Source organism: Hyperoodon ampullatus, assembly GCF_949752795.1.
Source record: "Hyperoodon ampullatus genome assembly, chromosome: 5".
NCBI lineage: Eukaryota > Metazoa > Chordata > Mammalia > Artiodactyla > Ziphiidae > Hyperoodon > Hyperoodon ampullatus.
The window spans coordinates 6655098-6799276 of NC_136918.1; the positions used below are offsets into that span (position 1 = coordinate 6655098).

Genomic DNA, 144179 nt, shown 5'->3' on the forward strand with positions numbered 1-144179 from the left:
GGGTGAGATATGACTGCCTTGGGTCTTCATTTTCAGAAGACAATGAGACATAGAGAGGCTTGCGAATTGCTCAAGGTCCCACGGGTGGAGTGGCAGTGCTGGGGACTGGATTTGTGTCTGGCTTTGTGTGACCCCAAGCCCAAGGTCTCCTGACCTTGCAGATTATCTCCTGAATGAGGCAAAGATGTATGGAGATCTTGGTGTCCTGGCTCTGATGAATAAGCCCACAGAAGAAAACCCCAGAGAGAACATAAGTCTCCCAAATCGTCATCAGTATGGAAGCAGAACTTGAATCCCCACGTGAAATGTAAGCACAGGGCATATATTCTAAGTGGAAAAATCTATAAAGAGTTAAAGATTAATGGCCTTAGTGAGGCTCCAGCCAGATTTAAAAGGAACAAATCTTGCCAGACCAATGTTTTTGCGTTCTGGGGGCAGAATTATACAATGAAGAGATGAAGGGGAAGCAGCTGGTCAGACACACATTGATTTCTGGGCAGCACGTGACCTGTCCTCTGAGGATTTCCCTGAGATGGAACACAGAGCTGGCTGTGCTGACCAGGACAAGGGGAGGCCTCGGAGGGGAGGCTCGCTGGGGTAGGACGGGCCAAGGTCACCTGTTTGGTCCAGGGCTAGTCTCAAGGCCTCGGTCTCTGTCCTGTCTCCTTAGAAGCAGTGGAGGTAAACACACTGTTTAGGTGGTTCATGGAGAGAGTTTGTGTTTCCAACAAGGGAAGAAATAGGCCAGGAGCTCATTGATACAGGGACAGAGAACACAGTTCAAATAGCGTTATCGTAATCTTTGTAAAGACTCTTCTCATCTGTGACCTCCCTTCCTGCTGCATCCTGCCCTCTGCCTCTGGATTAGAGTCCAGTGGAATAAAGAGCTGGGCCTTAGAGTCAGACTGGTTTTGAACCCCAGGCCTACCATTTCCTAGCTGTGTGATCTTGGGTAAGTTGCTTAACGTCTCTGAGCCATCATCTCATAGGGTAGTTTTCAGGCGCCTGGCCCACACATCCTCAATAAATTCTAGTGTCCTTCTTGTCCTTGTCATCTGAGGCCCTTCACTGTCTGATCTCAGCATCTGTTCCCAGCCCTATACGCTTCTTTCCCTTGAGTCACCCTCTTGGGCTGGTGGCTTTGTCTTCTGTGTCCTCACAGCCCAGCCTCACTCCTGCAGGTCCCTGGCCCCAAGAGCCTTCTTCTCCTCCTCATCCATCAAAGTCCTCATGTTTCAGTGTCACTGTGATCTCTTCCCTGAGTTCTGAGTGCCTGAGCTCTCCCAACACGTTCCTGTTGCTCACTGCCTCAAGCGGACAGAGCTTTGATTTCCGGGGAATCATGTATGCACACGCCTGCTTCTGCTTCCTCAACGAGACTGTCAACGCTTTATGGCCAGTGACTGTGTCTCTCAGCACCAGGTCAGGAGCTGGGCACACAGTGGACACACACCGAGAGAACAGGGGGGACGTGTCAAAGCTGCAAGGGATGGATGCTTTCAGCAAACACTTACTAGGTGCCTAGAACTGGGCTGGACGCTGAGGACACTGCCATGAGCGAGACACGACCCCAAGCAAGTTAAGTCTAGTGGAAGAGAGAAATGTAACTAGTGGAGGCTTGTACAAGGTGCCTCAAGGACAAGATGGCGGTTGAGCACAGGGATGAAGTCTTGGAGGACAAGTAGGCGTTTGCCTGGCTGAGCGGGGAGAGGGTATTCCCAAGAGGGAACAGCACATGCAACATCAGAGAGGTGTAGGAAAGCCTGGTGTCTTCAGGGAAAGTGGGGGGTCACATGTGGCTGCAGCATGGCTAAGGGGGAGTTCTGGGGGGACAGGAGGGATGGCAGGGTGTGACACAGTGGAAGAAAGTGTTGAAGGGACAAGTGGAGCCAGGCCATGGGGACCCTTAGATGCTGCAGCAAGGCACCTGGCCTCTGTCCCGAGGGAAAAGGGCGGCCACTGAAAAGTTTAAGTACAGGAGTGTCACCACGAGGGAAGGGAGAGACACGCAGTCATGGTAACAGGCCTTGGGCGTGAGCCTCTGTGCAAGCTGACCAGCCCAGAAGGAACAGAACATCTGGTGGAGCGCAGTAGGCAGGGAGGTGACTCATTTCCCCGCCAGGAGATTGCGAGGGCTGCACAAAGGCAAGCACAATTGTCTTGTTCCTTTGTGACCATGTCCTGTGCAAGCCAGGCAGCCCAGAAGGAACAGAACATCTGGTGGAGCGCAGTAGGCAGGGAGGTGACTCATTTGGCCGCCAGGAGATTGCGAGGGCTGCACAAAGGCGAGCACAATTGTCTTGTTCCTTTGTGACCACGCCCCCGGGCTCTAGGGAGGAGAGCAGGATGTGAAAGCCTCTGTCCACCATCCCCAAATCCACCGTCCATCCAAACAACCTCCGTTTATCCACCCTCTAGCACCCAGAATGCGTCCAGCACCTACCCATTCACCCATGTACCCACTCATGCATGCACAGCAGTGTCCCAGTCCATTCCAGTCTTTCCAGGTCAGGCAGTTTCAATGGAGTTCACCTCACTGACCCTCTAACCTTCCTCTGACTCAGAGGGACGGGAAACCCTTTGTCAGCCTCAGTCAGCTGATACAAAGCGATCCCAACATGGGTTATGAGGAGGGGAGGTCCCCGGGGACCAGAGTGGGGAGGGAGGGCTTTCTGGAAGGTGGAGCCTGGGAGGGTCCCAAGGAATGAGTGGTGTTGAGAGAGGCTTAGAGAAGCAGGAAGGGTGTCCCAGCTTAGAGAAACGGCTCACACAAACAGTGGGAAGCGGGAAACCATGGTTGGTTACAGACATGATCTCAAGCTGTCCAGAGGAGAGGGCTCCTGGATGACCATTCAGAGAACAGGCAGGAGCAAAGGAGAGTGACCAGGGCTTCCCTGGTGGTGCAGTGGTTGAGAGTCCGCCTGCCGATGCAGGGGACGTGGGTTCGTGCCCCGGTCCGGGAAGATCCCATATGCCGCAGGGCCCGTGAGCCATGGCCACTGAGCCTGCGCGTCCGGAGCCTGTGCTCCGCAACGGGAGAGGCCACAGCAGTGAGAGGCCCGCGTACCGCAAAAAAAAAAAAAAGAAAAGAGAGAGAGTGACCAGACTTGGAGGCTTAATGCTGACTGAGAAGTTGGGCTTTTCCCATGAGGTGAAGGAGGACGTTGAATGTTTTTGACACCAGAGAGACAGCAGCACAACGTAAACATAGTTTAGGAGGAATTGCCTTGGGAGGGGGTGAGGGACAGACGCACTCCATCTTCTCAAAGCTCTACAGAGGATCGGCCAAGCTGCCTGCTGAACAGGACACACCCCTCTGAATTTCTTCTTCCTTCTCTGGACTCTTAGATAGTGTCTTCCAGAGAGAGTCTGCTCGCCTCAGGCTCCTGGGGTTTTGTTAAAACTTGGATCTCTGGGCCCACTCCAGCTCATTGAATCACAGTCTGGGTGAGCCCAGAAAAGGGCCCTTTTACCAGGCTCTCCAGATGATGCTTATGCCCCCGGCACTTTGAAGGCCTGACTCCTGGCATCTTTACTGCTTGGTTGTCCTGGCCCCTTCCCTGCACCCTGACTCAGCACTAGAGGATGCCGGGTGTACACTGGATGTGGGGTTCTCCCATGAGGCTGGGAGCGACCAGAGGGTGGAGGCCTGGGCTTTCCTGCCTCTACTAGCAGGAGCTTGGTAGCTGTCTGTCAGTACCATGACGGGAGGACACCCGGAGCCTGACGGCATTTGTGAGCGCTAAGGGAATTGTCTGAAACCATCTCCATGGCTGGTCCAGCATTAACATAGATGTGAATGTATGGGCTTGGCCTGGCTGTTCCAGGAAGACAATACTGCTCATCACGGCCACCATCACCCCGTCCACAGCTGCCCTGCTGATGGCAGGCTTTCCAGCTGGACTGCGGTCTGGTCTCAGTCGCTCACTCACCGCATGTTTGAGTTAGCTTTCCTCCCTCCCTTCCTTCTTCCTTCCTTCCTATTCTTCCTCTCCCCCACTCCCCCCGTGGTTACACGCAACAGAAACAAATTCTGGAGAATTTAAGAAATGAGGAAATTTACTAGAAGGATTACCAAAGGCACACGAATTTGGGGAGGGAAAGAGGAAAAACAAATGGGACCCTCTATTGTGGACTGTCAGGACATGGCCTCCAGGACAGACCGACTCCAGCCATTTTTAGTGGTCGATGTGTTCCAGTTTTAAATTCCGGGGAAGGAGCATCTGGGTGTGCCCTGCCAGACTCAACCCAGTGAGGAAGAGAAGTCCTTAAAAGGAACTCAGGGTGCTGTTAGGAAGGAGAGTGAGTGCTAGGCCTTCACTAGTCCATCTGGATGTTCACCGCGTGGGGCACTTGGTCCGGGCACTGTGAGACATTGAGCCCCTTCCTCTTGTAATAGGGAAGAACAAATCTGACGCCATATTGGATGTTTCTTTTACTTTAACCTTTGTATTCTATTGCTTTTGCTACAAGTTTGTCACTAAAGGGATGTTGCCTGTAAGCTTAAATTATACATAATGGTCCATCTCTGGGAACCCTGCCTCCCATGTAATGAGTGTTAAGCTAAAACACATTTGTTTAGCTCACAGAAAACCTCCTGACCAGGCCCACCTGGCTGCAGGAAGGAAGAAATTAATACATCCCCAAACCAGGACTTTACCTCCTCCTCTTTTAGTGTAAAAGAAGCCTGAATGCTAACTCAGGGAAGATGGTGCTTTGGGACACTAGTCCACCATCTTCTCAGTCTGCTGGCTCTCTGAATAAAGTCTCTGTTCCTTTTCTCAAAGACTCATATCTCTCAATTTACTGGCCCGTCATGTGGCAAGCGGTACGAGCTTGGACTCAGTAACACTCTCTGGGTGCAGTCAGGTCAGGGAAACAGGGGCACCCAGGGTGGCTGGGGCCAGGACGGGGACAAGCAGGGGCTCTAGGATCACCAAGGAGAGGCTCTTCCCAGAGGAGAGAGAGGGAGGTCAGGGCAGAAATTGGGAAAGACAGGTCTCTGGATGACATCACATCTTGAGAAGCCCGGGAAATCCACACTCACCTCACACACATCCATGTACGAACTTGCTGTCCTGCCAAGAAGCCAGTTGAATTTTGGCCAAGTTAGGACACCCAGTGAGGTTGTGAGGTCCGGACAAGGCTCTGGGCTGCTGCCGAGGACCGGGACCCGCCCCTGGCTTGACACTTCATGTTCTATGCTTGATGCTGCATCTCTGCAGGATCCGGCTGAGGGGACCGGCTCACTAGTCCAGCTGCAGCCCATGTACTCTGCCCCATCCCCCCGGGAGGCCAGGCTCTCCCAGACCCACGGCTACTCAAGCACAGGCCTGTGGGCCCTGGGGGACTCCCTCTAGTTTCTGCCCTACCCGCCCTGGGCCCCGGTCCATCTGTCCACAGTGGAGGGAGGAGAGATTGACACCTGGCTGTCATTCTACGCTCCCTTCCCTTTCTCCCTCCAGGAACGTGCATCTTCCACCAGCATCCTTTCCTATAGCACCACCCGCAATGGAACAGGAGCGTACACAGATGGCTGGGTTACTGTGCGATTTTGTGGGCGCTTACCCGAGTGTGGGAAGTGTCCGTCACTTCTTTCCTGCCCACCCTCCCCCCTTGCAGAGACGTCACTGCCACATGGGCCAGGTGGACAAGTCCATCCAGGGCCAGTGAATCTCCTGGGGACTCTAGAATTGTGACACTGAGACAGGGGTTAAGGTGGAGGGTCACGTGGGCACAGGTGTGCCAGCTGCTGGATGATGAGCAGGGGCTGCGGAGCAGAGATAGTCTGGGGACGGGGCAGAGAAGGAGGGAGAGAGAGAGAGAGTGAGAGGAGGAGGAGGGAAAGAGGGGAAGGGAGTGGGGGAGGGAACGCCAATTTCTTCCTTCTCTCCAGAACCCCATGTACATGTTCTATCCTTGGGTCCTCCCATTCCTGACATCCTTATGACAGCTGTGCTCCCACCTCTGTTATTTGGGTGAGTTTGAGGAGTTCCTGTGTACCAAAAAGAAAAAAGAATCCTCGACTGAGGCACCCAGCAAACACTAGGAACAAGGTTTGCCTGCAAACTGCTATGTCTCTCTAAGGCGAGTGAGTCCCTGAAACTCTTCCACACAGATTGTCTGTTGGAATAAAGAGACGGATATTGCAGTGGCTTGTATGAAAGGTAATGAAGGTGACTCCCTGCAAAGGAATAAGGAGATGAAATTTTCAGCCGCTCTATGAGATTCTGTTTTTTTAAAAAAATTCAATTTACTTGAAAAAAAATCAATCTGGTAACACTGATTAGAATAAAAAGTACACATACCGTTTGACCCAGCAGTACCACTCCGGAATCTATCCCACAAACGCACTAGCTTAAAGGGCTTATGTATAAGGGAGTCTATTGCAGCAAAAAACTGGTAGAAAACTTTAGATAAGAACTTTGTAAACTGCTCCTTTGAGATCTGTGTTCCTCATACAGATACACAGCCTCATGCAGAGGCTGTGTTCCTCAAGCGTGTGTGTATAAAAAGGATTCCAAGTGCAAACATGCTTCAAAAACACTGATTTATATAAAGTCAAACAGGTGTGTTTATCCCGGGCTTCTCAGAGCTCATAAGATTCTTATTTGGATATTATTTTATGAAATATTTATTGAGCCCCTACTATGATCCAGGAGTTGTGCTGGGGAAAAAGAACAATGATCGAGACAAATTCTTGCTTCAGGGAACTTGGTGTCACCATCGAATCAGTCATTTCATGAGTGATGAAATTCTCTCACAAAAGAGAGCAGGGAGCTGGGAGTACTGTGGGCAAGTCTAACTTAATCAGGACTCAGAGAGGGCTTCCTGGAAGAAGCGACTTGAGGCTGAGAACTGAAGAAGAAATGGGAATTAGCCCAAAGAAGAGGAGACAGCTTGTGGGCAGAGGGAAGGGTATATGAAGAAGCGCTGATGGGCCCGGGAAGGGAGAGTGTGAGACACTGAAAAATGCCCTGGGCTGGAGCAGAGAGTGAAAGGGCTGCGGGCCTGGGGTGGGTAGGGCAAGGACGGTGGCGGGGGGGTGGCGGGGGGTGGGAAGCAGGCCAACCCCAGGAGAAGCCGGGTCTTCACTCCGAAAGCATGTAAAGGAAGCTCAGGAGGATTCTTTTTATTAAGACACTTTTATGGAGGTGTAATTTAAATACCACAAAATCTATCTGTTTTATGTGTGTAGCTTGATGAGCTTTAGTAAATTTATATAAATGAGTAACCATCACCACAATCTAGTTTTAGAACACTCCTAACAGCCCCAAAAGTTCCCTTGTGCCCACTTGCGGCCAATCCCCACTCCTACCCTCAGGCAACCACTGGTCTGCTTTCTGCCTCTATAGTTTTGCCTTTTCTAGACATTTCATACTAATGGAATCATATAATATGTCGTCCTATATGCCTGACTCCTTCCACTTGGCACGTCTTTGAGATTTATCCACTTTGTTGCAGGTATCCAATACTAGCTCTTCCTTTCAATTGCTGAATCATATTCCATTGTAGGGACAAAACACACTTCTTTATCCATTTACCAGTTGATGGACCTTTGAATTTCCCCAGGTTTTAGCTTTAGTGAATAATGCTGCTACAAACATTCACATTCAATTCTGCATAGATAAATGATTTCCTCTGTCTTGGGCGGATACCTAGGAGTGGGGTTGCTGGATTGATGCTAACCATTCCGGTGGGTGGGGAATGGTAGCTCACTGTGGTTCTCTAAAGACTAACAGGCTGAGCATCTCTTCTGCACTTATTTGTCATTCCTGTGTCGCCTTTGGCGAAGTGTTTTGTTTCCAGGATTCCATGTTTGGTGACTTGCTTGAAGGATTCATAGGACTCAGAGGCAGTTACCTGTCTTGGCAATGAGTCATTGCAGTGAGGGGACACACGGCAGGGCTGGCCAGGGGAAAAGACACATGGGGTGGAGTCTGGAGGAGCCCAGGTGAAGGCTTCCCAAGTTCTCCCTCCGAGAGAGAACACACACAGAACACGCCTCTTCCTCCAGCAGTGAAATGCCGCAAACACTGTGCATTGTTTCTGTCCAGGGGAGCCTGCCTGAGACTCAGAAGCCAGGGTTTTTATCGCGGGCTGGTGATGTAGCATTCTGCCTGCACGACCTGCTGTGATTACCAACATTCCAAACTCCTAGAAGGAAGGCAGATGTTCACTACAAATCACATTGCTTGTACAAACAGTCTAGGCAAGCTGGTATACCCAGATTCAGTGCCCCAGGCAGACAAAACAGCCTTATCAGTTAGACACGTAGGCAATATTCCAAAAGCCAATTTCTCAGATGCCAGCCAAGGGCCAGACTTCTATTGAGCAGCATCAGGCCTGCTGGGTTAACCCTCTCCTGCACACATCCAGTCAAATCTTTGGATTGTTTTTAATTGGGTTTTTAGGCTTATTTTTAAGAGAGTCCTTTACATATTCTGGACACGAGTCGTTTATTAGATACACATTTTGGAAATGTGTTCTTCAGTCTGTGGCTTCCATTGGAGTCCCCTGGTGTCCCTTGGAAGGAGTGTGGGTAGGGGAGGGATATGCCCAGATTTGCACACACATGTAACTGCTCTGGGTCTGATGTGGAGAACAGGTCTCAGGGGCTGGGAGTGGATTAGGGAGGCCATCACAGTGGTCCAGGTAAGAGAGGATGGGGGTCTAGATTGGGAGGGGACAGGGCGGATGGAGAAAAGAGGCTGCATATGAGGGATGTACAGAAAGTAAGACTGACAAGGCATGCAAACACTCATTGTGAATTTCCAACAGGAGGAAGAAAGTTAGGTAGGGCTCCCTAAACTTAACCACAAAACACAATACTATTGTTTCTAATAGCGCTATTTCCATACCTTTGTGGGATTTTAGTGTTCTGATAATTTGGGAAAGGTGGGACCAACCAGATGAACTTTAAGGTCCCTTAGAGTGCCATGAGCAAGTCTTCTGGGGATTATTTTAACAATTCTAAAATATTCTGAGGTGTGTGACTAGGTGCCTTATGATGGACTGTTTAAGAGTTACACACACACGTGTATCTAACATGTTGAGCTTTGGTCCAAGAAAATAACTTCATGACTGAGATGGAACACGGTCTATGCATGGAGATCCTTGTAAAAAGTGAAGGCAGAAACACTGTTAGCATAGGAAGTGTGAGGACGGGGAGAAGAAATTCATATTCATGTATTAACTCAATTACCACATGTGCCTTGCAGACCCAGAGCACTATCTGTTTAAAATGGGATTTCACATCATTCCGTCCCAAGTGATACAGACAGTACTGTAAATGAAAAATCCTCTCCTCAGGCCGGCATCCAGAGCTCCGCTCGTTTGTGCAGCTATCACAGGAGAACCTTTATTTAAGGTTGGAAATTCTATTTACCCAGGAGCCCAAACCACTGTTTTATCTGTTCTTGCAAAATAAACAAAACACCCTGGCAAACTAGATGCAAAGAAGGCCCGAGGGAATGGAGAAAAACGTGAAATCAGGTACACAGGTCGGTGTCAATGCAATAAATCAGGAGCACAGCAGTGATACATATTTTCTCTTCTGATACTAAAAAAAGGGAGGCTACATGAATCAATGGGACAAAACGAGAGTATAAAAATTTACATATATGTATAAGTATAAATAAATAAATATATATATGTGTATACACACACATATGGTAGGGTTTCTTTGTGCTGTTTTATTTTAGGGGACAATATATGTAAAGGCTAAGAAATGAATGTTTTGCCCGGTGGGAGCCACAAGATACAGCCATGAATCAGATAGATGAAAGCATCTCCTCCAACCTAGCTGGGCCTGGTGCCCTGAGCCCATGGAAAGGTTGGACAAGGGAGATAGATGGTGGCGTGCCAAGATGCCTGCTATCGGGTGCACACGGTGATGTTCAACCCCTTCTTAAGGAGGTGATGATGAATCCAGCTAGTCATGCTATTTTGCCCTCTCCTGCCACAAGGCCTTTGTACCTGCTGTTCATTCTGCCTGGAAGCCAGTTGCCTCCATCCATCCCCAAGTCTTGTGGATTCATCTTTCAGGTCTCAAATCTATCCTTTCTTCCCTGCTGTCTATACTGTGTCATCAGGGTGAATCCCTGATGCCTTACGGAGCCTAAACTTTGTACAGTCTTGAAGGCCCCTTTCCAGAAAAAGAATAACAATTATGAATGTGAAATTAGATACCTAAATAATTAAGGTCCCTCCAGAGTGTTGAGAAAGGCCTGGTGAGCGAGGGGCTAGAGCTTAAGCTTCCTTACTTCACAGGGAACCTGCTGTCTCTGGCTGGCCTATCACGTGGTGTGTTTGCCCAACAGAGCCCTCAACACGCTTTGCAATCATGTTTAGTGGCGTGAATAGTTGATTCCTAGCCATCTCCACCCTGGACTGTAAGCTTCTTGAGGGGAGAGACCGTGTCCATTTTGCTCATCGTTGTTTGTTTTCCTACTGTTTAGTCTAGTGCCTGGCATAGGTGAGGTCCTCAGTAAAAGGATGTGAGTAAATGAATCCTGAATTTTTTTTTTTTTTATGGCTGTGTTGGGTCTTCGTTTCTGTGCGAGGGCTTTCTCTAGTAGCGGCAAGTGGGGGCCACTCCTCATCGCGGTGCGCGGGCCTCTCACTATCACGGCCTCTCTTGCTGCGGAGCACAGGCTCCAGACGCGCAGGCTCAGTAATTGTGGCTCACGGGGCCAGCCGCCCCGCGGCATGTGGGATCCTCCCAGACCAGGGCTCGAACCTGTGTCCCCTGCATTGGCAGGCAGATTCTCAACCACTGCGCCACCAGGGAAGCCCCATGAATCCTGAATTTTGAATCATAATTATAATCACAGTACTACTAGCTCCCACTCATCAGGAGTCTACACTTGTCAGGCCCTGACCATCAGGACTGAGGGTATGGGGGCAGGGTGGGGGGTGTAGGTTGGAAGCCTCAGCCTGTGAAACATGGAAGAGAAAAGCACTCTGAACACTGGGAGTAGAGGGAGGCTGAAGTTGGGGTGCCTCTGAGTCAAGGATGTAGCATCTAATTCCTATTGTCTACAGCACTGTGTCCCCCAGAATAAACATGACTTCACGAGCGGTAGGGATCCCTCCACCCCCAAACTAGTCCTTTGTAAGATTAAGCTGCGGCTTCCTAATTGTCTCTCTTGGGAAACAGAGACCTCTTCCTCATATACATATCCTCCCTGCCCAGCCATACTCTTAAACTAGTGGGCCTGGTGATTATTTTGTGCCCAGGGGACACGTGGCAATGCCTGGGGGCATTTTTTGTGGCTACAATGGGCAGGTGTTATTACCAGCTAATGAACAGAGGCCAGGGATATTGCTAGGCACCCTACAAGGCACACGACAGCCCCTCCCAGCAAAGAATTCTGTGGCCCAGAATGTCACTAGTGCTCAGGGTGAGAAGCCCTGCCTCAAACCCACGGGCTCCCTCTCCATCACTTTTCCTGGGCACTTACAGCTGTTTGCTGTTTTCCTTTTGTTTTCATCCTTTGCCTTCTGTACTCCACACAGAACAGTGGGGGCAATGTTGGAAAGCTATTCACCAGAGTAAATGTGATGCAGTTTCAGCCATACGTTCAGTTTATTCAACACAAAATGAATATTTATTATTACAGGGGCTATTCTAGACCGATGCATTGAATGGCTTGCGAACCTTATTCAAATACAAATACTGAGTCAGTAGGTCTGGGGTGGAGCCTGAGAGTCTGCATCTAACCAGCTCGCAGCCTGAGAGTCTGCATTTCATCCCAGGATGAAAACACTGGGCCTGGGAGCACACTCGTAGTAGCAAATTTCTTGGCACTTAGGATACAGCAGCAAAGAAAACAAAGACTCCTGCCCTTGGGGAGCCTCCAGTTGGGCTAGAAAGTGTACTGGACCCAAAGAAGGGTGGAGAGGCTGAAGTCAGAGGCACTCAGAGTCTTAGAAAATCAGCTGGAAGAGAATTTAGAGGATGTCTAATCAAACCTCCCCATTTTAGAGATTGGGAAACTGAGGCTCACAGTTGGGAAGGGGGCTAGTTAACATCACCCAGCTTGCTGTGCCAGCTTTTGGGCAGGGCTGTTTGATTCCTATTCCCCTGAATTATCAGGGTCCTTAGGAAGTTCTTGAGGGCAGAGCTCATCAGGGTGGGGGGATGGCCAGCAGCTTTAGAGGTTGCAGGCGTGGAAGTCTGGAGACGCCCACGGGATGACCCCACTGCTCTCCATGCAGGAAACCCTGATTTCCTACTTCGCTCATGTGCATCCTGACACACCTGCAGACACTGGGATATATTTGGGGAGATACCAGATTCTTCCCACTGACCCTTTGCGTTTCTGCACGATTAAATTTGTAGCAAAGATGAACCAGGGTAAAATCCTGGAGAAGTAAATTCTAAATGAGTTCAGTCATTTGGTCAGCAAGTGGAAAGAGTAAACTCAAACAGAGTTCGCCTAGTCAAACCCTCTTCCTAATCGGGAGTGGAAGGAAAAATCCTGAACACACACACCAGCTCCTGTGGGCACCTTTCGGGGCTCCCCAGAACACAGCCATCAACCCAGAGCTTAGAGAACCATTTGCTTGGTGTTGAAAAGCAATTGCTTCCTCCACAGCTGGTACCCGGGAATGGAAACTTTTAAATTCAGGCCAGTTCGATTGGAACAGTAGCAAATTTCATGGAGTAGCTAAAAAGAAAAGCAACAGCTGGTACATCAGGCGTTAATAATATAACAAAGAAAGAAAAAAGAGAAACTTTTCATTAGTGCTTTTTGATGTCAATTTATTATTTATCCCTTCGCCAATATTCAAACAGGCAGGCAGTCATAAAACATTCAAAAAGATCTTCTAAAACAGTCAAGGCATCTGTTTTACCTCTGTTCTTTTTTAGAAACCTGGAAATCAGGAGCCCTGGCATTTATAGAATAGCTGTGTTTAAAAAAAATATATATATATGTATTGTATCAAAAATATTGTTTGAGGGGCTTCCCTGGTGGCGCAGTGGTTGAGAGTCCGCCTGCCGATGCAGGGGACACGGGTTCGTGCCCCGGTCCGGGAAGATCCCACATGCTGCGGAGCGGCTGGGCCCGTGAGCCATGGCCGCTGAGCCTGCGCGTCCGCAGCCTGTGCTCCGCAAATGGAGAGGCCGCAATGGGAGAGGCCCGCGTATCGCAAAAAAAAAAAAAAAAAAAAAAAATCTATATATATATATATAGTTTGAGGATCACTACCTAGAAAGATTTTAGTTTAAATTTTATCAATGGCCAGTAGGCAGGCAGACTACGGTTTGTAAAGGAAGATTCAATGTCAATCAGCAAAGTGTTGCTTCCAAATTTTGGACTCCTCCATGAGCATTACTTTGTGGAAACAAAGCACTGACAAAGCCCACTGTTTGGTAATTAGCATACTGTCAAGCCTCTCCAATGAAGACGGGCAAGCTGCACCTGGTCCTAGTTAAAACAAGCTTTGTGGGCAATTCTGATCTGACCCTCAGGGGCCCCCTGGCCTGTGCAGAACTGCCTTCAGTGCGCAGCCATAACTACCATTTACAAAATAAGAAGGCCTCTTCATCCAGAGGTTCTGAGAGCTTTTGTCTAAACCTAATGACCTGCCACACCACTTTAACTTCTGTGATAAATGTCCATCCTTGTGATGCAAACGTTTGCTCCTCCCCGAAGAAGGTATCTCTTCCTGGGACAGAAGATGCCTCACAAACAAAATCATTGTTGAAACAAACCAAATGAAAAATGGAGAGACTCTGGAACACAAAGACTGTAAGCGCCCTGTCCTCAGGACGAGGCCAGTGGAGGAGGAGGTGGCCCTCCCCGGCTCGGCTAACCTTCATTCGTCTCCGGGGCTGGCGTAGAGGTCGTGCTCCTTGATGTAGGCGATGACGGCATCAGGGAGCAGGTACTTGACGCTGTGCCCTTGGCCCAGGGCCCACCGGATGTATGTGGCACTGATCTCGTTCTGCACTGGCTCCCTGGCCAGGTGGATGTTGTCCTGGTACCTCTGCAGGATGGGCGAGCCCGAGATGTACCCCTTTGTGTCGTGCCCTGCCCGGTCCACGCACACCAAGCCGAACTTCTCCACTATTTCCTGGATGTGCTTGTCTTTCCAGAGGTTGGGGGTCTGGAAGGTCTTCAGGACATCTGCTCCGCAGAGGAGCTTCAGCTCAGGCACAGCTGGAAAAACAAGGGTGGATCCCAAGAAAGTTACAGAAGGGTCATGGCCGTGAATGATAACATCATATTCTGTTTGAAATTTTCAAAAAATGCTTTTCTTGGAATGTATGGGGAACTCAATGTCTCCGTGTTCTTGACTTAAAAAGAAAAAGCATGTAAATGAATCTGAAGCTACTTCAGGGACATACAGTTGTAAGTAATACTTTAATCAATAAATCTTTTAACATTGGCAAAGTGCCAAGTAATACAAAATGGATTTTTTTTTTTTTTTTTTTTCAGTGTTATTCCACAAGGCTGTCTGTGGTTGCTGGACCCCATAGCAGAGTCCAAAGGCGGCTGTGCTGTACCTAGAACCCCGTCTTCTGATAGAAGGTGAGGTTCTTAAAGCCCTAGGACTAACAAGTCACTGCCTTTCTCAAAATCTATTTCAGCCCTAATACCTGGTATTTTTATAAGTATAATCTCATCCTAAAGGTTAATTATAAAGGACCTGTGGGTAATTAAAAGGTCTCTAAGACCCCAGCTGGTGACCTTTTCATCTGTTTTCAATAAAACAAAGCTCTAGAACAACTGATCAATGTGGCTAATCCTTTGGCATTTGTGCTACTAGAGAATGATGATTATGATGATTAAAGAATACTTAACATGTATGGGTTGTTTACTGCGGGCACTATTGCTAAGCGCTTTATGTGTTTAATCTCATTTGAGCCTCAGAACAACCTCAGAAGGTATGTGTTATTGTTGTGCCCACTTTGCGGAGGGGGAAACTGAGGCACAGAGAGGTGCATGACTCATTTAAGCAGGGAGTCAGGATTTAAATGCACACAGCCAGCCTCCAGCTGGGGCATTTGAAACCGCTGGGCTCTGCCTCCGCCTGCTGGCAGGAATTGTACATGCATCACCCTGCCTGGATATTCCTGGCACCATTCCTGTTCAGGCCCCCTTTGAATGGGCTAATCGGAAAAGGAAAAACCAAGTCCATGCTAGAAGCAACCAGCAGGACCTCTAGTCCTTCTGGAAGCCAGTTCTAGCTTCAGTGAATGGCAAAGGCTGGGCTTGTAGGGCACAGGCATTTCTCAGTCACCCTGAAATCTCTGCTGGGAGGGGCTTCAGGGATACCAGCTGCTGGGGAAAACCTGATGTAAATGGTCGGTTTAGGATCCTCTATTGTGAAACCTTCGAAGGGATCTGGACGTGGACCAGAGAGATGAGGTTACAAAGGAGCACTAGACCAGCCGTGCACTGGGAAGTCAGAAACTAGAGATGTCATGGACAGGTCAGAGTTCTGGCCTCAGTCGGGCACAGGCTGCTGTGGGGCTGGAGCTGAGATCCTTCTCTGGGCCTCAGTTTCCCCATCCATGAAATGGTGGCACTGGACTTGTTTACTCATTTTAAAGCAGCAGATGTAATTACAGAAAACACACTTCAAACAGTTTAGCAGTGTAACTAGGACTCTAGTGCCAGACTTCTTAGATTCAAATCCTGGCTCTGCCGTTTGACAGCTGTGTGACCTCAAGTTTAAAATGGGGATATTAACAGTACTTATCTCATAGGATTAGCTTAGAATTGAATGAGCTTATAAATGTAAAGCACTTAGAACAGTGCTTGGAACAGAGTAAGTGTGACATATGTTAACTACTGTCTGTTCGTCCGTCCATCCATCCATCCATCCATCCATCCATCCATCCATCCATCTTTACCTACTTATCCACCAATCCATTCATCAGCACATCCATTCAGCACTTATGGAATATCTCCTAAGTACCTGGCCTTTTAAAATCAATAAAACTGCATTTAAAAATTATTCAATAACTTAGACCTTTTTCACTCATTTGGGCTGGTCCCGTTGCTTACAACATGTATGTGGATCCAAACTACTCTGAACCTGTGAGATTTTACTCTAATTTCTTATTTATTTGACCATTGTAATGTAGCAAGAGACCACTGTTTGACCTTTCAAGCAATTGGGTTGCTGTTCTGTGGTCTCCCTATGGGGGAGGTTAAATGATGTGCACTGAATTCCAGGGTCTTCTGGGGTCTGAGGCACGCCTCCCTGTTCCCTCAGGTCAGGGATTCTTCTCCTGTGGATTTTTGTGGGAACGATTTCCACATATCCACTTCGATATTGGATATTGTCTGACTTCATTAACAATGACAGTGTGGAATATGAGTCACTCTGAACCCTTGCCCAGAAGAGACAAGTGCCCACACCTGCCCCGTCCCCCAAGTCAAAGGCATGTCTGTGGGACTGGTGTGATGGCCATACGCGTCTCAGATCCCAACTCTGGGCAGTCCTGTCATCGGGCCCCCCAGAGGTTTTCACATCTCCCTTTCAAATCCATTCACATCACCCTTACAAAATCTGCAGACCGAGTGACTCTGACGGTGAAGTCCAAAGTCTGTAAGTCTGAGGTTTTGAATAAATACTGCCAATTTGGTTTGTCCTAACAGTGACATAGTGACATAAATAGATGTCCGTGGGCATTCTGGGGCAGGGTGCTTTTTGAATGGCCACAGGCTTTGGAAAGCAGATGAAGTGGAGATTAACACAGAAAATGGGAGAGGTGCCACCAGGGCCTTTCCCTTTGAATGTCCAGTTGCCCTAACTCTTTGACATCAAAAAGCACCAACCCTGAGGCCAGTCAGCCCTGGGTTCTAATTTCAGATCTGCGAGGACCCTGGGATAGTTATAGCTGGTGGGTCTGTTTCCTCAGCTGTAGTAGGGATAATAAAGCCTCCTTTGGGCGTTATGGAAGTTGAGTGATGGAGAGAATGCAATGGAAATCTCCTGCTTAGTGCAGGCACCGAGGGTGGTGTCTGGAGCATAGGACTTCTGGGTCTAGACAGGACACCCAAGATGAGGCCAGGTATTGACAACTGAAGGGTGGCACCCATATTAACCTCGGAACAGTCAGTGTGAAATGGAACCAGATGAAGCGTCTGCTCTGGTTGTATGAAAGGAGAATGGGGCTGAGCTGTGCTCGGGCCCCATCAGCCAAGGCAGGGACCACATTCACAAGCGACAGAGGCGGCCTGTTAAAGGACTGAGGCATCATCCACCCCAAAGCATGACGCCCAAGCAGCCCGGGACAAGGCAATTCACACGCCTCTGGGTGAGTCCAAGGAGGACTGCAAATCACAGGAGTGATGGGCAAAGCGGGGCTCCGGCGGCCAGAAAATGCTGAGCTCAGCCCCAGAGGAGAAGAGTGCGTGACAAAATACACGGCACACAAAGTGGTCCTTTAAAAACATGTCACTAGTAACATACAAGCGACCTCATCAAAAGCCAAACTTACGGTGAGAAAAAATCACCTGCCTTTTTTTAATTGCTCTAGTTTTTTTTTTCTGATGACAAACATGAAATCTATGTCAATTATGGGACGTATGGAAAATACATAAGCATTTAAAGTAGAAAATAACAGCAGCAATAATTCTTTCTACAAAAAACTCAATATTTTGGTGTATTTCTTTAGTCTTTTCTATTTAAACATGCAAATAGATGTGAAAGTATATTTATATATTTTTATATACTTGAGATTACACAGTATTGTATCCTGATTTTTTCCCATTCACCTCCTAAATGTTTCTCCATATCATGAAAACCTTTTGTGTGGATTCTTCATCCTATATATACAGAACATCCTATATACATCCTATATATATACATCCTATATATACAGTGTCATTTACTTATACATTCCCTTACATTTAAACACTGAGGTTGCTTTTATTTTCTGCCATTCTAAAAATTGCCACGATAAACATCTTTCTGCATGTCTTCATCCCAATTTCTAATCATCTCCTCAGCCAGATTCCTAGAAGGGGAATGTATCAAGCAAAGGGCACACACATTTTTAAGGCCCCTGCTCTATTTTGGTAAATTGAAAAGCTCACTTTTCATTCAATGCAAACTTCCTTTTGTAACAGTTACTTTGGAAGAGAACAAGATGAGCAGGATTTAGGGTTTGAACAGAGAGAAAGGGGATAAGGAACAAACCCCCAACATCATAGGGCCAAACAGAGTGACTAGTAGCCCACTGGAAAGATAAATCCAAAAAGAATGTGGGGTGAGCTCTGGGGGAGGGAAGGACTGGTTTCACCACAGGGAAGTGGGTTCCAACCTGAGCCTCACAGGACAGACAGGTTTTCAACAGGGCAGCCAAGAAGGGAAGGGGGAGGAGGGGCCCACCAGGCAGAGACAGGGATTCTGGAAGCATCTGCAGAGAGGTGAGAAGCTGGGAGCCTAAGCACGGCCCTCCTCCTACCTCACGGGAAGCTACTCCCTTCCTTCGCCGTGGGCTCCAGCATCCTGAATGGCATGCAGTGCCCAGCAAGCACCTCCTGCCTGTGTGCCTTACTCAGCTGCCCCCCTGTCCCCGAAATATCCCCAGCCCCAGATAGCCTGCTGATCCTATGAGTCATGGTGCAGGCGTCACCTCCTCCAGTCCCCCTAATCCATGTCGGAACTCACTGACATTCACAGCCTGTCTCCAGCTCAGGGCAGGGGCTGGGCACCGGTCTCTGTTCTCAGCCAGCATCTCTAGAACCCTATTAGGAGTGACTGCTGAGCCAGAGGGGATTCAGAAAGAAGGCAGAGGGCTGAGAATGCACACTGTGTGCTGTGCTCGGGACTGGGGCACAGATGAGGAGCCCATGCTGGCAATGGAGGGAGGGCAGACAGGGAGACCAGGGGAGTGTACTAAACATTGTAGAAGCTGATCATATAGGAGACTCTGTAGCTCCTTCTTTCTTGGATTCCTACTCTAGTGCACAGTTCCCCAAACTGGCGCTAAAGCAGTTTCCCAGCGTGGCAATTAAGCATCCAGAGTCCCAGGCCCCATTCCTCCTCAGCAGGTCTGAGGCATGGCCTGGGAATTAGCATTTTTAACAAGCCTCACAGGTGATTCTGCTCTGAGTGGTCCTTTGACCAGCATTCAGGAACTGCTGCAGGAAACCTTTAGGGCGTTTTCAAGTCCTTTTAATTAATTGATTAATTATAAACATATATATATATTCTTTTTCAGATTGTTTTCCATTATAGGTTATTACAAGATATTCAGTATAATTCCCTGTGCTATACAGTAGGTCCTTGCTGTTTACCTATTTTATATATATAGTAGTGTGTATATGTTAATCCCAAACTCCTAATGTATCCCCACCCACCCTTCAAGTCCTTTTAGAAGACTGTTTCCCAGTCTGTGTTCTGGGGAGCACTGGTTCTGAGAAATACTAATATGCATTAAAAAGAGTCCCATGATTAAAAAGTGCTAAGAACGGCTGCGAGCCTCTTCCCTTTCTTTCAGAGTCACAACGCACATGAACATAGTAAGGCTCTGAAAAGTCCTGCCGTAAAGACACCACTTTAAGTCTGTTTAACCGTGACATTCTGGAGCCCTTCTAATAGGGAAATAGTGTCCTACCAACTAAAGGTGGGAGAGCTGCTGGAGTGTTGGCCCAGTGGGACCAGCGGTTCCCTGCTCATGGCACATCCTGCCCCCCGCCCCCCATCACTGGTGCTCCTGCTTACGTGCCTGAGGGGCTATGCATTTGACCCCCGGTACCAGGGCTGTCATGGGAGGTACTCTGAAATCACAGCTGACAAGATTCCATCAAACACCAGGAGTTGACAACAGGGTAGAAACCCAGGGCTACAAATTAAAAGGATAATCCAAATCGACTTTACATGCCTTAAAAATAGGTTTCCTCTTCCAAGTAAAACACTGAGTAACACTGCTATAAAGTATTAGTTTAAGGGATATAATGGCACATTTTGTTTTCAAAAAGGCTAAGGCTTTCAAAAGCAGCCCAGCAGCACCCAGAAGTTTATCTCTGTGTAGCCCTGACTGTAATCCAGGTCACAAGCACAAGTCACAAGTGTAGGTAAACTCCTTTGGGGCAGAAAATCCCAATTTAGCATAACAATTTACAAGGGATGGTGGCAGATTGGTTAGTTTGACCTTTCAACGTGGGAAGTGTCACCCCTAGCAGGCTTCGAAAACTCTTATCTGTGCCCAGGGGGCTGTGACTCCCGTTGGCTCTTACCCGAAGCCCTGACATCTCACCCTCCCACAAAGGAGAGGGTCAGCACCCACCTGCGGGGGCTGGAGAGTCAACCTTGCCTTGGTCCAGGCCTTCCTTCCAGGGCAGAGATCTGAGCAGTTCGCTGTGATGATGCCTGTGTTGTAAGCATATGGGTTCAGGGGGCATCCATGTGGCCTACAGTTCCCCCAAACCACCCAGGGGGGGTCTCTGATTTTAGGTCTCAACCTGCTTTTGTCCATTTTAGGTAGCTCATTCCATAAATATTTGCTGAAGGCCTACTATGTGCCAGGCCCTGTGCCAGGTGATGCGTCTGGGTCCTCACAGACCCCCGCATCCAAGGCAGCTCACTGCCTTCTGTGAGCCCCGACTGAAAGGAGGAAATGAGCAGATTTCTACTCTTTCAGTATTTTCTTTCACTACCTCACTTTTTACAAAAAACTGAATAGGGATTACGGACCTGGGCTATTAGAATCAGACCTGAGTTCAAAATACAAATTTTCAGTTGTAAAGCTGGGATAATACACCTACTTTTTAGACTTTAGTGAAGGTACATGAGCTAACACGCAGCAAGCACTGGCACAGTGCATGGCCCACAGCTGCCTCTCAAGATAGAGGCTCTCTCGGATCATGAGCTGGTACTTTAGAATTTGACAGGGTGATGCTCAGAGCCTGGCTTGGAGCCAGACTGCCTGGGTTGAATCCCAGCTCCCCCGCCGGCCAGCGGTGGGATCCCGGGTGGGCGGTTTCCAGTCTCGGCACCTGCAAAACGAGGAATGATGACAGTGCCAGCTTCCCACGGATGGTTATGAAGATGAAAGGAGTTTTGTACATGCAAAGCCCACAAAGTGGTGTGCAGCACAGAGGGAACCTCATTACGTGCTAGCAGTTCAGATACGATTAGACTTACACCCATAGGGCAGGCCCGGCTCTTTAAGCAATCTATGTTCTGCAAATCAAGAGATACCTGTGCCTTCTTCTTTTCAACAGAGCACAGGTAATCACTATGTCTTGTATCAATCTGATCTTCCATCTTCCACCTCCCGTATTAACTAGAGCTGTGTTTGGGAAGAAGTGCCTGGTGGGAGAAGCATGTGTTTGTAGCCAGAGTGGCTGGGTTCAAGTTTAGGCTCTCCTGCTCCTACGAGCCTGGGTGAGTCACAAACACCCTCAGGGCCTCACTGACCTCTGTTAATTGGTCAGGAAAGTTAATGCCGGCCTTGTCTACCCTGAGTATCACAAGACCATGAAGGCGCAAAGGCTTCTCCCCGGCTGGGGAAGCGGCTGATGCTGATTATTATTTGGAGCGGGTGCAGTGTAGAGGTTAAGTTCTAGAATGAGATTGCCTGGGTTGCAATACTGGTTCCAACTAGGAGCTGTGGAATCTTGGTGGGTGCCTTAAGCAATCTGCCTCCACTTTCCTCATCTGTAGAATGGCAGACAATGACAGTACCCACCCCAGAGAGCTGTTGTGAGGATGAATTAAAGAGCTTAGCACAGCCCATCCACAGAAAAGTGCCCAGTCAACGTTAGCTGTTATTAGTATCCTTACTCTCAGTCTGTCTTCCCCACCAGATTGTGAACAAGGAGCTCATGTAATTCATCCTTATATTCTTGGTGCCTAGGGAACTGCTTAGTAAAGTCAGCTGAATTCACGAAGGATGGAAGGGGGGTAAATACATTTAATTCAGGTCCAGATTCCCTCCTGATGGTCTCAGAGACTCAGCTGAGTCTTCTCAGGGCCCTGCTGAACTAGTCTGTGTTTCCATTACTGTCTTATTGCTTTAGTTTTAGAAAGCTTCACCTCTGAGGATTCACTCCCGGGTTAGCCTGGAATCTCGCATCAGACTGAAGTAGGTTTGGGTCTCACCTCCACTTTCTCGCTGTAGGACTGTGAGTATGTTGCTGACCCTTTCCGAACCTGTTTTCTCATCTGTGAAAGGAGGCCAAACTCACCTACTTCTCAGAGTTGCTGAGCTGACTAGATATTATATACTTGGCACACACAGTAGGTGATCAGTGAAAGCTGGTATTATTTTATTTTACTTCCCTTGATGTTCCTGGTTCAAGTTGACCCTACTTTGAATATTAGCTGGAGCTCTGAACTCTGGTGTGCAAATGATTTCAACGCCAAATGCATCTTCCTCACAGACCTCCACTCCGCCTTTGTTTGGTGGGAGGTCATTGCTTCCTCTTGTTGCCTGCCTGAGGGGCACCCTGGTGTGCCCAGCCTTGGGCCTGATGACTGCCCCTGGCAGCATGTTCTCTGTGTCCTCAGCAGTCCCTGGTCTCCAACTATACCCAATCAGAAGGTTACTGTGGCAGAAGCAGAGTCAGCCACATCGTGGTCCCACCCGTAGATCACTGGTTTTGAAGATGGCCATAAGCATGGCTTCAGAGTTCAACAGACTAGGGCTCCACCACTTGCTTATTTGTTGTGTGACTGGGGTTAACTTAGCCTCTCTGAGCCTCAGTTTACTCATCTGTAAAATGAGGACGACATAAGAGCATGTTTGCCAAGGGGCACATGAGCTGCTGCTGGACCACATCAAATGGCATCGTGACGAGGCCCTCCCTCAGCATGGGGAGAGGGCAGGTGAGATCAGTTATCAAGTGCCCTAAAAGCATGAAAGCTGGCCCAGGTTCCTTAAAAAATTAGAGTAAAAATAAAAAACCTACTAAGGAGAAAAAGAATACTCAATAAGCCCTACAGTGAACTGACTTCATAGTGACATATATCACTGTCACCATGATGTAGATTCACTGCTGAGTCCACCAAGAGGATACTAATGGAGCAAAGGGTGGGGTGGATTTCTACAATGCTTCTAGAATCACCTAACTTTACAATTTTAACCAGATTTTCAATCTTAAAAAAATGATTTTGGTAATTTTAGGAAAACATTAGTAATTAAACAAATTTTCTAATGAAGCCCACCCCAAATACTGACAAAAATCTTAATCAGCTATCTGATAAAACAGTGTTGACTGTATCAGTGGATTCTCAACATTGGCTGCACAAAATAAATCATTTGGGGACCTTTAAAAGTACCCATGCCTAGACCCTGTCCCAGAAAAATCAAAATCTCCGGTAGGGGAGGGTGAGCATTTAGAAATAGCTTCCCAGGTGATTCTTACAGCCAGGATTGAGACCACTGGTTTGGACTGATCCCAGTACTAATCATAAGCATGATTCACACACTTGGTGACTGAGGCTGTGGATCTCAACCCTGGCCACACATTAGAATCACCAGGGAGCTCTTAAAAATCCTAAGGCCCCATCCTAGACCAATGACATCTCAGTCTCTGGGGTAAGACTCAGGCTTCCGTACTTTTTTGTTTGTTTTTTGGGTTTTTTTTTGCGTTATGCAGGCCTCTCACTGTTGTGGCCTCTCCAATTGCAGAGCACAGGCTCCAGACGTGCAGGCCCAGCGGCCATGGCTCACGGGCCCAGCCGCTCCGCGGCATGTGGGATCTTCCTGGACCGGGGCACGAACCCGTGTCCCCTGCATCGGCAGGCAGACTCTTAACCATTGTGCCACCAGGGAAGCCCAGGCTTCCGTACTTTTGAAAGCTCCCTAGGTGATTCAAGGTGCAGCCAGGGCTGAGAAGCACTTGTCTAAAGGGTACAGTAAAAAAAAAAAAAAAGAAAAAGAATGTGTCCTGTAAAATCTTAAAAAAAAGCATTTTGCAGCAGGATATTAATTACGTGGTACTGCGGTCAAATCCTACTTACCTACCTGTGAATGGCTTATCTGTTATGAGGAGACATTATGGGCCTGTTAGGGATGCAGGGAAGGTAGCTAACGTTATTAAGCACCTACTATAAACCAGGTGTTTTCCGACATCATCTCATGTAGTTCATACAGTATCCCAGTGAAGTAGGTGGTGTCATCCCCATCTTATTAGGTGAGGAATTGAGGCTCAGAGAGGCTAACTCATTTACATCAAGTCACTTCGATTGTAAATTTGGCTCCAAGATCTGGGCCCGAGGCCACACTGCCCCTCACAGGGTGGAAAAGGAGAGCGTCTCTTTGTTTCTGACTACGTATTAAAGCTAAATGATTTGTTGGATTATCTGATTTGTTTCTACTCCCCTCTGTTAGCCTAGATAAATGAGAGCTGACTACACTGTTTATTCTAAAAGAGTGATCTAGGTGTAAATGTATTACTTAAGTTAAAAAAAAAAGAGAAGCATAGATCTAACAATTATTTCATATTTGCTCTCCTTCAATTTGACAACAGATTTTGAAGTAGCACTGTAACTGCTCAATGCTTCTAGCTGGTTCTTTCCCCAGTAAAGGGTAAGTAATAAGAACCAGGATGTGGAAACTAAATGTTTACCTTTGCTTAAAAAGGCAAACATTTTTCTCCCAAGTGACTTTGAAGATTAGTAAAAAATAAAAACCAGGGCTTCCCTGGTGGCGCAGTGGTTGAGAGTCTGCCTGCCGATGCAGGGGACAAGGGTTCGTGCCCCTGTCCGGGAAGATCCCACGTACCCTGGAGCGGCTGGGCCCGTGAGCCATGGCCGCTGAGCCTGCGCATCCGGAGCCTGTGCTCCGCAGCGGGAGAGGCCACAACAGTGAGAGGCCCGCGTACCGCAAAAAAAAAAAAAAAAAAAAAAGTAAAAAAAATAAAAAATATAAATAAATAAATAAAAACCAATCAAAATTGTGGACAGGGCTGTCAGTCATTTAACCTGGTCCCTTGTGTCTCCTATTCTCTGACAATCCTAGTGCTTCCACACAGATCAAGACACAGCCCACAGTTTGCAATCCCTTCCAGCAGAGCTGGCTGTCATTAGTGACAGGCAGCCCCGCCTCACAATCCCCTCCGACGGGCAGGACAAGTGAGACTTCTTGCTTCTCTAGCAATCTCCCAGGAAAGCTTCCCAGACAAAAGTCAGAGACCCACTGTCCTAAAATACAGGGCTTTTAAACGGCTGCATTACTTGTGCTGAATGCTAATAGCAGTTCTAAAAGAAAAAAAAATCCTGTGTAATTATTTCTAGATTCATAGTTTTTTCTTAAAGTCTAGATTTATAGAACCTAGGATTTGTACACTTGGAAAAGATGGCCTACTACGTAGATGCAGTTTTCAACCTAGTCAGTGATGACAATAATAAAGGGTCTCACTTACTGAGTATGATTATGTGTTTCTGGGTCAGAAAAGTGATTTACATTTTCGTAATGCTCATTAGGTTATGCTGTCCCCGTTTTGCAAGTGAGAAATGTGTCCCAGAGAAATGTCATGTGCCTAATGTCACACAGCTACTGAGTGGCGGCCCTGGAGCCTAGATGCTACAACCCTCTGAAACAAGATGGGGCTTTCCCACAAAGTGTACCCTGAAGGGAGTGGTTTGTGATTTTTCCACTTAGGACCTCTCTGAGAATGTGAATCTGTTGGTCTCTCTCCCTCTAAGGAGAAACTCTTGCAGGATTTGGATGAGAGGGGCCGGCTGAAGCCCCACTCAACACTCCATCCCTGCCTGTCACCCTGTGGGCTCTGCAGACGTGACCGTGGCCCCTGCTCATCCCAAGAGCACATGCCCACCGTTACCTCAGCACCTTGACTGTCTCCGTCCACTGCACCTGCTCACTCTCCCAGGGGTCCACCTGGATCCAGTCGGACGTCTGCAGGGCCAGCCGGGCCATGGCCACCCGGTGCCGGGCAGCCACGAGGTCCTTCTTTCCGTAGCTGTCATTGACAGGAGAGATGATACCCCCGATCACCTGGTACCTGCCTAGGCAGCAGAGAGCAGTGGTGTTGCTGGTACAGGACCTTGTCACCTGGCAGCTGGAATTCAGGCAGGTGCTAAAAATCTTGGGGTCTCGTCCTGAGTGGGATCAGACCCTAGCATTCTCTGCTGGGCGGCCCAGCTCCCTTGGGCCAGGTAAAGGTGCTACCTCAGGAACCACATGCCTCTCCTCCAGAGGCTACTACACCCTGGAGTAGCTCAGAGGATGCCGTGAGGGTGGAGCTGAGGCAAGGCTCCCAGATAGCAATGTGGGCGGTTAGGGTCAGAATATGTTGGAGGAACACGATGACTCCCCCTGCGTGGGACTTACAGGGGCACTACTGTCCTCTAATCATGTTTGGGACAATAGTTACACATGGTTTCTTAGCTCAAATAGGGGATTTTGTGGATCAAAGAGAAAGGATGATATTTAGCCTGGACCAGGTGGGTGGGTGATGGGATGCAGACTCACTGCACAGGCCCACCATTGGCTTTGGAGGACTGTGCTGTTAAGGGAATGGGAAGGCCTACTTTGGAAAAGATGGGAGCCGTCTGATGAGAGATGCTGCATGGCTCAGTGACTGAAGAATGGGGCATTACAGGTTTAGAGCTGCAGTGAACTGTAGAAGCTACAGAGAACCACCATGGAAAGGGTATGAATGGGCCTCAGAGAGACTGTGGCTGGGACTCGGGTGAAGCTCTAGTTCTCTCACTCACTAGGATGTCTTAAGCAAATTACCAAGCTATTTGCAAAAATAAAACACTTAGCCATTTGAACTTCAGTTTTCCTACCTGTAAAATGGGATAATGCCTGCTTGGCAGGACCTTGTGGTAAGGATGAAATTAGATAATGTTTAGGAGGGGAGATAATATTTTGACTTTGTATATGATACATTTAAAAAAATTGTATTATAAAATATCATATGCATATAAAAGGGCATAGAGTTTGACAAAGAGTTATAAAGTATATCCTGTTCTAATCCTCACCTAGGTTAAGATACAGAAGTTCTCTAGCACAGCCTCCACACTCTGATGGAAGCTCATTACTATTCTTACTTTTATAATATTAATTCTCTTGCTTTCCTTTATAGCTTTACCATGTATTTATGCATCCTTAAGAAACACAGGTTGATTTTGCCTGCTTTTGAAACTTTTAAATATGGAGTCGTACTGAATGTATTCTTTCATTAAGCCTTTTTCACTTTGATAAAATTCATGTAGTACAACCAGTTTTATTGCTGCATAATATTCTTTTGCATGATTATATACCAAAGAATTGACCTATCTTACTGTTGATGGATTTGGTTTGATTCTGGCTTTAGACAGTTACCAACAATGCTGCTATGAAAATGCTTGCACAAGTCTCCCTGTGTGCACAAGCATATCTTTCTTAGGATATGTACCTAAGAGTGGAACTGCTAAGTCATTGGGTAGATGTATTTGCAGCTTTACTAGATAATGCCAAACACTTTTCTAAAATGGTTATAGATATTTACTCTCCAACCAGCGGTGTATGAGCGTTCACTTGCTTCACACCATCGAGCAAATAACCATACAGGGTTATTGTCAGGATTTTCCCATCTGATAGATGTGTAGTTATATCTCATTGTGGTTTTAATGTTCCTTTTCCTGCTTACCAATGAGCCTGAGCATTTATTCATATATATTATTAAACATTCAAGCTTAATTTTTTTGCCAAGTGCCTGTTCAAACCTTTTGCCCATATTTTCAGTTGTCTGCCTTTTTGTCATTGATTTGTAAAGTTCTTCATCTATTCCAAATATTAGCCCTTTGTTGGTTGGTTATATGTGTCATAAATACCTTCTCTCACTTGATGGCTTGTCTTATTCTTTTTATGGAATCCTGCGAAAACAAACGTTCTTAATTTTTATGTAGTTGGGTTGTTAGTTCTTTTCCTTTATGGCTAGTGCATTTTGTGTTATGAGGACATTTTCCTATATGATCTCATAAAAGCTTTATAGTTTTGTTTTTCACATTTGTGTCTCTGTGCATGATGTGCATCCTATTAAATTATTTTCCATTTGGATAGTCAATTATTCCAGCATCATTGACCAAAAAGACCTCTTCTGCCCCACTGCTGTGCCTTGTCACTCGTGTGGAACTCCTAGTGTCCATCTGAGCATGGGCCTGTTTCTCCGCTCTCTGTTCTGCTATGTGGCTGTATTTGCCATCCTTGTACAATGTCACACTGCCTTGTTTAATAGAGCTTTAGTACACATCTTGATATCTGGTTAAGTAAATCCTCCCACCTGTTATTCAAGAGTGTCTTCGCAATTCTTGACTTTTTGCATTTTCCACATAAATTTTAGAAAGCACTTGTCAAGTTCCACAAAGATGGAACAGCTCCCCAGCCCCCCAAAAAACCTGCTGAAATTTGATAGGAATTGAATCAAATCTATAATTCAATTTAGGGAGAACTGACATTTTTACAATAATGAGTCTTCCAATCCACGAGCATGGTATATCTTTCCATTTGTTTAGGTTTTCTTAAATGTTTCTAAATAAAATTTTACAATTTTTCTTGTAGCACACTGAACACATCTTTTGTAAGATTTATTCCTAGATTCTTGATCTTTTTGATGCCACTACAAATGGCATTTTTAAAGTTTTAAAGCTGACTTTTTTTCCTGCTGTTGATATGTAGAAATATAATTGATTTAGGTATCTTGAATGTGTATCTAGTAAATTTGCTAAACTCTCTCATTAATTCTAATAGTTTATCTGCAGAATCTTTTGAAGCTTCTATGTCCAAAATAATACCATCTGAAAATACTGACAATTTTGCTGTTTCATTTCCAATCCTTTTACATTTTACTTTTCTTGTTACATTGTTTAAGGCCTCTAGAATAATGCCATATAGAGATGGTGTTAGCAGGCATCCTTGTGTTATTCCCACTATCAGAGGAAAAACTTTCAAGTTTCATTATTACGTATGATGTTTGCTGCAAGTTTTCTGTAGATATCCTTTTTCAGTTGTGGCAGAGACCATGCCATGTGTTCATTAAGACCCATTTTTATTTTTCCTCTTTCTGGGCATATAGGAAGCTAATATTTCTGTTCCTCTTGAAATTAGGTTGTGTTTTTGTGATTTGAATGAGTTATAGTCATTGGGACGTGGGTGGAAGTGATGTATGCCCCATGTAGACTTGGCCATAAAAACTCTTGCATGACACTCTAGCTCTTCATAGTGAATCTGAAAGCTGCAATTAAGATAGCAAAGCATATGGGGCCTACCAGGATACCTGAGACACAGCTTGGAAGGGAACTACCCTGTAGATCTTCTGAACCTACACAGGATTTATCTGATGAGAGATAAATTTATTTAATGTGTTAAGCTCCTCAACTTGGGGGATTTGTTACTGCAACTTAGCCTGGTCTATCCTGACAAATATGTTATTTTAAAAGAGACATTTAATATCCCAAATATATAAAGAACACATACAACTCAACAATAAAAAAAAGCAATTTGAAAGTGGGCAGAGGAGCTGATGGACATTTTTCCAAAGAAGACATACAGATGACCAACAGGCACATGAAAAGATGCTCAACATCACTAAACATCATGGAAATGCAAATCAAAACCACAGTGAGATATCACCTCACACCTGTCAGAATGGCTATTATCAAAAAAGACAAGAAATATGTGTTGGTGAGGATGTGGAGAAAAGGGAACCTTCTTGCATTGTTGGTGGGAATGTAAATTGGTGCAGCCACTGCAGAAGACAGTATGGAGATTCCTCAAAAAATTAAGAATAGAACTACCATACAATCCAGCTATCCCACTTCTGTATATTTTTCCAAAGAATACAAAAATACTAATCTGAAAATATATACATACCCCTATGTTCCCTGCAGCATTATTTACAATAGCCAAGACAAGGAAGCAACCTAAGCGCCCATCAACAGATGAATGGATAAAGGAGTTGGGGTGTGTGTGTGTGTGTGTGTGTGTGTATATATATATATATATATATATATACACACACATATGCACACATACATACACAATGGAATACTACTCAGCCAGAAAAGAGATGAAATCTTGCCATTTGTTAGAACGTGGATGGACCTTGAGGGTATTATGCTAAGTGAAATAAGTCAGATGAAGAAAGACAAATACTGTATAATTTCACTCATATATGGAATATAAAAAACTAATAAACTAAAAAAATAATAATAATGAACAAAGGAAACCAAACAAAAACAAACACAAACCCGTAGATACAAAGAACAGAGTAGTGGTTACCAGAGGGGGAGGAGTGGAGGGAGGGTGAAATGGGTGAAGGAGATCAGTCTCCTTCACCATACATGTCTCCTGTATGGTGACAGATGGAAACTAAATCTTTGATGGTGAGCACTTTGTAGGGTATACAAAAGTAGAAATATTGTACACATGAAACTTCCATAATGTTATATATCAATGTTACCTTTATAAAATAAAAAAGAGACATTCCCAGCTAGTCACAGTTTGAGCTTTTGTCATAAATGAATTCTCTGAAACTCTTGAAATGACTGTGTGATATTTCTCCTTTAGTCAGTTAATACAGTGCATTGCATTGATTAACCTTTTAATCTTTAACATTGCATTCCTGAGATAAACTCAGTTTGGTCAAGATATATTATCTTTTTAATGTGTTGATGGATTCACTCTGCTAATATATATTTAGGAAGCAAGAGAAGTCTATAATTTTATTTTTCTCTTAATGTCCTAATCAGGTTTTGGTATCAAGGTCATGCTAGCCTCATAAGAAGTGTTGGGAGTCCCCTCCTTTTCCTATGCTCTGAAATAGCTTGTGTAGGATTGAAATAACATTTTTTCCATTAAGTGTTTTCTAGAACCCATCAGTGAAGTCTTCATGAGGTTGGAGTCTAATTTGTGTGAAATTTTTTGACTAATGATTTAATTTCTTTAATGGTTGTAAAATGATTCAGATTTTTATTTCTTCATTATACTTTTTGGCAACTTGCATTTTTTCTAGGATTCTTTTCATTATATCTAAATTTTGAAATGTACTGGCATAAGGTTGTTTCCAATATTCTCTTATTTGTTTAGTGTTGACACCATCTGTAGGGATGTTCTTTTCATTCCTAATGTTGGTTGTGTTTCCATTCTTTTTCCTTGCTCAATCTTGCTAGAGGTTTATAATCTTATTAGTCTTTTCAAAGAACCAACTTTTGGCTTTATTGCTCTTCTCTACTGAATGTTTGTTTTCCATTTCATCAATTTCTGTTCTATTTTTATTAATTCTATCCTCCTACTTTCTTGGTGCTACTTTGTTGTTCTTTTCCTAACTCCTGGTGAAGGATACTCACCTAATTTGCCATTTATCTTCTTTTCTAATAAACACAGTTCTGGCTATAAAAATTCCCTCTAAGCACGACTTTACTTGTATTCTTTAAGCATGACTTTACTTGCATTTACTTTTTGATATGTAGTGTTTTCATGATCATTCAGTTCAAAATATTTTCTAATTTTTATCATTACGACTTTTTGATCCATGAACTATTTAGAAGTGTTTTTCCTAATTACCCAACATACTGAGATTTTTGGTAATCTTTTTGTTACTGATTTCTAGCTTAGTTCACTGTAGTCAGAGAACATACTCTATTGATTTCAATCTCTTGAAATATGTTGATACTTGCTTTATGTCCTAGGATATGATCAGTTTTGGTAAATGTTCCATGTGTACTTAAAAAAATGTGTATTCTATGATTGTTGGGTGCAGTGTTCTGTCCATTTACTTAATATTGCTAATTGTTTTGTTTAAATCTATGTTCTTACTGATTTTTTGTCTGCCTGTGTATTATTTATTGAGAGGCATGTTAAAATCTCCAAGATTGTGAATTTTTCTATTTTTCTTTTTAGTTCTTTCAACTTTTGTTTCATATATTTTAATGTTATTAAAATATATGTTATTTAAGTTCCTATATATTTATGATTCTTACATATCTGTGAATCAAGCCTCTTTCTCTCTAGTAATAGTTTTTACTTAAAGTCTATATGCCTGATAGTACTATAGTCTCAACAGTTTTATTTTGATTAGTATATGCATGTCATATATTTTTCACCCTTTTACTTTCAATCTTTCTATACTTTTGTTTTGTAAATAGCCTTTTTGTTTTGTAAAGTCTTTTGTAAATAGCCTAAAGCTGGATTAAAACATTTTGGGGGTCAAATTTGACAGTTACTGACTCTTAATTGGAACGTTAAGTTCACTTACATTTAACGTGAATGCTAACAGATTTAAGTTTAAAGCTACCAACTTCTATTTTCTTTCTTCCCACACAAGTCTATGTTATTTTTTCCTCTTGTCCTGCCTGTGTTTGGGCTTTATTTCATTTTTTTTCCTCTCAGATTGGAATTATATATAGTCTCACATCCAAAGTAAATGAAGACCTTTCCCCTCTTCCTCAACAACATGGGGACTAGAGAGCTCTGTCCATGCTAGTGTTGTACATATTTTAAGCCTATTGTTTCTCCTAACCCTGTTAGACCTTATCATTCTGTTTTATACAACCAATGCTCACTTAAATTTACCCATGTGTTTGCCATTTTCTTTGCACTCCATTTCTCTTTGCATATCAGACATGCTCTCCGGGAATCACTCTCCTTCTGACAGAACATATCCCATAGAATTTCCTTAAGTTAGTGACTTCATGCTTGAAAGACATTTTCAAGATACTACCCTCACACCCAAAATATATTTTCACTGTGTATGAACTAATGGATTGGCAATCATTTTCCTTCAATACTTTGAAGTTATGGTTCTACAGTTTTTTGACTTTCAATTGATGCTATTGAGAAGCCACCTATAATCTATCTGCCATTCCTGTGAAGATAATCTGTATTTCTCTGGTTGCTTTCAATATTTTCTTTGTCTACACAGGGATTTCTGTTTATCCTTCTTTGGGATCACTGGGTTTCTTAAATCTGGGGATTGGTGTCTTTTATTAGACATGAAAAATTCTTAGTTATTATCCCCTCAGAAAATGCCTCTGCCCCTGTACTCTGCCCTCTTCTTCTAGCTCTCTGATTGTGTATATGTAGCCACCATGTCTCCTACCCTCTCTTCTGAAATTAAAAACAAATCTTTTTATCTCTCTCCTCCACTCTTCATAATTTCATTTGATCTATATTCCAGTTCACTAAGTTTGTATTTTTCTATCTCTAGTCTGATTCCAAATTATTCATTGAAATTTTTTTTAAGTCTTTTAATCTAAAAACATGTAAATATCTCCATTTGTCTAGGTCTTCTTTGATTTCTTTCTCAATATTTTTGAAAATTATATAAGTATTTTGTTGATTTGTACCTAAGTATTTCGTTTTATTTAGATCAATTGTAAATGGTATTATGTTTTAAATTTTGGTTCATATGTTTGTTATTAATATACATAAACAAGATTGATTTTTGTTTGTTGATGTTTATCTCACTTATTCTAAGAGATCTAAACAAACAGATTCCTTGGCATTGTGTACATAGATAACCATGTCACATGCAAATAGAGAAAGTTTTATTTCTTCTTTTCCTACATGTATGCCTTTTATTTTCTTTAATTTATTTTTTTATACAGCAGGTTCTTATTAGTCATCCATTTTATACACATCAGTGTATACATGTCAATCCAAACCTCCCAATTCATCACACCACCACTCCCAACCCCCCGCCGCTTTCCCCACCTTGGTGTCCATAGGTTTTTTCTCTACTTCTCTGTCTCAACTTCTGCTCTGCAAACCAGTTCATCTGTACCATTTTCTAGGTTCCACATATATGCGTTAATATACGATATTTGTTTTTCTCTTTCTGACTTCACTCTGTACGACAGTCTCTAGATGCATCCACGTCTCTACAAATGACCCAATTTCATTCCTTTTTATGGTTGAGTAATATTCCATTGTATATATGTACCACATCTTCTTTATCCATTCATCTGTTGATGGGCATTTAAGTTACTTCCATGACCTGGCTTTGTAAATAGTGCTGCAATGAACACTGGGGTGCATGTGTCTTTTTGAATTATGGTTTTCTCTGGGTATATGCCCAGTAGTGGGATTGCTGGGTCATATGGTAGTTCTATTTTTAGTTTTTTAAGGAACCTCCATACTGTTCTCCATAGTGGCTGTATCCATTTACACTCCCACCAACAGTGCAACAGGGTTCCCTTTTCTCCACACCCTCTCCAGTATTTGTTGTTTGTAGATTTTCTGATGATGCCCATTTTAACTGGTGTGAGGTGATACCTCATAGTAGGTTTCATTTGCATTTCTCTAATAATTAGTGATGCTGAGCAGCTTTTCATGTGTTTCTTGGCCATCTGTATGTCTTTGGAGAAACGTCTATTTGGGTCTTCTGCCCATTTTTGGATTGGTTTGTTTGTTTTTTTAATATTGAGCTGCGTGAGCTGTTTATATATTTTGGAGATTAATCCTTTGTCTGATGATTTGTTTGCAAATATTTTCTTCCATTCTGAGGGTTGCCTTTTCATCTTGTTTATGGTTTCCTTTGCTGTGCAAAAGCTTTTAAGTTTCATTAGGTCCCATTTGTTTATTTTTGTTTTTATTTCCATTACTCTAGGAGGTGGATCAAAAAATATCTTGCTGTGATTTATGTGAAAGAGTGTTCTTCCTATGTTTTCCTCTAAGAGGTTTATAGTTCCTGGTCTTACATTTAGGTATCTAATCCATTCTGAGTTTATTTTTGTGTATGGTGTTAGGGAGTGTTCTAATTTCATTCTTTTACATGAAGCTGTCCAGTTTTCCCAGCACTACTTATTGAAGAGACTGTCTTTTCTCCATTGTATATCCTTGCCTCCTTTGTCATAGATTAGTTGACCATAGGTGTGTGGGTTTATCTCTGGGCTTTCTATCCTGTTCCATTGATCTATATCTCTGCTTTTGTGCCAGTACCATATTGTCTTGATTACTGTAGCTTTGTAGTATAGTCTGAAGTCAGGGAGTCTGATTCCTCCAGCTCCGTTTTTTTTCCCTCAAGACTGCTTTGGCTATTCGGGGTCTTTTGTGTCTCCATGCAAATTTTAAGATTTTTTGTTATAGTTCTGTAAAAAATGCCATTGGTAATTTGATAGGGATTGCACTGAATCTGTAGATTGCTTTGGGTAGTATAGTCATTTTCACAATATTTATTCTTCCAATCCAAGACAATGGTATATCTCTCCATCTGTTGGTGTCATCTTTAATTTCTTTCATCAGTGTCCTATAGTTTTCAGCATACAGGTCTTTTGTTTCCCTAGGTAGGTTTATTCCTAGGTATTTTATTCTTTTTGTTGCAATGGTAAATGGGAGTGTTTCCTTAATTTCTCTTTCAGATTTTTCATCACTAGTGTATACGAAGGCAAGAGATTTCTGTGCATTAATTTTGTATCATGCAACGTTACAAAATTCATTGATTAGTTCTAGTAGTTTTCTGGTGGCATATTTAGTATTCTCTATGTATATTATCATGTCATCTGCAAACAGTGACAGTTTTACTTCTTCTTTTCCAATTTGGATTCTTTTTATTTCTTTTTCTTCTCTGATCGCCATGGCTAGGACTTCCAAATCTATGTTGAATAACAGTGGTGAGAGTGGACATCCTTGTCTTTTTCCTGATCTTAGAGGAAATGCTTTAAGATTTTCACCATTGAGAATGATGTTTGCTGTTGGTTTGTCATATATAGCCTTTTTTATGTTGAAGTAGTTTCCCTCTATGACCACTTTCTGGAGACTTTTTTTTTTTTATCATAAATGGGTGTTGAATTTTATCAAAAGCTTTTTCTGAATCTATTGAGATGATCATATGGTTTTTATTCTACCATTTGTTAATATGGTGTATCACATTGATTGATTTGTGTACATTGAAGAATCCTTGCATCTCTGGGATAAATCGCACTTGATCATGGTATATGATCCTTTTAATGTGTTGTTGGATTCAGTTTGCTAGTATTTTGTTAGGATTTTTGCATATATATTCATCAGTGATATTGGTCTGTAATTTTCTTTTATTGTGGTATCTTTGGTTTTGGTATCAGGGTGATGGTGGCCTCATAGAATGAGTTTGGGAGTTTTCCTTCCTCTGCAAGTTTTCGGAAGAGTTTGAGAAGGATGGGTGTTAGCTTTTCTCTAAATATTTGATAGAATTCACCTGTGAAGCCATCTGGTCCTGGAATTTTGTTTCTTGGAAGATTTTTAAACACAGTTTCAATTTCATTACTTGTGATTCATCTGTTCATATTTTCTACTTCTTCCTGGTTCAGTTTTGGAAGGTTATACCTTTCTAAGAATTTGGCCATTTCTTCCAGGTTGTCCATTTTATTGGCATAGAGTTGCTTGTAGTAGTCATTTAGGAGGCTTTGTATTTCTGTGGTGTCTGTTGTCACTTCTCCTTTTTCATTTCTAATTTTATTGATTTGAGTCCTTGCCCTCTTTTTCTTGATGAGTCTGGCTAATGGTTTATCAATTTTGTTTATCTTCTCAAAGAACCAGCTTTTAGTTTTATTGATCTTTGCTATTATTTTCTTTGTTTCTATTTCATTTATTTCTGCTCTGGTCTTGATGATTTCTTTTCTTCTGCTAACTTTGGGTTTTGTTTGTTCTTCCTTCTCTAGTTCCTTTAGGTGTAAGGTTAGATTGTTTATTTGAGATTTTACTTGTTTCTTTAGGTACGGTTGTATATCTATAAACTTCCCTCTTAGAACTGCTTTTGCTGCATCCCATAGGTTTTGGATCATCGTGTTCTCATTGTCATTTGTCTGTAGGTATTTTTTGATCTCCACTTTGATTTTTTCAGTGATCTCTTGGTTATTTAGTAATGTATTGTTTAGCCTCCATGTGTTTGTGTTTTTTACGTCTTTTTCCTTGTAATTCATTTCTAATCTCATAGCATTGTGGTCAGAAAAGATGCTTGATATGATTTCAATTTTCTTAAATTTACTGAGGCTTGATTTGTGACCCAAGATATGATCTATCCTGGAGAATGTTCCGTGCGCATTTGAGAAGAAAATATAATCTGCTGTTTTTGGATGGAATGTCCTGTAAATATCAATTAAATCTATCTGGTCTATTGTGTCATTTAAAGCTTGTGTTTCCTTATTAATTTTCTGTTTGGATGATCTGCCCATTGGTGTAAGTCAGGTGTTAAAGTCCCCCACTATTATTGTGTTACTGTCGAGCTCCTCTTTTAGAGCTGTTAGCAGTTGCCTTATGTATTGAGGTGCTCCTATGTTGGTTGCATATATATATATATATATATATATATATATAAAATTGTTATATCTTCTTCTTGGATTGATCCCTTGATCATTATGTAGTGTCCTTCCTTGTCTCTTGTAACCTTCTTTATTTTAAAGTCTATTTTATCTGATATGAGTATTGCTACTCCAGCTTTCTTTTGATTTCCATTTGCATGCAGTATCTTTTTCCATCCCCTCACTTTCAGTCTGTATGTGTCCCTAGTTCTGGAGTGGGTCTCTTGTAGACCGCATATATATGGGTCCTGTTTTTGTATCCATTCAGCAAGCCTGTGTCTTTTGGTAGGAGCATTTAATCCATTCATGTTTAAGGTAATTATCGATATGTGTGTTCCTATTACCGTTTTCTTAATTGTTTTGGGTTTGTTTTTGTAGGTCCTTTTCTTCTCTTGTGTTTCCTACTTAGAGAAGTTCCTTTAGCATTTGTTGTAGAGCTGGTTTGGAGGTGCTGAATTCTCTTAGCTTTTGCTTGTCTGTAAAGCTTTTGATTTCTCCATCGAATCTGAATGAGATCCTTGCTGGGTAGAGTAATCTTGGTTGTAAGCTCTTCCCTTTCATCACTTTAAGTATATCATGCCACTCCCTTCTGGCTTATAGGGTTTCTGGTGAGAAATCAGCTGTTATCCTTATGGGAGTTCCCTTGTATGTTATTTGTCAATTTTCCCTTGCTGATTTCAATAATTTTTCTTTGTCTTTAATTTTTGCCAATTTGATTACTATGTGTCTCGGTGTGTTTCTCCTTGGGTTTATCTTGTACGGGACTCTCTGTGCTTCCTGGACTTGGGTGGCTATTTCCTTTCCCATGTTAGGGAAGTTTTCGACTATAATCTCTTCAAATATTTTCTTGGGGGGCTTCCCTGGTGGTGCAGTGGTTGAGAGTCCGCCTGCTGATGCAGGAGACATGGGTTCGTGCTCCGGTCGGGGAAAATTCCACATGCCGCGGAGTGGCTGGGTCCATGAGCCATGGCCGCTGGGCCTGTGTGTCCGGAGCCTGTGCTCTGCAATGGGAGAGGCCACAACAGTGAGAGGACTGCGTACTGAAAAATAAATAAGTAAATAAAAAAAATATATATATATTCTTGGGTCCTTTCTCTTTCTCTTCTCCTTCTGGGACCCCTATAATGTGAATGTTGTTGTGTTTAATATTGTCCCTGAGGTCTCTTTGGCTGTCTTCATTTCTTTTCATTCTTTTTTCTTTATTCTCTTCTGTGGCAGTGATTTCCGCCATTCTGTCTTCCAGGTCACTTATCCGTTCTTCTGCCTCAGTTACTCTGCTATTGATTCCTTCTAGTGTAGTTTTCATTTTAGTTATTATATTGTTCATCTGTTTGTTCTTTAATTCTTCTAGATCTTTGTTAAATATTTCTTGCATCTTCTCGATCTTTGCCTCCATTCTTTTTCTGAGGTCCTGGATCATCTTCACTATCATTATTCTGAATTCTTTTTCTGGAAGATTGCCTATCTCCATTTCATTTAGTTGTTTTTCTGGGGTTTTGTCTTGTTCCTTCATCTGGTACATAGCCCTCTGCCTTTTCATCTTGTCTATCTTTCTGTGAATGTGGTTTTTGTTCTACAGGCTGCAGGATTGTAGTTATTCTTGCTTCTGCTGTCTGCCCTCTGGTGGATGAGGCTATCTAAGAGGTTTGTGCAAGTTTCCTGATGGGAGGGACTGGTGGTGGGTAGAGCTGGCTGTTGCTCTGGTGGGCAGAGCTCAGTAAAACTTTAATCCGCTTGTCTGCTGATGGGTTGGGCTGGGTTCCCTACCTGTTGATTGTTTGGCCTGAGGTGACCCAACACTGGAGCCTAGCTGGGCTCTTTGGTGGGGCTAATGGCGGACTCTGGGAGGGCTCATGCCAAGGAGTACTTCCTAGAACTTCTGCTGCCAGTGTCCTGGCCCTCACGGTGAGGCACAACCACCCCCCACCTCTGCAGGAGACCCCCCAACACCAGCAGGTAGGTCTGGTTCAGTCTCCTATGGGGTCACTGCTCCTTCCCCTGGGTCCCAGTGAACAGACTACTTTGTGTGCCCTCCAAGAGTGGAGTCTCTCTTTCCCCCAGTCTTCTCAAAGTCCTGCAATCAAATCCTGCTAGCCTTCAATGTCTGATTCTCTAGGAATTCCTCCTCCCGTTGCTGGGCCCCAAGGTTTGGAAGCCTGATGTGGGGCTCAGAACCTTCACTTCAGTGGGTGGACTTCTGTGGTATAAGTGTTCTCCAGTTTGTGAGTCACCAACCCAGCAGTTATGGGATTTGATTTTACTGTGATTGCACCCCTCCTACCATCTCATTGTGGCTTCTCCTTTGTCTTTGCATGCAGGGTATCTCTTTTGGTGAGTTCCAGTGTCTTCCTGTCAATGATTGTTCAGCAGTTAGTTGTGATTCTGGTGTTTTCAAAATAGGGAGTGAGAGCTTGTTCTTCTACTCTGCCATCTTGAACCAATCTCTCGCCTTTTATTTCTTGATTTGAGACCTTTCCTTTTTTTCCCTAAAGTAAGCATTTAGTTTTATAAACTTCCCTCTCTGTTCTGCTTTAGCTGCCACGTTATTTGCTATATTTTATTTTTTAATTTTTTAATTTTTTAATTTTTTTTGTGTTATGTGGGCCTCTCACTGTTGCGGCCTCTCCCGTTGCGGAGCACAGGCTCTGGACGTGCAGGCCCAGCGGCCATGGCTCACTGGCCCAGCCACTCCACGGCATGTGGGATCCTCCTGGACTGGGGCACGAACCCGCGTCCCCTGCATCGGCAGGCAGACTCCCAACTACTGTGCCACCAGGGAAGCCCTATTTGCTATATTTTAATATGTTGTATTTTTACTTTCATTCAGTTCCATGTATTTAAAAAAATTTCTTTTGAGACTTTCTCTTTGACCCATGGATTATTTAGCAGTATGTTGTTTAATTTCCAAGTGTTTTAATATTTTCCTGTTGTTTTCCTTTTATTGATTTCAGTTTGATTCCATTATGGTCAGAGACCATAATCTGTATGACTTCAGTTCTTTAAAACTTGCTGAAGTTTGTTTTATGGCTCAGAATATGGCCCATTTTAGTGAATCTTCCATGGGTGTTTGAAAAAAAAAGTGTATTCTGCTGTTGTTGGTGGAGAGTTATACACACATGAATTAGATCCTGTTGGTTGATGGTGTTGTTCAGTTCTTCTATATCTTTGCTGATTTTCTGTCTAGCAGTTTTGTCAATTGCTGTAAGTGGAGTGCTGAAGTGCCACCTGTGACTGTGAACCTGCCTATTTTGCTTTTCAGCTCTTACTAGTTTTTGCTTCATATATTTTGAGACTCTGGTTTTTGGTGTGCACATATTTAGGATTATTATGTGTTCTTAGCTGACCTTTATTGAACTTTTAATTTCATTTATTTTAGTTGTCATTTCTAGAAGTGCTGATTTATTCTTCATCAAATCTGATAAGTCCTTTTTATAGTTTATTTTTTTAAAAAAACATAAGCGTAAGTTGAAAAATCTATATCTGTGCACAACAGTGTTCATAGTGGTACTACTGACAATAGGTAAGACATGAAAGCACCCTAAGTCTCCATCAACAGATGAATGGATAAAGAAGATGTGGTACATATAGACAATGGAATATTACTCAGCCATAAAAAAGAATGAACTAATGCAATTTGCAGCAACATGGATGGACCTAGAGATTATCACACTTACTGAAGTAAGTCAGACAGAGAAAGACAAATATTATATGATATCACTTATATATGGAATCTAAAAAATAGTACAAATTAATTTATAAAACAGAAACAGACTCACAGACGTAGAAAACAAACTTATGGTTAACAAAGGGGAAGAGGGGAGGGATAAATTGGGAGTATGGGATTAACAGATACACACGACTATATATAAAATAGATAGGCAACAAGGATTTACTGTATAGCACAGGGAACTATATTCAATATCTTGTAATAAACTATAATGGAAAAGTATTGAAAAAAAAGAATATCAATCTATCTATATATATATGCACTGCTGAATCACTTTGCCATACACCTGTAACTAACACAATATTGTAAACCAACTATACTTCAAAAAGCAGAAAAATAAATAAATAATCTGTATCCGACAATGCCAATTTCAAAGTCTCTACAGGTTATTTTTGCTGCCTGTTGATTCTGCTAGTTCTATTCATATTGTTCTGTTTCTTTTGTGCTTAGCTGTTTTTGACTGTGTGCTGGTCAATGCCACTAACTAGTTATCTGGGGGCTCCCCAAGGCCTAAGATAGATATGCCTTCCTCCAGAGAGGCTTCATGTGTGCTTTCACCAGGTACCTGGCTGGGGTTATTAAAAGTCATGGATGACCTTAAGTCAAGTTCTCAACTTGAGCTTCTTTGACTAATCCAGGCAGAGGGCTGATGTGTGGCCATTTCTTCCTAGCAATATTTTATGCTTTCCTTTTGCTTCTGCTTGCCTTAGTGTCAAGGCACTAAGGCTTTTCTGAAGTCCTCTAGGATTGGGGGAGGAAAGTGGGTTAAGATCTAGTTCATCCTGGTCCTGAGGGTGCAGGTCCTGGGAATCTAGCTTCATGTGGGAGAAGTCACCCATAAGGCTCCCAGCTTGGGAGGGCTCCAACTTTGTATTTTTTCCCTCTTGGCTTGTATGGCCACTGAGTCAAACCTTTGTGAGCAATACTGTCAAGTGTCCACCAGGGGTCCCGGTGGCATACTTACCTCTCTGGTTATAGGTGTTTATCTCTTAGCTGGTCTGAGACATCCCCTCTGTCTTTTCCATTTTAAAAGTGAAGTCTGAAAAGTGGTCTATCCACCATTTCTTGTTGCTTTAGTGGGAGAGTTGATCCAAAGAGTGCAGCCTGTCCTCTGGAAGGTGGAAGTTCTCTGATGCATTTTTCCATCTCTGGGAAACCTGGCTGCCCTAGGGCCCTCCATCATGGAGGCTGAGGCTCCCACTGCTCAGGGGGGTGGCAGAACCAGCTAAGACTAAGGAGAGGACATTCAGCTTTTGACTTCCAGAAATGGCTCCTGAAACTCTTTTCAGAGGAGTGCTTGTTAAGGTCAAAGCTTTCATTTGGAAGATCCAGGCGTTGTTGAGAGAGAAAGATTGATTTAAGTTGCAAAAGTTACCCTTAAAAAAGTCAAGAACCAGAGCCCAGGGAGTCAGAGGACACAGTTTTACTAAAATCCACAGAGCGGTAAGAAGGAGAGAATATGAAGATGGAAAGGGAAGGCCCTTTCTGGGCTGAGGGTGGGGTGGGTGGAGAAATGAGCAGCAGAGCAGAGAAGAGCTTGGTAGGAAAGGTTTGTGTGATGGAGCATTTAGACCTGAGTTGAGGCCTGCTCCCTACACCCTCCTAACCTTCAGAGACAAAACCTGGTGTGTGTTGGGTGCGAGAGGCCATAGTGAAGAGGTCCAGTTGGGTTTGGAAACTGCAGAGCAGACGGACTTGTGTTTTGATTCCCACCTGGAATTCTAGGAGGAGACCATCTCCCATTGCCCTGTGCCAACACAGAACAGCATCAACACAGTGGAAATGGCAGTGTGTCAAGTACAGGCAGAGAGAGCTTCAGAAAACACCCCCTCCTGTGCCTTCCAAGTCCCCCTCAGCTCCAGCAGGGCATGGTAGAAACCAGTAAAAATTCTCAAGGTTCTTCGAGAGGAGTAGTGAGGGAGGCTGAGAATTAACAGTCAGTAGGGCTACTGGGCGGGCGTACAGGGTACAGGGTGTGCAGCCCAAAGCCAGAGGCCATGGTGTTGGCAGTGCCGGGGAGAGTCCAGCATGGGCCCAGATAGCAGCAGTTGTGCCTGAGCCAAGAGAAGCTGAGGCGGCCTCAATAGTGGAGGCAGAGAGAATAGAGGCCAATGCCCAAGGTCAAGGGCAGACCCCTCGGCTGAAGGACATTGAGGGCCAGATGCCCCTTTTCAGATGCCAGGATGATAAGCCACCTCGGATGCTTAACTTACTCTTGGGAAAATAGGCGGAAAAGAGAAACTTGATTGTAAAGTGACCTATAAGAGAATAAGCTTAAAATCAGAAGATAGTTACCTTAAAGTAGCAATTTTCTTTTCACCGTTCATGGAAATGGTGGCTTAAGAGCAAGTCATGTGTTGTAGAAAGCAAAGGAAGTTATTCTTCTGCACATCTGAGTCTCATGTTAGACATGGAAGATGTTAGTTCTTTCTCTTTTCCTCTTTAAAAGAAATGGGGGTCAGGAGGACTAACTCCTGTTGGGTGCCGACTCTCTTGGGTAATTTACATACATTTAACCTTCACTGTAATCCCTGTTTTACAGGGGTGGGGGGCCAGGGGCTCCTCCAAGCAGCTCTGCTGAGCATCTTGGATACTCAGGTGTCACCTGGGATGGTTTAGCTCATTTTGACAGGGGAGGTTGTACACTGAGAAATCAATGCTTAGTTATAGCTCCCAGGAGAGGAGAGTCAATAAAAATGACAGTTTGAGCTAGAACTCCTTCTTGCCCTCTAACTGGTCGTGCGTTTGAGCCTCTTTTGTTCTCCACAACGCTACAACCCCAGTGTTGTCTCATGTGATCCCCTCCCCCTCTTGCTACATGGAGGTACGTCTCCGGTGACCCAATGCAGCCCAGACACACCTCCATTACAGCACTTGTATGTTAGTGATCTGTTTGCCTTTGTCTTTCTCGTGAGGCTGAGAGCTCCTTAAGGATGTAAGCCTGTCTTTTCATTCTGGATAACATGGTCAGCACTTCACTTACTATGAAGCTACCCCATCCTTCCCTTGGAGTTATCATAGTAATACATGGCTATGTGTTTAACATGGCTGATAGAATTCCTTTTTTGTTTATCTCTACCCCTCTGGAAATTCTAACAAAATGGCAGTAAAGGAATAAAAGAAATACGAAATCACAAGGGCAAAGAGAGTGGGAAAGGAGACAACAGTAGGTGGGAAAGGTCAACACAATTTTGGAAGCTGGAGAGCTGATGAACAACGGTACCAGAGCCGGCAGAGTCTGCAGGCAGGGAAGGCAGTAAGGGTCAAGCTGCCACGCACGGCAGAAGCCCAGAGGAGCCAACAACCTCCCAGTGGGGGTGGGTGCCAGAGGGCCCGAACACAGGAGGACTAGTTGAGGGTTTGTCTAAGGAGCCCTTGGATACAACCAATGACCTTGTTCTCCCATCCTGGCAGAAGGCCAGATTTCTGCTTTCTGCGGAGTTTGGACCAGAGACCCTTGACTCCCAGGCATAGCTGAGGGGATGTGGCATTACTATCCCTAAGACAGGAGGGTCAAGTCTGGCTTCCAGAATACCAGATTGGAGCCATCTCTCTGGACACGTACAGACACAGTCAGGGGTCTTGGACCTAGGGGCTGGACATATGCCATCAGGCCCACCAACTTCACCCACACACCCAGAGTTTCTGGATGACACTGTGGCCTGATCTGCAGATGGTAGTGGACAGCTCAGGAAGACACCAGTTTTAGGAAGGTGCTGACCATGAAAGACAGAGACCAAAACAGCCGTCTGGAGAAAAGGAACTAGGGGGACACAAAGGTAAGGCAGAAAGCAAAAGGAAGCTTCAAAAATCTCCAAATAATATTTTCAGAAGACAAGAGACGATATCCCATCCATGAAACAAGAATGGCTATTTTTTTATTAAAAAGAAAATCAGAAAACAGGACAAAGCTCTTAGAAATTAGGAAAGTATTCACTCAGTTGACAATATTCACCAACTGACTATCACATGCCAGGTGCTGTGCTGGGTGCTGGGGAAATACAGTGGGGATGAGGCAGACCAATTCTTTTCCTCAAGGAGCTTATACTCTGGTGGATGACAGCAGCAACAAAATAAGTTAGGAGAAGAACTGGAAGATACATTTGAGGAAATCATATGCTAAAAAGAAGATAAACTTAGAAGATTGATCTGGGAGGTGAAGCATCTAACTAATAGACATCCCTGAAAGAGAGAACAGAGGGAGGAAAACATCAAAGAAGTAACACAAATATCTTCCCAGACTAGAAGGACCTAAGTTTTCACAGTCAAAGACCCTCTGAGCGCTCAGCACTCTGAATAAAAGAACACACTGGCAAACCACTGTAAAATTTCAGACCACCAGTTTTAAAGAGAAGATTCTAAAAGTTCCCAAAGAGAAAATAAGAGATTGTATACACAGGACTGGGACAGCATTGGACTTCTCAACAGCAATTCTGGGATCCAGGAGACAGTGAAGCAAGTCTTCAAACATTACAGGAAAATTATTTCCAGCATGGAATACTATATTTGGCCAAAACAACCAATTAATTAGGATGGCTTTGGCAAACTTTTTCTATTAAGGAACAGATATTAAACAGTGTAGGCTTTGTGGGCTGCATATACTCTTGGTGGCATATTCCTTTTTTTTTTTTTTTGGCTGCACCACAGGGCATGTGGGATCTTAGTTCTGTGACCAGGGATCGAACCTGTGCTCCTTGCATTGGAAGTGCAGAGTCTTAACCACTGGACCACCAGGGAAGTCCTGGCATATTCCTCTTTTTAAACAACGTTTTATAATGTAAAAATATCATTCTTAGCTCACAGAAAGCATGAAAACAAGCTATAGGCCAGATTTGGCCCATGGGCTGTAGTTTACTGATCTGTGCATTGGAGTGTGGCATAAACTTGTGTTCATATATGTAAGCTCTCAGGAAGTTGATCTCCCATAGATTCTTTCTCAGAAAGATGCTAGAGAATGCACTCCACCAAGACAAGAGAGTAAACCAAAAATAGCAGAAGGCTAAGAAACTAGGGTTCCAAATCAGGAGACAGGCAAAGGGAATCCCCAGGAAAACAGCATTGGGAAATCCCAGTTGACAGTGGTGTAGCAGGCATAGAGAGCTAGCTGTCCAGATAGGACCTTGAGGGCTCCAGGAAGGATATGAGCAGAAACAAAATGGAATAGACAGATTACCATGAGTTTGTTTGTACTAAGAAGAGTTTTAGAGAATGTTTTGGGGGGAAAATTTGGGACTAAATTAGTGATAGGTATAACGAACCCAAGGAAACAGATAAATGCAGCAATGACAGCGGCCCTGTCAGAGTCTGGGTAGGTCCTTGCTTAATTACTTTGTTCACGGCTAAAGGAGAAAGGCAACATTTAAGCTTACTGTACTTTTTCTTTGTATATTAGAAATATTTCAAGCAGGGAGCTGCAGGTAAAAGGAAACAGCAATTGAAGGGAATTCCTCACTCCTAAGGTTTATCTGTAGTATTTTACTGGCTGAGCTAACTAAGGTAGGAAAATATTGATTTTTTTCTTCAAATACGTAGGTGACTGTCCTGTTTCCTTTAATTAAATAATCTGTACCCCCATCACTGTTTTTTTTTTCCCTTACTGTATATTTTCTTTCACATAGACTTTATGTTCCATTGTGCTATCTTGAGTCCCTATCACACTCATTTAATCTCTTTTTTAAAGATTACATTTTAGGAACTTCCCTGGTGGTGCAGTGGTTAAGACTCCACGCTCCCAATGCAGGGGACCGGGGTTCGATCCCTGGTCAGGGAACTAGATCCCGCATGCATGCCACAACTAAGGAGCCGGAAAGACGCAACTAAGGAGCCCGCCTGCCGCAACTAAGACCCAGTGCAACCAAATAAATAAATTTAAAAAATATTTTTTAAAAATTACATTTTAATGTCTGAGAGAGCTTTCTGAGCACATGGTCAGTCTTCTAGGAGAAACTTGGGATACCTTTCTCACGTTAAATAAAGAAAAATACCCATTGGTGTTCTCACTGAAAAGCCAATCAGTGAATGCCCATTCCAGTGAGGAGCTGGTCATATTTCATTTGGTCAAGTCTCTCAGCAGAGGACAGAGCCACTGCCCTCAGTATCCTTCACGTTTCTGGTTCAGGTTAGCCTTGGGGGCAGATGTCCTTAGCTGTTTCTCTTGTGAATAGATCTTTTTTCCCTCATATTTTAATATATATATGTATTTTTTTCATTACATTGTATTACAACTGTTACATAGAAAACTGTACTTTGGTTTGTTTATTTTGCGTCTGGGCTACGTTACTGAATTTATTAGTTCTAACAGCTTTTCAGATGCCTCTCCTGGATTTTCTAGGGATTCAGTAACACCACCTGCAATAATGAAAACTGAGTCTCCTTTCTATAACTATATTTGATTGACGCCATCAGAAAATAATAGTGGTGAGTAAGCATTCTTTTCTATTTCCCTGCTTCTGTGCGAATGCTTCTGAAGTGTTATGCCATTATGTATCATGCTAGCTAAGTATACTAGTTCTACTTTACTAAGAGCTTTAAAAAAAAGTCCCTGAGTAAGTGCTGGATTTTTATTGAATGGCTTTTAAGTGTGTATTGAGATGATGATTTAAGTTTCATAAAAATATATTGCCTTAGTAATGCAATACATTAATAGACTTCTTTATATTATACTGTCCTTGAATACTGGGATGCATGCTACCTGGTCATGTTGAATTATTCTTTTAGTAGTAACTTGATTACCTACTACTTTATATGGGTATTTTGCATCCAAGATTATGCTGTCAAACACTAGCTGTAATGTCACAATATCCTTATCCAATTTTCTTCGTTCTAGAAAATGGTGATGGTAGATTGGATTATTGGTCCTAATTCCTCACTCTGCTATTATAATATCGCACACCCACACCTCTGCCACTGCCTCACTAAGGCAGAACATACTTCCCGCCCCTTGATTTTGGGCTTGGCTGTGAGACTTCCTTTGGCCAATGGGATATTAGCTGATGCGACATGAACAGAAACTTAAAACTTGCTTGCTTGGTGGCCATCCTGTGCTTGTGCCAACCCTGTGAGAGGATACACGAGGTAGCTACTACCCCTTGTGTTCTCCTAGCCCCCAGGATTATTTAAATGCTTTACACTAGTAAGAATTTGATAACATATGAACAGTTTGTGGTGCGTGGCTGGTGCTCAGCCATTGTGACTCGCTCAACTCCCTGGCCTGGCCGGTCAGCAGAGGAGGGAACTGTGGCAGACCGTATTTTACAAAGATGGTCACATCATCATCTCCCAGCCCGCATGCTCTTCTAGATCTGGCCATTCCTCCATCCAGAGGTCCCCTTGGACCTGGGTGGGTGCTTTTGTTTGGGGCAGAAGTGAGATTGTGTGACTTCTGAGACTGGGTCATAAAAATGCCATGTGCTTCCACCTTGTGATCTGGAGACGCTTGGTCTTAGAACCCAGCTACCAGGCCGTGAAAACCCCAACCAGCCTATGCAGAGTCCCCCTAGCACAGCCAGGAGTATGGTTAGGGTCAACGTCAACGTCCCAGCTGACGCCATGCCGGTACGCAGCATCAACTGCCAAACGTGAGAGTGAAGAGGTCTCTAGGTGATTTCTGTTCCCTGCTGTCCACTCACTCCCAATCTTTTGAGTCTTCTCAGCTGAGTCCTCAAACACCATGGAGTGGAGACAAGCCATCCTCACTGTGCTCTGAGCATAACAAAACAGTCAATTTACACCTACAAGTCTGTGGTGGTTTGTTACTAGTAATAATAACTAGAACAGGAATAGAGATTCAGAAAGGTTATGTGATTTTTCCCACGGTTATACTACCAGGAAATGGCAGGACTGTGATCTGAACGCAGGTCTGCCTGTACTTTTTCTGTCGCACTGCACTGATGACGAATAGTGAGCTTTGGGGACACATAAGGCAGCCAGGCCTCAGAAGGGTAACCACTAGGTAGCCCCACCTTTGTCTTGTACATCCCCAAAGCAGGTCTCTCAGGCATATGACAGAGATTCTGCCCCCTCTAGAGCTGACCTGGACAAATGAGACCATCTCCCCCAACAAGATGGAGCTTCAGTAAAATGTTACTGCTGCTTAAAATGCTTAGCAGGCTCACGAACCATGAAGCAAAGACTTAAAAGCATTCCAAACGGTAAAGACTTCATTATTTCCATGGAGCATGCTTTGGCACATTTATCAGCATTTTATTAAGAATTACCATACATATTTAAAACAAAACTACACTTGTCAAAACAGCTGAGAGAAGTGTTAGGTGACGCTGGGAGGCATTTGGCAGCCTCCAGTTCTGGGGCTTTTGCCGTGAGAGGTTCAATGTTCCCATGAGCACACACACAGTCCCACCCTTACCCACTTCATGGACCCTTTTGTCCATTTTCTTCTTTCTTTTGTTATTGCTGAAAAGCACCCTTGGAAATGAGGCCTTGAAAGGCAGGAATCCTTTAAGAAATATCAAGAGCGACTGTTGCCAGTGCTGTTAGGAACCAAGTAAACAAGGAAAAGAAGCCAGAGTGATGATAAGCAGGTTGAAAAGAAACAAAAACAAAAAGGCCAGGTTCTCAACTAAATGGATCTACCTGCTTTAAAAAAGCAGCTGTGATTACCTGGGCCTCCAAGCTAATGTAAGCAGCTCCTTTGCCTCTTTTCTGTTTGATCATCCCTGTTTTCTTTAGACCTTAATCATAAAGATGAGATCATTAGGCAACATTTAACTTAGCTCCTGATTTCTGCTTTACTAAATATACACAACACCCTACCTAAGCTGTTGATTCCTTTCCTGCATTAGAAGGAGTAAGAATGAAGAATTAAGGAGTTAAAGAAGGATTGACCCTCTATCCCTAGCTTCCCCTTAGTAAATTTGCGGGGGGACCTCTCTGGCGCAGGCAGACCACGTGGGCAAGAGAACATTCAATTGCAGAAGGACCTCGTGAGCAAGACGGTGTCCCAAGGAAGATGTGGGAAGTCAGCAGGTCTGTGCGCAATGGAAAGATGATGAAGAATCTGACCTCCTGCCCGATGATCAACTGAGATTCTTTCCCCCTTTTCCCTTTAAAAGTTGTCATGGCTGAGCAGAATCATCGGAGTCGGTCTCTGGACACAAGTCCACCATCGCCCCAGATTGCTGGCTCTTCTGAATAAAGTACTTTTCTTTTCTGCTGAAGCTCACCCCTCGATTTATTGGCTGTTGAGCGGCGAGCAGCCGAACCTGTGTTCAGTTACACTAAGTCTAACGAACATGATCTGGCTGAGGCTGCTGAGGCTTTGAGGCCATTTTGGCATCTTTTCTTTATTTTCTTTATCAGCTCTCAAGCTTACTTAACAAGTTTTGCTCTTTTCTTCATGTATATGTTCGTTTTTCAGCTGGAATGCTCTTTGCTCTCGTGGTCCAAATGAACTTGAGACTGCTCTGCTCTGCTCTGGGCACTACTGGCCAGAAGCACCCATCTATTTTGATGTCCACTGTGGGCCTGGGTGGCAGCAGAGAGGAGACCAGATCCAGCATTCCCAGTATCCCAAGTAGAGTGGCAGCCCTCTGGAAGCACAGTGGGCCAGCTGGGACTGAGCGGGCCGCTCCTGGAAGTGTAACCATCCTTCCCCCCTCTTCAGTGCCCTTGGTGTATGCTCCTCGTCTTGTCTGCCCTCCACTTCCCTCACCTCTTTCTGTGCGAAGAGTCTTTCTTTCAACCGGCAAACTCTTCCTGCACACGACAAAGTCCCCTCTGGTCTGAATCTTTCAATGCCTGAGCTGGTCAGCGTGAGGCTTCTTTCTTTCATTGCCAAATGTCCTGCTTTGTGTTTGTAATTTCTTAAACACTTCACAGAGTAAACAACAAAGTGGTGATATTTCATAGGGTTTAAACTTCCTTCTGGTCTTGGAGAGAAAGGACTTCTTGGTTTCCTCTCTGTCCCGTCCCACTCTCTGCAATCATCCCCCCGAGTCTCAGGCACTTGGCACTGGGCTGTTGGCAGTGCCTTCATCTGTCTGAGCACCGACAAAGAATCCAGGGGAGTGGCTGACTCCGTGGGGTCCTACGTGCTTTCAGCGTATCAGAAATTCTTTTTCTTTTGTGCGTCTCTATTTTTCATTATTTAACTCCTGGCGCTGCATCTCTGCCTGCTGAACGGAATGACTGTCCTTTCAGAGAAGGAGTTTTTAAAAGAACTCAGCAGAATCCCAAATGCTAGGGTCTCCTGGCGCCTCAGAAATTCGTTACCATCTCATCGAAGGCCTTAGATCCGGCAGGAAAAATACAGGAAGGAAGGCAGTGGGGGGCAGGTTGCAATCGGGCAGTTCTGGCTCGGTGTGTAGTCCGCTGAAGGGGTCAAGGGAAAGCTGCCCGAACACTGCCCCGGGGCAGCTTCTGTGCCTGGAATTTATGCAAAGCAGCCTCGTTTCCCATTAATGAATAACTGGGCCTGGGCAATCAGTCTCTTCAACTGTCCTCTCCTGACAGGCTTTATAGTGGCAGGAACTCGAGGGCGAGCAGGCAGAGACACACCTGAGCGTGAGCCTCAGCTCTGCAGCTTCTGAGCTGTGTGACCTGGGGCAAATTACTTAACCTCTCAGTCCCCCATTCTCTCCACCTGAATCAAATGAGCTCACGCAGGAGATAGACACCAGTTCAGGGCAGACACATGGATGGAGAACATGCTAGAAATATCAATTGGATCTGAATTTTCCCCTCCTTCTCTTTTGTTTTCACTACAAACACCATTTCTCTTCTTAAGGCAGGGGGGGCCGGCTTGGCAGGCACTTTAAGTCGGGTAATGTACCAGCATTGTGAATTCTGAAATGAATATGGTGGGAGCTCTGCCCTCATGGGGGTTCAGTCCTGGGGAGACGAATGGTCACCACAAGGTGGTCAACATGGGGCAGAGGTACACAGGGAGCACTGAAGAGGCTCTGAACAGGTAGAGCAGGTTTTCTGGAGGGGGGACAGCTAAACTGAGTCATGTACGATTGCTGAAGGCAGATGGTAACCTATGAAAGGTAAAGTCTTGTTAATCAAATCAATTCTTTCCACTTTAACTGTATTGAAAGAGACTTTTTTTTTTTTTGCGGTACGTGGGCCTCTCCCATTGCGGAGCACAGGCTCCAGACGCGCAGGCTCAGCGGCCATGGCTCACGGGCCCAGCCGCTCCGCGGGATGTGGGATCTTCCCGGACCGGGGCACGAACCCGTGTCCCCTGCATCGGCAGGCGGACTCTCAACCACTGCGCCACCAGGGAAGCCCGATGACCGTGTTTTAACATCAGTACTTTTCTGGTACTTTTCAAAGTGAGGTCTGCATTGATGTCATTATTAAAAATGCATATTCCAAGCTGCACCTAGATGTGCTCTCTGGCAGTGAGGCTTAAGAACTTTCCTTTTTCCCAAGCATCCTAGGTGATTCTTACACGTGAGCGGAGAACCGTGGGTCAGCACTGACTGTAGAGGGACGACTTCCTTTCAGTCATCCAAGGTTCCTTGATTAACCCAGCTCTAAGGTAAACAAGGACCACTTTGCTATTATGACCAAATGGCCAATTTTATGATTATGGAATAAAAGGATAAAGTCATTATACCTCAAGAAAATGTTTAGTTAAAAAAAAAAAGGATATGAATTTCTTAGGTTGTAAATGTTTTATAGAGTTTAATGCAATTTCATTTTTGAGGTTGGTTTCTAATAATACCCTTAATTTACAGGTCTAATATATGCATCGGTCAATTCTGATTTATGTAAATTGTAGATGGTCTTGTTCACTTGCAATATAGGACATAATCTAGAGTTGCAAAAGTAACCTAAAGCTAACTATTCTCACCAAGCACTAAAAAATCAGTCCCTTTGGGGGACCATTTTTCTTAAAAGTTTTTACTTTTCATTTCAAGTGTTGTTTAGATTAGTGCTTCTGTAGCTGTTCTGTGTAATGGTTAATAGGTACCTACCAGCTCCCCCAAAGAAAAAGGGTTCAGTGATCCAGTAGGCTTGGGAAACACTGGGGTAGACAAAGTGAAACAGGTTTTTACTGCAGATTAAAGATCCTCTGAGAGCCCCTAACATGTGGATGTGCACAGTAACTCTACAAGAAAGGGATGGAAATCTCAGGGTTTGCCAAGCTCTTTTAGTTTCATGGAACATTCCACTGGATGAACATTCAGAGGACCACAAGTTGTCAAATACTCAGTTTAACCCACCGGCAAACTCTATCAGGGGGATCAGGCTGCTTTTACTTAGATGCACTGCCCTTAAGACCCAGGCCTAGGAAAATGTTTCACAACTGGGGGTGTACATTAGATCACATGGGGAGCTCCCTCAAACACAAACCTCCCACTCTCGACATCCAGGTTCAAGCACTGATCAAAATAATGGGAATCACAGACTACTTGATCATCACCAACTCCCGCTCCCACCATCCTCAAATCATGACCAGCATTTTTGACTAATACTACAATCCCTACCACTCCCATTATACTGATAGTGCCACCATCATCATACAATGACCAACAAGACCACTGCCATGACCATGACCATCACCATCACCATGACCTAGCCATCACTACCACCACCACCACCATTACCACCACACTGAGCAACCAACACCACTGTTATTATTACCCCGTGACCCACACTACTACCACTGCCACTACTGCAACCATCCCCCGCACTGTAGCCACTACAACTGCTGTCAGAGCAAGTCACCACCACTGCTCCCCTGTTGCCACCATCTTTCTTATGTCCAGTCTGGAGATAAAAAACACAGTGTTATTATTCCAGGTTGCATTCAAAGGTTGGAAGACGAGATATAATTGCACATATTTATCCCTAGGTACCAATAACCACCAAGTGGAACCAGACATAGTGTCCCGGTAGAACCCTGGGATCTAGAGTCTAAATAGAATCTCTGATCCAAGGTGTGAGTCCCTCAATTACCTCTGTGACAAGAGTAAAAAATGCCACACAGGGCTGCCATGCCAGTTTATCTGATGGGAAAATTCAGCCCCAATCTGCTTTCAGAAATGTGGAAGCTGGACCTCAGCTAATTGTTGGGGAGAGACCCTGGTGCTAGCCATGTGGCAACCATAAGGGGCTTTAAACTCAGCTCAAAATGCAGCTTGTTACTGCTTAAGGAGCTAGTCCTGGAGGATCACAGCAGAAAAGGACTTAACTTACTCAACTATATGCTCTAGTTTATGTAATTAAATTATTTTAAAGTTATATTTTATGTATGCACTGCATTTATTGTACATATGTAAATGTATAATAATAATACAGACAGTCCTTGACTTTTTGAAAGTGATATGCACTCAGTAGAAACCATATTTTGAAGTTTTAATTTTGGCCTTTCCCAGGCTAGTGATATGCAGTACATACTCTCTTGTGATGCTGGGGCAGCGGTAGCAGCCACAGCTCCTGGTCAGCCACGCGATCACCAGGGTAAACAACCGCTATACTTAGAACCATTCTGTACTCATACAACCATTCTGTTTTTCACTTTCAGAACAGTATTCAATGAATTACACAAGACAGTCAACCCTTTATTATAAGATAGGCTTTGGGTTAAAGAATTTTGCCCAGCTAAATGTAAATGTTCTGAGCATATTTAATGTAGGCGAGGCTAAGCTATGATGTTCGGGAGGTCAGATGTAGTAAATGCACTTTCGAATTTCAGTGTTTGCAACTTACGATGGGTTGATCGGGACGTAACCCCATCATAAGTGGAGGAAGATCTGTAATGAGTGGCATGTACTGAGTGCTAACAAAGTATTGGGAACTGTGCTAAAGGCTTTACCTATACCATCTCTTTAATCCTCATACTCTCTTACAAAAAGAAGAGAGGTTAAGTGCCCCAGGTCACAAAGTGAATTCATTGTAGCACTGGAGTGTGAACCGAGGTAGTCTGGTTCCAGGGACACTCCTAACTGAAACTCTACACTGAGCCGTACACATGTCATCCTGCATGGAGCGATTCAAGGTATGTTCAAGGGTATTACTGATTATATGCGATTTGTCTCATGTGCTAATTTTTGAGCCTAGTCTCAGAGGAGATGTAAATCCACTACATTCCAAGAGGTAGAAGAGACATGAAAGACCACCAAGTGCAAAGCGATTCGGTGCAAAATATGAAGGTGGAGAGACAACTACTCTCCAGGCAAAGTTCTCATAAATTCATGGAATAAGCATGCGATGAGGGGCAGTGGTGTGCAGGGCACTGGGCAAGGCAACGCCAGCCTCCTGCTTCTTATTCCATAGCTTGTGTGTGTTGAAGTCCTCAGCAGGCTCAGGAAAAGATATCCTGGGTTCAAATAGCTTCAAAGTTTTCCAAGCACTTCCAAAGATGGCAGCAGCACTAGAGACAGATGGGGGATGATTCAGAGAGCAGTGGAGGGGCTGCCTGCCAGGGGATCGCCATTCTTCCTCCTCACCCTAGTTCATTCCTTACACACCTTGATATGAGAAATGGTCACTTCGCAAATGTACCTATTGTTAACTCTTAAAAATACACAAATATATGCAGACTTATGTGTATATTCTACACATACACAGACATACAGATAGATTTTTTTAAAAAAGAGATGGACTCCTTCAAATATCGTTAAGCTGTGTCCTACTCTGAGTGTCTACAGTGTGGCCAGGACCATTGTCAGGGATGCTCTGACTACTGTAGATTCTCACAATAATCTCAGAATCCCCAAAGATTTCATAACTGGCTTGGCCAAGGTTGCAATAGGATGGAAGTGGCAGCGCTGGGATTTGAAAGGTCCCAGGTCTATTTGTCTGGCTCTGAAGTTTTGCTTCTTGACATGATCTGTGCTTGTTTTAACCATACCAAGTAACTCTTAGATTAAGATTCTTCATCTCTAAAGTGGGAGGAAAACAATGTTACCTCATGGGCTTGTTTGGGGGGATTAAATAACAGAATGTATGTAAAAACATTTTGTAATATGTAAGGAGCCATTCAAATGTAATATTATTACTATTATTTTGGTTTCAAGTGATAAAATTGTTTTTACTATATAGCGAATTTGCTTAGTTATCTGGATAATGGTTTCAATATAATTATTGGCTTCCTTTGTAGTTTTACATCTTTTAGCTTTTTATTTCAGAATACTTTTAGACCTCAATGAAGATAGTACAAAGACTTCCCACATATTCTTCACTAGACTTCCACTAATGTTAACATCTTATATAAGCATGATACAGTGATCTAAACCAGGAAATTAACATTAACACTATTCACTAATCTATAGACCTCGTTCATACTTCCCCTATTTTGTCCACAATGGCTTTTTTTCTAATGTAGGGTCTGATCCAGGATTCCCAGTCACATAGCATGTGACTGTCCTATCTCCTTGGTTTCCTCTAATCAGGGACAGCTCCTCAGTCTCTCATAACCTTTAGAAGAGGAGTGGCCAGTTATTTTGTAGAACATCCCTCAGTTTGGTTTGTCTGATGTCTTCTCATGAGTAGATTGAGGTTATGTACCTTAGGCAAGAATATCTCAGAGGTGACGTTGTGCCTGTCTCGGTGCACCATATCAGGGGGTACATGATGTTGATCTGTTTTGATTCTGGTGATATTACCTTTAATACTTTGTTGAGGTGGTGTTTGCCAGATTTCTCTATTGTGAAGTCACTATTTTCTCCTGTGTATTTGTAATTAACAAGGATCTTGTGGGAAAGCGCTTTAAGACTATGCAAATATCATACTTTCACCCACTAATTTTAGCATCCATTGAGGATTCTGGTGTGCAACAATCATTACTATGATGTTGGCCAAATGGTGACTTTCTATTTCCAACATTCTTTCTACTGTATTAATTAGAATTCTACTGGAAGGAAGAAATGTTGCCTTTCCTGCACTTGTTCATTAAATCACTTATTTATGTCAATATGGACTCATGAATATTTATTTTATTCTGTGGGGTGGAATCCATTATCGTTATTTATTTTGTTCCTCAGATTATCCCAGATTTGCCCAATGGAAGCTCCTTTAAGTTGCCTCCTATGTCTTTTTGACATGCTCCCATCATTTATTAAGTATTCCCTTGTTTTCTGAAACCACAAGACATTCATGCTCATCCTGTACTTTCTCTGCCCCTGCTCTGGAATTATTTTTCTAAGAAGCTTGGGTTTCTTTTATTAGAGACCAAGAGGGCTAGTTGTGCTCATTGCTTCTGGAATTTTGTGGTCTCTAGGCACCTCTTAGAAGACAGAACTAGAAATTATATATACATATATACTCACACTTATGTACACACACCTTGCTGTATTTATTTCTGTAACTATCCATCTGGATATATATTAAAAACCATGAGTTCATACCGAAACTCCTGATTCTAATCTGACGCCACAGAGTTCATTCTAGCCTTCCCTTCCTTTCCTTATTTGTAACTCCTTTTTTTAACACTGAGATACCTGGCTCTGTCAACCACAATAATTCACTCATTTGCTTGATCCTACTATTATTTACATAGAGTAGTTTCAAAATTGCTTACCTACACTCCCGTGGAAAATACATTTTCTGACTAGAGAACAGTATTTATGCACACTTTTTTTTGGGTCTTTAGCCTTGCAGTATCCAGTCACAATGAGGCTTTCCAAGTTACTGAAGATGGTTCTTTCCTTTCCCATTGGCTTCAGCGTGGTAATGTATTCATTTATCATAGAGATAGGCTCATTTGTTACTGTCTGTATTACAGCTCGGGTTCCCCTCACAGCCTGGTTGACCTTAATTATACAGTTAGTTTTTTGGGGTGTGAGATTCTGTGGTTCTAAGAGACAGACTGAAAACAGTGGTAAGCTCAGAGAAGGCTCTCCCCTCCCTCTTCCTAGTTTCTACCCCATTCCCATCCTGAATTCTTATTCACTCTGTTCCCATTCACCCACTTGAAGGAACCAATCTCATTAGCTTATAAAATCCATTCTTAAATGATTTTGTCCTCTTAAGATTTATCTTCCCTATAATTATCAGTTAACTCATCAATCTCCCCAAGGTCGAACCCTTTCTCAACAACCTCATCTTTAGAAGTATTTATACAGACACATCTTTTCAATGCGTTTTAATTAATGTCCTTTGTGCTGTTGGGAGTGTTACTTCGCTGACTGTTTTATCTGATGTTGGCTTGGATTTTCTGAATGCTCTTGCATGAGTTCTCTTTATGATCTGCTTAGAAAAGCAGGCAAATGCTGGTGCCTGATTCTGAATGATCTTTGCTTCCCATTTGGAAGACTGAGATGGTTGCAGGTCCTGGCATATTAACTCTGCAGCTGTCTCCTCAGGGAGTTGAAAAGTTCACCTGACTGGCTGGTATGGTGGCAGGAGCAGCAGGTAGAGACAGCATGGTTTGCTCAGGAGATGGGGACCCCCATGGAGAGATGACAAGAGCACTGGCTTTGCATTCTAAGAGACTGGGGCTTTGTCTTTTACTTGCTGGGGAGATCTCATGCAAAATGTATCACCTTTCCAGGCCTCAAGTTTACTTACACCTGTAAAATGGGAATATTAATACTCACAGCACTGTTTTGAGGATGACATGATTCTATTTAAAAACCCCTGGTGTGGAAGAGGTCCACTGAAAAGGCAGTGTCACTTCCTCACTTCACCCTTTCATCCTTACATTCATAAAATATGTTGTTTCAATCTTTCTTGTTTTTTAAATTAAGCTTTTTGAGATAAGTGCAGATTTAAAAGCAGTTGTAAGAAATAATGCAGGACAATCCCATGTGCCCTTTACCCAGTTTCCCCCAACGGTAACATCTTCCAGTATGATATTTGATATCACACCCAGGACTGAGACTGATAGAATCCACCCATCTTATTCAGCTTTCACCAGTTCTACATGCACTCACTTGCTCATTTGAGTGTGTGTGTATAGTTCTATGAAATTTCATTTCATCTGTAGGTTTCATGTATCCACCACCAACAGCAAACTACATGATAGTTCCCTCACCACTAGGAACCCTCGTGTTGTCCTTTTATAACCACACCCACTTCCCTCCCATTGCTCCCAAGCCCTGGCAATCACGAGCCTATTCTTATTTATGTAGTTTTGTCATCTCAAGACCGTTATATAAATGGAATCATTTAATACATAACCTTTTAGGATTGGCTTTTTTCACACAGCCATACTCCCTGGAGAGTCATCAAAGTTGTTGTGTGTATAGTTTGTTTCTTATTATACTGAGCCTATTCTATGGTATGGATGTATCCCAGTTTAATTGTTCACCCCCTGAAGGATACCTGGATTGTCTCCAGTTTTTAATTATTATAAATGAAGCTGTAATGAACATTTGAGTACAGGTTTTGTGTGAACGTAAGTTTTTATCTGTCTGGGATAAATGCGCATGTGTGCAATTGCTGGGTTATATGGTAGTTGCACTTTTAGTTTTACAGGAAACTGCCAAACTGTTTTCCACAGAGGTTGAGCCATGTTACGTTCCCACCAGAAATTATGAATGGTCCTTCTTCTCTCCATCCTTTCAAGCACTTAGTGTCATCATCATTTTTTATTTTAGCCATTTTAATAGGTGTACGGTAATACCCTATTATGTTTTTAAAGTTGCATTTCCCTAATGACTAATGTTGTCAAATACCTTTTCATGTGTTTATGTGCCATCTGTATATCCTCTTCAGTGAAATGTGTCTTTGCCCATTTCCTTATTAGACTGTTTGTATTTTTATTAAATTTTGAGAATTATTTATTTTAAGTGAGGAAAAATTGGTATATAACATTAGATTAGATTTAGGTGTACAACATAAGTCGATATTTGTATGCACTACAAAGGATCACCATGATAAGTCTAGTTACCATCCATCACCATACAGTTGACCCCCTTCCCTATTTAGCACCCCTGCCAAACCCCTTCCCCTCTGGTAACCGCTAATCAGCTCTCTGTATCTATGAGTTTGTTTTTGTTTTGTTTGTTCATTTGTTTTGTTTTTTAGGTTGCACATATAAGTGAAATCATATGGTATTTTTCATTCCCTCTCTGACTTATTTCACTTAGCTTAATACCTTCTAAGTCCATCCATGTTGTCGCAGATGGCAAGATTTCCTTTTTGTTTTTAACGATTGAGTAGTATTCCACTGTATATATATACCATATCTTCTTTATCCATTCATCTGTTGATGGGCACTTTGTATCCATATCTTGACTACTGTAAATAATGTTGCAATGAACATAGGGGTGCATGTATCTTTTCGAACCAGTGTTTTCATATTTTTTGGGTAAATACCCAGAAGTGGAATAGCTGGATCATATGGTAGCTCTATTTTTAATTTTTTGAGGAACATCCATACTGTTTTCCATAGTGGCTGCACCAACATTCCCACCAGCGGGGTATGAGGGTGAGATTCTTTATGTATTCGGGACTCCAGTATTTTGTTGTGCTTTGCAATTTCAACTCTTTTTGAAGAATAAAACAGCAAAAAGTTAAACAAAAAACATTGATTTCTTTTAGCTTTCTATCTGGTTGGGGGAAAGGAGAAGAGGGTGAGAAATGAGGGGAAAAGGTGGGAAGCATCTTATGGTTTATGAGGACACAAGCGATGGCTCCCATTTTTCACAGCATGTGCATATGAGCTGCAGTGAGGCAGATGCAAACCAGAATACAGGGGGTGCAGGGTGCTTGGGAAGTGTCTGAGGGCCTTGATACAAGGCACACTCACAGGTGAGGTTCTGTTCACCCCCTAACCTGGCACAACCGAGTCTGGTGCAAGAGTACATACCATGGAAACTGCCCCCTCAGAGACCCTGCCAGGATCTGTTTCCTTCAGGCTACATCCCAAAGTAGACATAGAAGGATAAGGAAAATGCTGATTTGTTATTAAATCAGAACAGCACCTCCTCTTGAAAGAATTTGAATGTAACACTTGTGCAGCCTCAAACCCTTAAAGCCTCACAAGATGAGGAACAAATTGTCTTGGTTCCAAACAATTGCTGGAGTAATTCAACATTCTTAAATCTATCTTCTCCAGAAAAATCTCTTAAATTAGAAACGTGAAAATGAACAGTTTTTCAGACCAGGCTGGAGTAATGCCCATGAATACATATTAAAATCACTCTGATTAATAAATGTCTGTGTGAGTCCAAGATTAAAGTAACATGCTGAGCTTATGTAATATTTACTCATGCTCTGATGATATCTCCGAAAGCCCAGAAGACCCAGAACCGGGGCTGTCACTGCCTTAAATAGAATTATTACAGCTTAATTTTCCCCCTTACCTCAGATTGTACTGCACCACCATATCATGGTGCATTTAATTCTCTCAATATTCACTGTGTAATAAAGGATCAAAATTAAAGTCACAGGGGTAGCAAAAGTAATGTGCATCACACTGGACACTGACCAGACATTTTTATTTAACACAGAAAACTGCTGGTGTAAATGATATTGTAATAAATATGCTCCAATTTAAAATGCAAGTCACTGAGAGGAACTCCTGGGAGCCATAAAATACCTTTCCCCTCCTCAAGGTTGTCCAAAGGGAAAAAAAGGACAAGGCTTTCAACCAGGTTGTTATCTTTACGATGCAATTTAATCTGGGATGCCACAAATGTGTGAGGCAGGATTGTTAGGCAATAACATCATAAAGTATCAAGAAAATGCTAAAGAAAACAGAAGAAACAGTTCTGCGGTTTTCTCACTTCCATGCGTAGATGTGAGAACATTACGTTAACCTGTCTGGTGGTGGCCATGGGACCAGGAGCTACTCTGAGCCCGCACTGAGGGGGCCCTGCTCAGGATACAAGTGGAGAGACCAAACATGTATTGGATTTGTCGAGTAGGTTAGACCCTTCATGTACATCATCTCGTTTAGCCCTTATAATAAATAACCTTTAAAGTTAGGAGATATTTTTCCCATGTTGCAGTTGAGGAAACACATGTCAGAGGGGTGAAGTAAATTGTTCAAGGTCATGCACTAGAAGGTGGATTTGATGCTAAGGCTGCCTTCAAAGTCAGTGTTCTTTCTGTGACCCCACGGTCATAGGGAAGGGAGCATGTCCTTTCTATGGTTCACCATTCTGTGATTCTTTCTCCTGTAGGTTGTGGCATCCAAGTGAAAGCAGGGAAAGAGATGAGAATCTCAGGAGCAACACCAAGTCAGAGCCGAGTGTGGCTGGGTAGCAGCCAGGGCCGGGTGGGGCCTGTGACCAGACAGGCTGCCAGGCAGAGGCACGGCCTCCCGGATTCTGCCTAAGCCAGGACAGAGATTTGGCTGAGAGCAGATCTGTGCCCACTTCTGCTGCATGCACCTAGAAGACCAATGCTCTTCCTTCTGGGGGCATCTATTGAATCAATTATAAACAAAGCACAAAGAATAACTTCTGGAAAATATAGTTTGGGAAGCTGAATTCCAACCAGAGCGAAAATCGGGAAACATAGTCTGACACTGACAGTTTCTGAGCACTTGGAAAAAGTGATGACTGTGCAGTTAGCAAGAGTTTGCTGAGAATAAGTCATTTCCCTATTTGGTAGCGTTTCCAGATGGGCAGGCAAGTAACCACCATGAAGGCAGAACCTCATCCAGGCATTTGCCAAGGTCTCATAAGATCACCTTGGCAACAGGGTGGGAAATGCACACTGGGCCACACTGCAGGCAGGACTTGTCCAGGGCTGTGCACTTGCCCCCAAGGCTGAGTCCTGGTCACTCTGGGGAAGAGGGCTTGAACTCTGAGTCAGCCATCCCTGGCACCAGATGGGGTCTGGCTATCCAGGTACAGGCTGCTGAGAGTATTCTAGCAGGTGAGTTTCTGGAGGCCATCTATCTGAGGATCCCTGTGCCCAGGTTCCATCCATGGCAGAGACCTTACTTCGTAGGCATCTGATGAAGACACTTGGTCAAAGGGTTTCAGTGAGTTCCCTTCACCTAAAGTCCACATTCCTTCCCTGGCATTTCAGACTCCAAAATCAAGCCCTGACCACCTTCCTACCTTCTATGAGTTCACCCAGACTTTGGTCCCATCAAATCTGTCTTTGGGACTTGCACATTCAGGAGGCCTCACAAGAGCCTGCTGGTGCATCTCTGCGGCACAGGGCAGTGAGAAGAACACTGGCCTCGGGGCCCAAGGCCTGGGTTCAGGCCCCAGCTCCCCCATGTACTAACTTTGTAAGTGATAACCTCTCCAAGCCTTGGTTTCCCTGTCTATAAAGGTAGGGACAACACTACCTCCTGACCTTGAATACCTGCTGTGCTCCAGGCTTGCACTTCCACAGTCTCCTGTAATCATTAAAGCCCATGTGATGTTCTCTCATGTGGGTCTCTCAAAGTCAACAGGTCTGAAGCTGAACTTGTCCCTCCCCAAGTCTGCTCCACCTCCAGACTCTCTCGTTCTCCGGGGGTGGCGCTCTCTCTCCCCCTCAGACCCAACCACTATCAGGTCAGCTTCACCCTCTAATGACCTTCCCCATCCACCAACTTCTTTCCATTGTCATGTCACCCTCTCATCAAAAGTACTGCTTAAATTGCCTCTTAACTGGCTTCCCTCCGCCCACTCTTTAGTGCTAGGATGGTGGGGGGGCGGATACAAAGAGGAGGGAGGGAAAGGCAGATCTTCCCACAGCTCTTAGGATGAAACACAGACTCCTTAACAATGGCCGGCAAGGCCCTCACGGTCTGCCCCCCGACCCTTTCCTCACCTCCTGTAACACTCCCCTCGGTTCCTGCTTCCCGGTCATCCCTCAGCGGCTCTGTCCTCTTCCCACAAGGAGCCTTTGTACACGCACTTTCCTGGTCCAAGAGTGCTCCTTCCCTGCATCCCCTGACCCAGGCCAACCTCACTTTCAGCCTAAAATGTGCCTCACTACTCTTCTCCAGCTCAGTCCTTACATTTTCAGAAACACTTTCCCTGGATTCCCTGCCTCTGTCAAGTTGCCTCACTGTTCACCCTGATAGCAGCAGGAACTCCCCTCAGAGGCATGTGTCGCCTGAGTAATTTTACCTCTGTGGGATCTGATTAACGTCTGCTTCCTTGTTACAGACTGAATACTTGTGTCCCCCCCCAATTCATATGTTGAGAACCTACTCTCTGATGTGATGGTATTAGGAGATGGGGCCTTTGGGAGGTAACTGGGATTAGTCAGGGTCATGAGGGTGGGGCCCTCGTGAATAGGATTTGTGACTTTATAAGAGTCACAAGAGAGCTTGCTTCCTCTCTCTGCTCTCCTCCATGTGAGGACACGATGAGAAGTCAGAGTCTGCAACTCTGAAGAGAGCTCTTGCCACAAACTAACCATGCTGGGACCCTGATCTCAGACTTCCAGCCTACAGACTGTGAGAAATAAATTTCTCTTGCTTACAAGCCACCCAGTCTATGGCATTTTTGCTTATAGCAGCCTAAACTGACCAAGGCACTCCCCAGGGGCAAAGGGCCCACTTTTGTTGCCTCTGCTTCTAGCGCAGCTTCCAGCACAGACAGGCGCTCAACAAGAAGTTTGTTGAGTGAATGGAGACAACACGGCATGGTGGCTACAAGTACAGACTTCAGGGCAGACTGGTTCTACCCTGTGTGTGATGCTGGGCAAGTCACTCAACTTCTCTGAGCTTTAGCTTCCCCATGTGTAAAATAGGGAGAGTGACAGCATCCACCTCATAGGGTTGTTAGGAAGATTCAATGACCTTTGTTTAAATGTAATGTACTCAGAACACTACCTGACAAATAGTAAGGATGGTATGTGTTTGTTAAATATGTAAAATGAACAGGTGCTAAATAATCATTAAATGAATAAGTATTAAGGAAGCTGACAGAAAACCTGATTTTAAAAAAGAAGTACAAGTGGATTGTTGTTGAAATATAGGCCAATGGCCAAATCATGCTGACTAGAAATAACAGACTGTCAAAGTAACAGAAAACAGGATTTAAATTTAATTCAACCTTCGTTAGTAAGTTTGCGACTACATGTTGGGAAAACAACTACTTACAACTGGGAATACATCCAACATCTTAGGAGAAATGCGGGCTCAAATTCTTAATCCAAAGAAAGCTTTAGGTATGTCTGATGCTATTGATTAGTCATATGCTGGGCTGAGTCATTTCTGTCAAAAATCAGCAAACCAAGAATAAAACTCCCAAATGAACTTTTTAAAACCACCCACACCCACTACACAAATTCATCCATCAAGGCTTTGAGAATCTTCTTTGAGAGTTCCCCACACAGCACACAGTGCAAGGCAAGAAAGCGCCTACGATTAGAGGACAACACTATAAAATACAGAAAATCCACAGATATCACACATTCCTACCGGCCCTTATCATATTCCCCAACATTCTTTCAAGTAAAGGAGTATAAAAAAAATAGCTGGCTCAACTTTTCATCCTTTGAGCATGTATGACTTTTTGTCAGGGTATTAACAATGAAAACCTTCAGACCTAAGTTTTCATCCAATGTAAAATTTTTTTACTATAAAGGGGTGTGTTATCACAGGACTAAAGACAGTAAAACGTTGTGATCTATTATAGTGCCTCTGTCAGTTTTTAAGGTTTTGCTGTTGCTTCAGGAGAAAAAGGAAGGAAGGAGAGTTGCAGTTTAAAGAAGTGGTGCTTGGCAAAGGGGAAAGGGCTCAGAACAACAAAGTAATTAGAGCTACTGCAGCAAACGAGGAATAAACTACTAATTTCTCCTCAAATGTACGACACAAGTTGTTTCAGCTTGTTCAGTTCAATTTATATGAGTGTAGTATCGAATTAAAATTGTGAGTTGTTTTAGTGAAAATACACCAACAGAAGGGAGATTTCATTTTCTTTATGAAAAAAGACAGTCAGCTGTGAGGCCAGATTTTCATCCAGCGTTACTTGTGAGCTGATTCTGATTGAGAGAAAAGGCCCTGTTTAAATATTTGTCCCCGGAGAAATGAGGGGTCGGGTGATGGCTTGATGAACAGCTCTGCTGGCTATGGGAGGCTACAGCTGGCCACTGGGGCTGTGGGTAGGGGGAGAGGAAGCCCAGCTGTGCTGAGAAGGGAAATTCTCACCACGCACCCCTCTCCATGACCTGGTTCTCCCTACCTCCAGCCTCATTTCTCTCCCATGTGCGGGAACGTGATTCTCTTCCACCTCTGTGTTACCAGTGCTGCTTTCTCTGCCCATAATGCCCTCTAAACTATGCTTGGCTAAGTCTTTCATGTTCTTCAAGCCTTGGGTGTCATCTCTTCCAAAAAGCTTTCCCTAACTGCCAGGTGACAGATGTCTCTCCTTTGCATCTAGTGCCACAGTTACTTGCTACCATGTGTCTCTCATCACCTACATTGTGCATCCCTCTTGGGCAGGAGATGCAATTTAATCAATTCTATTTCCAGCAACAGTGCCTGGCATGAAGAAGATGCAGTAGGTATCTGTGGAACGTTGAAAGATGCCAACCCGCTGTATAACACACAAAGACACAGGCAGCAGAATCCATTCTGGACTTTCAAAAATGACCAGGTACTTTCTATGCAAGAATGACTGAGAATAAAGGCAAGAAGATGCTCGAGGTCACATGTGAGGCCCCTCTACCTATTAATACTTTAAGTTACAGAAATCATATACAATATAAAAATATACTGTAGCCATATGATTAATTATTCATGCATTCTGTGGTTATCATGAGCTTTAAGGATGAGGAATATTCTCTGACACCTCGCTGGCCCACGCTAGAGCCTGACCATGTGCTAAATGAGAGTCTGCAAGTACATGAAGTATCCAAAGTCCCCAATACAGTGTACAGATGTTCCTGCCTGGGAAACAGCACATTGCACAAAGCAGAGTACAGGCCCTGCCCTGATAAACCTCAGAGCGAAGACAACAGGGGCATTTCTGATGAGTCAGGGTTGCTGGGAAAAGCCGCTTAGTGGCTAAGAGTCAAGCAGATGTTTATACCAAGCAAAGTAGATGCTATACACCCTGAAAAGAACATGATTCCACACACTACTTTAAGACATATAGGGAATACATTCCTACTTTCTCCCAAATAGAAATATTCTTTGTTTCCCCCACATACTTGCCTTAGGATAAATTTTGTGAAGTGGAATTGCTAGACTATGGATATATACTTTTTTTTTTTCTAAGAGATAAGGACATTTTATTTGTGACTTGTAAGAGATTGACAAGCTGTTTTCCACAGCCATTGAACTATTCACATTCCTTCCAGTAGTGTATGAGAAGTCCAATTACTCCACATCTTTGCCCATAGTTGGTATGACTGGTCTTTTTAATTTTAGCTGTTCTAATAGGGGTGGAGTGGTATCTCATTGTGGTCTTATTCTGCATTTTCTGTATGCAATTAAGCATCTTTCTGTGTGCTTATTTGCCATCTATATAACTTCTTTGGTGAAGAGTCTGTTCAAATAGTTCCTCCAATTTTTACCGGGTTATTTGGTTTTTTAAAAAATTACTGTATTGAGATGTCCTTACATATTCTGGATAAAAGTCCTTTAACAGATTTATGCTTTGCAATCCTTTCTCCCAGGCTATGGCTTGTCTTTTATTCTCTTAGTGTCTTTTGAAGAGGAGAAGCTTTTAATTTTGATGAAATCTAATTTGTCTTTTTTTTTTTTTTTTCCTATTTTGGATCACGCTTTTGGTAGTGTCTTATCTAAGAAATCTTTAACCTAAGGTCACAAAGATTTTCTCCTGTTTTCTTCTAGAAATTTCATAGTTTTATGCTTTACATTAAAGTTTATGATCTATTTTGAGTTAGTTTTTGTATATGGTGCCAGCTTCGGGTTGAGTGTTATTTTTTTGGCGGGGGTAGGGGGGAACATATGGATATTCAATTGTTCCATACCATTTTTTGAAAAGAGTATCCTTTCTCTTCTGAGTTGCCCTTTGCAACTTTGTCAAAACTCAGTTATCTATGTAAGGGGTGGGGGTCAAATTTCGTGCTCACTATTCTGTTCCATTGATCTATTTAACTATTTTTACACCAATACCACACTGTAACAAGTACTGTAACTTTATAATTAGTCTTGAAATCAGATAGTGTCAATCTTCCAACTTTGTTCCTTTTCTTTCAAAATTACTTTGGCTATCCTGGGTCATTTGCATTTCCATATGAATTTTAGAATTAGCTTATCAATTTTTACCAAAAAGCTTATTGGGATTGAATTGAACCTATAAGTAAATTTGGAGAGAACTGAAATCTTAACACTGTTGAGTCTTCCAACCCACAAAACAAGGCATATCTCTCCATTTTAACTAGGTTGTATTAAATTTATTGCAACAATGTTTTGTAGTTTTTAGCATATGGATCTTGCACACTTTTGCCAGATTTATCCCTATTTCTTTTTTTATGCTATTGTAAATGGTATTATTTTAAAATTTTAATTTATGATTCTTTGCTGCTTGTATATAGAAATGCAATGATTTTTATGTATTGATCTCCTATCTAGCAACATTACTAAACTCACCTATGAGTTCTAGGAGCTTTTTTGTAGATTTCTATGTATTTTCTCCATAGATGATTATGTCATCTACAAACATTTGTTTTCCTATTCCAGTCTAGATGAGTTTTATTTCTTTTTCTTGCCGATTGTTTTGGCTAGAACCTCCAGTACAATGTTGAATAGAAGTGATAAGAATGGACATCCTTATTTTGTTCCTCATCTTCTGACTGGAGAGTTTAATACATTTACAGTTAGGGTAATTACTGATAAGGAGGGACTTACTTCTGTCATAGTGCTATTTGTTTTCTATATGCCTTATATATTTTTGTTCCTCATTTCCTGCATTACTGTCTTTTAGTTGATTTTTTAGTAGTGAAACGTTTAAATTCCTTTCTCATTTTATCTTGTGTATTCTATCGCTATTTTATTTCTGGTTACCATGGATTACATTGAACATCTAAAAGTTATAACACTCTAATTTGAATTTATACCTGCTTAACTTCAATGACCTACAAAATCTCTGCTCTTTTAATGCTCTGTCCCCAGCCCTTTTGATTGTTGATGTCACAAAATTACATCTTCATACGTTGTGTGCCCCAACTAGTAATTCTTTTTTTTTTTTGTGGTACACGGGCCTCTCACTGCTGTGGCCTCTCACGCCGCGAAGCACAGGCTCTGGACGCACAGGCCCAGCGGCCATGGCTCACGGGCCCAGCCGCTCCACGGCATGCGGGATCCCCCCAGACCGGGGCACGAACCCGCATCCCCTGCCCCGGCAGGCGGACTCCCAACCACCGCGCCACCAGGGAAGCCCTAGTAATTCTTTTAAATGAATTAATCTCTTAAATTATGTAGAAAGCCAGACTTGAAGTTACAAACCAAAGTTACAATAATACTAGCTTGTTTTAGACCAAGTTTTTTTTTCCTTTAAGTGCATTAATCTCTTAAATTGTGTAGAAAATAAAAACTAGTTACAAACCATTGTTACTAGCTTTTACAATTTCCCATGTATTTACCTTTATTGAGATCTTTATTTCTCCATACAAATTTGAGTTACCATCTTGGGTCCCTTCATTTCACCTGCAGGACTCCCTGAGCACTTCTTGCAGGTGTAGTGGTAACAAATTCCCTCAGCATTTTTTATCCAGGAATGTCTTAACTTTCCTCTCACTTTTGAAGGATAGTTTTGCAAGATATGGGATTCCTTTTGGTTTTTTTTTTGGCCATGGTGTGCAGCCTGTGGATCTTAGTCCCCTGACCAGGGATTAAACCCACATTCTTGGCAGTGGAAGAGCAGAGTCCTAACCGCTGGATCACTGGGGAATTTCCCAGATATGGGATTCTTAGTTGACAGCTTTCTTCCAGCCCTTAGAATATAACAGTACACTGCTTTCTGGCCTCCAAAGATTCTGATGAGAAATCTGCTGAAAATCTTATTGAGGATCCCTTGTACGTGATGATTTGCTTCTCTTGCTGCTTTCAAGAATTATCTTTGTCTTTGGTTTTTGAAAGTTTGATTATAATGTGTCTTAGTGTGAATCTCTTTGAGTTCATCTTACTTGAAGTTGGTTGGGCTTCTTGGATGTTTGTATTTATATCTTTCATCAAATTTGGAAAGTTTCAGCCATTATTTCTTCAAATATTCTCTCTGCCCCTTTCTTTCTCTTTTCCTTCTTGGACTCTCACAACGTCCACCTTATGGTGTCCCATAGGTCGCTTAGGCTCTGTCCACTTTTCTTTAATCTTTTTTCTATCTGTTCCTCAGACTTGATAATTTCCATTGTCCTATCTTCACGTTTGCTAATTCTTTTTTTCTGCCTGCTCAAATATGCCTTTGAATCTCTCTAGTGAACGTTTCATTTCCGTTCTTATATCTTTCATCTCCAGAATTCCTTTTTGGTTTCTTTTTAGGTTTTCTATCCCTTTATTGATATTTCCATTTCGTTCATAGATGGTTTCTTGACTTTCTCCACATCTTCCTTTAGTTATCTGAGTATCTTTAAGACAGCTCTTTTAAAGTCTTTGTCTAGTAGATCTGCCATCAGGTCTTTTTCAAGGGTGATTTTTGTTTATTTATTTTTTTTCCTTTGAATGGGCCATACATGCCTGTTTCTTTATATGGCTTCTGATTTTTTTGGTTGAAAACAACATTTGACTCTAATGATGTGGTAACTCTGGAAATCAGATTATTCTCCTTCCCCAGTAATTTTGGTTGCTTCCTTCCCCTGATATTTTTGATAATTTATCCTTCCCCTGATATTTTTGGTTGCTGTTATTACTTATTGTTTTTTGACAGTTGTAGGCTGTCTTTGTGCTGAGGATCAGCCCAAAGTATAAAGTTAAAGTCTTCTCAGTCTTTTTTCAGACTTTCCCTAGGCATGTGTGGTCATTTCTAATTTTTCCCATATATGCAGTTAATTTTGAATGTCCTAGTCTTTAATGTCTGGCTCCCAAAAGGGGAAAAAGAGAAAAAGGAGGGGAGGGGAAAGCGTGCTGATTGTTTAAATCCCCTGGAAGGAGAGGGAGGGGCTTGCAACAATGAGAGGAGATGCAACAATGGCTGGCCACCTTCGTCTGCACATCAGTGATCAGAGGCAGTAACCAGAGATCAGAGCATAGATCCCCAGTATTCGGAAGACAGAGGCCCTTTCCCCCACACTGGCTTCCACAAGCTGTGTGCAGGCTGTTCCAGGAACATGGGCACAGCTGCCTGCCATGTGGCTGGGGGTGGGGGAGGGGTAGCTCTTACTGGGCTAAGAGCTGAAGTTGACTAAACTTAACTGCACTTTATCTGTCCATGTCTTCCCCTGGACGTAGTCCATCTTCAACAGACTTCAGTATTCCAAAATGGTTACATCAGACAGATTCTGTTGGTGCAATTATTGTTTAGGTGGGGAGACAGATTCCTGTGGCTTCCTGCTCTGCCATCTTCCCAGGAACCTTTGTGGGATGGTTTTTAAATCACAAATTAAACCTCTTTTGTTGGTATAAAGCTATTTAGGTTACTTGTTTCTTCTCATAAAAAAAAAATCTATTTTTGAATGAGCTTTGGTAGCGTGTCTTTTGAGGGATTTGTCTATTCCAATTTTTAAAATGATCAAATTTGTAGGCATAGAGTTGTTTATAATATTCCCTTATATTTTCTATATAAGTTTTCAAAATCTATAGTTATGTCACCTCTCTCATTCCTGATAATAGTAATTTATGTCTTTCCTCTTTATTTTCCTGTTAGTATGGCTAGAGGTTTATAACTTTTATTGATTTCCTCAAAGAAACAACTATTGGCTCAACTGATTTTCTGTAAAGTGTTTCTGTTTTCTCTTTAATTGATGTCTGCTCTGTTCTTCATTATTTCCTTTCTTATGCTTATTTTGTGTTTCATTTGTTCCTCTATTCCTAATTTCTTAACATAGCTGAAGTCGTTGACTTAAAACCTTTCTTTTTTTTCTAATATAGTGTTTAGTTAGTGCTACAATTCCCCCTAAGTATTGCTTTAGTGACATCCCCAAATTTTTGATATATTCGACTTTAATTTTCATTCAGTTCAAAATATTTCCTCATTTCCATCTTGATTTCCTTTGTGACACATGGGTTTTTTAGAAGTGTGTTATTCCATTTTGGTATTTGGGGAATCTTCCAGAAATCTTTCTATTATTGATTTCTCATGTAATTCCATTGTGGTCAGAGAACACATTTTGTAGGATTTCAAGCCTTATACATTTATCAAAGCTTCTTTTATGGCCCAGAATATAGTCTATCTTGGTAAATGTTCTCTGTGCCCTTGAAAGGAAAGTGTATTCTGTTGATGTTTGGTAAGTGTTCTATGAAAGTCAACTAAGTTGAATTGGTTGATAGTGTTGTTCAAGTCTTCTATATCCTTAATAATTTTCTGCATATTTATTCTATCAATTAGTGAGAAGAGACTTAAAATATCAGACTGTAATTGTGGATTTGTCTATTTCTCCTTGTTGTTCTATATGTTTTTATTCTTATGTATTTTGATATTCTATTATTACATTTTAAAACGGTTTCGGATTATTATTTCCTCTCAAAGAATTGACCTCTTTATAATTATGAAATGACTTCCTTTATTCCTGTTAATATTCTTACCGCTGAAATCTCCTTTCTCTGACACTAGAGCTATTTCAGCTTTCTTTTAATTAGTGTTTGCATGGGCTAGTTGTCTATTCATTTACTTTGAACCTAATTGTGTCTTTATATTTGGTATGTTTCTTGTAGGCATCAGATAATTGTAGTTGGGTCCTGCTTATTTTGTCCAATCTGACAATGCCTGCCTTTTAGCAGAATGTGTTAGACTATTTATATTTAAAGTGATTATTGATATGATTAGGTTTCAGTCTACCATTTTGTTATTTGCTTCTATTTGTCCCGTCTATTCTTTGATCCCCCATTCCCCTGTTTCTTCCTTCTTAGATTAACTGAGTATATTCTCATTCTATTTTATTTCCATTGAAAAAGCTTATGAGTTATAACTGTTTGTTTTTTTTATTTTAGTGGTTGCATTAGGGTTTATAATATATATCTTTAACTTATCACAGTCTACCTTTAAGTGATATTATAACACTTCATGTATAGCATAAAAACCTTACAATACTATTCTTCTATTTTTCCCCTCCCAGTTTTTGATACTGCTGTCATATATTTTACTTCTACATATGTTATAAACCCCACAATATATTGTTATTTTTGTTTAAATGGTCAATTATCTTTTAAAGAAATTTAAATAATAAAAAATATATATAATTGCCCACGTGGTTATCAATGCTCTGTATTCCTTTGTGTAGATACATTTTTCCATTTGGTATCATCTTACTTCTGCCTAAAGGACTTTAGTATTTCTTGTGGTGCAGGTTTGCTGGTGGTGAAATCATTCAGCTTTTGTAGATCTGCAAATGTCTTTACTTTGCCTTTGTTTTTGAAAGATATTTTTGCCAGATATAGAATCCTAGATTGACATGTTTTTTTCTTTCAGTACTTTAAAGATCTGTACCACTGAATTCCCTTTTGCTGAATTCAGAAACAAGAAATCTGCTATCTTCTTTATTTGTTCTTCTGTAGCTGCCTTTAAGATTTTCTCTTTATTATTGGTTTTGAGAAACTTTATTATCATATACCTTGGCGCTGTTTTCTTCATGTTTCTTGTGCGTGGGGTTTGTTGAGCTACTTGATTAAATCTGTTTTCATCAAATTTGAAAACAATTCAGTGATTACTGCTTCAAATATTTTTTCTGTTCTTTGTTTGTTTTTTCCTTCTAGGAGTTCAGTTACAAGTATATTAAGATGATTTAAATTATCTCATATCTCACCAATATTCTTTATTTTTAAAAATTCTTTTTTCTCTTTATGTTTCATTTTGGATTGTTTCAGCTTGGATAGACTGTTATAGCTTCAAGTTCACTAACCTTTTCTTCTGCAGTGTCTAATCTGTCGTTAATCCTATCCAGTTTATTTTTCATCTCACCTACTGTAGTTTTCATGTCTAGATATTTGAGTCCTTTTAATATTTTCCATGTCTCTACTTAATTTTTGAACATATGTCACATAACTATTGTAATCTTTAATGTCCTAGTCTGCTAATTCTAACATCTGCATCAGTTCTGGTTTGACTTCCATTGATTGATTTTTCTCCTCATTATGGATGTGTGTATAGACTTCAGTTCTCTTTTTCTATGGAAAACCAAGTTGCCCTCCAAAAATGTTTTATCATTTCCCATCACTACCAATACATGAGTGTTTGTTTCCCTCCCTATCCTGCCAGCACTGAATTTTGACAATCTTTAATCTTTGCCTATCTCATAGGCTAGAACTATTTACTACCACAACGGATAGTTATTGGGCACCAGCTATAAGCCTAGTGACAGACGGTGGCAATTCTGTGGTGTTCAAGCAGTCACAGTAGCTGCCCTCATGGTGCTTATTACCTTGGGGTGTTTATGTTTTTATTTGCATTTTCATTGATTATTAGTGATGTTGAGCAGCTTTTCTCAAGTGTACTGTCCATTTATATTTCTTCTTTGGTATATGGCTTACTAATGCTCACTGACCAGTTTTAAGTTAACTGTTTGGATTTTTTATTCCTATGTCAGAGCTATGTATTTACTAAAAATAAATACTTCAGTTTTTGAGAAATTAAAAAATGTTTTGTAAACAAAGACATTTCTTTAAAATAAATTAATATTTGTAAGTAATTTCTTTGAAGAAATGATTTACATGTTACTCAAATATTTTTTTCTATGTTAAAAGTAAATAGAAATTGATTTTGGTTTAAAAACAGCAAACATTTTTGAGCAATGCAAAAATACAAAATACATATATGAATACATAAGATATACATAAATACGTAATGAATAAAACTTTCACATGTATCTGACATCAACAAATAAATGACTTATATTCTTTAGAAATAATCATGCAGATTACAAATGCCAATTTACTCTCTTACTAATGAAATGGAAAGTCAAGGAGATGGAACATTTCGAGATTAAATATTTCCAGCTGATTAAATATTTCTGGCAAAGCCATGCCATCTGTATTAGAAATGCCCTATATACAAGTCTGTTAATTTGTAATTGTCTAAGATCTATTCTCTCAAAGGAGAACGGGTCAAAATCCCCATTATAGAACGTTTGTTTACCCACTGAAGAGTAGCAGGCGTTCTCAAAGGTACATGCTACCTATTCATCTGGCTGTGTGGGTAAATGCTTCCTGGAGCCCCAGGAAGGATGTCCTGATTGAGACACAGGTTCTATAACGTGCCCAGTTGTCTTTTTAGCATTAATGGTCAATGTGAAGTGGACAGGGAGGTAGTGGATCCTGAGAAGCATTTCAACTCTATGGCCAGGGATATGACTTGTACACATGTCACACGGCTAAGGGGTGTTAGCTCTCTGAATATGATGGAGGAAATGTATGTCACCAGTTATGCTGTGAATGAATAAACTGAACAGTTTTCATAATGGGGGTGATGACAGCAGCCAGCAAAGCCCCAAGAGGCCCAACCCACCAGTTCTTCCATTGGGCCTGGGCCCCGTGACTGACCTGTCTGGTGAAGGTGGTCTCTGGCCACCTCAAACAAGCGCAGGTGCATGTTGGTGATGGGGTTGAAGGAGCCACAGGCCAGGAGCACCACGGGGATTCGGCTCTTCATCTTGTCAGGCACATTCACACTCGCCGCAGCAGCCACCCTGCCTTCATTGGGACAAAAACTCACGTCAGGGAGCGGGCACCAAGACAAGGGCCAAGATCAGTGTCTCTAAGCCACACCCAGGCCATTACTTCTCACTTGTAGGATGACTGAGGGGGCAAGAATAACAATAACAACATGTACAGGAGGTTCACCATGGGCCAGGACCTGTGCCAAGCACCACACCAAGGTACCGCTCTTATCTTACCAAACGCTTTCAACTGAATCCTGAGTAGTTACTTATACAGCTCAGGGACCTTAGAAGCTGCAAGGCCAGGGCTGGAAGCCAGGCAGCCTGACCCAAAGACCATGTTGTGCCCATAACCTCTACATCCTCCCTGTGCTCTGATGGATCACCTTAGGGTCAAAAGGCATATGTGAGATGCCCCAAATGTCATCTCTGAGAGTCCAAATAGAAGTCACAGGCCTCAGAGCAGAGTGGAACTTTTTAAAAACTTATTTTAAAATAATTTCAGACTTATACAAAAAAAAGTTGCAAAATCTGTACAAAGAATTCCTATATACCCTTTACACAGAGTCCCCAAAAATGTTAACATTTTACCACATTTGCTACATTCATTCTCCCTCTCCATATATACACACATATCTGTAAATACCTATAATTTTTTTCTGAAATGTTTGAGAATAAGTTGGAGACATAATACCTCTTTAAATACTTCAGTATGTGTTTTCTAAGAGCAAAGACATTTTCTTATATAACTGCAGAACAACGATTAAAATCAGAAAATTAACATTGCTACAGGACTATAATCTAATCTACAGGTCTTTTCTGATTTCACTCATTGTCTTTATCTGGGGCCCAAGCATTTTTTGAGAGGGTCAGGCCCAGACACTCTCCATACATAGTTCATTTATCCTCACAACAACCCTACAAGTGTAAGTAATATTATCCTCATCTTGCATATGAGGAAGCTGAGGCTCAGAGAGGGACTATCATTTGCCCTAGGTCACACAGCCAGTAAGAGGTAGAACTAGGAGTCAAACCAAGGCCTAACTCCAGTGAAGCCCTTCATGAACATTCCAGGAGGCAGTGCCTCAGTGGCAGGAGAGCCCTATCAGCCAACCTGCCCTGGAGCCCAGGCTGTTTTCTGCTTTACTTTAACCTCACCCAGGTGCTGAAAGCTACAGAGTAAGAAAACAAGAGAGTGGGCCCAGAGGAGGGCTGGGTGGAGACTGAAAGGGCACCGGCCAGCTGGGAGTGGACCTGCCTCCTGGTACTGGGAAGGCTTAAGCACCTCCTTGGGTACATAGAGAAGTTGTTCTGGCAGCGTTCTGAGCTATGGTGGTGTGAGGATAAAAAACTCTCAACATAGGTGGGCTGTGGTTTCTTCCCACTTTGAGGCAGCAGGGACACCCCCTGCTGCATGAGAAGAAAGCAGACTGCATGACAGCTGCTGGCCCTGGCTTCTTCCTGGGGAGGGCGGATCTTTAATGAGATAGTATTTGCAGTGTGTGCTGAGCTACTCACAAGAGCAGCCTTGAAATGAGTGTATCTGAAGAGGCTGGCTGTTTTCTACAACTGTTAGGAAGCCTTTCAAAATTCTACTTCGATCTGACAAAATATCATTTTTTTTTAGAGCCCTTCAAACATGGAACTGCAGCATCTCAGGTAACATGGGTTTTGATCCATTTTCTCCAAAGTTCCCCAAAACTCTAAATTAGAACATTAGTTTGAATGGTGGCATCAATGCGATGCAGTGCGACGATGGGAAGGAGAACAAATGATATATTGGAAGTGTGTGTCTGTCTTTTCCTTCCTTGCGTGGTCACACTGAGCCACGCTGCTCTGACAGCGACTGACTCTGTCTGAGCCGCACCTCAGGCTGCAGGTCGCAGTGGGTGCACATTCCCAGGCTCAGGAACGAGGTCAGCGCTCCTGCGTCGTCTGTTTACGCCAACGTGCTTCAACTAAACACCCTCCCAAGCCCAAACCCAGAGAAATACAATGATAGGGCTGAAATGGACTCCCTCTGGGGGGTCAGCAGAGAATACACCAGGCTCCGATTTGAGCGCATCTCAAAGGTCGGATGCATGCCATAAAAGTGACTCATCTGCCCTATCATGTCATAGTATCTAGCGAGATGAAGCAAGCGTGGGGGACTTGTGCTACTGGGAAAGGCTTCTCACCAATAAGCATTTAATAGAGGTCCACCGAGTGAACAGCAATTGCAGCTGAGGGATTTAACAAGTTGAGAAGGTGGCATACGGTCTTCTTGGAATGTATCATTAAACTGGAGGCAAGGCAAACAGATTCCACCTACGGACCCCGCCCCCTCCCCAGTTTACCGCCTCCCACTTCACAGTCATCCCGATAGCATTTCATCCAGTTCCTCAAATACAACACGCAGCTCCTTTCTCCTGCTGGTGTAAATGCTCTTCCGGCCACCTGAAACGAATGCCCTCCTTGCCCCTGCCTTCAAGGTGTTCTCCTTGGAGGCCAATGCCTCCCCACACCCCCATCATGCTAACTGTACCTGTTACTTTTTCACTTTCTTCTTTCATGGACCATAGACCTGCCACTGCCTTGTTTCCGTGTCTCTCTTCCCCCAAGTAGAAGGTGAACTCCTCCAGGGAGGTCTCTTATTCATCTAGGCCCCTCAACTCCTGCAGGGTGCCTGGCACACAGGTACTCAGGAATGCGTGTGGCACAAACGAGAGAATGAGGGAGTCTCCCTGACCAAGCATCCTCCTTTTCAGATGGGGACCTCCTCTCTTTGTTTCTGTCCCAAGCAGTCAATGGATTGGGCCTTCTAGGGATATAAGTTGACCTTTCCAGCTTCCCAGGGGCACCTAAGGCCCCTCCCCAAGACCCCACTCCACCCAACTCAGACTGAAAGCAAACAACATATTCCTGCCTTGCTGTGCCATCTTCGATGCCAGGAGCCCATCAATAGGGATATACCAGCCTCCTCCACACTGACACCAAGGTCATTCCTCCACCCTAGAGGTCATCAGCTGTGGCTTTGCCAGGTGAAGGGACTTTGAAGGTGCGATTAAATTAAGGATCAGAAATGCAGAGGTTATCCTGGATTATCCGGGTGGGCCAGTTTTAACATGATTAGGGTACTAATAAGAGTGAGCAGGAGGGTCACTAGAGGAAGACATAAGGGCCAAAGCAGCGATCAGAAGGCAGGAAGGTGCTCTGCTGCTGGCTTTGAAGATGGAGGGAGGGCCAGGACCCAGCAGGGCGGGAGGAATCAGCAAGGAAACAGATTCGCCCCTAGAGCCTCCAGAAGGAGGGCAGCCCTGTTGACACCTTGATTTCAGACTCCTGACCTCCAGAATCATAAGAAAATAAAATTGTGTCGTTTTAAGCCAATACTTTGTGGCGATTTGTTACAGCAGCCGTAAGGAACTCATACACTCACCTATTTGGGGCAGGCGCTCTGAAGTGACCTTCAGCCTGGGGCAGGATAGGGCACAGGGATTGAGCTGATAAGGAGGATATGGAAAGGTGTGTCGGGCACAGGGACCAGCATTGCAAAGGTTCAGAAACCACCACTTAAGGTGGGTGATGGACTAACGGCACGTAGATGTGGCTGTGTGTGGTGTAAGTCGGTGAGTGGGTGGCCCAAGACGGGAGTGCAGAGAGTGCACGGATCACGCAGTCCCCCAAGGGGGAGTCTAGATTTCATCCTATAGGCAATGAGGAACCCCTGAAGGATTTTAAGAGCTCTCGAGTGCTCCCAGGACGGTGTGTCAGGAAGCAAGCCCCAGGATGGCTACCCCCGGGACCCCTCTGCCTGGCAAAGGTCAGGCAGTCCCCAGCTTCCCAGAGGATGGCCTTTCCTGCTGCCTACATTTCTCCTCAGTCACCGGGTAATGTGATGCTGGCCAGTGCCCCACACGTACTAAATTCTAAGTGTGTGCCCCTCGGCCCATTTGTCACAGGCCGTTGCAGAGATACAGAAAGGAAAGGCGAGCCAGGAAGGTTAAGTGCCATCACTGCGGACATAATGAGGTAATGCTCATCAATTGGGAGGCGGTTTACCTTTCCCTGTGGTGAGTGCCTCTAACGGGACCTGGCCCAGGAAAGTGGCCGAAAACTATTCGTTTATTATAGACATAAAGCAGATGGATTTGGGCAGAATGGAAATGGATTCTACAAACATCTTTCATTACATAGACCTCTTGACCGGACTCCTTGTCTTAAAGAAAACAAGAGGCACGGTTTGGATTTGTGGGGTTGCTGAGCACATTTCTCAGGACCCGGGGAGATCATTTCCATCTGCACAAGAGTATCAACTTCTCCGGGGAAATCAACCTTCACATAAACTCCGGGCACTTTTTCTTTTCAACTTTGCCGGATTCACTCGCTGTTGCTATGGGCACACAGTGCTGCTAAGAACAAAAGCAGAGCCAGCCTCTTCTGTCGTGTGAGGATCCTCTGCCAGCCACCCCTTGGAGGAAACAAACATGCCAATTAAGCACTCGTCCTAATTATGAGAGTCGCAGGAAAGCAGGCAGCCTGGCTCTTCAGTTCTGAGAACTTTCAAAAGATTTGGAGGAGCCCAAGGAAGGGAACGAGCTCTCTTGCAATCCCACACTCAGGAGTTGGGACTGATTTCGACTGTCATAGGAGGGAGGAACTGAGTAACAGCTACTGGGTTTACTGAGTGACAGGCTAGGCACTGGGCAGAAAACCTTATACACATTGGCGCTGATTCTTTCAACACGCCTGGAAGGGAAGGGTTGGTGCTTGTGTTCTGGTAGAGTATAATCAACTTCTCCGAGCCTCAGTCACATGGAAAATGGAGATGATTACACATACCTTCTAGGGCTGTCTTGAGGGTTATCAGAGTTGATCTGCTTAGCACAGTACCTGGCTCATAGGGGGTTCTCCAGAAATATTAGCTCCTTCCTCTTTCATTATACTGAAAACAGAATTCGTTATCCCCACATCTGCTTCCACATACCTATTCACCTTGTTTGAAAAAGAGCCTACCATTTTGTAGTCACCCACTGATCAAAACCTGGCAGGCTTTAGGAACGCGTCAGCATCCCCCGCCTGGCAAGCAGCAGCTCAGTCAGACCAGCTTGAGTTGTCACCAGAGAAGAATGCTCCCAAAAAAGGCCACTCCCACATACCACTGCTGTGGTTTCTGTCTAGCTCCAACCATAACAATCAACTCAAAGCATCACTTATCCCTGGAATTGAGTTAAGAGTTGATATTGAGAAACAGAGGAATGAATAGTTTAATGTCATTCAGGTAGGAAAAACATCTGAAAATGAAGAAGAAACATGCCCCAAATCGCAACCAACTTGCCAACTTTAGAATAACATCTTTTTTTTGTGTGTGTGTGGTACGCGGGCCTCTCACTGTTGTGGCCTCTCCCGTTGCGGAGCACAGGCTCTGGATGCGCAGGGTCAGTGGCCATGGCTCACGGGCCCAGCCACTCTGCAGCATATGGGATCTTCCCAGACCGGGGCACGAACCTGTGTCCCCTGCATTGGCAGGGGGACTCTCAACCACTGTGCCACCAGGGAAGCCCAACTTGCCAACTTTAAACAAAGAAGATATAAGAGGAGGTGGAAGGTGAGAAGAGGCGCCTGGGGTCTGCTCTGAGGAGTGCAGAGTAGCAGATCACATGCCAGCTATTGTGCTAGTGCCTTGGAGGTACAGGGATAAAGGAAATCTGGCCCCTTCCTCCCAATCTTTCAGGAAGAACGGATATCGAGGACATCAGGTAGGGCAGAGTCTGCTGGTGAGCTCCCAGCATCCACTCTCCTGGCTGGGCATGCTGCTACATTCCCAGTCTCCTTTTCAGCAGGGTGAAGCCACGTGACTAAGGCCTGGCCAGTGATCTATGAATAGAAGTGTTGGGTGGGACTTCCAGTAACTCCTTTTTTTTTTTTTTACAACTTTATTGGAGTATAATTGCTTTACAATGGTGTGTCAGTTTCTGCTTTATAACAAAGTGAGTCAGCTATACATATACATATGTTCCCATGTCTCCTCCTTCTTGCATCTCCCTCCCACCCTCCCTATCCCACCCCTCCAGGCGGTCACAAAGCACCGAGCTGATCTCCCTGTGCTATGCGGCTGCTTCCCACTAGTTATCTACCTTACGTTTGGTAGTGTATATATGTCCATGCCTCTCTCTCGCTTTGTCACAGCTTACCCTTCCCCCTCCCCATATCCTCAAGTCCATTCTCAAGGAGGTCTGTGTCTTTATTCCTGTTTTACCCCTAGGTTCTTCATGACATTTTTTTCCTTAAATTCCATATCTATGTGTCAGTAACTCTTTTTAAAAGGGAAAGGCATGCCTTCCTCCTCTTCTCCCCACCTCCTGTCTAGAATGTGATGGCTGGGGTGTGGCAGCTAGATTGGACCCTGAGGATGAGGATCAACTCTAGGTCTGGCAGAGAATAAGCCAAGAGCAAGTCAGGACCCTGAGGACCTGGACTGCCGACCTCCAGGTTTTTTTTTTTACTGGGTAGAGAAATAACCTCCTAAGCCACTATTATTTTCTATTTTCTGTTATATGCAGCTAAACCTAATTCAAACGGATATACTGATACCTAATGAATGTTTATTGAATTTGGATATAAAGGAATGAAAAGTGTATAAACTTTTAGAAGTTCCTATTGCCCCAGTTAAACCTATTTTATATCCAGAAACTCAAATAGATATTGTTTGAAAGGAAAAAAAAATTCTACCATCACTTAATTTTTTCTATGAATTTTTCATGGGAGGAAAAATCCTTACTTAGGACTCTAGAAGGCTGAAATGTGCAGCAATGAATCTGCTTTTCTGTAGATCACAAAAGCCAGACTCTGTCCTATCTCCTTACCCCCAAGACAGATTCATTATGGTGTGCTGTCGCACTCTGCTTTGAGTGGGCATTTGCCATATGGCTTGGCAGTTTAATGGTTTTCTGATACTTGACAAAAATGAAGCACAATCATTTTGCAAGGAGTTTGCACTCCTAGATGGGTCTTTTCCAAATAACAGCTGTGCCTCAAAATTGAGTTATTCAATTTGCAATTTGTGGACACAATACTCAAACGTTTACAAGTGGGCAAAACCTCAAACCACTTGGGCTATTTCCAGGCTTCAGAGTTTATGAAGTTTTTAGCGACGTTATAAGTGTGCAGCTGTTGACAAACTCAAGCCAACGTCTCTGAACCACCAGACCCGGCAGGCAGCAGTGATGTCCTACTTAGCAGGCATGTGAAGCCAGCCACAAACCCTCGGGATAGAAAGAACATGAGGGAGAGAGATGAGCCTTATGCCAAAGTCCACAGACTAACACCCTATCTCTTCCTCTCCACTCCCTAACCCATGTGTAGAGACGACACCCAAATCTATTGTTCTAGTCCTGATCTTGCTTATGGGCCCCTACAGGTCCATGGGTGGCCACACACTGGCTTGATAACAAGCCAGACAGACGTGGATTCAAAACCAACAAGCACTTCCTAACGGCATGACCTTGAGTGTATCAGTCAGCAGAGGCCAGGTGAGGCGCATTAACAAACAACCCACAAATCTCAGTAGCTTAAAACAATGAAGGTATATTTCATGTTCCTGTACATGCCCAGTCCATGCCTACTGGGGGCTCTGCCCTGCCTCATCTTTGTCCCTCAATCCAGGACTCAAGTCGATGGAGGAGTCACTACCTGGAATATAGTCAATCACTGTAGCAGAGAAAAAGAAGGTTCTGGAAGGTCACTTGGCCTCAAATGGGCACATGTCACTTACAACAACAGCACCCAAGTTCAACAAGTTAGAAAATACAATCTGACTCTGTGTCCCAAAGTTAGAGAGCCAGAAATAGTTGGTGAATAGCCCTGCAGTTATCAGTTAATTAACCATTCTGAGCCTCAGTGACCCATACAGAAAATGGAGATAATTACACATACCTCCTCAGGTTGTCATGAAGATAATTGCTGTTGACCATGTAGGGTACTCAGAATAGTGCCTGGCCCATAAGACTTTCTCCAGAACCTCTAACTTTTCCGTGTGTCCAAAACAGAATTCATCACCTCCCATACCTGCCTCTGGCTGCCTGTACCCCTTATCTGTGTTTCCAGTCACCCATGATCAAAACCTGACAGTTAGCTATGACACCTCCCCATCCTTCCTCATGTCCCCTCAATACAACTAGCCTCCGAGTGTGTCCCATGTTCTCTGCATAAGGTCACCTTCCATCACGACCAAGACCTGCCCTACTATAGGATTTCATTATTTTCTTGTATCAATTAGGGAAAATGCAAACAAGAGAAGGAGGCTCTGGTTATCTTAGTTCCCCTCCCCACCAAAGGCAAAGCAATGAAGGAGCACAGAATGATCAGAAGGCCACCAGGCCATTACACAGAATAAAGGAAGAGCTGGACATGAGACCTCAGGGTGGACAGGGGACAGGGCAGTGTCACGGTCCCAGCCTGGATGGGGTCCTGTGGTACAGACATGGTCACTGGGGCTCACACCAGTGTACAATGCTGTTCCCAGAGAGGGGCAGTTGATGTGGACTGGACAGTCCCACCCCTGCCCCCAGCGTGGGCCTCCACACTTGGTGAGAGAAACTCTGGAATCACCTCCCCAGCACCAATTTGGCCTCAATCCAATCTTTTCTCAATATGCTGAGCAGATTAACTAGTTCTCAAGTTTGGGTTCAATCACTCAGACGAATGTGATCAACTATTGCGTGTTTACTATGCACCAAGCACTGTATAAAACCTGGGCCTTTATGCCAAGCCAGTGATAAAGTCTTCGGTAACTTGTTCTCCATTGGCATTTATGTGCTGGATCATGCCCTTCATCTGGCGTCAGAACTCTGGAGATTCTGGCCTCATTCTACGTCTCCTAGTTGTCTCCTGACTGCCCTCTCTGTTCCCTACATGTGCTCCATCTCCTCACCAAGCTGGGACCACCTGCCATGCTCTGACATGTCTTCTGAGTCTTTCTGCTTCTGAGATCTCTGTTTATTGACACTTCCTAGAGCTAGAATCTCTTCCAGACCAACCCTCCCACAGAGCTCCTCCTGGTGGCCCACCTGGAAGTCAGTGTTCCCTCCTCTGACCTCTTCAAGGTGACACTCTATCTATATGGCTGAGTCCCCACACTTTTCTAGCCTAGCAGGCTGTAAATCCCTAAGGGCAGGGATCCCAGGGGTTCTAATACAGAGTGGAAGGCAAATAAATAATGTTCACCTCATTCATAGAGGGACAAGGTACAAGTGAAAAGTAGATCAAAATGAGAGCCAGGGAGCACCGTCCACTTCAGGGCATGGTCTAGGCTGAAGCAGGAAGAAGCAACTGAGGAGAAAACATCCCTCAAACCAGAATAGCAGAGCCCCAGCTTTGTCCACCCTCCTCCCACCCCCACGCCCGTGCTTCCAACAACCAATTCTTCCTAGTCTCCAGTTTGCTTTATTTTACCCCATGCAGACTCCTGTCCCTCCATGTCGGGTGTCAGCTCCCTTCCGGACTCGAATATTGTTCTCACCCCGTGAATCGTGTCTGCTGCCTTGGCTGGGCCCCGTCCAGGATCCTGATTCCTGATTGCCCCTCAAAGGCATCATCTGACGCCTCTGTCCTCTCTGTGTCTCCGTCCCCATGCCTTGTCCAGGGTGCATGCCCAGGGTCCTGCTCCAGTCCAGCAGGGGGCGATGAGCCACAGTTCATGTTGGGAAAGCAGTCCCACACCCTCTACAGCCCTAGGGGCTTCCCTATTTGTCAGCAAAATGCAGAACTGTTCATAATGATGGCAGGGGATGGCACCAGGGCCCTTCTAGGGCCCAAACCACAGAACTGGCAGCAATGTGGGCTCTTCCCCTCCCTGGTCTTGACAGCCTGTCAGTTCTACCTCTGTAACATCTTTATGATCCAGCCCTCTCTCAAATTCCACAGTCGCTGCCTTGGATTGGGGCTCATTATTTCTCAGTTGGACCTGAGTGCACTCTTAACCTGGTCTTCTGTCTCCAGTCTCACCTCTGATCCATCTTTGGCTCAGTTGCCCAAGGGACCTTTTAACATGCTTAATCCCCTGCCGACCACCCACATTCTGGATAATGTTGAAACTCCTTAGTGTGGCATCCATAGGCCCTTATAACCTGGTCATGACCTGTTTCACCAGCCTCATCACTGACCTTCCAACCCCTCCCTGTGTCTGCTTCATCAAACTGCTTTCTATTCTATCCCAAGTCCCCTTGCATTGAACTTTAGGACCAGCCTTAAAATCAAATGTAAAAATTCTAACAAAGAAGGCAACCTTGTTTACCTTGCTTGTTCATTCATTCACTAAAAAAGAAAACAAGTTGCCACTGCTGTCAAGTTCCCCCAGGCATCAGGATGACGACAGGGAGCTCCCGAAATACCTATAAAGATGAGGAGCTGGCTGGGCCCTCCATGAAGGCAGGTCAGGCCAGTGGAGACCCAGTGAACCACAGGAGGGGAGATGTGGGCAAGCCTTACTGCTAAAAGATACGTGTTCACTTGAGAATTTCACTGGGCACAACATAACCAGGTCCAGAGCAATCCTTTCCCATCTCATGTAATATAATTTCCTCCAGAAATTATAAGCCAAGCAGCCCATCTTCCCTTCTTTATGGAGTTATAAGCAGAATGAGATGGTCATGAGCAGAAAACTGCAAATCTGTGCAGTGATCTATGAAGTCAGATCAAACCTGAGCCAGGTTTGGGGCGGTAATTAATTAAAAATTTTAACCAAGTTCATCCAACATATATTTAATGTTATGCATAATCACTTTTGTGTTGGCCAGAGATGAGGCCTAAATGGTGGGCAGTTCACAGGAACGACTGCAGTCTCTATGAGTCTTTAACAGACAAACCTTATCTTGTTTCTTCCCTCAATTACTGCTTCAGAAGCCATTAGCAGGACAGGCAGCTCAGGCCCTGCCCACGTCCCCACCGAAGCTCACGCACAGGCCAACATCTCTCATGTGTACAAGGACACTCAAACAGTGAAGCCCGTGGGGCACTTCTTCTGGCCTTGAACTGAGGTTGCCTGTGCTTGCACCTGGAATGGAAAATGCTTGGCTTTTTGTTCCAAGCTTTATGACTTTGAATAAGCCCTCCAATTCTCTTTAAAATGAGGATATCCCAACATCCATCCACGGGGGTGCCATGAATATGAACAAAAGAGACACATTAGGAGTACATCTCCTACATGGCTTTGAGAAGAGGAGGAAGCCTTCCATTACAAAGTTAGGAAGCAGGATTCATGTGTACCAACCCTGTGTAAAGACACCACTGTCCATGACAGATTCAACCTGTTCCTGCCAGAGCAGGCCAAATGAGCCCACTATTTATCTCAGGGCATGAGCTCTACATGCACAGAATCAAGGATTTAATGAAGCCAGTGTTCCAGCCGATTTGGGTCTGGGCTGGGAGAATCAAAGAGGCCCAACATATCTACCAGTAGGTCATACACAACACTCCAGCTGACCTGCACCAGGTTCCCTCCCACGAAGTCAGGAATTGGTGACTTTCTTTACTATGCATGAATTAAAAAACCAGCAAACACGTTAATTTGCTCCTATGATTGCTGAAGGACCAAATGTATTTATCTGGTAGCCACTGGCTGCTGGCACTTTTTACAGGACATTGTGATACATGGTAATCCATGAGTGTGCATGCACAAGCACGGGGTTCCTGGGAGTTGGAGCAGAGAGGCTGCCCAGAGGCCCAGGCAAGGAGGATCCTGGCTCCAGGGGAACAGGCAGATCCCGGGGCCTCAAGGTCAATGGGTAGAGCTAGAATCCAGTCAGGCCATAAGAATTACAGAGCAAGAGCACCTTACGCCCAGAGACTGGGGTAAAGCCACACATAGACACCTGGAGGTATCAGCTCCAAAATTAAGACAGGGAAGCTTCATCCACCAGCCTCTGGCTCGTGTGAATTCTCCTGCATGTGCTGGCCTCGCTAGATCAACAAAATAATAACTTAAGTGGAAGAGAAAACGTAGCCAAAATGAAACGACTTAAGCTCACTGTCTTCCATGAGCAGATGTTCCAGAGGGACTGTGATGTGGCAGAGGTTCTGCTGGTCCTTCCCGCGGCATAGTGACTGTCCTCTTCTCCTTGTTATCAAGCTCGGTTTTGTTCAGGGACAAGGGGGACCTATCCACACAGGAACCACGGCACCACGTCCGCCACGGCAGTCTGTCCCCTTTGCTGTGATTGGTCGGGTGTGGGCATGTGACTCAGTCCCAGCCAATGATATTTAACAGGAGGACCCTGGAGGCCTCTGGGAAAGACCTTCCTACCCGCTGAAAGAGCAGCGACGCGGAAGCCCTTTCTCTGCCCCTCCCCACCCTGGACACTGTGGTGTAAGATGTGCCACCGGCGTTGCCACGGCCCCTTGTCACCACAAAGGGAAGCCCTGGAGAGCTGCAGAGGTGAAGGACCACCCAGAGATGTGGTCTCATCAAGTCACTGATTTACTCTAGTACTGCTTCTCTCTAGATTTTATTACTGAGCTGCTAAAATACCTTTACTGCTACAGCTACTGCTGGTCAGGTATTTGGTTACTTGTGGCTCGAAGCATCCAAACAGATATACCTCAGGAGGCCTTGGTTCTGGCTGTGCCTCACAGTGCGTGCAATTCTGCAGGCCAAGTGTGACCCCAGTGTGAAAAGACAGGGACCTTCTGCATGTCATGGTCCCTAAAGCCAAAGCACCCACTCCATCTGGGTTGCAAGCTGGAGAGAGGCACTACGCCTGTGCTTGAGGGCATCCTGCTGGGTGGGACCCAGGGAGGGGTGGTATGTTAGACCCCAATGTGGCCACTCTACTGGGAATTTTCCAGGGACTATTTTGAACAAACATGATTTTTGGTTGACACTGGGCCCTCAGAACCTAATCTCGGGGGAAACTGCCTCCTGAGCCTCTTAACAGACCTGTCTCAACTGCATTCACTGTCCCCATGTCCCCGCAGGGACCTCTCTGAGGGCAGCTCTGTATCTGGTGGGACCGTCTTCGCATCTTCAATGGCTCGCCGGGGGGGCATGCACCTCGCTCCACCTCTCCACAGGCGGGGACAGCTGTGTCTTTCCTGCTTCAGTGCCAGCTGCCTGCCTGTCTGTGCCTTTGGCCCAACACAGCCTGGTGACTTGAGGAAGCCTCAACACATCCACACCGTCATCTGTGCCTTTGCTCCTGCTGGCCCCTCTGCCTAGAATGCCCTTTCTACCCATTTGTACCTATTTAACTTTGCTCCCCTAGCACTCAGCATATATTAGGGCAACATAAAAGGTCTCCTTAACAACAACAGAAACAAATAACCCAATTAAAAAAGGACTTGAATATACATTTCTCCAAAGATATACAAATGGCCAACAAGCTCATGAAAACATGCTCAACATCACTAATCATTAGGGAATGCAAATCAAAACCACAATAAGATTCTACCTCATACCCATTTGCGTGGCTACTATCAAAAATACAGAAAGCAACAAGTGTTGATGAGGATGTGGAGAGACTGGAACCCTTGTGCACTACTGGTAGGAATGTACAATGGTGCAGCTACTGTGGAAAACAGTATGGGGGTTCCTCAAAAAATTAAAAATATAATTTCTATATGATTCATCAATTCCACTTCTGGGTATATACCCAAAAGTATTGGAGGCAAAGTCTCAAAGGGATGTTTGGGGGCTTCCCTGGTGGTGCAGTGGTTGAGAATCCGCCTGCTAATGCAGGGGATACGGGTACAAGCTCTGGTCTGGGAAGATCCCACATGCCGCGGAGCAACTAGGCCCGTGCGCCACAACTACTGAGCCTGCGCGTCTGGAGCTTGTGCTCCGCAACGAGAGAGGCCACGATAGTGAGAGGCCCACGCACCGCGATGAAGAGTGGCCCCCGCTTGCCGCAACTAGAGAAAGCCCTCGCACAGAAACGAAGATACAATACAGCCCAAAATAAATAAATAAATAAATAAACAAATAAACAAATAAATAAGCCAAGCATTTGAAGCCCTTAAAAAAAAAAATGGGATGTTTGTACACCCACGTTCAGAGCAGCAATATTCACAGTAGCTAAAATGTGGAAGCAAACCAAGGGTTCACTGATGGATAAAGAGATAAGCAATATGTGGTATTTACATACAATGGGCTATTATTTGCCCTTCAAAAAAGGAAATTCTAAAACATGCTTCAGTATGTGTGAAACTTGAGGACACTGCTAACTGAAACAAGCATCAGAAAAAGACAAATACTGTATGATTCCATTTACATGAGGTACTTAGAGCAGTCAAACTTACAGCGATGGGGAATAGAATGGTGTTTGCCAGGGGCTGGATGTAGGAGGGAATGGGGAGTTGTGTAGTTTCAGTTTTGCAAGATGTTACAGTTTGGGATATGGTTGTATAACAGTGTGACTGTACTTAACACTATTGAACTGTATACTTAGAAATGGTTAAGATGATAAATTTTATATTATGTGTATTTTACCCCAATTAAAATCTAAAAATAAATGGTCTCCTTTGGTGAGCATTCTCTGATGCCAGGGTCTGACTGCGCTGGTTGCTCATTAACCTCTGCCTTGCTTCCTTGTTTTCTGTTCTATCAGGATTGTTTTGAGACCTACCCAGGTGCCTAAACCAAGAGAATCACAGAGAAATAGATCCAGAGCCCTTATTAAACTGCTCCTAAAGTCAATCCTAACTAGGCATCTCAATTATGTGAGCCGGTAAATTTTTTTTAACATCTTTATTGGAGTATAATTGCTTTACAATGTTGTGTTAGTTTCTGCTGTATAACAAAGTGAATCAGTTATACGTATACATATGTCCCCATATCTCTTCCCTCTTGCATCTCCCTCCCACCCTCCCTATCCCATCCCTCTAGGTGGTCACCAAGCACTGAGCTGATCTCCCTGTGCTATGCAGCTGCTTCCCACTAGCTATCTATTTTACATTTAGTAGTGTATATATGTCCATGCCACTCTCTCACATCGTCCCAGCTTACCCTTCCCCCTCCCCGTGTCCTCAAGTCATTCTCTATGTCTGCGTCTTTATTCCTGTCCTGTCCCTAGGTTCATCAGAACCATTTTCTTTTGTTTATTTTTAGATTCCAAACATATGTGTTAGCATACGGTATTTGTTTTTCTCTTTCTGACTTACTTCACTCTGTATGACTCTAGGTCCATCCACCTCACTCCAAATAACTCAATTTCGCTTCTTTTTATGGCTGAGTAATATTCCATGGTATATATGTGCCACATCTTCTTTATCCATTCATCTGTTGATGGACACTTAGGTTGCTTCCATGTCCTGGTTTTTGTAAACAAACAGTGCTGCAATGAACATTGTGGTACATGCCTCTTTTTGAATTATGGTTTTCTCAGGGTATATGCCTAGTAGTGGGACTGCTGGGTCATATGGTAGTTTTATTTTTAGTTTTTTAAGGAACCTCCATACTGCTCTCCATAGTGGCTGTATGAATTTACATTCCTGCCAACAGTGCAAGAGGGTTCCCTTTTCTCCACACCCTCTCCAGCATTTATTGTTTGTAGATTTTTTGATGATGGCCATTCTGACTGGTGTGAGGTGATACCTCATTGTAGTTTTGATTTGTATTTCTCGAATGATTAGTGATGTTGAGCATCCTTTCATGTGTTTGTGTGAGCCAGTAAATTTTTAACCATTAGGCAGCTTTGAGTTGGTGTCCTGGGACTTGCAACCAAAATCAACCTAATTGCTAATACACTTGACCTGAAATATTGCAACACTAAGGATAAAGAAAAGATGCTAAGGATTTTCTAGGGAATAAGAAAGTTCACAGACAAAGGAATGAAAATAAGACTGGCATCTGACCTCTCATTTACAACATTAGATGCCAAAGATAATGAGCAATGGCTGCATACTTCTGAGAGAAGATGACTTTGAATCTGGAATTCTCTATCCGGCTAGACTCTCATTTCAGTATAAAGACAGAATAAATACATTTTTAGACATGAATGGACTCAAAGTTTACCTCTGAGGCATTCTTTCTTAAGAAGTTCATTGACAGTGTGTTCCAGCAAAACAAGGAAGAAAAACGAATAAAGTAGAAAGAAAGGGATCCAACCTAGGAGGCTGGTGAAGCTAGCATGAGAGCTGTGCAGGCTGCAGAGCACGGCCCAGGGCAGAAGAGGAAAAGGTGGGCCTCTAAGTAAAAGGTGCATGCTGAGAGCCCAGGTACACTGAGGTTACAGTGAAAGCTTTCTCTCTCAACTGTAACCAGAAAAAAATCCGAATAAAACAAAAAGCTACCTAATAATATAACGTAAATTATAATGTGATACAATTTTAAGCCCTGATGGAATATGAGAAAAGAAAATTCATTTGACTGATATTTCCCTTTGAGTGGTCCAGGGCTACTTGACCCTGGAGTGAACATTCATGTAGTCAAAATGACTTAAATGCTATTTAATGGTGTTCAACTTTTAGAGTCAATTTAATGAAAGGCACAGAAGGCTTAACTGTGAATACATTATAGAAAGATAATGTTAACACCCTTGGTAATGTAAGAATACAGCCACCAGAAGGGAAATGGTTAGGGAAAGAAAAATGGGACCAAGAGGAGAAGTTCCAGTATTTTCCTCTTACCTCACAGAGAGTCTAGATGCTGATTACAGTTTAGGAATAAGAAACAGAGATTTGATTGTGAATAATAGATATGGGGAAAGTAGCGCTTTAAACAAGACAGGGCATAAACTTCTCTCCCATAAAATGAAGCTGGAAGGTAGGTGGTTCAGGGATAGTGCAGCAGCTCTGATATCACCAGTATCCCAGGATCCCGCTAGATTTCTCTGTCATCCTTAGAATATGCCTCATCTGGTCTCATGGTCACAAGATGGCTGCTACAGCTCTAGCCATCATATCTGTGTTCCAAGTAAGAAGAAGGAAGTGGAAGTGGGAGGAAGGGCAAAAGAGGCCAACCTGCTGAGTCACTCCCCTTATAAAGAGCTTTCCTGAAGCCCCATCCAACAGCTGCTTATATCACAGTGGCCAGAACACAGTGACATGACTGTCCCTATCACAAGGAAAACTGAGAAGTGTAGTTTTTTTAGATGGCACATTGCTGCTTTCAACAAACCTGAGTTTGTTTGTAAGAAAGAAGGGGAGATAGATATTGGGAAAGCAATTCATCATTTGTGTCTCAAGAAATAAAAGTATATTATTTAAAGTAAAGTAACAATAAGATAATAAAAAATAACAGAACCATCAAAAATTAGAGGAAGAAGGAAGGTAGGGTGCAGAGTATAAGCGAATTAAGTCAATCCTTCTTAATGGGACTCAGTGGCTATCTTATCAGGGTACAATTTAGAGTTGTGCATTTAATCCCCCAAATAATTTAAAAAGACTAAAGAGGCTACCTTTGGGAGGTAGGCAAGGAGGTAGGGATGAAGCTGTAACTTTTTATTAAAAAGCCCTTCTGAAGTAGTTGTATTATTTTGATTACAAATGTATCAGTGTTTATTATATTGGGAAGCCAAGCATCCCTATATTTCCTTTACCCTGGTTCAGTGGTGGGCATTCTAGTACGTTTTTTAGTTTTTTAGTTCCCCTCACTGGCTTAGAAAGTGACATATACCAGCCCTATTCAGGGCTTTCTTTATTTCACTTCTTTCAATTGATTTCTTATTTTTTAAACTCTAGGCATTCAAGGTTCTTTATGAGAAGAAAGACTGGCCGACACACCACCTCTTGTGTTTCTGGTAGGGCAGGTCCGCCCAGGCCCCACCTGAAAGGCGGCAGCAGCATCAGCCAGTGTCATCCCCCTGGGTCACTCCTGTCTGCTGGCGGACCTCTGTGCAGGGAACTGTGTGTGCTGCCTGCCTGGTCTGCACTCCCAAATCACTGTCCTAATATCTCTATTATATATTAACATGCGGTGGCCAAAGGGAGTTCTGCTGAAATAGGCAGTAGTTTGGGCCATTTTGGACTAAATCCTAGAATGCACACGATAATGCTGAGCGATGCAGTTTAATTTATGAGTATGCGGGTCTGCTGTGAGATTGGGAAATGGAAGTACAAGACATTAGCATTCACATGGCAAGGGCAGGGCCAGGTCCAAAACTATAATAGGCATTTCACACCGGCGAGTTTGAAGGAGCTGACACTCTTGTCAGTTAAGTGTGTGCTCATGAACCTCATCCTTTTATTTTAATGCCACCAACCACCTGGGAGGTATGTGCTGCTCCTGGCCTTATGCCCTTATTATCGCCCAACGCCCCCCCATTGTTTTCACAACAGTAAAACATTTGTATGTACATCCTCTGGGCAGGTTTAAAAGTTGAATTTCATGGTTGGGATGTGGTTTGATCTGCAGGAGGTAAGGTAGAACAGACGGCGTCTCAACTCCTTCCAGCAAGGGCATCCAAACTATTATATGGCTAAGTATTTCCAAATTAAAAAGGGAAGACAGACAAGTTTGTAATTTAATTCATAGCAGCTGTACATGCGGTTCATGCCATGTAGTCTCCAGTTGAAAGAACTTGTCAGCCAGAGATTTTCTGTCTGACCTGGACTGTCTAGCCCATTTTTCAATGCACAGAGAGAAATAACATCTCTTTCTGTCTTCCTTATGAATGAAAATACATTCTTCCAAAGTTCAAAAGAAATATCAAGTGTGCCCCAGCCGTAAGTTAAAGTATTCTGGAAAAGAGGTTGGAAAATCCCACAGTAGCAGGCTGAAGGATGTCCCCAGACCTATCAGGTCTTAATCCCTGGAACCTGTCAATGTGACCTTATTTGGCAAAAGGGTCTTTGCAGATGTGATTAAGTTAAGGCTCTTGAGATGAGGAGGTCATCCTGGATTACTCAGAAGGCCCTCAATGCAGTCACATGATCCTTGGAAGGAGGAGACAAAGGGAGATTTGACACACACAGAGAAGGAAGGCCATGTGAAGACGGAATAAAGAGATATTTGGAGGTGCTGGCCTTGAAGACTGGAGTGATACAGCCACAAGCCAGGGAATGCCAGCAGCTACCAGAAGCTGGAAGAGGCAAGAAACAGACTCCCTCCCCCTCACATATACTCCCAGAATCTCCAAAAGGCATGTGGGCCTGCTGACACCTTGATTTTGGCTCAGTGACACTAATTTCACACTTGTGGCCTCCAGAACCCTGAGAGAATACATTTCTGTTGTTTTAAACCACGAAGTTTGTGATATTTTGTTACAGCAGCCCTAGGAAACTAACACACCCCTAGAGGTGCTGCAGGGGAAGGTTTCAGTTTGTACAAACCCATCCCTTTGATGGTATTTGGCAGAATTCAACTTCCTGCCTCCAAGCAAGTGGAAAGTGAGAGGGTTGAATGTAGGTCAGCCAGGTCCATGAAGCACAAGGGTGAGAAAAGCAGGCAGCCACGCTCCCGGGTCCTTGGGAACAGCTCCAGGCAATTCCCCTCCTGAAACAGGGGGCTGAGTGCATGAAGAAAACATGTCTAGTTCTTAAAGCAAATATCTGAATAGGTCAGTGTGAAGGGGGTACCAAGGATTTAAGAAACGTCCCATAAATTAACCTCATAGCTCAGTTAGGGCTGCGTTGCGCATGTGTGTGTGTGTGGCAGGGGAACATATCTTCAAATAAATTCATTGTAGTTATTAATAAACATGGCCAGATGCCTGCGAGCATATGTTATGAGGCTATTCTCTGCAGGTTTATTTGGAAGAGTGAAATATTAGAGACCCAAATGTCTACCAAGAGGGGAACGGTTAAACCCCATATTATACCATTCAGCTATAAAAAAGCAACATGTTTCTATGCATATACTGACATGGGAGGTTATTAATTAGTAAATGTTGAGGGAAAAGAAGCATGTTACAGACAGTCTTATAGTATTATCTCATTTTGGTTGAATGAAGCCATCTATGTTGTAATATATAGGAATAATCCATAATATATACACCTATATATGTATATAGATCCACTGGATGGGTGCTCATCAAATGTTAAGTCATTACCTCTAAGGAAAGGGAAGGGTTGTTGGGGGGACGGACTTGGACTTCTTACTTTACACGAATGTGCTTTTTCCTTTAAGTGTGTACTCTTTTTGTAGTTTTAAGGAGGAAAAAATGCACACGCAGTAAAGACAAGCTGTGAGAACCTTGTCTAGTAGATGCCAGGCACGGTGTGGCCTGAGGAAGGGCCGGTGGTCCGCAGAGACTGGCTGTGGCTTCTTGAGGTCGCCTGCAGGCCTGCCAGTGTCACAGGGCTGGAGGCAAAAATGCTGGCTTTTACACCAGGCTCCCTAGTGGGGCGATGTTTTTATTTATAAAACAAAACCCGGCACAGTCAGGAGATCAACGTCCCAGGCACGTGTGTCTACTGTCTCTTCACAGAGTGAGGCAAAGCCACTATTCACTGGCTCCTCCATTTTGCATGAAAGCCAAGGGGAATCTGTCTTCAGAGCACTTCCAGAGAAATCCTACGTGAGGATGTTTCGAAAGGTTGTTTTGCCCCCTGGAAGGCTGGTTTCCTCGCTGGTGAGCGGAACTGTCTCAGCACAGCCCTCCTCCTGTTGGTGAGCTGCCCGGAAGGACAGGAGTCTATGCCTTGGAAAAGGACCCCTCAGTCTCCCTCCTTGGAGTACACCCCAAAGTGCACCCCAAACACGCTCCACCACACAGGAAGCCAGGCTCTTGGATTGAAAGAGGCCCCCAGTTACCTGCCCACTGGAAGTGCTCTTTCAGACTCATATACAATCAGGCTTATCAACTGTGCACCATAAAGGCGTTAATACAGCTGGGGGAAATATGCACTGACCTCCCACCGTTCAATTCAGGGGCACTAGAGATGTGATGGGAGTGTGTCTCGGGATGTCAAAGCAAGATGAGATTTCTGGACGATGAAAAACCTTGAAGCGCAATTCCCCTTTGGATAAAAGCAGGGGCGTGGGTCATTTCCATCTCAAACACCGTGCCACGTGAGCGCAGGGCTTTGAAGGTAACAGGTCTCTGCAAACACTTCTGCAGTGATGGCTCTCAGTGAAATTACTGCTTTTTGTGGAAGGAAAGGAACCATTCCTCTCTCCCCTATAAAATATGAAGTGTTTATTTTTCCAAGTATGTTTCTCCGAGATTTGCTGCAAATCATAAAAAGTCGTGACATTTTATGATCCCTTATTAAAATTTCAAAAAAGATTTTCATCTCCTTTAAAGGAATTGTTGCAAAAACAAAGATTGGGAGCTGGATCTGTACTTAAGCAGAGGGACCGCTGTATCTAGAAGGCTTATGCTTAATCAAAATATTGAACCCTGTTGGTTTTGTACTTCCATTCGCAGAATCTTAGCATCTGGTCCAAACCCCCTGTTTTATAGTTGAGGAAACTGAGGACCAGAGAGGTGAAGTTGCTGATTTAAGGTCACACAGTAAGGTAATAACAGAGCTAGAATCAGAACTTGGGCTGAGACTTGTATCACACTGCGATGCTGCCTTCTAAGCCAAGCTCTTTGGTTATGGAGATTTTTAAGTTTTATCCAAGGACTGCAGCATGACATATAATCCTCATCACTAGGCCTAATGAGGCCGGCAGTCTGGAACAAAAGCAGGGGATGCAGAAGACCCCTTTTGCACAGGTAATAAATTCAGAGAAATATGAGGTTGGAAAGGACCTGGAGGGATTCTCTACTCCATTTCTTTTCCTGAAGGCAGAAGTTGCAGACATCATTCCAGGGGAGAAGGAGCTATCTTATTTCTAAAACCCTTCAGGGAAGATTTTGTCACTTACAAAAAGGAATATCTGATTTGCTCTCAACAATAGGATGCAAGAAATAAGCAGAAAAAACCAACACATAGTCTTTTACATAAAAATATAAAATCTTCCTCACCCGATACCTCAGAAGTGATTATTTAAAATCATCTCCTAGAAAGACAAATTCCGTATGCTAACACATATATATGGAATATAAGGGAAAAAAAGGTCATGAAGAACCTAGGGGTAAGACGGGAATAAAGACATAGACCCACTAGAGAATGGACTTGAGGATATGGGGAGGGGGAAGGGTAAGCTGTGACAAAGCGAGAGAGTGGCATGGACATATATACACTACCAAACGTAAGGTAGATAGCTAGTGGGAAGCATCCACATAGCACAGGGAGATCAGCTCGGTGCTTTGTGACCACCTAGAGGGGTGGGATAGGGAGGGTGGGAGGTAGGGAGACGCAAGAGGGAGGAGATATGGGAACATATGTATATGTATAACTGATTCACTTTGTTATAAAGCAGAAACTAACACACCATTGTAAAGCAATTATACTCCAATAAAGATATAAAAAATAAAATAAAATAAAATCACCTCCTAGTTTAATCCAACGTGGACATTTCTATTGTAAAAGGAAAACATTTTGGAAAATATGAAGTACAGAGTTGTTGTGACACCTTAACTATGATTTCTGTAAGAATCTGTAAGAATGTAGGAGACTCACTCGGGCCTGACTATACGAAGAACTTTGACAGAGAGGATAATACAGAGAGAACTGCAGAGCATGAAACACTTGCAACATGAAAACTCCTGAGTTCGAAACTATACAGTGGCTCCCACTGTATGATTTTTCTCTCTAAGTTTCATATGAAGTCCCCTTTTTTTGCAAAGCAGTTTTTGTAGTGGGCCTTAGCTGGAGAAAGTACATTTCTAAGTAATCTGAAGGGGAAAAAGTTTGATTAAAAACTCCACCAATGATTCCACATATATTCACGCCAAATAAGTCGAAAGCCAGAGGTGATTCTGAGAGAAGGCAGTCTGCCTAACATCCGTGATATTAAGAGAGCGGAAGCTAATAATGTGTGGCACTTTATCTAAGACGATACCGCTGACCCACCGCCAACGGCTTTGAACTGCTTTCCCGTCAGATGATGAGATGCCAGGCTCCATGCCGGGCTCCTGAGAATCCAGGGGTGCATCTCAAAGGCAGCTGCTGGAGCTAAGGTGGTCCAGGCCAGTGGCACAGTGTAGGCCACTCACAGCACCTATGAGGGGGGCTGGCAGGTCTGAGGACAGAGCAAACACCGGAGTCTTGGTCTCAGGGTCCTGGGCAAGGGTGTGAAACAAGGACCGTCTTCAATTCTCCCCCCACCCCAACCATCCCCCTCCCGTGACCCGTCAGAGCTTCTGTAGCCATGACTCAGGGCTCCTGTTCCAGCCGTTTCTCCTCTGTTGTTCCAAAGCAAGGATTTCTCTGAATGCCCTCCTCTCCTCCCCCAGGTGTTCAGGAACCTCCCATCCACTGGTGGAATATCTGGCACCCACTGCTTGATCTGTGTCTGGCCCTCATCTTCCACCCAGCTTCAGGCCTGAGAGGGAGCCCAGGCTGGAGGTGATGCTGGGAGGACAGGTGCCCGGGGAAGACTTGCACTCTGGGGTCTGACCTGAGACAGCCAGCGCCCAGGCCAGATGTGGGCTCCGGGCTCCCAGAGGAGATTCAGCCGCATCTCAGCCCAGAGGCAGCCCATGGCTGGTGGAAGAGGCCCATGAGTCAACAGCTATAATCCAATTAAGTGCGGGTACCCACAAATGCAAGGGGGCCCAGAAATGAGGCTAAGTGGCTCTGAATGGATGAGCTGAGGAAAGCTGTAGAGTTAGCACTTGAGCTGGGTCATGTCATTGCTATTCATGGGACACTGCTGCTAACTGCTTCCGCATATTATTTCAATTAGATGCTAACATTCCCCCTTTGCAGATGAGGAAACTGGGGTTCAGAGAAGTGAACTACTTTGTTCAAGGTTACAAAGGGAGGAAGAGTGAGCTGGGATCTGACCCCACACCGCGGGCTCTCCAGCTGTCTTCCAAGACCTGTGAACCAGAGGACAACAGCGTGGACCCGTGAGCACACACTTGGGGGTACTTCACAGCCTGGATTCCCAGGTCCCCAACAGCATAATGTTTAAGAGGAACTGTAAAACTCTCAAAACTAAATTCAGTTCACTTTAATTTTGGAAGCAAGAGCGAACAGATGCCCCGCAGCCTCTTTCCCTAGGAGAGGGATGGAGAACCAGTAAAGCATCATCCTTTCTCTCCGCTGAGAGAAACCGGGAATCACTATAGAACCAAATGCAGCTCTGCTTCTGCAAGAGTGAACAGTGTTGGTTGTAACTCTAGAAGTCCAGAAGCAAAGGCAAGAGAAGAAAAACCTGAGCTTGAGGCCCTTAACTCAGGAGATGTACATCCACTCAAGAGAAGATTAAAACCATTCAGATTCAAAGCACAAATTGGGTTTCACAACAAGCATCCTACCCCTATTTTACTGAGATAATGGAACTAAAATGTTAAAGGAACAGATACAGGGAGAAAAAATGCAAGACGTTCCAGTTTAAGGGATCTCTGCTTCATAAATGTCCACCTTACTGGAGTTAGTCTGTCATTTCCTGTGTCTACTCCAGTTTATAAAAATACTTATGCTTGGATTAAAAGGTTCCTAAAAGGTCATTCTGCAAATAAAACCAGACTCAGAGATGGTTTTTAAAAATATTCTGATGCAGAAAACCTCACACCTCTCAATGCGTCATTGAATGATGCAAAAGGTAAGTGGTATTGTTTAAAACCCCATTAAAAGGATTGTTTTTAAAGAAAAAAAAACTGGTTTAATTAAAAACTAGTAGAACACTATAAAATGCTGACCTCTCCCTTTGCTTCTCTGCCTCCACTTCCTAAGGTGAGCTTCTGGCCTCTGTCTGGAACACCCCTACCCTTTACCACCTCCCAGAACTCAACTGGTCATGACTCACTGTTTTCCCACAAGAGCGGCTCCTCATCCCACATCATTAGCCCTGGGGATGGCACTGTGGGGTGAAAAACCCCAGGCGTCGCTGCCCACCCGGCTGCCAAGCACCTCTCACAGGCTGGCCCTTCCTCCTCTGTGTCTGAGACCAACATGCTTGTTCCTAGCATTCCTGGCCTTCAACCTGATACACAGATGGTGTTTAATAAATGCACCTTGAATAAATGATGCAGGCACCTGGCCAGAAGCCTCTTGCTTCCTCCCTTTCCTTGGAGCTCTTCTCTCCACCTGGACTGCTCTCTCCCCTCAGTTTATCTATACCACCTTCTCCAATGTCCCATAAACAAACAGCACCATCCTCCAGGCAGCTGTGTGGGAGGGATTCTGGGCCCCTCTCTTTTCCTCCCACCACCCTCCTCTCAATCCGTCCGTCACCGAGTCCTGTACGCTCCACGTCCTAGATCCCTCTCCGATCTCCTTTCTTCTCCATCACCCCGTAATGCCTGGCCCCAGCCTTCCTTGCGTCCATGGGGCCACCACACGCTCCCCCGCTCCGCACTCCCCTGTCCAGCCCTTCCTTAATACACACTGAGCCCGTCCCTCCCCTCCGTCCTCAGGATGGAGCCCAAGCTTGCTGACAAGGCAGAGAGGTGGTCCATATGACGTGGCCCCGTAAATCTCAGCTCCTAGCAGGCAGCTCTCAGCCCCACGCCAGCTGCCGCAGAAGCCCTCTTACCCTCGTTGCTGGCTGGTAAAGCAGGAACAAATGGCCAAAGCAGGGAATCATTCCCAAAAAGTCTAGGTGAACTTTAGCTTTCAAGTAAACCTATACAAGGGAGCGGTCTGACGCAGGGCCAAGGCTTTGTTTTCGGAGCATGGCTTGGAGCTTTCACAGACCCCATCCGCCCCTTCCCCATGCCAGCTCCCTTTAGGGGGAGAGCACACCTAAGGATGCACCAGAAGAACCTGAGGGGAAGGGTCTGTCTTGACTCTTCTGATCTGCACGCCATCCCCACCTCCACCCAGCTTTTAGAGTCCAGGTCTCTCACCAACACCCGGGGGGCCAGGGGAGGCGAACCACTCTCACTATCTTGAGTCTTTTCAAAGCATCCGATTCATTCCTCCAAAAAAGCCTACTCTTTCCTTTTGTACTCATAATCCATCAGTTTATGTAACATTTAATAACACTATGTGATCCGTTACAAGTACAATGGGCACCAACACATTTGGAAACAAACGCAACTGACTGGTAAGTGCCGCAAGCACACGGTGGGGCAGGAGAAGGCAGGCAGCGGGCTCGGCCAGGCCTGGGGGGTGGAGAAGGCAGGCAGCGGGCTCGGCCAGGCCTGGGGGGTGGGGGGCGGTGTGTGGGCGTGGCCTGCCTCCCCCACTGGATTATGCGTCCCAGACCAGAAGCGCCTGGCTCCACTCACTGCCTTTAGGATCTCTGCGTCTGACGCAGGACTGGCACATAATCTGGGCTTAGGAAATGCTGGCTGAAGGGAGAAACGAGGCTCCCCACAGACCAGCCCTACCCCAACTCCAGAACCTCCTCTAGCAAATCCAGGCAGCCCCTCCCCTCCCTACTTGGACTCACTCACTGCCAGAGTCACATAGTGGACAACACGTTCTAACTCAGACCCAGGGCGGGACTGCATCTCAGAGCCGGAAGCAAATACGAGGGACCAGAGATCCTGGCTAGTGCAGATGCATGGTCCACAGGTCAGGAAGATGGAGACAAGCTAAGGGATGCGGTTGGGGCACGTGGTGCCTCCCACCTCCCTGCCTGGACTCCTCTCCTCTCTCGTCCCTGGGTCCCAGCAGCTGGGAGAGCACACAGCACCTACAGAGTCCTGAGATGGCACAGCCCCGGGCCAAGGATGGCTCCGGAACATCCCCACTCTACGGGAGTGTCTTACAGGTGAGACCCTTTGGGCAGGAATCACACCTTCCTGCCTTCCTCCCCGTGGCCTGGGGCATGAGAGGTAACTGATTAGCAGGAAAGCGAGCCTCCAGCAAGTTAACCATAGATAGCTAGTGGGAAGCAGTTGCATAGCACAGGGAGATCAGCTCGGTGCTTTGTGACCACCTAGAGGGGTGGGATAAGGGAGGGTGGGAGGGAGACGCAAGAGGGAAGAGATATGGGGATGTATGTATATGTATGACTGATTCACTTTGTTATAAAGCAGAAACTAACACACCATTGTAAAGCAATTATACTCCAATAAAGATGTAAAAAAAATTAAAATAAATAAATAAATAAAAAGAAAATCAACTTCAAACCAGGCGACTGATTTAAATGTAAACGTGGTACCCCTACTGCCCATGAGCCTGGAACAAGCTGAGAATAAGTGCAGTGGTGAGAAAGCCAACCACTGGCGGACGTGTCTAGTCAGCAGCAGGCAGAGAGAGAGCTGGACTCTGGGTTACAGAGGAAGATCATAAATAGAGATAAACCTGATTCTGGGCTCAGAAACTCTTCATTAATAAGACGGACCTCCTTTTCACGCTGAGAGCATTTGTGTGCCCTTCCATCCTTCCAATAAAATCACAAAAATAAGATGCCAAGCTGTAAGCACATTGCTGTCCTGATTATGATACAGAGGCACGTAGAACTGAAGACAGAAGCAAAACCGTGATGTCTCTCGGGCCAATTGTGCTTTTGACTTGAACACTGGGCAGGTCAATCTCATGATCCACCCGTTGGTTCATCACAAAAATGAACGTGGACACCAAAGATACAAATCTCCCAGCTGGCTGTAGAATGCATCCAGGATTTATTTGATCAATGGGATCACTATTTTTTTGTTGTTGTTGCGGTACGTGGGCCTCTCACTGCTGTGGCCTCTCCCGCTGTAGAGCACAGGCTCCGGATGCGCAGGCTCAGCGGCCATGGCTCACGGGCCCAGCCGCTCTGCGGCATGTGGGATCTTCCCGGACTGGGGCACGAACCCGTATCCCCTGCATCGGCAGGCGGACTCTCAACCACTGCACCACCTGGGAAGCCCGGGATCACTATGTTTTAAAGACGGACTTTAAAATTGTTTCAAACTCCTTCACTGCCATTAATAACCCCTTCATTTAGCAAACATCCATCAGCATCTGCTATGTGTCAGGAAGTACACCAGGAACCAGGGAGACGGAAGGGTAAGCCCCATTCCTGCCTACAGGGCTCCCCTGACTGTGCTGGTGGGGGGCAGACAGGCTACCCGATGTACACAACACATATTGGAACTGGCATAAAGGGAAACAGAGGGAGCCTGAGGGCACAGAAGAGGGCTCCCAGCCCAGCCAGGCTGAGAGTGTGCAAAAGGGGTACGGAAGGGTTCCAAGAGGAAGTAGCAGGTGTTTGGGGTTTTGAAGGATGAACGGGAATTAGGCAGGAGGCAATGAGGTGGGAAAAGAGTGTTTGCAAACCTGGGGAAGTGGGAGGCCACGGGGCATGTCAGGTTCAGGGATGCAAGAGGGTCAACAGAGGAGCTAAGGTTGGTGGAGGGGTATGGGGTGGTGACGGGACGGGGGAGACGACAGCGTTCTCCAGGGCCTGTGTTCTATGTTGGCAAGGTTGAACTTGATCATGATGGTGGTGGCTGGTGAGCCTCTGCATGGTTACACAGGGGATGATCAATCCAAAAGTGATCAGCTGAGGGTCTCCTGAACGGCAAAGCAGCCTCCAAGGGACACCTTCCTTTATTCACTGCTCCTGAGGCAACAGCAACTTACAGGCCTCATTAGCAGACAGATCTCCAACAAACAAGTCAGCCTGCCTTCCCTTCCATAATCCCTCTCTCTGAGGCCACAGCTACTTTCAAGTGCGTTCTAATCTCGAGAAGCGATAAGCATATGCTCGTTTCCGTTTACAAGTTTTTGATTATCAGCCTGGCACTGTAGCTGTAAATTACCCATTTTCTATGATATTTTTACTTCTCTAGATGAGGAAGGACAAGAAGCGCTTTTAAATTACGAAAGTGCCCGAGCCACAAAGGCAGGGAATAATTAAGCATCTTTTGCCAAAAGAAATATAAAAGCAAGGGTTTGAAAAATGAAATGCAACCTCGTGGGCCGTGTCAGACGACCAGGCTCTCTGGACATCTCTCTGGACATCTCACAGGTGCACCTGCTCACCATAATCAGTTTACCTAAAACCAGGAAGAGCTGGGCTGGCAGCAGAGCTGCTGCGATGAGAGCTCTTAAAATGGCTCCCTGAAAACCAGATGCTTTAGGTAGCAGGTAGGCCCCTTGCGCTTTTGGGCACTAACTCCTGCATTTTCTGCTTCTAGGAGGGATTTTTAAAGATGGGATTGTCACTAACTCAGATGCATCCAAGCAACTGAAACGTTTGGTCAAATTCTGATTGGAATGCCACAGGGAACCAGCCACACTCATTGGTGGTGCTGCCAACCCCTCTCCCAAAGGAGACCCAGCCAGAGCCATGTCTGGTGGTCTTCCTGTCCCGGTGAGGGCTGGAATGTGGGTGACGAAGAGCCTTGGGAAAGGATGGGAGGCAAGGAATTCAGCTCACTAAGTGAAGTGGAGAGGATGCTAGCGTGCAGAGTCGCATGCCTCCTGGCAGCTTAATGTCCCATTTAACTGGCATGTAACGTTAATTGACAGAGTAGTATGTAAATGAAAACACGACTGGGGCTTTGTGGCTTTAAAAGGTGCCGTTGGCAGTTTTGTTTCGAAAGCCCAGCTCTGATGAGCTACACAGTTTCATTATTGGGATGACTTGCTCATCAAGAAACCACGCCAACCACCAAATTCCTAACATCTTCCATGTGGGACTGTGCTCAGTCCTGGGGACCAGGGTACAGAGGACCCGGTCCCTGCTCTCGAGCGGGGGTCAGACATGGAAAAAACGACAAGCAGCTTCTTAAATGTTCAAAACGCCATGTGTGGTCAAAGCAAAAGCTCGTATCATCAAAGCTGGGGAAGTTCTAAATGCTGCCCTCTTCACATTTTCAACCCTTGTGGATGACAATAATAAATCACAGTCATACTAAATCAATAATCAATAGGAACAGTGACAATGGCTAAAACTTATTTACTGTACTGTGTACTAGGCACTTTTTAAGTCTAACTCATATTTTGACAGCACCTATACCAAGCCTGTTATTACCCTGTCTTTTGCGTTATCTTTAATCTTTGCAAACACGATGCAGAGAGGTACGTATTATCATCTTGTTTCTGATGGTCCCCTGAAGCTCGGGGCTCATCCAAAGATGCGGTACCAGGAAAGGCGGAGCAAGGACAAGCTCCCGTCTGATCACAAAGGCTGGGTCATTTCACTCCCCACTGCCTTGAAGGCGCAGAAACCAAGAGGGACCCCAGACTCCCCCTCCACCCAGGCCCCAGGCTCTTTGGTATTCAAGATGGGCTCATTCATTTTTGCAGGAAACACTAGATGTAATAAGCATATTAACCATCTTCTAGACGTCAATCACAAATCCTTCCCTCAAGAGTAAATTGTCCTCCATCCTGCGTATCTCAAGATCCTTGCACAAGTAAGGAGAGGTGAGAGCAGGTTAACACGCACACTCTACCCTCAACAGCAATGGCAAGGGGGCCTCTATTCAAAGTTCAGCAGAGTGTGTGTGTGTGTGTGTGTGTGTGTGTGCGCGGGCGCGCGCGCCTGAAGTGAGGAGTGTGCTGTGGCTGTGTTGGGCGTGTGTCGCAAGGGTGTCATGGAGGGGTTTGATGGAGGGTGGGTCTCTGGCCTGTCTCATGGGGAGGCGTGCAGTGGATGTGGGGAGGTCAAGGGCAGGTGACAGGGGCTGGGCTGTGCTGCGTGTGGTGGAAACCACAAGGCAGGGGACATCTCACGAGGGGTGTGCCGTGGGTTGCATCATGGGGCTGGGCCCCCTGGGTGTGCTCTGGAGGCTTTGCTGTTGGGGGGTGACGTGGAGGGTGCTTCAGGGTTGCAGCTGGGATGTGCCAACTAAAGAATGTCGCTCTCCACCTGGTTCTACCAGAATGAAGTCCTTAGCCACCATAGTGGCTGACCTCCAGCACACCTGGGGAGGAGCTCAGGGTGGAGATCAGGAATAAGGCACTCTGTGCTCTGGGAAAAGCTTGCAGAACAGGCCTTCAGAGAGTTAGATATCTGCAGGAGAAATTTTTATGAACCCCTGCTGGGCTGCACCCCGCAGGCCTACAAGCCCTGGGCTTGCTCAGCCTCAAGACCAAGGAAGAGCCCGGAGTCGGCGACGGAGACATCAGTGATTCAGAGGATGGGGGAGCTTACACGTCTGGAGCAGAGTCCTGGAGCGACACCGCACCTGCGGGCAGGACGTGGAGGCCGTGCTCGCTCCTGGGGGCAGGGGGAGGTTGCCAGTTATAGGGGGAAGTACTTCAGGTCGGCTCATCGGTTACCAGGGAAACCAGCAGAGGGGCACACCCCTCACCACCCCTTTTTTTTTTTGTGGTATGCGGGCCTCTCACTGCCGCGGCCTCTCCCGCCACGGAGCACAGGCTCCGGACGCGCAGGCCCAGCGGCCATGGCTCACGGGCCCAGCCGCTCCGTGGCATGCGGCATCCTCCCAGACCGGGGCACGAACCTGCATCCCCCGAATCGGCAGGAGGACTCTCAACCACTGCGCCACCAGGGAAGCCCCTCACCACCCCTTTTGATGAGAAGAGTCACTAGCTGGGGTGGGGACTAGTACGTAGGAAGGTCAGTCGTGTGCGTAGGGTGTAGGTGAAGCAGGCACTAGTCGAGCAGGGGATGTCTGGAGAGCAAGAGAACAGCCGTCTTGAGTGGCCTGACCATACCACCCCAATTCTCGCATCTTTCCATACATAGAAAGGCACTAAAACCATCAACCAAGGTGCCCCATCCTCGTGACTGGCAGCAACCTTCCCCTGAGATCTGTGCTTGATTATACCTACCTTTCACCAAGATCATATATATGCTGACCTCTTCCCTTACCTCTTTGGAACAGATCCTCAGAGCTACTGAGAGGATGTCCCCCGGGCTACGGTCCTCGGTAGGACACTGAGTAAACTCAACTCACAGCTCTTATGTTGTGTGTTTTGTTCTAAGCCGGCAGATGTCTTGTGGGGTTGTGCTGTGGAGGTAGGTTACCAGTCTGCTGTATCACGGGGGTGTGCAGTGGGGGTGCGTGGAGGGCGGGGAGGACTCTGCAGTCCAGAGAGGTGCCTCAGGTCCCCGTCACAGCTGTGGGGGACCCCGGACGGCCCGCTACTACCAGGCCTGAAAAGGCCGCTCTTGCCCACTGCACCTGCCTGATACCCGTGACGGGAAGCTCATGCCTCAGCACCCTCATTCTCCCCCAGGGAGACACCGGGGTGGCATGTTCTGGAATTCTGCCAGCTGGAGGGGCCTGGGAAGCCCCTCTCTTCCTCAGCCACTCACATCTGCCTTTCTGTGACAGGGTCCGGGTGGTCTTTGCGGGTCACATCTGACAACGCCTCTGCACAGCCCCTCCCAGGGGACACCCAGGACACAGCGTAGGTGGAGGAAGGCAGTGCCCTTAGCTTTCTCCTCTTGCAGGGGGCCCAGCACAGGGAGCCACAGGCTTCTCTCCCAGAGCAGCAGCCTCTTTCAAGGGCCCCGCCCTCCCACACCTGGCTCAGCCCTCTGACCCTCTGGCTCATCTTCTAAGGGAGCTGCTGGAGTGGCAGATGCCAGAGAGCTCAGGTATGCGGGGAAAGCACTTGTTTGTTGTTTTGAATGTATATGTCAAATTTTCCTCAATCTTCAATAGGAAAGATTTTCAAACATCCTGCCAAGTTGAAAGAATTTAAAAATGAACACCTGGCTATCCCCCACCTAGACTCTACCATTCATATTTTATTATGTTTGTTGTGTAATATATCTATCCCTCCATTCATTCGTCAATCCAGCTTATTTTTTGGATGCCTTTCATAGTAACCTGCAGACAGCAATACCCTTCTCCCTGAATACTTCAGCAAGCATATCACTGACTGGAGTTCTGTATTGGTTTAGCATTCTTTTCCCCAGTTTCTGAACATAGAGTGAAATGCACAAATCTTGAGGGTGCCCTTCAACGAATTTTGACAAATGCATGCACCCATGTAACTCCAACCCCTATCAAGACACAGAACATCCTATTGTCCCAGAAAGTCCTCTCACGCCCCTTCCCACTCAATCTCCCAGTCCCCCTCCGCGCAAGCAACCACTGTTCTAAATTACAGTGTATAGTCTCTGTGTCTGGCTTCCCAGGGTGTGTGTCCATCAGTAGTTCCTCCTTTTCACCGGCACATAGTATTCCATTCTCTGGCTGTACCACAGTTTATCCAGATAATTTTCCCATTGGTGAATTCCTTTTTTAAAAGTAAAGATTACTGCCTCATCAAGGTTGTTCTGGAATGAAGTCACGCTTGCATTCTAACCTGTCTCTCTTGTGGGGAGAAGACCAAGTGTGCTCAGGGTTAGCACAGCCCTGCCTGACCCATGGGAAGGGATAAAGGGCAGAAATAGTGTATTTCATCACCTTTGTGGAAAAAGAGTGAAAATCACAGTTCTAGAGTAGAGACTCTCAAAGTGTGATGGGATGCAAGATGATTCTAGGCCAGAACTTTAATATGTTTATTGTTACAAGTATGTCCTATAGCTGGCCTGTGAAACTAGTTTTCCTACAGGAAAGGGATATATAGTTTGCTTTTTTGTGGTTTTTTTTGGCTTCACCTCTTAGCATGTGGGATCTTAGTTCCCCAACCAGGGATCGAACCCGTGCCCCCTGCATTGGAAGCTCGGGGTCTTCACCACTGGACGGCCAGGGAAGTCCCTAGTTTGCTTTTAAAATAGGTTTATTTACATAAAAAACTTTAAAGAAATATTAAACAAATACACAGGGAGTAAAGATAGGGGAAAAAATCATGAGAATTGTATGCAGATGACTGTGGCGTTGGGAAACATTCCCTAGAGCAGTGGTCATGAACCCTGGATGAACATTCAAATCACCTGGAGCTTTAACATCACCCATGCCTGGGTCCTACTTCCAGAGCCTCTCATATAATTGGCCAAGGTGTATCCAGGCGTCAGTAGGTTTAAAAAGCTCCCCAGGTGATTCTAATGTGCAGCTGGGATGACGAGAATGGTTTGGAAAGCCACGGTTCTCCAAGTGTGGCTTCTGGGCTGGCACATATCGCATCACCTGGGCACTTCTTAGGCATGCAAATTCTTAGCCCCCACTCCAGAACTACTGAATCAGAAATTGGGGATGGGGCCCAGCAATCTGGGGCTTCACAAGCCCTCCAGGTGGGCCTGATGCAGCTCAAGTTTGAGAACCACTTCTCAAGGGGCATGGGCAACAAACCCTAAAAGCAGCCTTCATGGTACCAATCTGGCCAAGGTCAGCTGGCTCTGCCTGAGCCAACCCGTGGGAAGCCCTTCTCCTCCCTGGGACAGAGAGGGTAGGTGGAGACTACCCTCACTACCCCAGGTGGTGAGAATTACCAAGGTGATCACAACCTGGTGTCCACTGTGTCTCAACCTCAATTAATTCAGAAACCAGTAAATCAGCCTTCAGAAAATCCACTGTTGACTACAATTTTATTTTCACCATGATTTTTGATTATCACTGCCCTCCTTCCACTCCATTACCCTTGTTAATGGAGAATTGACTATGCAGTTAAAATGAATGTTTCCTCTACTGACAGAGCTGTACCAGATTCATCTCAGAGTCCCTCGCAGCCCAGAAAATGTGATGAGTCTACGGATGTATCGATCTGATACAATTCATTTCACCCAGAATATACGAAATTACCACTCAGAGGTCACCTATTATGTGTTCCTATGTCCAAAGGCTTATAGGGAAGAAATAGAGTGTTAGTGGAAGAGTAACACGGTATTTAGAGAGCTAAACCAGTACTTGGCCGAGTCTGGCCTCTTGACTGGCAGTAACGTCTGTACTAAAAGATGCTCAACACAGTTCTACACATTTGTCAAAGTCCTTGGAAATATTGAGAAGATAAGAACAAACACTCTGAGGGCTGCTTTTCTTCACCGGCTGGCTTTTTTTTTTTTGCGGTACGTGGGCCTCTCACTGTTGTGGCCTCTCCTGTTGCGGAGCACAGGCTCCGGACACGCAGGCTCAGCAGCCATGGCTCACGGGCCCAGCCGCTCCACGGCATGTGGGATCTTCCCGGACCGGGGCACGAACCCGCATCCCCTGCATCGGCAGGCGGACTCTCAACCACTGCGCCACCAGGGAAGCCCCCCAAAAAGCACTTTTTGTTACAGAAAATTTCAAACATATACAAAAATAGAGAGAAGAGCACAGAATTTTTTTTAACTCACTCCCAGGCCTACCACCTCCAATTCAGGTAGTCCTCCCAGTCTGAAATTTGAACTTTGAATCACCATCTGCAGTGGGCCATTCCATGTGTTGGTCCTGCGTCCCTTTGTTTTAGAAACTGCTCTGCTACCACTCCTTATGATTCTGGAAGGTCTGTCAATCAAGATGGCCAGAAAACCTTAACTATAGGACAAATCAGAGCCCCTTTTCAATATGAACACTGGACAAAAGAGTATCTTCTTCTGAAATCAGGAGCTGTAAACTCCACATAAGCCTGGAGCTGCCATTCTCACTACCTTAGAGAGTGAAGCCAACACAGTGGTGTTCACAGTGGAACTGCTGAAAGATAGAGAAGGTGTACTTCCTGGTGCCATGATCTGAGCACCTGGATCCAGCTGTGCCTGATACCCCGAAACTTTTTTATTCTAATAGCCATATTCCTAGTTTTGCTTGACTTAGTTTGAGTGAGGTTTCTATTCCTTTTAACAGAATCTTGAACATCCCCAGAAAGCCTTCTTTAAAACAACTAGCATAACTGTCCATTTTTCCTGTGGGAGTTAGAGATTAGCCTCCTTAATTTAACAAAAACAATCTATATTCCTTAGGGAGTACATTTCCTAGGAGAGAAGAGTGAAAATATGTGACTTAAGGATACTTCCTCAAGCAGGAAAGGACAAGCTGTCAGAGAGTGGTCCTGGGTTGAACAGGGAGACTGCACAAAAACTGGGCTTTGGGCCCAAGCCTCCTGGGGTACAGCCATGAAGCTAGGCAGGATAGGGTGGGACCAGGTTCCAGTTTCAGTGACTGAGGGAGGACCCACTTAGGCCTCAAGTGGTACCTGTCACTAAGAGATAAGGCTCCAAATGAAATTAGAGGAGGTGGATCACAGGCCACCCAGAAACCTGTACTCAGTCACCTTTCCCTACTCTTCTTCCTTCCCCGTCCTCGCCACAGGCCTCCTCTGCACACTGTGGACACAGAGCTCCCTGTGCCAGGCAGTGTACAAATGAGCTACAACGGCTACAGCCCATGACCCGTGGGAGCCCACAGTCCAGTGAGACGAGGCAGGTAAGTGCACGATGGAAGTAGCTGCAAGGCATTATGGGAAGAGGATGCACATAACAGGCTGGGGCCCTTGAGGTAGATTTCCTAGTTTATTGTCTCACATGAAGGATGGCACATGTATGTTACGCACTGCAGTAGCATCTGTCATAGAGAAAGACTGCGAACAGCCCGGGGCCCACGCACAGAGAACTGGTTGAGTAAACTGGGGTAAAGCCGCTCAGTGGAATACTGTGCATCTGTGAGGGAGGGAGACGGAGAGGGAGGGAGAGAGGGAAGGAGAGAACGCTTTAGGGACTGATATGGAAATCTCTCCCAGACATATTGTTAAGCAAAGAAAAAAAGCAAAATGCAAAATGGTGAGTATAGAATACTGTGTTTTGTATAAGGGTGAAATATAAAAAAGACCTATAAACTCTCAAAGAAGTATAAAGAAACATAACAGTGGTCGTCTATGGGGAGGTAAGGGTATGGGATATGGGATGAGAAAGCCCATTTTCATTGAATACATTTACATTTATTTTTTTTTAACTTTCCAATCATGTAACTATGTTACCTATTCCAAAAAATTTGAAATAAAAGGTAAAGCTCCTGTGGCATTTAGGGTAGTTCTCAAAGGGATAGTCAGACACGTTTGGGGAGTGTGGCTTAGATGCATTTCCAACACAGCTACAACATGATGCTGACGTGCCTTCTGTTGAGAAGCAGATCTATGTCCTGTCCCTCTGTAGCTGGGCAGGCAGGTAAATATGGCAGAAATGACACTCTGAGACATCTGAGGGTGTGCCACGAGAGGTGACGGAACTTCCACCTGGTCCTCTTGGGATGCTTGTTCTAAGAACCCAGCTGTCCTGCAGGGAGGAACCGAGGCCAGCAGCCCAGCCCGGCCCAGGTCCCAGCCACTAGGCCCTGAGTGAGGGGAGGCACTGAGATGGCCAACTAACTGCCACTAGATGAGAGCCCCAGGGTGGGACCTGCTTCACTGAGTCCAGTCAACCCCCAGAACTGTAGAGACAAGAACCAAATAACTGTTTTCTTTCAATCCCTTAAGTTTTGAGGAGCAGTTCTTGGTTTGTGCCTCTGTCTTACACTTGATTTTCCAAGATGGAAGCTTTCTGACACACTCAGAACAGGTTACCTATGAGCCCAAGGGGGTAGCAGAAACCACCCTGGGGGCACGTATTTAGTTGGTCCTATGAAAGTAGGAATAGTCTAAACAAATGAAACATATGACTCTGGATGCCCATGGGGACCACAAGGGGCACCATTCAGCAGGCTGCTGGGTGCCAAGGTCTGTGCTCCAGAGAGGGGATGGGATGGAGATGAGGATGCAGGAGGCGTCTAGGTAAAGGTGGTCATTAAAAACCAGGGTTGGGGGCTTCCCTGGTGGCGCAGTGGTTGAAAGTCCGCCTGCCGACGCAGGGGACACGGGTTCGCGCCCCGGTCCGGGAAGATCCCACATGCCGCGGAGAGGCTGGGCCCGTGAGCCATGGCCGCTGAGCCTGCGCATCCGGAGCCTGTGCTCCGCAACGGGAGAGGCCACAACAGTGAGAGGCCCGCGTACTGCAAAAATAAAAAATAATAATAAAATAAATAAATAATTAAATAAAAACCAGGGCTGGGAATGGAATCATCCAGGTGGAGTGCACAAACAAGAGATGAAGACCCCTGGGGATGCCCCACTGAAAATGCCAGCAGAGGACAAGGAGCAGGTAGAAGTCAGAGAATCATCATCAGGGAAGAAGGAGGAAAATGCAAGAAAGAAGAGTTCAAGAGCTGGGCATGGTCCGAGGTGTCAAATGTTACACCGAAGATACAGAGAAAGCTCTGGAAGATTTGGCAATGCAGAGGTCGCTGGTGACCTCTCTATAGGAGAGTAGTCTTCCTGAAGTGGTGGGGAAAAAAGGAAAATCTCAATGCATTCCCATCAATATAAATCACTGCAACCAAACTTGATGAGACCAAACAGCAAATAATTTGGGGCTCCCTACTTTATCTTCTGAGCAACATTAGAGGGGAAAAGGCAGAAAGGGAAAAATCAAAATGCATATAATAGAGCGAAACAAGGGAGATAAACATTAACAAATTGAGTAGATACCGTCTGCACAACAAAGAGGTGGCTGAAAAGCACAAGGTGAGGAAAAACTACCTCTTGAATTGTCTTTTTTTTTTTTTTTAGAGAGAGACTGTGAAAGATTCCTTTGTTTTGTTGACCATGCACAGGAATGGCAAGACCAAGTAAAAAGGTGTGCAACAGCATGGGGGAGTCCATAGGCTTCACCTAGTCAGCCAGTACTGATGAGCTGGAGTGGCTGCAGGAAACACTTTGTAGAGGAGGATGCAGGCTTGGGTATCAGGGAGTGATGTCTGCTGTGTGCACAGGACACAGGAATAGGGCACTAGCACCAAGCATCCGCCATCCTGGTCTTTACGGAACACACATTAAACCATACCTTAAAGGGAAATGGCCTCATTTCTCTAAAATGCCAGGATCTTGAATGAATGCCCTTCTATGCAAATACTAAAATGTCCATAACTCAAAGCATATGAGATTTAGCCACTAAATCCTATTGAACTTGTTACATGAACAATTTTAAATCTTCTCTTGGAGTAAGGCTTTCATTTGTAGTGACAAATATGCCAACAGACAATAATAATAAATACATGGAAATGTTTCTAGAATCTGCAATATGCCCCCAAATTTCTGCCATTATTCCTCCTCCATGCATAGAAAAAAACAGGCATATAAAATGGATTGGGACTCAAACTATAGAGTGAATTAAGTTGAAATGTCAGCACAACCATATTATACTCCTCAGTTGTTAACAGATACTTTGATGAAGTGCTTACTAAATATTTAATTGGAGATGGAGTGTTTCTATATAAAGGCAATGACTACAAAACATTTATCACAGTGTCTAAAGCCATACTACAGACATTCTCTCCCATCCTCTGGTATCAGTGTCAGTATGGTGAATCCAGCATTAATATTAAAACACGGCACTGGAGACATAATTATGGGTTGATACAAATGAGGTTCAATGTTTTCTCCCAATTAATTTTTCTTTTAAGGTCATCTTAATGTATTACACTTGAAAAATAACAGAAAAAAAATCGAGCTACAAGAGAGGGGGAAACATTGCCAAAATAAAGATAACTCTTATTACATACTCAGGCCGTCTTTTTTTTTTTTTTTTACATCTTTATTGGAGTATAATTGCTTTACAATAGTGTGTTACTTTCTGCTTTATAACAAAGTGAATCAGTTATACATATACACATATTCCCATTTCTCCTCCCTCTTGCGTCTCCCTCCCTCCCACCCTCCCTATCCCACCCCTCTAGGTGGTCACAAAGCACCGAGCTGATCTCCCTGTGCTATGCAGCTGCTTCCCACTATCTATCTACCTTACGTTTGGTAGTGTATATATGTCCATGCCTCTCTCTCACTTTGTCCCAGCTTTTAAAGTGTTGGGTCTCAGAGTGCATGGCTGCAGAATACTAGTGTTCTGCCACTTAAATCAAATATTGGTAGCCTAGCCCAACTCACAGGGGGAAAAAAATGGTAATATTCTTCTTATCTATAGTTTTCTTCCCATGAGTTTTCATAAACTTTGAGGGTTGGCTACTCTTACGGTAGTCTTCAACTGAGTACAAACAGGTCTGATTCAGCACAGAATTATGGATTTGGTTATTTTCAGTTTAGTGCACTGATCACGGTCATGGTGTTTAGGGAAGAACAGCACAGCAGACGCTGTCCATGCTCTGCCCTGAGCTCTCAGGCCTCATTGTTTTAGAGTAAGCCGGCGTCTTCTGTGAGTCAGCACCTGCATCCCTTTGCCCTGGTGCTTTACCTGGTGACTGGAAGCTGCCTGAAGTCCCAGAGAATTCGCTTCCCTTAAGGAGCCTTGCTCAACCAATGACGGATCGCAAGGGTGTGTATATACCCAGCCGCCAATCCCCAGGAGAGGCCAATTCTGGGATGGGTGCTCTATGCACTGGCTGCCGGAAACTCCCAGCAGGTTTAAACTCCAGTGGTCCACGCTGGTGACCTGCTCGATGGTGCGCCTCTCTGGCTCATTTCCCTACTTCCGTATTTCCCTTCTTTATTTGGGATTTCTTTCCAAATAAACCACACAGACTCAAATCCTTGTCTCAAATAAGGACACGTGCCATGATTTCCCAACGTATGGCCAGCTTAGTATGAGAACTGCTGCTTTAGGACGTACCATTGGCCAAGCACTGGGCCCCTGCCGGCACTGGGCAGCAGAGGATGGAGGGGGACAGGGCCGACACTGGGAGAGCTGGCATCAAGAACGTAAAATCCAGGCCCTGAGGTACGGGAGTACCAAGGCCTAAGCAGGACAAGAAGCCAGAGTGATGTAGGGCCGCCCCAGGCAACTGCTGACTTAGGGAGTGAGTGTGTGTTTGGGGCCGGGGGGCAGAGTTTGCTGAAACTTTACCAATGAAGCCCCCAAAGGATGCAAACCCAACCCCCCCATCCCTACCCCACCACTGGGGACTAGGTGGGGAACAGGGATGAGAGAGACTGGCAGAGGGGTATGAGGCTGCAGGGCAGGGAGGGGCAGTGGCCTCCTCCAACTTATAAGATGCTGAGAATCTAAGTCTACACAGCCAGAGGGAGCACATCTCCTGGCCACTCAGCCAGTGGACCCAGAGGATGTCCCTCAACCAGAGACACCGTGGCAGGGAGCCAAGCCTGGCCTCAGAAACTGCTGAGTAAAAAATTTAATCAGGATAAGGCCACGAATGCAGTGACCTTAAAATTGCAAACAGCATAAAGATCATTATTGAACTTGGCTCGTTTTAGAATTTAAAAAAGATTTTACAGGAGTAATACAACAATATAGAAAGTTTAAAATATGGAAGAAAGTTATCCATTGTTCCACTGTTCAAATGCAATTCTTGTCCCCTTGAGGCAACCCTCATAGACCATTTTCCTGAATACATCTTTCATGTAACAGTATTCTGTTCACTGAGCGGGTAATGACTTCTCTCATTACTAATCTTCCTATTTTGAAATATTCAACCAACCTGGTGTTCTGTAACTTGACTACCCTCCTATACTGGATATTCAAGTCACTTCTAAGTTTTCACCATTATAAATGATGACACATCTTCATACAGTGGCATTTTCCAATTTTCAAATTATTTTCTTAAGACAGAATTCCAGAAGCAAAAGGTAGCAATGCAGTGACATCTGAAACAGGAAGCCCCCCTACTTTTATCATCTACAGTCCTTGGATTAGTCATAAAATATAAACCGGGTAACAGAAACTGGCATCCTCTTTCTCACACACAAAAAATATTAAGACGAGGTTGACCAATAGCATCATAAAAGTTACACAGAAGTGGTGCTGGGAAAACTGGACAGTTACATGTAAAAGAATGAAATTAGAACACTCCCTAACACCATACACAAAATTAAACTCAAAATGGATTAAAGGCCTAAATGTAAGACCAGACACTCTAAAACTCTTAGAGGAAAACATAGGAAGAACACTCTTTCACATAAATCACAGCAAGATCTTTTTCGACCCACCTCCTAGAGTAATGGAAATAAAAACAATAATAAACAAATGGGACCTAATGAAACTTCAAAGCTTTTGCACAGCAAAGGAAACTATAAGCAAGACAAAGAGACAACCCTCAGAATGGGAGAAAATACTTGCAAACGAATTAACAAAGGATTAGTCTCCAAAATATATAAACAGCTCATGCAGCTCAATATTAAAAAAACAAACAACCCAATCCAAAAATGGGCAGAAAACCTAAATAAACATTTCTCCAAAGAAGACATACAGATGGCCAAGAAGCACATGAAAAGCTGCTCAACATCGCTAATTATTAGAGAAATGCAAATCAAAACTACAATGAGGTATCACCTCACACCAGTCAGAATGGCCATCATCAAAATATCTACAAACAACAAATGCTGGAGAGGGTGTGGAGAAAAAGGAACCCTCTTGGACTGTTGGTGGGAATGTAAATGGATGCAGCCACTATGGAGAACAGTATGGAGGTTCCTTAAAAAACTAAAAATAGAACTACCATATGACCCAGCAATCCCACTACTGGGCATACACCCAGAGGAAACCATAATTCAAAAAGAGTCATGTACCACAATGTTCACTGAAGCAGTATTTACAATAGCAGGACATGGAAGCAACCTAAGTGTCCATCGACAGACGAATGGATAAAGAAGATGTGGTAATATATACAATGGAATATTACTCAGCCATAAAAAGGAACGAAATTGGGTCATTTGTAGAGACGTGAATGGACCTAGAGAGTGTCATACAGAGTGAAGTCAGAAAGAGAAAAACAAATATCGTATATTAATGCATATATGTGGAATCTAGAAAAATGGTACTGATGAACCAGTTTGCAAGGCAGAGATAGAGACACAGATATAGAGAATAAATGTATGGACACCAAGGAGGGAAAGCGGGGGCGGGGGTAGTGGGATGAATTGGGAGATTGGGCTTGACATGTATACACTATTATGTGTAAAACAGATAACTAATAAGAACCTGCTGTATTAAAAAAAATTAAATTGGGCTTCCCTGGTGGTGCAGTGGTTGAGAGTCCGCCTGCCGATGCAGGGGACACGGGTTCGTGCCCCGGTCTGGGAAGATCCCACATTCCACGGAGCGGCTGGGCCCGTGAGCCACAACTACTGAGCCTGCGCGTCCGGAGCCTGTGCTCCGCAATGGGAGAGGCCACAACAGTGAGAGGCCCGTGTACCGCAAAAAAAAAAAAAAAAAAAAAAAAAAAAATTAAATTAAATAAATAAAAAGTTACAAAGAAGAAGGCCCGATGGGAGAATTAAAAAGCAAAGCAGTCTTTGATACTAAGTATAGGGTTCGTGCAATAAACACCAATTTCTGATCTTTACAATGAACATTTGAAAGTCAATAATAATTTCAAGTTAGACTCCTACACACTAATTCGTGTAAGAGGCATTCTGTTCTAATGATCAACTGCTCACAGAGAAACTTCTAGCCTTTTAAAGCCTGCTCTTTACCTGGCCTGGTGGGATTCCCTGACACTGACATTCATTCTCTCCCATATGCCACTTACTGGGCCCCAATGCAGCTTAGTTGGCATCACTTGTTTTCATCATTCCTCCCCCTGCGCCCTCCAATTGCCCACCCTTTTTGGCGAGCAGACTGGCTGAGAGAGAGCAGCTGGTGGCTGTGGTTAGGGGCAATTAGGCTGATCTTGTTGCTCAGCCTTGCTGCACACTCCTGTCTTCCCAGTGCGGTAACTCGGTGGGAAGGACCGGAATCAAGGCGCTAACCCTCACACGTCTGCCTTGAATACGTGAACTCTGCAAGTCAAGAGAGTCCCCACACTCCTACCTGGGCTGTGTCCTGCCTCGACAGTTCATTTTTATAACGGGGAGCAAGGGAGGGGGTGCTGACGGAAGGCGGAAGGCAGGAGGGAAGACTGGCTCTAATTTAAAACCATCTTGGAAGCTCTAAAAAGTTCCAGGCTGACTGATGGGCACATTTACACCTTAGAACCCTTTTCATAAACACCTACCCCTTAACGTGCACTTCCTAGAGGCAGTAAATACCGTCACTGTGTGTCAGCCTCATGGAAGGCAGATTTCCAGAGCCACTTCTTTTCTCCATGGCTCAGAGCCACACGATTACAAGCCTATTAGGCCTGTACCCCGAGAATACAGCGGTCAAGCCCAACCCCACCAAGACTGGCGCGGAGGCCTGCTCAATTTCTGCACAGCGATGCGACTTTCCTTCCTTTGCTTCAGGGAAGACGGCAGCCCATCTCTTGTAATAAAGTCTACCTCTGAGACAGGTGGAGATCGAAGATGTATTTTGTCATCCGCGCTGGCCAAATAAATAAAATAACTCTAATAATACTTAGTCATGGAGAGAGAATGCTTCCTGGGGCTGTTTGGATCACGTCTTATCTAAAACTGGACTTTGAGTATGATTTTCTCTTTGTTCTCAGAGGAACGGACTGGGCTTGCAGGTAGGCGTGGTGTGCCTGTGGAGGACGCTGGCTCCTGGCGAGGGGCCACGCTGGGGTGGCGGGGCTCTGAAGGGGTAGGTCGCTGCCAGCTGTCCCGCCCTCCCCCAGCTGCGTGCAGACAGGTGCCCTCCACACACCGGACAACAACAGTCAGCTTTGCCCTTCTTTCTCCTCAAATGACAGGCCTCTAGACGCCATGTCATAAAGTCTATGCCAGAACCTCAGCCTGATGTGCCCAGAGATATCAAAGAAGGAGAAAAAAAATAGGCTCTCGGCGGTCCCTGGCACTGTGGAGGGAGAGGGCCTCAGTGCCCACCATGCCCGATCCACCCCAGGTGAGCTGGACACCTGTATGTTGCCGCCAGCCAGTATGAGACATGCTGAGAACTAGCACACCCAGTGAGACAACATCCAAGGAGGGGCTCTGTAACTCTAAAGGGTTAAGTAAACTGGAGCATTAGCATTATTTTCCCATTTTGAAGCCAAAGCTCAGTGATTTGTAAAGTACACATTCTTAGAAGATTACTTTGGCTGCATAAAATATCGTTTGCCAGAATTCATAGAAAAATACTATCTAACAGTCTTCAAAGGTATATAAATAATTCAGTTTAAGCCTCCAACCAACATTTCTGGGCCCCCTCTATCTATATCAATACTGACTAAATCTCTATACCTATCCCACCTTTATGCGTTCTCCTGGCATGCCAGGCTTCTCATTCGTGGCAGTTAATCTGGTTTATAACTTGACGTTGTGTGTGTGGTCATGTGCTTAATTCTGTCTTTAACAATAATCTGTCTCATGATGTCTTTGGGCCGCATGAGGGTGGAGACTGGGTCACTTTGTCTCAGCATTCTAATCCCCAGGACACTGCCTGAGAATGTATAGAAAGAAGAAAGGGAGAGAAGGAGGGAGGACAATGAACAAGACATGGTGCTGGGCACCAGGGGTGCTCAACCCAGTAGCTGTGGAAGCGCTCACAGCCCACAGAGGAGGTAATGCCAGGGTAGCTGGAAAAGTGATGCCCAGCAGAGGTGCCCAGTGGGACCATGGGAATGCAGGATTGTTTTGGAAAGGCTTCCCTGCAATAGGCTGTGCCCCTGCAGGTGCTGCAGGGGCTCCAGCTTTCGGGGCAGATCCGGCCAGAGACAGGGACAGCAGGAAGGCACGGGGATGCAGATCAGACCTTTACTGGGCGGGAGGCCAGACCCAGAGATGGCACTCCTGGGTGGAAAGGGCAGACAGCCCTGACTTCTAGAAGACGCTGCCACCTTCATCCAAGGCGTTTTCACCACCCCCCCAAACCCATCACTGAGAACCTGTGATTTCCCCAGAGTTGATTTCCCCAGATTCACACTAGCCACAGAACGCCTTTCTATTCCTAGTTCCAAGATTGGTGCTGTGGGTCTATGTGTACGTGAGAGAGACAATAATGAGGGAATCACAAGTCCACTGTGGTTTGTTAAACACACCGTGCAGAACCACACAGCTAAAACGGTGGGGCAGGAGCTGCCGTCCTGAGGCCTGCCCTGCAAAATGGGATCTGTCTGTCTTTACCAGGGAACTATGATAAATGAGCAAAGACAGACACTGGTCAGGATGAGCCACTTTATTTAAAAGCTTCGACAGCCCAAAGTGGTTTAACATAGATGCACGGAAGATTTATCTAGATGATAAAATACCTGAACTTGAAAGACCCATCAATTAGAACTTTGCAGTTTTTTTCCTTTTAAGATTTCACTAGTCAAGTGCTTTAAGTAATGCATGAAATGCACATAAAGCTGTCTGGTTAGCGTCTGCAGAGAACCTCTGCTTCCAGATGGGACAGGGTTCAGGATCGACGCCACCCATCTGTGTCTGTGGCCTTCCGTTTCCTCATCACAGTGGACAGCACTGGGAGGATTAATCAATAGAATAATAATAACAGCAGCTATTATAGTACTTCCCAGACCTTGAGCTGTGCATTGAGGCCGGCACACCACACACTTATATATGAGCATCACTGACTGCTCATGACAGCCCTACAAACGAGGGGCAGTGAGTCCCATGTCACAGATGCAAAATTGTACTTCAGAGAGCTTCTGTCATGCATGTGAAGTCACACCGGCAATGTCATCTGATTCCAAAGCTGCAGTGTTCACCACTAAGCTGCAACATACATGAAAATGCTTGGCCCTTAGCAAGGGCCTAAAAACGTTAGTTCTCTCTCCCTATCTTCATACTCCCTTCTTTTTTTTTTTTTTTTTTTTTTTTTTGTGGTACGCGGGCCTGTCACTGTTGTGGCCTCTCCCGTTGCGGAGCACAGGCTCCGGACGCGCAGGCTCGGCGGCCATGGCTCAAGGGCCCAGCCGCTCCGCGGCATGTGGGATCTTCCCGGACCGGGGCACGAACCCGTGTCCCCTGCATCGGCAGGCGGACTCTCAACCACTGCGCCACCAGGGAAGCCCCATACTCCCTTCTTTTAACAGCACACTTGCACATTGAGAAATTTGATCTGTGGGTTTAGGTTCCTTTGTTCATTCGTTCATTCATTCATTCATTCATGCATTCATTATGGGCCCAGTAGTCTGCTGGGTACAGGGCTTACAGGATTGGATTCCACAGCTCCTGGACCGGCCTCAGGCAATTACCATATCCACAGGAGGGCAGGGGTCAGCATGGCGCAGGGGCAGCTCCTCACCGGGGACCCACACCCAGCTGCGGGTTAGGGACCACCCAAACAAGACAACGTTGGATCTTTTTCAACCCTCGTTTTCCCCCCACGCTTTTGCTGTGTTTTCTTTGGCCTGAGTCTTCAGGCCTTCTGACAGCCTGGCTGCCCAAGAGGCCCTTTATCACCCAGAACACGGCTTTTTCCTGCCAGGGCTGATGCTTTCCGGTAAAACCACTGCAACAGATAACACAACTCCCCCACTAATCACCCTGCCCAGTTCCTCAGAACCAACCTCTCACCCCCACCTCCTATCTTCTGCCTGCCTTGTTTCACCAATTTTTACCCAGAATAAGGAATAATAACAATAGCAACAGCAGCAGTAACTTCTACATGTCAGGCACTGCTCTGTGTCTTTTAGGTACATTAACTCATGAAATCCCCATAACAACCCTCTTAGGTAGGCACTATTATTACTCCTAGTTTAGTTCATTTAGGGGAAGAGGGAGGGAGGTTACATTTCTTCAGGGCCAACTAGATGCCAAGCACTGTCTTAAGCTTTTGCACAATCAGATAATAAGTGACCTGCCCAGGAGCAGGCACAGAGCTGGGAAGTAACAAATAAGAACCTGAACCCAGGTCTGTGACTGCCTAACGCAGCGCTCTCCTTTGGCTCTCCGCAGGCGGCATTGCCTCGGTCTGCGAGGGGAAACAGAGTGGCTGCACAAAGCCTGCTCTCTCCCCCTCTTCCCCCAGCACCCTTCTGTTAACACCTGTCCTCCGCTTTTTTTTTTTTCCTTAACCCCTACTCACAAACGGTGCCAGACTCTTCCCTCAACTGTATTCTCCACTCTCTGGGCCTCCCCGGCCTGTTTTCATGGAGCGAATCCACAGTCTCCACCAAGTGTATAAACCGAGCCAAAGAAGGAATTGGCACCATCCAAGCCAATAAAAAATACCAAGCAGTCACCAGCCAGGTGTTTTCTGAAGCTTCCAAACCTCTCCTAAATCCCTGGGGGTCCTCAGCAAGGGACCAGTAGGGTTGCTGCCCCTTGGGAGTTTTCCGGCCAGTTTTGGGGGGTGATGCCACCAATGAAAATAAGGAAGTAACATGCTCAGTGGAGGACTGTGAGCCTTATGTTCTCAGGGGATTCATGGTGTTGGCACTAACAGGTGAGCCTTTCTGGGAAATGTGTATCTGGCCCTGACGGAAGCAGGAGGCTTTCTCTGGCAAGGCCATTGGATCAGGCTCTCTCCTCTGGGCTCCAGAGCACCACGGCTGGGACTACCAGTGTACTTCACCTGGCCCACCCTGCATGAGCTCCATGAGGGCAAGGCCAGTGTCAAGTGGGCACCAGTTAAATATTTTAAGAATGAATGACTAAAGCAGGCATCATTTTAGAGAACAAGCTGTTTGAGAGATTCTACTCAGACAAGGAGACAGGGCTCCAGGAGAGGGGAAGTGAGTGCCCAGAGGCAGCACACTGCGTTCTGCTCCACCCACAGAAATCTGCAACTTCACTTCACTTACTGCACGCTTGGGACACCACTAAGTCATTTACATGCAAAGTCTCAATCGTCAATGGGGAGGAACAGTCCCATTTTGCAGAGGAGGAAGTTAGGAAACTTGCTTTGCTCCCCGCTCTCAGTGGGCAGGACCTTCCTTTTCTCAAACAAGCCACACTCTCTCCCAACAAGTGTGTTTGCTCCGTCGTTCTCCACCTTGGGACCCTGCCATTCATTACTGACGTGTGAGCTCCAGAATCCTTTATAGATGGGGACCACCGGCTAAAGGCTCTCCCAGCACCCTGCACTTCCTACCTTCACAGATCTTTCAGTTTTAACTTTTACACTCACGTGTGGAGATTACCTATTTGCTCTGGGTCTCTCTTACCAGACTGCGAGCTCCACGGGGGGTGGGCACTACGTTCGTTGGACCGCACTGTACCCCCCAGCACTGAGCCCAGTGGCGGGCACTCAATGGATCCTTATTTGCATTTGTTGAGGGCTCGAGTGCTGAAGATGGGCTCGGGTCTGAGCCACAGGGGTGCTGCGGTTAGGTCGATAACGCTGTGGCGAGAATGGGTGGCGCCGGCTGTAGACAGGAGGCGTTCTGGGGTTCATCCGACCCAGACGGCCTACCGGGCTCCGCACCCCGCCGCCACCTGTCGCCCCGGCGCAGGCCAGGTCTCGGCGGGCGCTCAGCAGGGCAAAGGCGGCCTTGGTTGCGCTTACCTGCGCGTCGCGCGGCTCCGCAGAGGCACTCGGCGAGCCTCTGGGGACTTCAGGGGACTGGAGGCCCGGCGGCGCCGAACCGGGGCTCTTCGCCCGCGCGCGGCCCCGCACCCAAGGCCGGGTGAGGACCGCTCCAGGCCTCCGCACGCACCGCCCTTTACGGTGGGGCAGCCGGTCACCTGCCCTTCCCACCCCCGCGCTGGGGAGAGGGCCTAAGGCGAACTGGACCCGGCGCTTCAAGGGCTCCCCGAGGTGGGCGGAGTCAGAGAGAAACCGCGGCGCCCGACTTCCTCCCCAGGGGCGGGCCCTAAAGAGACTCCGTCCCACGTCCCGCCCCTTTGGGCCAAGCCCCGCCCACTGCCCCCACCCCCGTCTCTGCTCCCACTCCCTGGCTTGTGTGCGCCTTTGCATTTTATTTCTGTTTTGCGTTCCGTTTTATTTCTTATTTTTATTATTATTATTATTATTATTATTATTTTTGCGATACGCGGGCCCCTCACCGTTGCGGCCTCTCCCATTGCGGAGCACAGGCTCCGGACGTGCAGGCTCAGCGGCCATGGCTCACGGGCCCAGCCGCTCCGTGGCATGTGGGATCTTCCCGGACTGGGGCACGAACCCGCGTCCCCTGCATCGGCAGGCGGACTCTCAACCACTGCGCCACCAGGGAAGCCCTATTTTTATTTTTTACTTTCTTTTTTTAAAGATCAAATTTACAAATATAAGTAATGCATGAGCACTTTTTACAAAATAAAAGTACCTGCATGTTCTTATAATGGAAGCAACAGAGCCCTCTCCCTTGCGCCCCACCACGCAGTCCTTTATAGCACTTAACTCCGTTGAGTTCTGCTAGTGGTTACCCGCTTGTCGCTAAAAAATAAGCTTACACAGAGGTTTCTTGAGTTATCTGTTGACTTTCTGCCATGTCCGATGAGGTTTACTCTCTTCCTGCGCCCCTGCCTTCCCTCTCCTGACAAGTTTACACCTCTGTTCTCACGTCCTGCCCTGGTGAGCTCTGAGACCTCAAACCAGGAGTGGGTGAAGGCTTTCTGGAGCCTGAAGCCTATACAATTGTAGGGGGAGAGGTGTAGGAAGGCTGTTTTAGAAAGCCCTACAGAGTCAAGCCTTGCAAATGAACATTTACTTAGAATGGGAAAAAGCAATCACAACAAAATGCTGGGGCCTTGGAGATTCAGGTCCGTATCCTCTGAGATCTTCGCAGGTAATTTATTTCCTGAATTTGGTTCCCCAGTGTGGCCTGGCCTCCTCTGCCCACCCAGAACCCTCCATAACTCCCAGTCCTTACAGGGACAGTGAAGGTCAAGATGCATCCGTTTCTGCCAATCGGATTTCCTAATGGAGTGAACTGAAGTGTGCAAAAAAAAGAGATATCAAGGGTGATGTCAAGGTTTTGTGACTGCTGCACACCTCATTCCCAGCTTTTCCTAGCATCCGTGACAGGTTCTTAGTACGGAGTGTTTTGTAAAGCTGGCTCTGGGCCCCTGCCGGATCACCGGATTCTCACAGTGCTCCCATGACGTTGGCTGGACAGGCATACCGTCTCTATTTTTAGGAGGGCCCTTCCTTGTCCCCTCCCGAATCAGCACAGGGGACACACAGCTAGCACCCAATAAGTGCACAGGTGAAGGGGCTGGTCCACCTCTGCTTACTCAGACTGCAGAAGCGGTGTCCACACCCTCCCTGACACCCGTTCTCTCCTGAGAGTTCAGTCCTTCCCCCGCCTCCGCTCTGCCTCGCGTCTCTCCTGCTTCCTCTCCTCCCTCCCTCCCTCGTCCAGCTCCCAAGAATCAGAAGTGACTCCCTTACGGTGTGAAATGTGCCTCAACAAGGTGGCCTTGGGCAAAGTCCCTTTACCTCTCCGAAGCCTCGGGATCCTTCTGTGAAATTGGAGGCAACAACTTTTGGGAGAGGATTAAGTGGCTTCATAGGTATACGCATGAGGATTTTTTTTTCCTTTTTTACAGCCCTATTTTTTTTTAACAACTCAGAAATGTTAAACAGTGGTCAAATTGATTGCTCTTTACTTATTATTGCTTCTGGGTTTTGTATCATACTTAGAAAGGCCATTCCTACTCTGAGATTTTAAAAAATTCATGGATAATGATCTTTGGATGGTCTCTTATTGATAACACGGTTTGTCTCCCAGCAGGGTGGGAGGCTTGTGAGAAAGGTTAGGGACTTAAAATCTGTGTGTAGCATTGGTACCACAGGTTGGGTTCAAATCAAGGGCTAAATAATTCTGAGTCAAGGCCCTGACCCAGGGAAGGAGAGGCTGGACACAGAGAGCAAGAGGGGAATGGGCAATGACTTCTCCATGCAAGGGGTGCGTCTTTCCCTGGGGTAGTGAAGATTAAGGCTTGGTTTAGAAGGAAGCCTAGCTTCCCAGGTGTGAAGTAGTGCCTCCTAGTGGTGGGAGGTAAGAACCTCACATAATAACCATAATTACTTCACTTACCCCAAATCAAGGAGGGGCAAAAGGCTGTGGATGAAAAATCCATTCGGGGGAGACAACTAGCTCCTAATACTCTAGATAAGGGACTATCTACATGAGAGTCATGCCCTTTGCTTGAGGGCACACAGGGCTACTGGATCATGGGTATAACAGGGATAATATTTTTTTTACCTTTTTTATATGGGTAAGTTTTATTTCTCCTGAATCCTATCTGCCATTAGAGTCAAGGAAGTGACCAGGAAGGAGGAGGATTTTACATCTCAGTTTGTGTCCCTTACAAGCAGAGCCTGAGACAAGGATTCAAGTGCAAGTGTTTTATTTGGGAGTCCAATAAAAGATGCATTACTAAGGCAGCTACTGTTACAAATAATTGGAACTTGATCCTGCAGGAAAATTCTAGAAAGCAAAGAACATGTAAAGAACATGGCTCAGAATTATCCAACCCAAGAAAGAGCTGAAGGAGGGAGGTCTCTAAAGGAAAAAACCTGGAACTGACAGGTTAGCTCATTTTGAACATTTTACAAATTAGTTCTAGGCATATAAATGAGGTTACCAAATGAGATCAAGCTATAACTATTCTGCAGCTTCCTCTGTCACCTAATGGTGTCCTGATGAAGCACTTTCTGCATACTGTCTCAGGCCTACAGGTATGACCTGAGGACATTCTGGAAGACTTGCTTTTGGACAGATCATGATGGGACTGCAGGCTGGGTCAGCCTCTGTGGTTGGATGAGACCATAACCTTGCCTTCTGAGCTCTCAGAAAGGTCAAGTTTTGGCTGGTGAAAGTAAAATGTAAAAAAAGGAGACTGGTGGACTTTTAAAATGATCAGAGAGGGCAACCTTTCCAATCCCTTTAAGGACTTCAAAAGGTGGATGTTTTCTCATAGACAATGAACAGATAATGCCGATGTGAAGTCTTTCTTACTTGGCCGTTGAAGCAGGCCTCCACGAGAAACCACCGTTTGGTCAACCTGGCTCCACTGGCCATAGTTACTACTGAGTTAAAGTGATCCTTTTGAAATATGAATCAGTCCACAGCACTCCCCTGCTCAGAAGTCCTCAGCTGCTTCCACCACAATTAGCATAAAACACCAAGTCCTCCCCAATGGCCTCCAAGGCCCTCACAAGATCTGCTGTGACAAGCTCTCCCTGACATCGTCTTCTGACAGTGACCACTCCTCACCCCCAGTCTCCTTGGCTTTGCTGCTGTCCCTTGAACACACTGGGCCTGTTTGCACCACAGAGCCACTGCACTGCTGTTCTCACTGACCGAAATGGTATACTGCCCCAACTCCCAAGGTAATTTGCCCAATTCCTTAGCTTTCTAACAGGCCACCTACCTCAGACATAAACAACTAGCACTCCCATACCACCCTGTTCATAGCACTTATTATCTGTCATTGGAATCTTTATCTCTTTCTTATTTGTCTCCCTCACTTAAGTGAAAGGTCCCCAAAGGGCTGAGTCTTTATATATTTTGTTCCTTGATATATCCCCACATTTTTTTTTCTTTTGGCTGTACCATGTGGTATGCAGGATCTTAGTTACCCGACCAGGGATGGAACCCATGTCCCCTGCAGTGGAAGCAGCACGGAGTCCCAACCACTGGACTGTCAAGGAATACCCTATGCCCACGCTTAGAACAGTGCCTAGCACTTAGTAAGTAGTCAAGAAATATTTGTCAAATGAATGAATGCATTGAACCAATGAAAAATAGAAACAAAATCAGTAAACATACAGTTTGAAAATATTTTAGAATGCAGACTTTCAACTCATCCAGATTGGATTCCTCTCAAGTTGGGAAGAATTGTGGGAGCAGAGAGAGAAAAAATAAAATAAAATGAAGTGGTTGAGATGCATTATATAATCTGATTCATAATTACAGATGAGTATTGGACTGAGAACTTTGGCTCTTTTACATTTCACCCAATCCTGTGTTAAATATTTACGCAAAGGTTAGCTTGAAAGGCTACATGCTCATTTAAAAGTACTAAGAAGAAAAAAGTTTCCCCTGGTTATTTTAATAATTCAGAATGGTGTTCTGTGGCTTCTGCTGGCATCTGAGGGCCCAAGATGGTAACTGCTTACCTGGAAATAGAGGCCTTGATCAAATATTTAAGATCTCACTAATTTTTATTTTCTGCCAATTTTGTATTCCTGCTTCCCACTTTTTTTTTTTTTTTACCCATTTTGCAGCCGCACAATTCACACAGAAATGTTTCATGGATTATTGAATGCAGCTAAGCAATGAGCTTTTGCTGGAACATAAGGCCAAACTCGGGCCACTGTTCTAACAAAGTAATTTTTCCTTGAATGTATGGACTACGATTTTACAGAGTCCTCTGTCGTATATTCTGAAGTTTTGTAAGGCAGATGCATGTCTGCTGCAGAAAGGACTTTAAGGTGCAAACAAAGACTCCCTGAAAAACAGGTTTTACAGTGGTGCAATGAAGCAGTCTTGGAATCAAGAACAGTTGAAACCATAGAATTGATAAGTGGGTCCTTGACAACATGGCAAGATGATACCAAATGGTGCCTGTTTGCTAATGAAAACATTGCACACTGGTGCCACTAACAGTGGAGTGGTTTTGGTGAGCACCTACCTAGGCTTAATTGCCTAAGGAATGTTCCAGTTGCAGCACCTCAGTGCTGTAAATTAGCTTTCCTGATGGAGCTTTTATATTCTACCCTGTTGCTAAAACTCTAATCCTGCTGTCCATCGGGGCCCACTTGGTACAAAGCAGGCCTTCTGAAAGAGGTCAAAGTCATAATGCATCGTTCACGTCGGAAAGCACTTTAATAATAACCCATTGTTTTTTCTTTGTTTTTTTTTTTTTTTGCGGTACGCAGGCCTCTCACTGTTGTGGCCTCTCCCGTTGCGGAGCCCAGGCTCCAGATGCGCAGGCTCAGCAGCCATGGCTCACGGGCCCAGCCGCTCCGCGGCATGTGGGATCTTCCCGGACTGGGGCACTAACCGTGTCCCCTGCATCGGCAAGCGGACTCTCAACCACTGCGTCACCAGGGAAGCCCCCTGTGGGTAAATCTTTGTCCTCATTTGACTGGCCCTGTGTGCCGCCTTTGATAATGTTCACCGCCGCCTTTGTAGAAACTTCTCCTTTGGCTCTGCAAGCTCACGTTCTCCTGGATCTCTTCTTACCTCTTGGACGGTGCATCCTGCCTTGCCAGGCCTACTGATCAAGGCATCAGATCATACCCTAGCTACTGGGAGGACACTCTGACTCTCCCTAGAAATTGAAGAGCGAGCAGAGAAACTAAGACAACTAAAAATGGTGGCATTCTTCCATTTCCACAGCAGTGCCCTGGTGGAATTGCTGAAGAGCTCCTGCTATATGGGGCCCTAGAGCCGCCAGGTTTCTTTCTGCCTCCTGCCTGGTTCGTTAGCTCTCCTGTGGCCTCCCTGCAAACCCTTTACATTATCCACTGTCAATTTCTGTTGCTGGCAGCCAAAGAGGCCTGAGTGATACCTGTTCTTGCTCTGATTTCTAAACACATGTGTGCAGAACAGGCCATGGGCCCTGGTTTGTACCTGTGTCCTCAGGAAGCTTGCTCTTTAAGGCTCAGATCAAATATTCCTCCTCCTCCAGGCAGCCCTCCATGATCCATGTCCTGGCAGTCAAACCATGTTGCTCTTTCCACTTTACTGCCTCGGCAAGGCCCTGACCTCCAGTGGTCCCCGAGGATCTGGAGTGCTCTGTGGCCCTTTCACAGTCAACGCTAACACTCAGATTCAGAGTAGTCCGTCCAGCGCCAGTCTGCCCAGCTGGTCTGTAGGGCCACAGGGATAAGTCCTGGCCTTCCCCAGTAACCTAGTGTCTCCTAAATGGTGACAGCTTTAGAAAGAGATGACAGGGCTCTTTATGGAGTGTCAACTCTCAACTTTGATCTGTCTTCTGAGAAGGAGCTGGCAAGAAACGCTGCGCGGCCTCAGACCAGAGAGCTCCTGGTGTGAGATGAACCCGTGCTTTCTTTCCTCCCTTCCATGTTTCTTCTTCTGTGCCAGTGTGGTTTTCCACAAAGCAGACACTGAGATGGAGTTAAAGGTGCAAACGTTTTACAGGAGAATGACACCTGTGAAAGAGAAGAGGCAGGAGGTGGATCGGCAGGGGCAGCCGGCAGACCACGACGCAGACCCAACAATCTTTGCCAGCTGGTGGAGCTCAGATCGCCCACTAGAGGTGACCTGTGCTGGGTACAGACCCCCAAACCCCCACTTAGTCATTGGCTAGGGTTTACCCTGAGAGTAACTCGACCTTGGCTTGAAAACTGGGGCCACCAGCGGGAGGCTGTCAGGAAGCCATGCCCCTCCCACTAGGGAAGCCAGTCTTTTCTGAAGGCGGATCTGGGCAGTGGATCTCCGTGTCTGTCACACCTTCCACCAACCAGTCTTTGTCCACGGGAGCTCATGGACTGGTCTAGGTCCCCACACAGTTCCCGGCTCTGTGGCACAGTGAAACAGGGGTTAGGGCTGTGTCTGTAGCGAGAGAGAGGTTGTATTCCTGTCTCAGACTCTGAAATAATAGCTCAAACTGAAATCCTCCCCACTGAGTTCTTGTACCTGAGGAACAAAAGCTCAGCTGTGCATCGTGGCTCTGCGTCCTTCCCTCCCCTGCTGGACCCTGCCCACACCTCCTCTGTCCACCGGTCAGGCTGCTAACGTCTGGAGCAGTGCCGTGCCCAGAGGTCTCACTGGCTGAATGAATGAATGAAAGAGTGAATGAATTATAACATGAGGAAGGAAAGTATGATGGTTCAGATAAAAGAATGCAGGAATGAAACAGCCGGAGAGAAGAGCAAATGGAATAAAGATACTTCAGCAACAGAGCTACCAACTGAGTCACTTAGGGGTGAGAGGATCACCTCCATCCCTCCAGGGATTCTTGGAAAAATCACTTGACTTGCTTCATCCTGGGGCAGCAGTAGTGTCTTCTCTCTCTCCTGCCTATTCCTCAGCAATGACAGCAATTCTTTTTCCTCTGAACCTTCAGCTTTTGGATTAAGTCTCCATTCTTCCCTCCCAGGCAGCTTTGCTAAAGGCATGGAGAACAGATTGCCGGTGAAGGCTGTGTGCTCTTGTATCTCAGACCAAAAGTGATAATTGATTGCACCACCCCGAGCCTTCCCTCCGTCCATCTTTATTGCTCCCTGTTTGCCCAGATGGCACCTGAGCCTCAAGCCTCCAGTTGCGGCCGCAGTCAGTGGACACTCAGTTCTCCTCGAGGGGAGAAGTGTGGGCAGGGTGCTCCCTTCCACGTGGTCCCCTAAGACTTAGAGCCATGCACTAATTGGCCTGTGTCTGCTTGGGCAGTTCCAGAGCCTGTAATTGGGACTGATTCTGACAGTCTGGCCCCATCAGGAGAATGTGCTGAAGAAATACACCCTAGGGGAGGAGATTATTTTCCTAAGATCATTTTTGAAAAGGGCAAGTGGAACTTTGCACTAATGCTTTGGGCAAGACTCCCCCTATTTTTAGCTTCCAAGAGGAGGAAGTATGAAACATATTAGTGACCCCCTATGCATTTGAAGTTTTGCATATACGGAGTTAGTCTGCTTTAGGCTAAGCTGTGCCGTGGTAACAAACACCCACATCTCAATGGCTTACAAAAACAACCATCTATTTCTTGCTCAGTCTACATGGCCATTATGGGTCAACTACAGCTGTGCTCCGTGTTTGCACATGGACATTCCTGGGGATGTTGCCTTGGGGCAGAGGGGAGAAAGACACAGAGAACCATACGCTGGCTCCTACTGCTTTGGTGCAGAAGTGACATGGCCTTTCCATTCATGTTTTATTAACCTGAGCAAGTCATATGCCACTTTCAAGTTCAACAGGCTCAGGATGTATAGTCCTCCCACAGGTCACAGGCCTGATGTGGGAAAGTAGAATCCTCCCCCCAGGGAAGGCCAATATATATCTATTTTTAATTAGTTTCTGCTTTATAACAAAGTGAATCAGTCATACATATGCATCTGTTCCCATATCCCTTCCCTCTTGCATCTTCCTCCCTCCCACCCTCCCTATCCCACCCCTCCAGGCGGTCACAAAGCACCAAGCTGATCTCCCTGTGCTATGCGGCTGCTTCCCACTATCTATCTACCTTACGTTTGGTAGTGTATATATGTCCATGCCTCTCTCTCGCTTTGTCACAGCTTACCATTCCCCCTCCCCATATCCCCAAGTCCATTCTCAAGTAGGTCTGTGTCTTTACTCCTGCTTTACCCCTAGGTACTTCATGACATTTTCGTTTCTTAAATTCCATATATATGTGTTAGCATACGGTATTTGTCTTTCTCTTTCTGACTTACTTCACTTGGTATGACAGACTCTAGGTCTATCTGCCTCATTACAAATAGCTCAATTTCGTTTCTTTTCATGGCTGAGTAATATTCCATTGTATATATGTGTCACATCTTCTTTATCCATTCATCTGTTGTTGGACACTTAGGTTGCTTCTGTGTCCTGGCTATTGTAAATAGAGCTGCAATGAACATTGTGGTACATGACTCTTCTTGAATTATGGTTTTCTCAGGTTATATGCCCAGTAGTGGGATTGCTGGGTCATATGGTAGTTCTATTTGTAGTTTTCTAAGGAACCTCCATACTGTTCTCCATAGTGGCTGTACCAATTGACATTCCCACCAGCAGTGCAAGAGTGTTCCCTTTTTTCCACACCCTCTCCAGCATTTATTCTTTGTAGATTTTTTGATGATGGCCATTCTGACCGGTGTGAGATGATATCTCATTGTAGTTTTGATTTGCATTGCTCTAATGATTGACGATGTTGAGCATCCTTTCCTGTGTTTGTTGGCAATCACTTTCTAACAGCTACTGTGTTGCCCTCCCTTTTGCTCACCCTCCCTGGACTTCCTCCCAGCTCCTGCCACCCACCTGCTTTGTTTTGTGAATTCTTCTTGGCTGAGCTAGAGGAGGTGCCTCTGACAGGGTCCGTGGTGGGCTCAGTTATGGAAAACACGGCCTGAGTCACGAGATGAGTGATTGCCGTGTCCCTCCCACCTGTTATGGGAGCCGTCGCGAAGATGCTTCCAGAGCGCACACACAATTTTGTTATTTGCCATTGTGGTTACTGAAAAGATGAAATTAGAGCTTATGAGCACAACATGTAGGCAGCACCATAATTAGCCCTTTGGAAGGTGAAGGATCCACTTTAAAATAAAAGAAAATAGCTTTACTCCCACAATGAAATGGCTGCAATTTTCCAGCTAATGCAGAACCTGCAGTATATCTGTGATTATGTCCCCTAGGTCTTCTATTCACAGTAATTTCTTCCTTTTTTTTTTTTTTTTTTTTGCAGTATGCGGGCCTCTCACTGTTGTGGCCTCTCCCGTTGCGGAGCACAGGCTCCTGACGCACAGGCTCAGTGGCCATGGCTCACGGGCCCAGCCGCTCCACGGCATGTGGGATCTTCCCGGACCAGGGCACGAACCCGTGTCCCCCACATTGGCAGGCGGACTCTCAACCACTGCGCCACCACGGAAGCCTACCTTTCTTTTTCTCTCTCTTCCCTCTTTTTTTTTTGCCTTCTAAATGAATTCCCTTTGGTACCAAGAAGACTAAATAATATTATTTGCACACAGGAGGAAAAAGCTCTTCCCCTACATGATGAATGCATTTTATTTTGAAGGGTAAAAAATAAAAGGCCAAATAATTAAGTTCTTAACCTAGTAGAGCTGTGCTGTCTAAGACTTGGTCTTATTTCTTCATCTAAGGGCAGGTGTCCCGAACAAAGAAAGGTGGTTTCCTGGAGGTGACTGACAGCTGTGACAAATCACAGGCAGCTTGAGGCAGCGAGGGTGCTGGGGCCAGGCGACCTGGCTTCTGCCCAAGACCAGACCTTGAGACCCTCGCCTCGCATCTCTGTGCTTCAACTTCATCACCTGTAAGATGCGTAAAAATCCCTGCCTTGCAGGCCTGTGGTGAGCATGTGAAAGTGCCTAGCACAGTGCCTGAATCCCAGTCGGGATCCAACGATAGTAACGATTCCTTTTAGCCTGTGGTCATTGAGTGAATGAACATTTAACACAGAGAGAGCCTGAGCCGGTGACGACTCATCGCCTTTAGAAGACTTACTGCTCCGGGACTCTGGAAGATGGCCCAAGTGAAAATCTTTTGATTTTCTCAAAGCAGCATTTTGAGGAGTTTTGCAGCAAGCACTCTTGCAAGACAGGTGCCGTTTTACACTTGAGAAGACGGAGGCTCAGCAACTTGCCCAAGGCCACACATCTTGCAAGTGGCAGAGCCCAGACATCGATCCCATTCTATCTGACTCCAGAGCCTAGGCTCATCTCTCTGCAGCTTTGCTCAGATCCTGTCCTGGTTCTACTGTGTACTAATTTTTCATCTGCAAAATGGGCACGTTGTTTGTGAAAGCGGTCAAGCATGGCCTTTGTTATCAGACAGACCTGAATTCAAGCTCCAGACCTCCCATGCCCCAGCTGTATGACTTTAGGAAAGAAACTTAACATTCCTGGGTTCCATCTGTAATATAAGAACCCTAACAGAACCTGGCTTATAATGCTGAGGACATAAATGAGATAGTGTTCATAAAGTAAGTGTGTGCAGGTCCTGGCTTACACATCTTGTAAGCATCCAGTAAAATAATAGCTTTAATGATCTCTCCTCCTATGCTGTTGTAAAGGTTCAAGCAGGTCACACACACACGAAAGACTTTACAACTTGGGAAGCCTAGATCCACACTGGCCCCTGTTACAAATTTTATTTCACTAACTTCCATGCCCTTCCTGGTAATAATGGCCCTGATAACCCAGTACGAGAAAACTATGCCTACAACTCAGTGCTCTCAGCTTTGAACTATCCCTGGAACTGAGGGAACAGTTACCACATAAAATTGTTTGCAGGAGGCTCAGCAGCCAGTGCAGAGGCTTAAGCAACAATCCTTCTTCCTGATTAGTTTCACTGCAGATCCTTGGCAAACAGAGTCCCCGGTCCCTCAGCACACGCAGCACTGAGACTTGTCGGGGCAGCGGGAGAGGGAGGGGGAGTGGCTGATCTGTGATTAACAATTCACTGCGGATCACCAGCCAACAAATCGTGCCCCTTGGGAAGACTAAAAATTACCTGAAGGGTCAAATTACTGCCCCAGCCTGGGAATATGTCCCCTGATCTGGGGACAGAGAAATCAGTGACTTTGTTGGATCTGAGAGTCAGGTGGTATTGGGAGGTCAGACCAGGTAGGGCTGGAAGGGAGGTATGACAGGCCTGTGGGGGCCAGGATTCCTTCCTTCCTTCCCTCCTTCCCTCCCACAAATAATTCTTGAGTCCCAATTGAGCCAGGTCATGGTCTAGGCTCTGAGCTAGAGAATGAATCTGACCCAGCTTTGGCCTCAAGGACACAGAAGTCCGGGACAATGACCCTGATTGGTCAGCCATGAAAGAGGTAAGCACAGGTGCCATGGGACTCCAGAGGGAGCTCAGCCTTGGTGGTGGGGTAGGGGGATTGGGGGTATCCAGGGTGTATTCTTCCAGAAGAAACGGCATCTGAACTGAGCTTTGAGGAGTGTTGGAGAGGCAAAGGTGGAACTTAGAAGAGCCTGGCACTGGCCCAGGGGCACTTGGGGGACACAAATAACTCAGAGAGAGCAGGAATGGAGGTGAGGCTGGAGAGGCAGGCTGGGCATGAAGCATCCTATAAGCCAGGCTGCAGTGAGAAGAGTGAATCAGACGGGCCCGTGGTATGTTTGATGGTCTCAAATCCTAATTCTGCCATTTAGCAACTGGTATAGCTATGGGCCAGTTTCTCATGCTCAGGGCTGTTTCTCATCTATGCATATGGGAATTCTAACACCTACCTCATAGGGGTAAATCTCCAAGTCAGTGTCTGGCCCATTTGGACAGTCAGCAAATGGTACCTCATTCTTTTCCCCAAGTGTGGGGATTAGAGAGAATGTATGGCAGGAAACCAGACAGGCCAGGGTCTGGCCAGTAACCCTTTCCTCTCTGGTAGAATCACCTATTACCAAGCCCCTTGAAACTCATACTGTAGCCAGAAGCCTAGAACCCAGAGTCTGTTGGTGGGCTCCAGGTTCTAGCCTCTCTGTTGGGGTGTGAGGTTACAGGGTCGCCCCTCTGTATTCGTGCAGCCTGGAGGCAGTGACAGCCATCAGCCAATGGGGTGTGTGTGCCACGTGGTGGAGGCCCTTGCCTTAGGTAGAATGGATGCTTACAGGCTGAGTGAATGTATGTGGGTTTTCTTTGTATCCTCTTCCTAGAGCAGAAGCTCTTTGAAGAGGCAAACGTGGGTGCACTACAGCATCCAGCAGGACCTGGCACAAAGCCCAGTACGTGTTTGTTGAATGAATGCACAAGCTCTCTGTTTCATCTCCTTTCCTCTCCCTCCGCCCCCCAGTCATGCCTGCCCCACTCAGTACTGCAGGAAGCCCCAGGTCATGGGATCCAGGGAAGTTATCCTGGGAAGGAGGTTTCCCCTTGCGCTTCAATGCCCTACTTCCATCTGCACCCACAGAAGATGATAGGCTTGGCCAAGTGTGCAGGAGTTTGGTCCATCTTCTGGGAAGGGCCCCTTTCCATGCTCTGGGTAGCATCTTGTTATACCACTGAGACCCGGGACAGACAGGTGGTAGGATGGGGCTTCCTAGAGCCATCAGAGGTCACATCATACAGCTATGGCTCCTAATGTCTGAAAACCATCTTTACTTTCACGCTTCCAACCAGTTCCACTTCCTCCTCAGGAAGACTGCCCTGGGCCTCTTTGCCACTTTACTTTTTTTTTTTCAATAATTTTTATTGGAGTATGTTTGCTTTACAATGTTGTGTTAGCCTCCAGTGTACAACAAAATGAATCAGCCATACACATACAGATATCCCCTCCCTTTTGAACTTCCCTACCATTTAGGTTGCCACAGTGTATTAGGTAGAGTTCCCTGTGCTATACAGTATGTTCCCATCAGTTGTGTTTTATACATAGTATCAATAATGTATATGTGTCAATCCCAGTCTCCTAATTCCTCCCTCCCCACCCTTTTCCCCTTTGGTATCCATACATTTGTTCTCTACCTCTATTTCTGCTTTGCACATAAGATCACCTATACCTTTTTCCTAGATTGCACATATATGCATTATTATACGATATTTGCTTTTCTCTTTCTGACTTACTTCAGTCTGTGTGACACTCTCTATGTCCATCCCTGTCTCTACAAATGACACGATTTCATTCCTTTTTATGGCTGAGTAATATTCCGTTGTATATATGTACAACATCTTCTTTATCCACTCGTCTGTTGATGGACACTTAGGTTGCTTCCATGTCCTTGCTACTGTAAATAGTGCTGCTATGAACACTGAGGTGCATGTGTTTTTTAGAATTATGGTTTTCTCAGGGTATATGCCCAGTAGTGGGGTTGCTGGGTCGTATGGTAGTTCTATTTTTAGTTTTGTAAGGAACCTCCATACTGTTCTCCATAGTGGCTATATCAGCTTACATTCCCACCAACAGTGCAGGAGGGTTCCCTTTTCTCCACACCCTCTCCAGCATTTATTGTTTGTAGATTTTTTGATGGTGGCCATTCTGACCGGTATGAGGTGATACCTCATTGTAGTTTTGATTTGCATTTCTCTAATGATTAGTGATGTTGAGCATCTTTTCATGTGTTTGTTGGCCATCTGTATGTCTTCTTTGGAGAAATGTCTATTTAGGTCTTCTGCCCATTTTTGGATTGGGTTGTTTGTTTTTTTGATATTGAGCTGCATGAGCTTCTTGTATATTTTGGAGATTACTCCTTTGTCAGTTGCTTCGTTTACAAAAATTTTTTCCCATTCTGAGGGTTGTCTTTTCATCTTGTTTATGGTCTCCTTTGCTGTGCAAAAGCTTTTAAGTTTAATTAGGTCCCATTCATTTATTTTTGCTTTAATTTCCATTGCTCTAGGAAGTGGGTCAAAAAAGATGTTGCTGCGATTTATGTCATAGAGTGATCTGCCTATGTTTTCCTCTAAGAGTTTTATGGTGTCTCGTCTTACATTTAGGTCTTTAATCCATTTTGAGTTTATTTTTGTGTATGGTGTTAAGGAGTGTTCTAATTTCATTCCTTTACATGTAGCTGTCCAGTTTTCCCAGCACCACTTATTGAAGAGGCTGTCTTTTCTCTATTGTATATTTTTGCATCCTTTGTCATAGATTAGGTGACCATCGGTGGGAGGGTTTATCTCTGGGCTTTCTATCTTGTTCTATGGATCTATATTTCTGTTTTTGTGCAGTACCATACTGTCTTCTTTCCCACTTTTTACAGCATGGTTTCCGGACCACACTTACACTGGGACTTTGTGTAATCTAGAAGTCAGAACTGCAGACCAAAGCTATATCACAGCATGTCCCTGCCCCAAACCTTGGCCCTCCATCATCCCACCTCAACCACCTAAGTCACCTGTGTGAGCACACCCTTCCTGCAAGGTGGTGGGGTGCCATGAGGCAATGCTTGCCGGCTCCATTATACACGTGGGCAAACGGCCTCTGAGAGGTTAAGTTAAGCCGCCAAGTTCCCACAGCCACCAGGAGACACAGCTGGCAATCCTGCTCTTCCACGCCTCCTCTCTACACCATAATATAATATTCAGCTTTCTATTCCATTTGGATTGTGAGAGAAAAGGACTCTATAGTTATATTTTATTATATCTTTAAGTTTGATCACAATGCTATGCGCATTCTAGAGTCTGAATGAAGGAATTCATGGCAAGAAAGATCAAAAGACTTTGGTCATTAGTGATACAATCACATGTTGCATTTTTATTTCATGCGAGACGGTAAACACAGTGATTTAGTGCATAGACTAGGGCACAAGATGGCCTGTGTTCCAAGCTTGATTGCACTACTGACTGTGTGACTTTCAGCAAATTGTTAACCTCTCTGTGCCTCAGTTTCCATATTTGCAATTTTGAGATAATTACCTTATATGATTATTGTAATTAAATAAGGTAAAAGGTACAAACGCAACAGAGCCTGCATTTGAGTAAGGGCTCTATAAGTTTAAGCTGTTACTATAGCTAAAAATATTAGGGGCTCATTCTCTAGCCAGACTATTCTGGAAAAGGATAATAAAGGGAAAACAGTAGATGGGTCCTGTTCATTCAAGAGGCTTTGAGGTCTGGGCAATGGTTTTGAGGGTATTTTAAAAACTCTGCTGATTAATGAAAAAAAGAATTGATCAGCAGGCCAAACTTTTCCAGTCTTGGCCCAGGTTCAGACTTGACTCTAACTGCAGCTTAAATCACAGGCTGTGGCTGCCTCAGGGAGCCCAGGTGGTCCTCAGAACCCTGGGCCATGCTGATGCACAGGTCTGCACTGAAGCCAACAAAATAGAACAAGTTGAAGCAATGAGGATGGTAGAGAAGGTCAGGCAATATTTTTCCTCCCCTGAGATTAACAGAAGAGTAGGGTCCCTTAATGGAATATATGAATTTAACTGTCCATTACTTTAGGACAACCACTAAAAAAAATAGATCTCACATCCCCAAGCAATGGAAATTCCATTGATAAAAGCAAGCTACAACAAGAAGGCAATCTTAACATCAAATGCTGTGGATGGGTTTTTTAAACAAATGGATAATTTTATGAAACAATATGCTAGCTGTCACATCATATACCCAGCTTTCACAAAAGACTAAAGAGAAATATTTCTCCTATACTAGAATACTATTTCACGGCTGAGCGGAAGCAACCAGGCCTTCTCTTGCTGGAGGGCACTTGCACTTCAGCCAGCGCTCTGTTTCTGGTACAAAAATAGCCAAGATAATTGCAATGGATAAGAACAGTTTTGGGATAAGTTCTTCCCCTCCTCCTTTTAAATCTGTGGCATTCATGCCCTGCCAATCCCGCTCAGTGTCTGAGCCCAGACACAGAGCTGGTCCTTCCCGGGAAAGAGCGCTGCAGGACGGTGTGCCCATTTCATCACAAAATTACACACCGTGCTGTTTGTGATGCTTCTCAATTTCATAAATCCCAACCCATAAGAGCAAGGCAGACATTCTTTAGGAGAGAGCAGGGATTTTCTTTCCACTACAGTGAAGTCCAGACGTATGCATTTGCTAATACTTTGCTTCCACAATGAACACGTCTCAGCTCGATTTCCAGCTGAGTAGCTCCCTGGCCTTAATGGGCTGTAAGGGCGTTCATTTTTGTTAATTTCGCAGAGGACACTTTCTTCCCTGGTTTAAGCCGCCTGCAGACTGTAATTTGTTAGTCCTCATTAGAAGGGAAGAGGTGTAGTCCCGCACTTGGTGGCTTTCATAAATCACATTTTCAGGTGGCTTTAGCATGCTAGAACATTTGTGAGCACAGGGCCTGACAGGAATAATCCCGAGGATGTGGCTCTGGGTTGGGCAGCGGCACTCAGAGCACTTCTACGATCCCATCTGTGATTCACAGAACATTCGTGACAAGGCACAGACAAAGGGTGAATTAGTTCCAGACAAAAATGCATCAATGCTCTATTGAATAGTCAATTATTAAACACATAATGGAATCTGTGGTTAGCAAGGCATGCTGAAGATGTGCCATGTTTGCACAATTTTTAACAGGAAAGGAAGGCTGACTTCTAGTTTTTGAAAAATGAAACAGTTCAGTGTCATTTAAGGTAAAATTGAGAACACACATCTTTCCTCAGAGGTATGTGTGAGATTTGTGTTTATTATTCACATTTTCTTCCATTTTTCCCTTTAATTAGACCTCATGGCAGTTAACTGTTAAAACTCAACAGTCAGCGGTTCTGGAGGGGATGAATAAGGGTGGGTACTCCAAAGTGGTATAGCATCCAACAGTCTTTGCATTTTGGGTTTGTTTTGTCCTTTATTCAACTTAGAGTGAATATGGATGTGTGTTTTCTGAAACGCACAGGGCTTCAAGCAAAATAGTGCATTGTGCAGTTTGCCTTCCTACCCTGCATTCTGGATATCAAATTCTCAATGGGGGCTTCCCTGGTGGAGCAGTGGTTGAGAGTCTGCCTGCCGATGCAGGGGACACGGGTTCGTGCCCCAGTCCGGGAAGATCCCACATGCCGCGGAGCGGCTGGGCCCGTGAGCCATGGGCACTGAGCCTGCGCGTCCAGAGCCTGTGCTCCTCAATGGGAGAGGCCACAACAGTGAGAGGCCCGCGTACCGCAAAAAAAAAAAATTCTCAAATGGATGAGAAGCACCATCTAAGAGCTCTTCTCTTCCATCTAGGCTGCCTTCCACACTACCTCAGGCCGTCCTGGGACACGAGAGGTTATTCAGTGGTTTGGGTCCAGAGCGCTGCCCTTGTAGCCCAAGCTGGATGATTAAGGACAAAACCAGACACAGGCACTTCCTTTAACACGGTCAGGAGTCAGTGCTGCCAGTTCCTCTAGGTTTTGCTGCAAACTATATGTCTTTGAACAAACCACCTCCCCTCTCTGGATTTACTCATCTGTAAAATGGGTGGGATGACTTACAAAAATCTTTGGTTGCTCATATACACATTGAAATCAGATGCCAAATTTTGGATGCATGGATGGCTCACTGAACAGTCTTAACTAACTTGGGGTAGAAACATGAGATGATTTCATCTTTCTCTAATCATTGCCTGCAGCTGGGTACGTTGACTCTTTTCTCTCTTTAGCAACATCGTGGGCAGATCCTGTCACTTTTCTGTCACTTTCCACTATCAGAAGTTGAGTTCAGTTTAAAGTTTCGATCTGAAACTCCATCTAGAGCTCCTTTCCTCTCCTCCCCCAGGGAAGACGTTACCCATGTCCTATGGTTTGAATGCTCATGCCCCACCCCCCAGTTCATATGTTGAAGTCCTAACCCCCAAAAGTGATGGCATTAGGAGGTTGGGCTTTGGCAGGTGCTGACGTCCTGAGGGTGAAGCTTTCATGGATGCAGTTAGTTCCTTATAAAAGAGACCCCATAGAGCTCTCTCACCTCTTCCACCATGTGAGGATACAACAAGTCTGCAACCCAGAAGAGAGCCCTCACACGACCAGCCCTGCGATCTCAGACTTCTGGCTTCCAGAGCTGTGAGAAATAAACTCCTGTTGGGTATAAGCTCCCCAGTCAGTGGTACTTTGTTGTAGCAGCCTAGACAGACACTGGGACTCTAGGACCGGGAGAAAGGAGGGAGGTATGGCTTGCTCCCCCGCCTGGCACCTTAGAGTTGGGGGTTTGCAGTTTGCCATGTAGACACCTGCTCTTCTCCATCCTTGGATCTAGGGTCCAGGGCAAAGAGGAGAAAAAGAGGGAGCAGAAGTCTTCCCTCACCCCTGATAACTGGCCAGCGGAGGGAGGCAGGTGTTGCTGGCCTCACTGAGGTTTGGTGCGGAGGCAGCTCTGTCTGGAGGCTGATGTGGAGGGTCCCCATATCAATGGTGATCGTGGGCTTCGGGGGCAGTGCTCAGCTTTCCCATAGCTGAGGACTTCTCCAGAAAGGGAAAAACAGTATTTCCTTTATTTTATCCATAGTCCATTTTTCTAATGCCACTTTCCAGGTGAGACATGGATCCTGATCTCACTTAGGCCACCTGGAGAGCCTAAAGCTTCTGTGTGTTCCTCTAACCTCAGCGCTCCTCTTGGGGGTCAAGGGGAGGAGGGGTCCACTCCTGCACCAGCCACAGGTCTCCCGTTCACAGATGGTGGTGGTGGGCTATTGACACCATAATCCTGACTTACTCTGCTGGTGTGGGCTGCTACAGCCAGCCTCCCACCTTCAGAGCTTTCTAGCAGAGAAGCAGGCTGTAACCTGTGTTTAAATATATACCTTAAACTACAGGGAACACATGTCAAGCTTTCTCCCAAATTCATCACCAACCTTCCCTCCAACCAGCATCAGCACTAGACGGGCCTGTGAGGACCATGCCTACCAAGCCACTCAGGGGTGCGTGAAGCCAGCTCTCCTGAGGGGCTCTCTTGCAGGCTCCTCGGTCATCTCTTGGAGCCTCATGTGCCTACCTTCTGCAATGGCATGTGACCCTCTTCTCTGCTGACCTCCATTCTCCTTGGGATACTCCTCCTGGGCAACTGGCCTCCAGAGTCAAGCTGGTGCTGGTCTGAGTCTGCCCTGCCCCCGATCCCTGCCACCTGCATAAGGATGTATCCCCCTTTTCATAGGGCACACCAAGGAGCCCCTGCAGCCAAGGGGTCTTAAGATCAATGGTGTTCCTGTATCTGCAGGATGGGCCTGCCCGGCAGACTCTCCCCACTCATCAGACTCAGGCCTGTGATGTTATTAATAAAACTCGATTCGAGAAAAGCATAGA

At 45.1% G+C, this 144179-nt stretch overlaps 1 protein-coding gene across 1 annotated transcript; it reads right to left on the reverse strand.

The window, feature by feature from the left end:
- Positions 1 to 13827: 13827 nt before the first annotated feature.
- On the reverse strand, positions 13828 to 75459 carry NMNAT3 (nicotinamide nucleotide adenylyltransferase 3; the record flags this gene model as incomplete). Its single annotated transcript, XM_079704486.1, has 4 exons — positions 13828 to 14171; positions 20264 to 20346; positions 25767 to 25946; positions 75347 to 75459. The coding sequence occupies 4 exons, from the start codon at positions 75457 to 75459 to the stop codon at positions 13828 to 13830; spliced, it is 720 nt and encodes a 239-aa protein (XP_079560612.1).
- Between the last annotated feature and the right edge of the window lie 68720 nt (positions 75460 to 144179).